Source organism: Petromyzon marinus, chromosome 3 (genome assembly GCF_048934315.1).
Source record: "Petromyzon marinus isolate PM22_M1 ecotype Great Lakes invasive population chromosome 3, UKy_Petmar_22M1.pri1.0, whole genome shotgun sequence".
Lineage (NCBI taxonomy): Eukaryota > Metazoa > Chordata > Hyperoartia > Petromyzontiformes > Petromyzontidae > Petromyzon > Petromyzon marinus.
The window spans coordinates 904,323-1,048,501 of record NC_133669.1 but is presented as its reverse complement, the minus strand read 5'-3'; the positions used below and the strand labels follow the sequence as shown (position 1 = coordinate 1,048,501).

The 144,179-nt window shown below is 46.5% G+C and overlaps 4 protein-coding genes and 2 long non-coding RNA genes across 9 annotated transcripts in view; 4 read left to right on the top strand and 2 right to left on the bottom strand.

The window, feature by feature from the left end:
• Positions 1–11,555, bottom strand: part of LOC116951101 (uncharacterized) — a 22,811-nt gene extending 11,256 nt beyond the window's left edge. Inside the window, exons 1-2 of the long non-coding RNA XR_004404119.2 lie at positions 8,155–11,555; positions 1,577–1,787 (exon numbers count right to left, since the gene is read on the bottom strand). This is a non-coding gene — a long non-coding RNA (uncharacterized LOC116951101). The remainder of the gene's footprint in view (positions 1–1,576; positions 1,788–8,154) is intronic.
• Positions 11,556–24,720: 13,165 nt separating this feature from the next.
• On the top strand, positions 24,721–47,472 carry CGGBP1 (CGG triplet repeat binding protein 1). Of its 2 annotated transcripts, none has more exons than XM_032969497.2 (2): positions 24,721–24,999; positions 42,219–47,472. In XM_032969497.2, the coding sequence occupies exon 2, from the start codon at positions 42,242–42,244 to the stop codon at positions 43,946–43,948; it is 1,707 nt and encodes a 568-aa protein (XP_032825388.1). In that variant the 5' UTR covers positions 24,721–24,999; positions 42,219–42,241; the 3' UTR covers positions 43,949–47,472. The 2 variants fall into 2 exon arrangements, with proteins under 2 accessions (XP_032825388.1, XP_032825382.1); XM_032969491.2 differs by having other exon boundaries at positions 42,216–47,472.
• A 2,871-nt stretch (positions 47,473–50,343) lies between these two features.
• PXMP4 (peroxisomal membrane protein 4) lies at positions 50,344–57,177 on the top strand. Its single transcript, XM_032969476.2, has 4 exons — positions 50,344–50,938; positions 52,288–52,350; positions 53,164–53,365; positions 54,170–57,177. The coding sequence occupies exons 1-4, from the start codon at positions 50,826–50,828 to the stop codon at positions 54,422–54,424; spliced, it is 633 nt and encodes a 210-aa protein (XP_032825367.2). The 5' UTR covers positions 50,344–50,825; the 3' UTR covers positions 54,425–57,177.
• Positions 57,178–68,822: 11,645 nt separating this feature from the next.
• LOC142930089 (uncharacterized) lies at positions 68,823–70,336 on the bottom strand. Its single transcript, XR_012946053.1, has 2 exons — positions 70,235–70,336; positions 68,823–70,132 (listed from the first exon to the last, which is right to left on the bottom strand). It is a non-coding gene; the product is annotated as an uncharacterized LOC142930089 (long non-coding RNA).
• Positions 70,337–70,507: 171 nt separating this feature from the next.
• On the top strand, positions 70,508–96,593 carry LOC116951080 (RNA-binding protein 24-like). The gene is made up of 4 exons (XM_076072107.1): positions 70,508–70,799; positions 75,064–75,187; positions 81,810–81,864; positions 93,931–96,593. The coding sequence occupies exons 1-4, from the start codon at positions 70,632–70,634 to the stop codon at positions 94,304–94,306; spliced, it is 723 nt and encodes a 240-aa protein (XP_075928222.1). The 5' UTR covers positions 70,508–70,631; the 3' UTR covers positions 94,307–96,593.
• Positions 96,594–100,838: 4,245 nt separating this feature from the next.
• LOC116938435 (adenylyl cyclase-associated protein 2-like) lies at positions 100,839–141,768 on the top strand. Of its 3 annotated transcripts, none has more exons than XM_076072097.1 (13): positions 100,839–100,920; positions 106,808–106,926; positions 107,528–107,628; positions 119,311–119,388; positions 126,908–127,051; positions 127,450–127,535; positions 129,001–129,106; positions 131,805–131,976; positions 134,826–134,992; positions 135,453–135,576; positions 135,989–136,071; positions 136,815–136,955; positions 137,455–141,768. In XM_076072097.1, the coding sequence occupies exons 1-13, from the start codon at positions 100,844–100,846 to the stop codon at positions 137,536–137,538; spliced, it is 1,482 nt and encodes a 493-aa protein (XP_075928212.1). In that variant the 5' UTR covers positions 100,839–100,843; the 3' UTR covers positions 137,539–141,768. The 3 variants fall into 3 exon arrangements, with proteins under 3 accessions (XP_075928212.1, XP_032801438.2, XP_032801437.2); XM_032945547.2 differs by having other exon boundaries at positions 128,998–129,106; XM_032945546.2 differs by having other exon boundaries at positions 100,839–100,935; positions 128,998–129,106.
• Positions 141,769–144,179: the final 2,411 nt, after the last annotated feature.

The following is a 144,179-nucleotide window of genomic DNA, read 5'->3' as shown; positions in this document are numbered from 1 at the left end:
CCAAATGGTTGATGGAAGGGGGTTGAGGGGATGAGCGGTGGGGAGTGAACACCAAACCAGAATTTGAATCTTGCGACCGCTCGCTCGACCGCTGGGCCCACAGGGCCGGCCGATGCAGGCGAAGCGAGGACGGAGAAGTCCGTGGCGGGGAAGGCCGCGGCGTGGCGGAGGAGGAGGAGGGGAAGGAGGGGGAGGAGAGGGGGGGGGCGCCGTGGCTTGCGCGCGCCTCTTTGGACGCCAGGCGCCGCGGCTCCGGGGGTCACGGAGTAATTTGACGAAGCAGATGGGCAGTGGAGACGCAGCAGATTGCGCCACGCTATTAATATGGCACGGAGCGAGCGCGGCGCTTGTCTCAAAGTGACCTTGAAACGAGGATCTCCGTCCGATTACAACGAAGCGCGGCGAGCCGGGCTCGCGCGCTCCGTATTCTCTCGGCGTGCCGGGGAGCTCATGAGGAATGTGTTGCTCATTCACGTCGGGCATTGTGAGCGAGTGAGCCAGGGGATGCCTTCGCGTCGGACTCCAACCGCCCGTCAGCTCTTCATCACGGTGGCAACGATCGTCATAGATTTAGTTATGACGTTCAAAACGGTTAAATCAATCGTATGTATGCATGTTGAACTTCTATCGCACCGTACGTAGCCAACCGTGCTCATCGGAGGCGTGGCCCTGCTCACGCCACTGCTGTGGGAAGGAGATCCCGCTCGAGGGAGCTGTCGAGAGCCCTGCTGGAGAGGGCACTTTAGACGACTCCTCGAGTCTGGCCAGGACGTCTTAGAAGAGGTGGAAGTAACCACGATTAACCCCACCGTACGCGACCTGCCGATATACTAACTGTAGTGCACTCACGTCAACTAAACTATACAGCACTGCGGGGCAGAGAGGAGGTTTTTAGAAACTTGCTGCGCCGGGGGAAGGATTCGAACCGTCGTCCGTCCGGGTCGCAAGTCCGATGCGCTGCTCACCGTTGTATCATTGCGGCGGCAGCACCCCCGCTGGGTTCTATGAACAAAACGAGACGTATAGATGCTCATGCGGCTACAAATACTGCTCATGCCTCTGGCTGACAGGCCCTGGGGACACGTCGTGTTGCCGATCGTGCCGTGGGAGAGGCGGCCACTCAGTCCCCAACTCTCGAGTGGCGATGAGGCGGCCAGCAGACGGCGACGCAGCCAAATCCAACGTCGTGCCGGATTTAGATGCGCCCAGGACTTTGCTGCCTGCCTTTCATGAGCCCGCATTGACCAGAGTGGTGAGGTATGGTCAAATAACCCCCACATACAGCGTGGGGAGGCCTTCGTCCAGCAGTGGATTGGCAAGGAACCGTACAAGTACCTGGACAGTACATTCGAGGAGGGTGCTTCTCTCGTAAATGATTGCTCCGATTGGCACGGTTGGCTACGTACAGTGCGAAAGAAGTTCAACAAACACACTGCTGCACGATTGGCATTTGTTTCCATCGATATCGAAAGTCGAATCTAATTGTCGTCATCATCTCTCTTCCTGCAATCGCGCTGGTGTCCGTAGCGCCTCGCAATGAGCGTCACTCCCGCCGGTTCAATGTTTAACTTCTCACCAGTAATGTTTGTCGACATTCCTTGTGAACGGGGTCTCGCGGTAAAATATTTTAGGGTGGGCGGCTCCACGGCTCGGAGGTGAAGGTGAAGTCCCTGTCCCGGTCTCACCCTCTCCCACGTCCCTCTCCAGCGTCCCTCTCCCCTCCGTGCTCTCCCCGTCTCCCCTCCTCTCACTTGAAAAAACGCAGCATCGTTAGCCTTGTCAATGGCCTGTCCCACACATGCACACACGCACACGCACACAACAACAACAACCGCCATTCGCCACTAAGTGGCGGTGACGTCACCACGACGCTTGTGCCAGGCTATGTGCACCCTGAGGCCACGTGAAGTGTCGAACGCCCGCTGGCAGGAGGTCACGGGGCAGACCCAGGTGCCACGGGTCGACTGACTGAGATGACTGGCTGATGCACCACCTGTGCCCCCTACTGTGCCAACCTGCTGTGCTTTAGCCACCCGGCGCTCCGCTCGTTGTTCTGAGCGTCGCTCCTCCGCTCTCCGTTGTTGTTGGAGGGCGACTACCTCCAACTGCCCAGTAGCATCCTTCACGAGCCTCCTCCACAGAGGCCGATCTTGACACCGCTGGTACCAGTCATCGGCAAGTCCACTCAGCTCCACGTCCTCCTGTACCACATCACTCCATCTCATCTCTAGCCCGTGCCGCGCCCGCTTAGCCCCCTCAATCCGGCCGAACAAAAGCTGTTTCGGCATGCGGTGGCTGGGCATGCGGGCTACATGACCCAGCCATCGCAGCCTTGCCTGCCGGAGGAGCTCACCGATGGGACCCTGCCCAGATATTTCAAGGATTTGTGAGCTCCTCACACAATCCAGTCTGGTTAAACCCAGGATGGATCGTAGGCAGGCCAGCCTAAATGTTTCTAACCGACGAAGATGTTCCATTAGGGGGGTCCACGTTTCGCAAGCGTAGAGAAGGGAGGGAATGACCGTGGCCGAGAAGACCTGAAGCTTAGTGCGGAGCGACAGACCAGGTAGCTTCCACACAGCGTTACGCAACCGATGAAAAGATATTGCCGCTCGACTGATTCGGAGTGAGACACGCACACACACACGCACGCACACACACGCTGACACTGAGCTCTACATTGAAACTTGACCAAACATTCCAGGTGTTCATCGTCGACCATGATCAATCCACTGCTGGATGAGGCGTCCCCACACCCCCCCCCCCCTCCCCATGGGAGTCGTGTGACCGCACTGCTCAATGTGGCCTCTTCACTGATGCGAGCCGTGACGTGCAAGCACAGATAGCAACAACGCCGGCGCGTGGCGCACGGCGCGAAACGTCGGACGCTAAGCTGTGGGGGCCCGTTTAAGCCCGCATGACAATAGACGCGCGCGCGTGATGGAGAGTTCCACTGAAGCCGCACAGAGAAGTGCGGATGACCGTCGAGGCTCTCAATCGTGGCACACGCAAGGACAGTCTCACGTTTTATTCCGTCAGACAATGATGTGCTCTGCATGAGAGCCCCCTGTGATCGAGTGCCCTATTAATCTGGAGCTATTATGGTGATGCGTGCTGCAGGCGCGTTGTGTGTAGATTGCTTCTCTGATAGAGGGTGCCGAGTGTAGGGGCATTCAATAAAGCGCGGTGTGAAGAGGCATTCCAAATTGCGAGGCAATAAACATAAATCTGATGAGCTCCAAAGCTCTTGTTCACAGATGTCCAGTAGGGACGGGTCTACAACAACAAACAACAATACAAAATAAACGATAGGAGTTCAAAGTATTGGAAATTAAAGTAAACCACTAGAAATGAATTAACTAAAACTAAACTATTTTTTTTTACCAGATAAAGCCCACCGAGGTATCAGTTCGTTTCCAGAAGCGACCTTGCCACAAATCATAGCTCAACGAAGTGGCTTATCGCGTGGATGAAGACGTGGAAGAGTCAGTGTCTGGTACCGACCGAGTCCTCAAGATGGGAGGATGAGTGAAGTTCACGTGCACAGTAACCACGGTAACAGTAGCGATAAGAAGAGCGATCAGGAGGCGTCGGACTGCCGGTGAGCGGGTGACTTGAGTGAACTAGTGAGTGGTGCATCATCATTCTTCCTGACTATTGCTTTACTCTTGAACCCTATCAGGCGCAGTGAGGTAGAAACTGAGTGCCGCACTGGAGAAATGCCAACAGCTTTCCAACTTCGGCCGATTTCGTTTCTTTGCAAATCTGCGCGTGTTCCAGCGACCTTGTCTCGAACGTGCAGAGTCACAGGCGTTCACCGCCACCACCACCAGACCCTCGCGTCGTGTCGCAGCTGTGCCTCTCCACGCCTGAGCGATCGGTTTTGGTCACACGCGACTGAAACCCTCATGAGTGGACGTCTCTGCAATCAGTTGCGACCAGTTGCCCACCCGTTTGCTTCAGGTTGAGGCAAGCTCAAGTTTCCAGCGACGATCTGCTCAGAGGCCACGTGGCGGTGATGACCTTCATGGCGTTCGCCACTGGCGCCCTGCGATCCCTCATTGCAGTCGCAAGCCTCGTCTGCGCAACCACTCGCTCGGATGCGGACAAAGAAGTCGCAGGCGATGATCGAGTGGCGCCTGAATTTCAACAGCGACTCGGTTTCGCAACCGATCTCGCTGGTGCATAGGCGGCTTTCGGTGCTGGACGGGTCGCCGTTGTTATTGTTGCAAAACATTTGCGAAGGCACAGACGGTTACAACGACGACGACAACGATGATGATGATGGGAGACCAGCGCAGGTCTCGTTTGGAAAATAGGGCGTCAAGGGAGCATTACCACCCACACACAGAGCCATCTGCTAGCCCTTGACCACGTCATTTACACTGCGCGCACAAACTGTCCACTTGCACAGTGGCAGCCGTCTGCGCACGGACCGCATTAAGACGATAACAAGGCCGATGCATTTGGATAAGAAAAGCGCATCTGTGCGAAAGCGCGCGTGTGTTTTAGATCAAAGCGGGCCAAGACAAAGGGATGATTGATTCTCAATCAAAGCATAACACTGCACCCGCTAATTAGCACTCTCCAGATCGGCACATGAAACATTCGGACCGGTGGAAGCGATGCGCTGTTTTGCCGTGGCTGGTATTTCCCTCGTCGGGCGGTTAAAATGCAATTAAGTAGCGCTTAGAGAGGTGCGATGTGTGGAGGTGTAGCCGCCGTTTCATCGCGAGCACCGATGAGGACAAGGCGATGATCGAAGTTAGATTCAGGTTCTTTACAAATAGAGAGGCAGCTACAGCAGCCGCGGGGCATTTAAAAAAAACAAGTATGAATCTCGGGGCAGTGTTGTTAACGAATGTGTTGGGCTTTTGCTATGTGTGTTTTGTACACCGCTACCAACTCAGAATCACAAACGACGTTTCCTTTAAATCTGAGATGAGTCGGCTCGTTCAGTCCCTGTCACCGCTCAGACTCGTGCACCTCCCCCTCAGCCGTGATCGATCCACTGCTCGATTTTAAAAAAAAAACTCTTCAATGCGTCTGCGGGTCGTTGCCGGGCTGTCCGCACGACCCCCGTCTGACGAGTCCGGCTCCACCACGCGCCGCGCGATTCTTAAATTGGCGGTGGCGCGCGTGCACAAATAACAACGGTAGCCGACATGTGGAGCGAAACGTCGGACGTCGTGCCGAACAGCAACAACGCACGGGTACGAGGCGTTACCCGCGGCTTCAGAGCCGTACCTAGGTGCGTATTAGCGCCAGGAGCGAGTTGCCTCCTCATCCCGCTGCTTGGCCGAGACAGACTCCTCTCTCCGCTTACGCTCCCATTCCGCCACTGCGTGTCATTTCAGCACCCCCTAAGCATCACCCGCTGTGAGAAATGGGAAAATTTGAGTGAATTGGAGCATCGTGGTAACGCGAGGCCGACTATTACGGCCCAGCAGGAACGCGCTGCTGTTGTAGCGAGACACGGACGGGGACACATTAGGGAAATAAATAAAGAAACAAAGGCGGAGAAAATCGCTTAAACACGACGCTCGGTTTTGCACGGCTGGGGCGCCGGATAAAACATTGGGCTCGTGACTCGGTAACGGAGCGGCGCCTTTGGGTCGGCATCGGTGCCCGGGGCCCTCCCGTTCTGTGCGGTCCACGCGGAGGAGGATTGGGGCGCTGCTCGCGCCCTTCCCACGCTCCGTGGGCGAGGTTCGTCCCACACAGCGCTGGCAATGGCCCAGGGCCCGCCGTGTCCCGGCCTCACCTCCCGCCGAGGCTCGCCCGTGTCACTGCATCGCAGCAGTTGTGCAAGTTGCCTAGATGTAGGGGTTTTTTTTAATGAATATTCTTTTTCACCCAGATTTATCCCGATTGGGATGCTGCTGCTGCTGCTGCTGCCGTCGCCGCCTCGATGGAATGGACTTGCAGTCCTAGAGGCCACCGGTTCCATTTCCCGGCGTAGCAGTTGAGACAATGGTGTAGGTTTGTTGACTCAGCAGGGTGAATGTGGTTCGCAGTCGGTCGGCAGGTCACGTGCCGTGGGATAAAGAGTGGCTACTCTCACCTCTTCGACACCGCCTGGTCAGGGTGGAAGAGTAGGCCAAATAGTCCACAGAGGGCCTCTCTGGACCTCACTCTAGCGGAGATCCTTTCGCCAGCAGGGACGTGAACAAGAAATGTTGGAACCGCACCTTCACCCTTTGACCTTTAATGCACTTTGCATATCAACTGATAAATATATAACCAAACAGAGTTACAATCGTCACAGGTATGTAATTTGACCAGGTAGCTTTCATCTGGCTATGACGAAAGCAGATCTGTGTCCTGGAGCTATAACACACGCCTACGGCGTCTGTTTATTCGGCACTGAATACACGTTCCAGTTATTTATTTTTAATTAGAGTAAAATGATTGTGTTAAATTTCTAGACCTGTTATATCATGACTTCAGCTGCTGTGACTTAGTGGCTCTGGGCTGAATGCCAACCCATCTGCTGGGAATCGCGGCCCTGCACTAATCCTGAGTGACAATTCTGTTTACTGGGAACATAAACACAGAGACATAATTACACAAACTCACAATCTCCTCGAGACAATGCGAAGTGGAGCAGTTCGGTTGATTAACGCTCCTCTCCGTGACTCGCTCGAGTCTCTCTCGCGGTATCACTGACTCACTTCTTTGTCACTTTCTTATCGCTACTACCACGGTCATTGCGCCCACAAACATTAAGCTGCGATATGTCCAACAATGGCAAGGACTCAATCATATCGACGGTTTCCTGCCCTCCGTAGGAGGTTTAACCACCACGTTGCAGGACCACACACGTCACCTCTCCTCGCAGCGCGTATCTTGAGAACTCCCTCCCATTGTAAATGTTCTCAAAGTTCCGACCTGAGATTCCGCTCATGAAGAACACCGCACCAACAATGTGCTGTGTGACCAAGCAATCGCAAGGACAGACAAAAAGAGGAACACGTGGATTGGAGAACATTGTCTAATTAGAGACAACATATTGGCTGCTTCGATAAGTAAGTGGGATGCACCGGGGGGACACGTTGATGAAACGCATTGTAGCCACAAAAATAAGATTGGTGACAGAATAGCAGCCAAAGGAGAGAACGCACCAAGAGGAAGAGAGATAGAGAGGCGGCAAGCGCGTGCATGAAGAGAGAGAGAGAGACAGATATTGGCATCGCAGGCCCCATCGAGTTTGGTGGCGGTGCGGGGAGGCCTTCACCCAGCAGTGAATAGATCTTGGCTGTAAGTCCAGTGTGCTCCTGACCGTTATATCGCTGTGGCAGCATCCCGTGTATTGTATTTGTTTATTTGCTGGAACAATCTGTCCAGTGTGTGTTGTATATAGAGTAGTAGGTGGGTGGCCGTGACGAGTGTGGAGCTTGCGCCAGTGAGACAGACTTCAAGGGTTTGACAGAGGCGTAGCTCTGCTGGGTAACCGGTCGAGGAATCATAAAAAGTACCGAGTAAAAAATGAATATTTAATATCCTGAGGCCTTTTTTGCAGCCGTGGGTAATTGCATATTCTGGCTCTGAATAAGTCACATTTGAATACGTAACACCATTTTTGTTCCTTGGTAGTAAGTGTAATTTGCCAATTGCTTATTCCTCAATAGTACATAAAATGGTTATTTTCCCCCATAAACTTTGCTTTTGTGACCAGGACTTTACGTTAGGAATGACACAAATGCACACCAAGTTTTCTCATTGAAAATATCTAAATTTCAAAATATCACTGTCCTGGTCACAAAAACAAAGTTTGTGGGGAATACTAGCCATTGTCTGCATTTTTGAGGCATAAGCAATTAGAAAATAACACTTACTATCCAGGAACAAAAAACAATTGTTACACAGTGATATCAGCAATTACCGCACGACCAAAATAAAAACCGCGATGTCCCTCCTGGTGTCGCCTCAGGGCCGGGAAGCCCTCTGTGTGCCAAGTTCTGTAGATCATTGATCGGCAGGAGGAGGAGGCGGCTGAGGCGGTAGAGAGAGAGAGAGAGAGGGGTGGGTGAGTGAGTGAGTGGACACTGCATCGGAATGCCATTGTAACCCGGGTGTGAACCGGTCTCTTGTGAGTTCGGACACAGGCCTCTCCGACTCGGCCTGTCCCCCCCTCGTTCACAGCCCACTTACCTCCAGGCACCGCCCCAGTCGGTGAAGCTGCCCATCGCCTCGCGTCCCTTTAATTACTTCTTTTAATTATCATCATCAATACCACGTCCACATTTATCAAATCTCTTTTCGGCAACGCCCCGCGCGCATTCGACATTCACACGAGGCGCGCGACAGAATTGCCCCTCTGTATATTTTAATTATCGCCGGAATGCATTAAGAGTAAATTGGGTGCTCGTTTTTACAAGCACCCAGAGCCCGTGTGTGCCAACACTTTACACCGGTGGAATATTAAACAGCCTCTCTCCGCCACATAATTGCTTCTGCATGCAAATTCTAAATGGGTGCTCACGCGTCCCCTCGTATTCTATGCTAATGTGGTACAGTGAATCGCCCGCGTGGTATGTAACGCACCTCGCATGCGTAATGCGCCGTGTGCGCGCCGCTTCAGACGGCGCTGCCCAGATATCTGCAGTGGAGTGCGCAAATTCAGACAACTTCATTTTACACTTAGCTTGGGTGGCGTTTTAATCCTGAACACAAACAATACTACTCGATTTGAAGAAAAATGCTGAAAAACAGAAGCGCGCCTTGTCAGATGCATTTGACATGTTTGTGATTTTCCCTGCCTGTCCATTTCAATGAAAGTCAATCACAAAAATGTGCGGGTTGGAGCGGAGCGATGGTGCAGTGTTTTTGTGGTGCGCCGGTGGCGGGGTTGACCATCCTTCACCGCGCTGTGATCAGTTGTGGGTTGGTGAAACGAGATTTCAGTGTCCGGCTGAGTGCCTGACTGGCACGGGTGTCCCTACTCGGTACGACTCTCGCCCAGCCAGGCAGGGCTCCGCTCGCGAGCTGCGAGCCAGGTAATCGCAGAAGTACCGTGCTCATGTTGGGGTGGAGCGGTGGCCCAGTGGTTAGCACACTGGGCGACGACGAACCTGGCGACCTGGGCTCGATTGCCAGTCACGGCTAGCATCAGTGAACAGTCATGAGAACCTCCAGCACTCCTTCCTCTCTATCCTATTTATTATCGATTACAAATTCATACTGTCTCGCGTGGTGAGGTATTCGTCAAGCAGCCGGCATTCCGGCACAGCGTGGGGAGGCCTTCATCGAGAAGCAATTAAACAACTGGCTTGTGCATCGTTCCCAAACAGTCAGTGTGCGGTGGTTACGGGTGTACGTTTGCGTGGGATGGTACGGGTGTATGTGTACGTGCGGCGGTACGGGTGTAGGTTGACGTGCGGTGACACGGGTGTGCATTTACGGGCGCCGTGCGGCGGAATGATCCGCCGCATTCCGACAGCAGCGCCGCGTCGCGTGAAGCGCCGCGTGCTGCGTGCCGGGATCAACGTGGAGCGAAGCTGCAGGTGGAGGCTGGGACGAGCTCTCCTCCAGCCCTGGGGGTGGCGAGCGCAGCCGTGAGCGGCCGTGCACTTTCGCTTGCCAGCTTGGTGGAGACAGCGAGCCAGCGGCAGGGTCGCACAATGCCCCCGCGCTCTTGCGAGATGCAGCCGCTCAAGCAGAGCGGTTGTGCGTAGCCAGGACTGGCTCAGGGGTATTTGGCTGCTATAAATGTCCACGTGATGAGCCACTTCGTTGAGCTATTATTTGTGGCCACGTCGCTTCTGAAAAAAGAGCTATATAGCTCAGTGGGCATTACCTGGTAAAATAAAAACATGTTTTTTTAATGTATTTTTTTGTATAAATGCGCACCCAGAGAAATCTCCCACGTACGAAGGGACAACTTACACAAATTATGCATAGATCAACAACTTACTTGCTGTGCTGACCCCGTGTGTGAATATAACATTTCAAGCCCCTTTCCACGGACGCCAAGAGTGGCCTGGATTGTGTGAAATTACTTTCTTGCAAGTATTCCCATGATTGGTTGCTATCTTTGCACCTGGGGCATTCAAGATAATTCATGCACTCCCTTTCATCCGGCTCGCAAAATGAACGCGGAGCAGCGCTAATGGAGACCGCTAGAGTGGACTGAATAAACAAGACAGGGCAAGAGGAAACCTCTCTCTGCTCTCGTGCGTCTGAGCAGGGTTTGTCTCCACTGGTGGCTGCGAGTCAGGGGAGAGACAGAGAGCGGGAGGCCGTGTGCTGTAAGTAGCGATGGTCGCATCCAGAAGGCGTCCGTCCGGTTCGTACCCAGTGATAGAGCGATGAAATCAATTCATGCGCAGGTGCCGGGTAGATTGTTGCATCGCACCACCAGGACAAAATAGACATTGCCTATTGAGAAGAGGTGCCATTGACAAGCTCTGTAAAGCATCTCAGCGAGTTACAAGCTGGGTGCATTATCGCACAACTGACAAAAAAAACTGCTTTCTATTTTTACGTCGTCGGAAGGACTTGTGTATTTCCCAGGACGGCCATGTCAAAAAGAGGACGTCCTGGGAAAATCAGGACAGGTGGCGACCCTTTGAGTGGTGAACGGGGAGGGGATAGCGGCTGGCATAAAGTTGCACCGTCCTTGGCACGAGCGTGCCGTGGCATCTGCGCGAGCCGGCACTCTGTTGCTGAAATTGGCGGACTTCCCGCGCCTCCTGCTGTGCCAAGGGGCAGTCTCCGGCCTCCCGGCACCGATGCCTCCGCAGGCATTTCCAGGTGGTTACGCGAGATCCCGAACATTCAGCACGTCCGTAGTTATTGTCTTACAAGCAGCACCGAGGACGTCTGACAAGGAGATGGAGCAATAAAATCACCTCGTTTTGTGCTCGGTGGATCGCAGAATCGTGAGAGGCAGCTTGGTGAGGCCTTCATCCAGAAGTGGGGTGATTCTGGCTGATGAGTGACTGCATCGTCTTGAAGCTATCACGTAAAGTAATAAGTCGCATGATAAAAAAATACATTTTTATTTTAAATTATATTATTTAAATAATAATATTAACGATTATAAATCATGTTATAGTGATGCATTGGTATCACAATAATGTCATGGTGATCATAAACAAATACCGTTCATAACAACATCGTATCATATTCGTGGTTCTTTGGGTAAAGTCACATAGAAGGGAAACAATAAAATAATACAAATATTAAACAATAACATTCTCACGACGTTTCGACTGCAACACAAGCAATCATCATCAGGTGTGAAAACCACAGAAAGAAAATTTGAAAAAAGTGGCGGTTTTTTTAACGTTAGCACCACGGAGAGCGATTTGGCAGTTATTCAGATGGACGAGTCCATCTATGTTCGGAAAAGAGGAGGGGGGAGACGAAAATAATGGATGCGGTCTGAAAGCCACCATAAGCGTGAACAATCAATTAAGACCCGAGATGGTTTATCAAATCCTTCCAATGATTGCTCATCCAGAATCCATCTTCTCGGTTGAAATTGTCTCTGTGTTTGTATATTTGGATAGCCTCATGAACGAATCTCTCATGGTAGCCAGATGGCTTGCAGACAACCTCTGTCTTGGAGAAGTCAATGTCATGTGAGCCTACTGAATTATAACAGTGATCTGCCACGGCCGAGGTGTTGGTCCTACCGTGTTTAAGGTCTGCTTTGTGTTCACGGATGCGGTCTGAGACATGTCGTTTGGTTTCTCCAATGTAACTACTACCACAGAGGCAACTTAGTTTGTCGACGCCAGGATACTGTATGTCCGGAATCACATATTTTAAAGACAGAACCAGATCACGGATTTTATGAAATGTGTTGAATCGGACCTGGATCTTGTGTTTATTCAAGATTTTGGAGATCTTTTTTGTGATCCCCGCAATGTAGGGTAAAGTGATGGTTTTGAATGGCTCCTCAAGAGGGTTCTTCTTCATGGTTAGAGTGATAGATTTGCGGATTGTGTAGTCGGAGTAACCATTAGCCTTAAGAGGTTGGTGTACGTGCTTGAGTTCACTGGCTATGTGTTCCTGGTCGGATATGCATTGGGCTCTATGGTGCAGAGTCTTGATGAGAGAATTCTTCTGTGATGGATGGTGGTGGGAATCCGGTTTCAGGTTAGCAAACGTATCGGTAGCTTTCCTGTAGAGAGGTTGGCTAATTGAACCATCAGGTCTCTTTTTTATTAGGACATCCAAAAAACGCCACTTTTTTCAAATTTTCTTGCTGTGGTTTTCACACCTGATGATGATTGCTTGTGTTGCAGTCGAAACGTCGTGAGAATGTTATTGTTTTATATTTTTATTATTTTATTGTTTCCTTTCTACGTGACTTTACCGAAAGAACCAAGAATATGAATCCCTGCAGCCACGAAAGCTTTAAATCAAAATTTAACATCGTATCAGTACCATCATGATGAAGATAATGGCTGCAGATTTCACTTGATATTTTCCAGAGCACTGCTAGGCCAGCTTGGTGTCGGGATTATCGGCGTAAGGAACTACCACTAGAGTACAAGATACGTCTTTCCAAAATAATCCTAGTCCTGTCCCCTAAAGACATCTGGTCACGCTAAACGCTCTTCACTCACGGTTACTTAAATCTTGACTTAAAGCTTTCATGACTGCAGGAATTCATATTCTTGGGTCTTTCCGTTAAGTCACGTAGATAGGTTCAAGGAAAATAATTTTAAAAACTACTGTTGTTTTAGGAAAATAACAAAAAATAACACAAAAACTACCGTAGTTTTTTCGTGTTGTTTTGTTATTTTCCTTGAACCGATCTACGTGACTTTACCGAAAGACCCAAGAATCCCGGTTACTACCCACACCACCACTGCACTCACCACCGTAGTATCACGAGAACAGAAACTGGCGAGATGGATGTGGCGTGCCAGAATAATTCCCGGAACAGCGTTCTGTGCTCCATGAAATCACGCCCTGATTATAGCGATACCAGCGCGGCTGCGAGTGTAGGTAGACACTTGATCGTCCACGAGACTGCATTTCTGTGCAGTCAATTTAGTTTTTTGAACGGTGACGATTGCTTTTTTGTTGTTGTAAAAATGAATTCAGAAAAAAAACATTTCATGAAACGTTTTATTGTTAGGACCCACATCTCTTCGCTTTTGCGTCCGTACTGGCAAGTTGATATTTCACCTAGTTTACGACTGTACAAATTGACAAAGGTAGTATTAAATGTATCTTGATAGAAATTTCTCCATCAGCGCGTGTAAAGTTGGAGGTGGAAGGCTTAGACGCAATTATTACTCACTAACACACTGGGAGGGGGGGGGGACAGACCTGGTGCTGGTGGTCCAACATCAACCAACCAGTTACTTTCCCCTACCTCCAAAATATTAAAATCTCACTCCCACGCTGCCAACTGCGATGAGGAGTGCTCTTACCATCGCCTTGGAACGCTCACAAAGTATTATAACAACAATAACAATTAAAAAAAAATGTGTAGCCGTGTGATTGAATGTGCGGCCGTGTCAACTGGCCGACCGCCTCGTCCGACACTCGGCGTCAGCCCTCGCCTCCACGAGTCTTCGAAAAGCAAAGGGGCGGAGCAGGCCGACGGCAAAGGGCCTCCTCCAGCTGTCCGGCTGTGTTGCCCAGGAGTGGCGCCCTTAACAGCGGCACTCGACCCGTGGTGTCAAAGCCACGGATCAGCGCGGGTCGCCTTGCTTTCCCCACGACTTCCGAGAGGGAACACCTTTTAACACGAGAGCAGAGCGCGGTTTATTCCTCGCAGATCTGGGGGAGTTCACTGCAGCCGTGCTTAGCTAGACAGGATTTGTAAGAGGCAGGAATCGGAGTCAGGTTCCCGTGACAGGTGGCTCCGATTCGGTGTGGTTCCATTACCGTATGTGTTTGCAGCATCGATGTGATATGATGTGATTCGTGTTACTGCCATAGTAGTGCACATCGTGCCGACTTGCTAAGATGTGGTCGCATGTATACAAGCAATAAGCCACAACTGCATTGCTTCTTATTGAACATCAGACACGGGTGGAGACCGCACGACCTGCGAAACATGTTTTAATCCGTGCAACCCTGGCCTAAATGTCACTCATCTTTGCAGGCACACTTTAACATGTTGTCTGTTCTGTCCCGGCCAACGGACACTAATCGCGAGTCGAGAGGCATTGCCCGACTTTGAGACAACACAGACCGCTCGAGAAACTCGTTGGGAACATCTTCCTGCCTGTCTCGCCATTGAAAGAACACGACTTGGGGGGACTGGCCAGGCCGGCCGACCCCATCAGCGCGTCTAGTCCGGCAGGCCGCGGTGTGCCCCCCCCCTCCCCGTCTCCACTCCGTGACCGGCTCCGAGCAGTGCCGCTCCGAGCCCCCCCCCGCCCGCAGCCTCCGCCGACCCAGGCCGCCGTCGTCAGCAGCCGCAGCTCGGACTCGCAGTCGCCACGGCAACGTCGGGCAATTAGCCGCACCGCAAGCGGTCGACGGATCGCAGGTGTAGGGCACGTGGGGGGTAGAGAGGGCACGCCGCTGATGGGCTGTGATCCACAAATCAGCGCCGTTAATGTCAGCGAAAGCGTCTGTTTATTCAGTCGGAATTGGGAATATAAATTCGGGCCAGGCACGGTTTACATTATCAATTTATCATCATCATCGCCAGAAACATCATCGTCGTCATCATCATCATCACCATCATCGTCGCTGCAATGGTCAATCCACTGCTGGATGAAGGCCTCCCCATGCCCGCATCTCACGAACATTTACTACGGTGACCACAATCCGTCTCGCTCTCTCACATTGCTCCATCTCCACGGGTCCTGTTATCGTCCCACCGTGGCTGTCGTTCCGTCACCAATCTCATCCACAGGCCATCCTCCCTCCTAGCGATCCAGTGAAGGCGCTCTGTGAAAGGCGACACAACAATGTTGCTCCCTTCACTAACGAGCACTGACCAGCGTGGTGAAGCATGGTCAAGTCCCTCGCCACGACCGACGTTCCTAATTTGTCGTACAACAAGCCTTCACTGGGCCTGTGCGTCTATATGGAGAGCACGGTCCAGACACAATCTCCGGATTAAATCTCTAATCCTTTCACGCACAATTCCCACAACGCAGGGATTAGGATGAAATTATGGATAGGCGGCATGACACCAGGGAGGCACACCCCTGTGCAGCGCCGCTAAAAGTCGAGTTAATAAAAAAGTTGCCACCACAATGTTAGAATGCACTGTAGCTTCAGAGGGAATTGGCAACACATCAGACACAGATGTGAACCAAGCACTGTGTATGGATGATTAAAACGGGGAATAAAAAGTTCTATACATTGCCTTGTTTATCCATATATATAACAATTTAAAGGATGACAGACATGCATATTTGCTAGCCTATACAAAAACGTACCATCGACTAAGATATATTTACAGAAATGTGGTCATTAACAAAATAAAAACGGAATAAAAACTGAAAAGTGTGGGTGAGAGATCAGGTGCAGGTTAATCGCACCATTCTAACGGTTGAGAGATGTAAGTCGGATGGGTAGGACACGTTGGGGTGATGTTCGATGGCCAAGAATAATAACGCAGTGAAACCCAGGGAATGGAACGTGTGCGAGATCACGTTCACCGGGGAGATGGAGCGATGGAATTAGTCCACACCGGCTGAGGACTGTAACAAGGAGACGTGCAGCACAACAATGTTCATTTGCGCGGATCATCACTTTGATCCAACAGGCCATGAAAAATTACATATAGTACAGTAATTAATGTATTATCATTGTGTCCTCATTACAAAGATATTTACTTTGAAAAAAATGGTATTTTAAATCTCAACAACACTGCTGCTTTTTGCCATCAAAGAGAACAATCGTCACGCAGAATCGTTGGGAAATTAATGTATAAGCATTAACATTTGGAAGATGAGGCATTAACATTATTTCATTTCCATCATTCTGCAGGAAGCTTGTGGGGCTGGGCGACAGCCTGGAATATCAATGAAGGCTCAAGCGAAAGATCGGAGACTGTGGAGCGGCTCACGGCTGCGGGAGGAGGCCACGTCTGGCCTCACCTCAGCTGCCCTCCTCTTGGGCTGCGATGCTCGGCAGTATAATTCATTTTAAAAAATACAAAATGTGTGGCCCTGCAATATCTCCCTCACGCCACTGCTGGCGGAAGGGCCTCTAGAAGAGAGATCGATAGACAACCCCATGGCAGCGTGGTCTACATTTCCACACTGGCATTGGGAGAGGTAGAAGTACTCACACTTTACCCCACCACATGCAACTTGCCATTGGACGAACTTCTACTGCTAGATGGACAAAGGCGGTGGCTGGGGGAGGGGAGACTTTGGACGCTTGCCCCATTAGTTCAACTGCCGTGCCAGGAGATCGACTCTGGCTGGCCACCTCTGATTTTCAATTTAAATGTGTCAACCACTCCAGCGCAGGCAGCGTCCCTTTAACTCCTTCAACATAAGAAATGGCATGCGCACTTCACGTCGCAATCACATAACCCCAAAAGTAAACAAGACACATAATTCACGTAATTCTATTTTATTTAAGTTGCCACATTATTGTTGGTAGATTGGGCAAAGCAAAGTAAACATGACGGTACGTCTTCCAAAGACAGCGTAACGTGTTTGTTGCGAATGAAAGGGCATGGGACCGCGGTATTTACAAAGCATGGAATGGTTGACTCGCCCCGCAATTCTGTAACCACAATTCAGCCTCGCAATTCAATTAAACAATGTATCATGTGTATATCTTGCTTTTACACTCTCATTCCTATTGTCAATGTTTTGTTTGCAGTTGTTTCGCTCTTTAACTGTTGCCATAAATGTAATATTACCATCGTATGTGTATACGATTAGCGTGGTTGGCTACGTATGATACCAAATAAATTCAACGTACAATACATTTACATAATTCCAAATACATGTATCATGGGCAGAATGATTGACTGATGAAACGTTACACCCTTAGTATCGACCAATGATACATTTACTATTTCAAATGTCGACAGATTCGCTGAATAAATCATAATTAACATTTTCGTCTATATAGAACAAAAGAGAACAGCAGGATCGTGAGCAATAATACTTTTGCCAGCTCCACCCGGATCTCCGTGCACACGTGGACGTTTCTCGCTTCAATTCTTGCTGGATCCCGTCTTTGGTCCAAAATTGACAGGTGACATTTCATCGACATTCCACCCTACGCCCACAGTGTTGACAGCTGCTATTGATGTGCGCGGGCCGTGGCATGCACAGTGACACTGCACGCGTTCTCACTGAGCCGGCACAGTCAGATGCTTGTTATCCCCGCAATCCCTAATGCAATATACGATAAGATCTGGATTTATATAGCATCTCAATACAACTGCATCCCAAGACGCCGTACAAAAACCGCGTGACGTGTGCGACATGCGGATGCGATGCACGGACCCTGTGGTCTGTAGCGCAACACGACCCTAGACAAGAACTACTCTTTGGCAAAAACGAATCTCAATTCAAACGTTAACATTAACAGGGTAAACTGAAACGATCCCAATAAGAGATGCATTTAGCCATGGCTTACATTTTTTGCTCGATATTTTCTGGAATTATGCTCGGGCCAGCTTGGAGTCTGAATGATTAGCACAAGGCACTACCACTACCGCATATCCATAAAACACCTTGGCCACCTTGCAAACGGGATGTTTCATCTCAAGGGATTTTTCGAGCCAAATTATATTATTAATGAAAAAAATTAATAAGAAAATATCTCATATTATTGTACCCTATATTCCTATGACCAGGTCTATAATTAAAAAAATGAGGACAAAATAAGGTCAGATGGATGTGGCGTGCCAAAATAATTCTTGAAAAAACGTTCTGGACTGTTGCGGCTGAAATGAAGCCCTGCAATTAGAGCAAAAAGAGGAGAAAATCCAGCTCGGATGTGCGCTGTTCAGGCTCCAGTTTAGTTTCAGTAGTTTAGTTTCGGTAAATAGTTTCTGTTTGCATCATTTGCCACCGTCCTCCACTGCACTCTGACCTCTCGAGGCAGGGATTCACATCCGGGAGGAACCGGCCGAACCAGTGTCCAAGATGTGAGACAAACCCCGAAGGGGACCCTAGACAGAACGTCACAGTTTGTGTTTTAGTTAGTCTCATGACTCCTTCCTCAAGAGGGTCCTGTCGCACATTGGCTGACGTTTGATGCCCCGGGATCTTGAATGCCCACCGAGAAGCGGACGGCGCGCGTTTTGTTGTGGTTATCACACCCGTGGTAACGAACCGCCCGGCGCCGTGAAGCAACAGAATGAGTTCGTGAATTATGGAGGGGGTCGCGTCGCACAACTCCCTGGCTTCGAACCGCGGACCTCTGTGACAAATGGCAAACAACAGGCCAGCGCTCGGCCGCTGCACCGCCCAGTGGCTAATGTACGGGGCGCAAGAGAGAGGCATGGGTTTGCGCAATTGCCTCGCCTCATAAGGCGAGTACAGTAAACACACTCACACAGAGCACATTCAAATTCCAAGCGTGAAGCCATCAAAAGAAACAATTCTTGAGATGTGACAAGCAGCGCTCTAATAAAAACCACCATGTTTACAGGGCGTGGTGTGACGAGCTGATGTCGTCATGGTTTCTACAACACACAAACACGTGCACTGCATGTACGAAACACCTCTCAGCCTTAAGCGTTATGCAAAAACACCAGTTCCTGAAGAACTGCATTGTGGACACCTTGTCTTAAGTTGCCATCAATAAACCGAACAAATATGGAAATTCTTCAGAAACTGATGATATTGCATTATGCTTAAGGCTGACAGATTTTTGTACACAGTGCGCGTTTTTACTGTGTTGTTGAAAATATTCGTTTTCAAGCCTGCACTAATTTCTATGCTGCGATGGATTTTCTCGTCGTTTACAGATTTGAATCGTCGTCATGGCTTCAGACAAGTGTTTGGAGAGTACCATCCGTATGCATATATGTGTCGGGTTCTCCTGTCTGTGGCCGGGGGTGATTAATCACCACCTGAAAATGTAACTCAGAAGCATAATACCTTGGCAAGGGTTTTCGAGCATAATCTCAATCGCATGATGGTAATTCTAAATTGTGCATGTATAGCCGTTTTATCCATCCACTACTGGATGAGGGTCTCCCCATGCCATGCGGGTCATGGGGCTTTATTTGACCATACGTCACCATGCCGGTCAGTGGGGATTGTTAAATAAATGGATGTCTCTCTGCTGTCCATAACATAACCTCTAAGGAAAGTTATTCAAAATTACACTTAAGCTGTATAGTAGGTAAAGAATCATGCGTCGACCCATCTATTATATTCAATCGCGTACAATGCACGTGTAAAAAAATAAATCAATCACTCCATTTTAGAATAGTACAGGGTGATTGCTCGTAATTGCTGAAATTGGGACCATTTTACTTTTCGACACAAGCTCACACGTCTGCACATGTTCTGAGACGCCCGATTAAATTCCTCTGGCAGTATATGTCACTGATCACATGGGCTATTGGCGTCTCCCATTTCATCCAGGGCGTGAGGATTGCTTGCGTGGACTTGAAGATTCAAAGCACAGCCCCTTGTCAATAACCCTTCCGTCTTGTATGTGTTAAAGGTACTGGAATTGGTTCACGTAAACACCACAGCTACTGGAGGTGCTACGTTCACCACAAATTACAAATATAATCTATTCTCAAATCCACTTGCAGCAACCTTGAATTGCAACAATTTCTCCTTAAAATGTTCCAGTTTGGCCCCCATGCATTCGAATCCCTTAACTGCCTCCTTTATCTTCTTCCCTTGCTCCCTGCCTATAATAATAAAATTCGTCCCTACTATTCTTGGGGTAGATATAAAAATAAAAAATATATATCACGACGTTTCGATCGCAACACAAGCAATCGTCATCAGGTGAAAAAATATAGCGGGAGAGCTACTGAGGCAGGAACAAATATAGCGGGAGAGCTGCTGAGGCAGGATGTTATAAAGGTTTGAGATGGATGTAGCCCAAGGGTCATAAGCGAAGTGGGCGGGGCTAGAGATTAAATTTGCATATGAATGTGAGATTGGAGAACTGAGATACCTCCACGACGAGGAAGCTGTGGAGGTGGCCATTGCATTGTGAGAGATTAGCATGTCAATGTAGGAAAAACTAAAACCACCGCCACATCGAGGAAAACGACCAACGGTGGCTGTGTCAGTGAAACATTTAGCCTGTTAATGTAAAGATATTTAACCTGGTAATGTAACTCAGAGAGTCGAAAATAACTGTTAACATCGGCAGGTAAAATGGAAACATCACAGTCAGATATGACTTAAACTGGTTAATAACGTCCTTCCAACGATTGCTCAGTTTGTACCCATCTTCTCGTTTGAAATTGTGTCCGTGTTTATATACAGTGAGGGAAAAAAGTATTTGATCCCCTGCTGATTTTGTACGTTTACCCACTGACAAAGAAATGATCAGTCAATAATTTAATGGTAGGTTTATTTGAACAGTGAGAGACAGAATAACAAGAAAATCCAGAAAAACGCATGTCAAAAATATTATAAATTGATTTGCATTTTAATGAGGGAAATACGTATTTGACCCCTCTGCAAAACATGACTTAGTACTTGGTGGCAAAACCCTTGTTGGCAATCACAGAGGTCAGACGTTTCTTGTAGTTGGCCACCAGGTTTGCCCACATCTCAGGAGGAATTGTGTCCCACTCCTCTTTGCAGATCTTCTCCAAGTCATTAAGGTTTCGAGGCTGAGGTTTGGAAACTCGAACCTTCAGCTCCCTCCACAGATTTCCTATGGGATTAAGGTCTGGAGACTGGCTAGGCCACTCCAGGACCTTAATGTGCTTCTTCTTGAGCCACTCCCTTGTTGCCTTGGCTGTGTGTTTTGGGTCATTGTCATGCTGGAATACCCATCCACGACCCATTTTCAAGATTTGACGGTACATGGCCCCGACCATCGTCCCTTTTATGTGGTGAAGTTGTCTTATCCCCTTAGCAGAAAAACACCCCCAAAGCATAATGTTTCCACCTCCATGTTTGACGGTGGGGATGGTGTTCTTGGGGTCATAGGCAGCATTCCTCCTCCTCCAAACACGGCAAGTTGAGTTGATGCCAAAGAGCTCCATTTTGGTCTCATCTGACCACAACACTTTCACCCAGTTGTCCTCTGAATCATTCAGATGTTCATTGGCAAACTTCAGACGGGCATGTATATGTGCTATCTTGAGCAGGGGGACCTTGCGGGCACTGCAGGATTTCAGTCCTTCACGGCGTAGTGTGTTACCAATTGTTTTCTTGGTGACTATGGTCCCAGCTGCTGATTGATTGATTGCTTCTGTGGACAGGTGTCTTTTATACAGGTAACAAGCTGAGATTAGGAGCACTCCCTTTAAGAGTGTGCTCCTAATCTCAGCTCGTTACCTGTATAAAAGACACCTGGGAGCCAGAAATCTTTCCGATTGAGAGGGGGTGAAATACTTATTTCCCTCATTAAAATGCAAATCAATTTATAACATTTCTGACATGCGTTTTTCTGGATTTTGTTGTTGTTATTCTGTCTCTCACTGTTCAAATAAACCTACCATTAGAATTATAGACTGATCATTTCTTTGTCAGTGGGCAAACGTATAAAATCAGCAGGGGATCAAATACTTTTTTCCCTCACTGTATGTGGATGGCTTCATGAAACGAATCTTTGCTGATAACCAGTGGGTTTGCAGAGTACCTTTGTCGTGGAAAAATAAATTTCGTGTGTGCCCACAGCGTTTAAGCAATGATCAGCCACGGCTGAGCTATTGGTCCTACCGTGCTTCAGATCTGCCTTATGTTCACTAACACGGTCCGAGACATGTCGCTTAGTTTCCCCAATGTAACTACTGCCGCAGGCACAGCTTAGTTTGTAGACACCGGGGTATTGCATGTCAGGGATCACATCCTTCACAGATGGGATCAGTTCACAAATGTTATGGACTGTGTTGAATCGAACCTGGATCTTGTGTCAAATGATGAAAAGAGACGAGACAAAATCTCCACAAGTGACACAGCTACCATTCTTGCCGCTCCACCGTTGCAATGTGGGACGCAACTCTCACAGGTGTTCAAAGGTGTCTTTCTTTATTGGTTTGTTTCTCACTTAAAAGTGGCGAGGTCAAGCAAGTCGCTGCAATGTCATGGAATAAATACCGTTTCACCTCAGCGTGTCCAAACTTTGTGAAAACAAGCAGAGTGGCGATTGAGATGCAGCCTCTTGCGAAAATATCATGCATTGCGAAACTGAATAGGAAAATAAAAACATTTAAACCGCGGCCTTTGGCACCCACCCAGATAATTAAAGTTGGTGATTTCACTGTTTAGGATTGTAGTACATGATAAGTTCTTAGGTTGACACTATAAAAGCCATTTCGTAAACAGCTACAGTACGTCAGTGCAGAATGAAAAGGAAATCATCTGTTACGTTACAGTATAAGGTGTTCTGTAAATAATCTGATAAATGATTGTGATTGAACAACATTGATACATTTAAATTAGGCTTTGTATTGTAACATTTAAATATATACGCTAAAATTGTATTCTCTACATAAAATACATCTTTAAAATATGGCATGCGCAGTCACACTGCAACTACCCTTCAATAACAGGTCCCTGCAGGGTGGGCTGGTAGGAACATTGGAATTTTGCGCAATTTTATTTTTACACCCCAACAGCACGAGATTTCACTTCGTTAAAGTATTGAAAGGGGACGGACGGACGGACACATTAATCTATTGCAGGCTGGTACACTCAGTTTACAACTTCGTTCCTACCAGTATAAATGTACCAGTATAGAAGTAGCAACGTAATACCAATGACTGAACTCTGTCCCCTATATCACATATCACTGTGGTTAAAGTGCAAATATGTCCCTATAGCTCGTAAATATCTGGTATTATAGTGCACTTTTGTTTAGAAAGACCAAGGGAGCGTGATTTGGATTCGTGCTGAACTTACGTGAAAATATTGCACGTAAACGTCACAGGAACCCACAGTAGCACAACGTTTAATCTGTCAGATGTTTCCTTTGTTTTTGTGAAGTCTGGTGAAAACTATAAATCAATAGTCCGTCTCTATGCATGAAAATCAGCAACTCACAACACACAAAACATGTGGAGCTGTGGAACATTCAACTGTGTGTTAACAAAGTACGGAGAACACCTTGCCATTCACCATGATAATCACAGCAGTGAGGCATTGATAAAGCTACGATTTTTTTGGTACAATGTTCACGGAAATAGTGAATTTGAATGTTTCTGAAATATTGGAATAGCACCAGCCCCACCTTATTGGATGGCAGTTTCCAATAATTCGTGTTTCTTTCCCTGCCTCAGCCATGGCTTTCACCACAATTGCCACGCCTAGGCATTGCACTACAAATTACCACGCCTAGGCATTGCACATCGAAGAGGGCATTAAAAACATAGGAGCCATTTGCCTAATTTGTGCAACCTCAAGCTTCCTGTCTCAAGGCGTCCCCAAGGTACACATTACCATTTTTTTCCATGACATTTCCCCAGTGTCTGTGTCTCTTTACCCCTAACCAATGTCCTAATTATGCTCCGTTGCTTCCATGTCCCATTGTCAACCTGGCCATGAGCACATGTGTTCCAGTGCTCTCTTATCCTTGTGCCAACATTCACAATATATCCCTCATAGCTTAACGTCATTTTTTTCCCAAGTCTCTTGCTCAATTGCCTTCAGGATAATTTTCTTATATTGCCTCAATGGCCTCATTCCTCTCAATGTCAGATGTATTTCATGTCTTCATACGGCGTGTCTCGATGATTGTATTCATAACTCCATAGCTACAAATGGCCTCAAGTTTATAATTTCCCCACACCTCAAAATGCCACTGGATCATTGCATCTAATGTCCTCTTGCTCCCCTGTTGAATGCCCTCACATTCCTATACCTCAGTGAACTGCCCTCATACCCTAATGCCTGATGATGTGCTTCTTACAAAATGTTCAATCATCATTGTGACCCATTGGTTCCATTCCTCAGTCCTAAAACCCTCAGATACCACTGTCTCCAATGTCCTCATATCCCATTTTCCTATCAAGGTCTCTAATGTAATCCCCTCATGTTCCAATGCCCCCTCATGTAATCCCCTCATGTTTCAATGCCCATCATGTTTCAATGCCCCCTCATGTAATTTCCTCATGTTCCAATGCCCATCATGTTTCAATGCCCCCTCATGTAATTTCCTCATGTTCCAATGCCCATCATGTTTCAATGCCCCCTCATGTAATTCCCTCATGTCCCAATGCACATCATGTTTCAATGCCCCCTCATGTAATTCCCTCATGTTCCAATGCTCCTCATGTTTCAATGCCTCCTCATGTAATTCCCTCATGTCCCAATGCCCATCATGTTGCAATGCCCCCTCATGTAATTCCCTCATGTCCCAATGCCCATCATGTTGCAATGCCCCCTCATGTAATTCCCTCATGTCCCAATGCCCATCATGTTGCAATGCCCCCTCATGTAATTCCCTCATGTCCCAATGTCTCCCTCATGCCCCCGTCACCTAGCACCCTCACGCGCCGTGTTTTTTTTTTATTCCCGCGCTTTTCGGGCGTCGCGCGCTAACGAGACCACGCGCCCGGCCCACGCTCACAAGCGGGGGGGGGCTCGCGATCGAAACGACCACGTGATCGTCCTTCCAGCAAATGAGCGCGCGGTATTGTCCCCCACACCCCTCCCCCCACCGCCTCTAGCCCCCCCCCCCTCCCCCGGGGTGGCGGGCACCGATGGCCGTGCCTGGCGGGGAGGCCGCGCCGTTATTCCGCGACTCGCGCGCGTCGCACGGCGGTGTTGGGTTGAGGGGGCCCCCGCATTTGCAAGCGCTGCCCTCGCCGTAACGCCGATTAACATCCCCGCCCGCGCGTGCGATGACGAAGACGACAACGACGGTGGGAGGTGGACACGAAGCGGCGCCGTGAAAGCCGTGACAAAACGACGGAGGAGGAGGAGGCGGCGGCCCCCGGTGAGTGAGTGCGAGGGCGGCGCTGTCGAGGCGGCAGGCCTCCGGGGCCGCTCGAGAATGCGCGCGCCCAGGAGAGAGCCGAGCGAATGAGCTGGGGTCCATTGCCTGAAACGTCTCCAATTATATTTGTGTTTTTTTTAAAGAAACTTATTGACTGCATCGCGTTATTTTTCGCGCCCGTGTATCGCTGCTAACGCACACCGAATCGATGCTTTATATTTAGCAGTGCGGATGCGCGGCCACTGCGGCACTGCGCCCTCTCAGTGGTCCGTGGCGCGGCCCGCGGCCAATGGGAGCGCAGCGTGCGCGTCACGTGCGCACGCGCTCCCCCGTGCGCGCTGGGGAATGTAACAGCGCGGTGTCGTGGGCTCCCCCTTCCTCGTCCGCCTTTGTTTCCCCCCCTCCCCCTCCGTTCTCTCGCGCTGGGGAAACGGGTTGCCGCGTCGGCCTCGTTTCCCACTCGTACCGCCGAGCGGTGGAGGGAGACCGAGACGGCTTGCGAGGAGAAACGATCCAATCGGCGCGATCCCGCGTGGCACGTGACGCGTTGCGGGGGACGCGAGACACGTGGAGAGGGAGGAGGAGCGGGGAGTGGGAGATGAGCGGGGAGCAGGGAGAGGGAGCAGCAGGGTGGTTAGGTGGGAGATGAGAGGGAGCAGCAGGGTGGTTAGGTGGGAGATGAGAGGGAGCAGCAAGGTGATTAGGTGGGAGATGAGAGGGAGCAGCAGGGTGGTTAGTTGGGAGATGAGAGGGAGCAGCAGGGTGGTTAGGTGGGAGATGAGAGGGAGCAGCAGGGTGGTTAGGTGGGAGATGAGAGGGAGCAGCAGGGTGGTTAGGCGGGAGATGAGAGGGAGCAGCAGGGTGGTTAGGTGGGAGATAAGAGGGAGCAGCAGGGTGGTTAGGTGGGAGATGAGAGGGAGCAGCAGGGTGGTTAGGTGGGAGATGAGAGGGAGCAGCAGGGTGGTTAGGTGGGAGATGAGAGGGAGCAGCAGGGTGGTTAGGTGGGAGATAAGAGGGAGCAGGAATATTGGGTGAGGAGGGGGGATAGGAAGACCAGGGAACTGGGACACGTGGTACAGCAGCAAGGGCCAGGATGGAAGCAGGAGGCCGATATCTTCTAAAGGATGTTACGAAAATGCATGGCTTTAAATATGACCCTACATAAATAAAAGTAACATAAAATTTGCTTATTTGGTAATTAACAATAAAATACCAATCGTAGGGGTCGCGCCCTTGATGAACGGGAATGCAGACCAAAGCGCGTGGATCGAGCTCGAATGTTAAATTTAAGCAATCTATGATAGCTACCGATTGTCGGTTTGATAATTATTCGACATCGGATACCAGTGAAATATTCAACTCTCCTCCCAGGTTGAGCCACTATTTGGTGACTTCATTAGCACCGTTCGCGTCACGTTCAGCGTGCCCCCCCCACCTTTCAGAGGCAGGAAGTTGGAGTGTGTTTGACATAAAACGGGTTTAAAATGCTTGGGCCACTAATGGGTATCATCGAAGAATCGTTGCAGCCAAACATTGAAACTGAGCTCAGAACGGAAGGTACCAAATACAACAATGTGGGATCAGCGGCCAGGATACGTGGGGCCAGGAATTAGGACATCGGAACTTGGGGCCAAAGTGGAACAGAGCAACGGGATGGCAGGGACAGGAGGCAAGCACACAGAGGATCCATCCCATATTTTTTTTTGTTTTACGGAACAAATGCTCGCGTTGGCTGGGTAAGATTTTGGATCAGTTATTTGAAAAAGGTTGCTTAGTACCAAGTTGTAAGCAAATCAGTGTTAAAAACTATACTGTACTAATGATGGGCTGATATTCGATTTAAAGCTTTCGTGACTGCAGGGATTCATCTTCTTGGTTCTTTCGGTAAATAAAAATAAAACAAAATAAAATTCTCACGACGTTTCGGCCACAACACAAGTAGCCTTACTCAGGTGAAGGAGCAGAACTGTCGGGACGACAGCGCTCCAATGAACACTGCTAAGCTAGGCAGCGTCTTTTAAGCTGGGTGGGAGGAGCAGAGCGCCTTGACAAAGGAGTTTACATATCAACAGAATAATTTAGCATTGCAGTAGCTGTGTTAATGTGATAGATTAGCAGGATATTAAAGTCAGAAATAAGCGTAACTGGGAGATTAGCAATTGTCTCTGTGTTTGTATATGCCTCTGTTGATATGTAAACTCTGACTTTAACATAGCTACATCCGTGACCAGTTACATGCTAATCCCTCACACTAACATCACGCTGCCTAGCTTAGCAGTGTTCATTGGAGCGCTGTGTTTCCGACAGTTCTGTTTCTTCACCTGAGGAAGGCTACTTGTGTTGTGGCCGAAACGTCGTGAGAATTTTATTTTATTATGTTTTATTTTTATAATTTTATTATTTCCCTTCTACGTGACTTTACCGAAAGAACCAAGAAGATGGGCTGATATTTACGTCATTCTATTCCTGAAAAGTAGAATATTTGACTGTGTGGGTTTATTACATCAGTGGCAATCATCTCACCCGAACTTCTCCACTTAAGCTCATATTCATACAGAGCACGCATTATTTTCGACGCCCTAACCGCATTGGTCACGAGCATTTGAGTTGTGCTCTCGGCGTGGAGGTGCGGGATGTAAGATGCAGCGCGTGACCTGCCCCCCCCCCCCCCACGTGCTTCAGACTTCGAGTCACACGACAGTCTTTTGCACTCTAAAACCATTATAAGTGGCTAAAAACGCTCCCCGAATGTCAAACAGACGATGCTTGTTTTGTAATTGTTTTGCTCTGTTGTAATTGTAATGCCATACTTTGGGTCCATTTGTTCAGTCGAGCAAGATGTGTATGTTCCAGCCAAATCAAATGTTCGCCAAACTCATGAGCAGAGTGAACGGAAGGAAACTGAATAATGACCATGAGCGTCGTTGTGGAGAATAAAAGTAAAATATCTGCCTCACCGTTAAAAGAAAATTAGAAGTAAAGAGCAACCCCCAAGTCCTTTGGGCGAGACGTCACTACAAATGAACCCGTCTCAACGCTGTGTGCTGCGGGATGACGTCATCCGGCAGATGTACTGCGACGTCACCACAGGCAGGCAGGAATCGAGACAAGCAGCCAGTGAAACTGTTTTGTGCGTAGTATAACTAGTGTGAAAACATCCACTTGCCCACAGGTACAAATGTACACAGATATGCATCAGCACATACGAATTTCGCGCGCGTTATGCTATAGATAGATGCCTTTCAAAAAGGGTTCACAAAGCGAAATCGTGTAGAATATGCCGCACAGTCACCCAACCTACAATGCACCCAACCCACAATTTTGGTAGAAATAGGTCAGCCGCATAGACGTGGAATCACGCACACCGAACCCGCATCAAGCGAGGGAAACCTGTAGAACATTTCCCTCCTGACCCACCACGTTCCAGTGGACGCTATGGTGCCACTCCCTGTCTGGCCTACCCCTGCCTTCATCCAGCAGTGGAATAATTATCACTGATGATAAACTGCCTAAAACAATATTTAAGTCGTGCAGGAGAATATGGTTTAGCTTGGCATGCCTATGGCATTAATTATGGATACAGTACACTAATTTGGATTCCGGCTGTAAAATGTATTTTAAAGAAAATGTTTTGGCAGTTTTAGGGGCAAAATATTGCAATAATTTTATTGTCTATATATTTAGGGCCTTTACATAACATTTGTCAGCATATTTATGCATGCTTACTAACTTAATGCTCGCAACTTCCACCTTATTTACAAACGTTCTAGATATATATTTAAGTATATTTGCCATTAATTATTTGACCACGAATGGTCCATGCTTGCATTGTCTGTTGATAAAAGATAAGTCGTTTATTGTCGCATCTGTTCCCATTGTGGTTACTGTACTTTATGAGAATAAAAAATGGGTCCAACTTTATCTAAACATTGCAAGCCCGTCAATATGCTCTGTGCATGCCGATTTGCAGCACATTGAAAAAACGATGAACATTGTCACATCGAGTTGGTAACAGGTGCCATAACAGCTACGATAATGGTGCACCTACAGTGCAAGATTCGCTTCTGGATTTAACGAGCTCCCTGTATAATACAAAGTGCGTCAGAGTCTCATTACTGCAAACAGGTCTCTCGTTAACTCAGTCTCAAACCAACTGTTGTCGCGCCGCGTGTGGCAGGCGAGATTTTCTGACCACTTTTTGTTAATTGCCCGTTGCCTCGGAAACACGGCAATCACGGGAAATGGATTGTGCTTCCCCGCAGCCTTTAGTTTGTACAGCGTTTTTTTGTTGTTGTTGAGATCTGCTTCTGTAAATGTACAGCAAATTTCACACTGAGCCACGAATACCAAAACCATTTTTTTATTTTATCCACACACTTAAGACTATTTGGCTGCAAAATGTCAGTATCGATCTTCCGAAGACTACCTCTTCAGCAGAAAATTCCATTCCTCACCATCGCTACCCTTGTCTGAGAAAGCTACATAGCTCTCACCCCTCAAACATCCCACCTCCCTAACCGCAAATACATGGTCATAGATCGTCCTTGATCTTTTGCCTCATCTGTCCTACATGGGCTGGCCCAAAGAACGCACTCGAGCCAGGCGAAGACAAAGACAGCTTGAGTCCTCATACGCGTGTTCTTTTGAAATGTAAACTAGTAGATAGTGACTTGTACATGTAATAGTAATTATGTATCAATTTACTCTACCCCCATGTGCCGCACAAAATAATTGTCATGGTTGTGATTTGAGTCATAAATCCTTAGAACTACCCCCAAACTATGGTGAATGGTTCTGCAGAATATTTTACTTGATGCATTATCATGAGTGTAACAATCGATTTTAATAGATGAATCATGAAATGCCTCGTGAATAGTCTGTCCTGAGCATGAGAATACGAATTTTTGGCCTAAGGGTCCAACCCAGAAAAGCCTTATCACTGCCCTAAGCCCTTTCAGCACAATAACACGTGTTCAGGATCAGTGGTTTTAAACTGAGCGACGTCATCAAGAGACCAGTGTGTTTCATAACACAACATCTCTGAATTTACTCACATGCCCAACCTATTTAGCTTGGTGCAATAAATGCTTCTTCCAGTGTGATGTGAGAAACATAGGTGCACACACGTATAACATATAATGATATATTATTGAGTGGACAAGATATTTCCCTCTTTTGCTGTTTTCTTAAGTCGCGCTGTAACCGAATTGTGTTGTGTGATGCATACGAAATCAACCTTGTTAATGTTTGTGAATTTTGAGGCTGTTCTGGCTGATTGCTAAGTTATGTTAAGCACAGGCCTGCAATTAGTCGTGTGCAATAATGTTCAGTGCGGACAGTGTGAAATACTACTTTTTGAGCACGTTGACACTGTCAGTGCAAGGTCACAGTGGGAGGCGCACAAACAAATTGTCTCGGCCTCCCAATAAAGGCGCACAATCCTCATTGCCATCTCTCTTATATTCCCTTGGGCCCAGATGTAATTTTGCCAAATAACCTCCCCAAAACCTCCAGCACCCAGCAGCTGTACTGACTGCACCTTGCCTCCCTCGACCACCACCGCCAACCACACACTCGCTCGGCTCACACCTCCCCCTCGGCATTTCCAAACGAATGTCAATTTGGCCTCGGTGCACAGCTGTGCTCGGCATTAAAAAGGCTACACTGGGAGAGGGGAGAATGTTCCTGGGCTTCATAATAAAGCCATGCAAAGGCAATGGAGCCGTGCAAGTGGTAACTTGTATCCATTTTTTACATGCACGAGTTTGATTTTGTACAATCAAAATGCAAATTGAGTGCCGCAAAAGCGATGCTTCAGTCATTACACACTTGTTTATACATGATAAGCTCAATATTGTGTAGACATAATAAGAGCATAATCATGTCCTGTGAGAAATGTACATTTAAAATAATAGGAATGTAATGAGTCATACCTTCCTCTCAGTTATTCGAGAAATACAGTTGTGGTTCGATTCAAGAATATTGCAGTTTGTGCCTTATCTAATTTTACGTCTCCTATTGTTTGATCTGTCTCATCCATACAGTTTCATTCACTCCATTAACCTAAATGTAAAACTATATCTTTGCACAAGACAGTATTATCTTAATTAATAAGTTATCGATTCTCAAATGCAGGATTAGATACAGTTTTTAGATGCTCGTGATGAAAACACGAGGAATTTATTTTAACCAATAATAATTAAATTCCTAAGTAAAAACATGTTTACAAAATTTGTAATGCATACATGTTTGCACGACGCCAAGAGTTATTGAATTTTGATATATACAGGAAGGTGGCAGTTCATGTAAATTCACTAAAATGCTTGTACATGCATAACATCTAATAATGTTCTGCAGAAAATACTGGCCCGCATTTAAATGATTCTTAGGTGTTGAGCCATATGCTGGTGCAGATCATCCACCCTGGGTTAATGAGGGTAAGGCTCTTGATAATGAGGATCATGTGACTGGTTCGGCAAGGCCTCCTGGGCAAGGTTCCAATCAGGCCATCACTGGCAAGAATGGAGCAGGGGAATGGTGGGGGGTGCTGTTTTCACACTGCCTTTCTGAGCACAGCAATTAACTGTATGGCAATTAGCAAAGCGGCAATTAATACATCGTGAGTAAAATCAGCCTCCCAAACGGCTGGGCGTGCGAGTGATCAGTCGTTTTGTGGCTCTCGCACAAGCATGTCCCAATTAACCCCCCCCCTCCCACTCGTAATTAGTAAACAAATAGCATTATGGAGCAATTAACAAAGCTGGTGAGCTAATTAAAAACAGCCGCTAATTAGTGCACTTGTATCAGTTACCGTAATAAATAAATGAAGGGATAGATTCTGGTCATTAGCATATGCAGGGGCCAATTAATGCCTTTGTTTTAATAATTTAAGGATTCCAGGAACATTCATAAATAGTAAATGGCTGAGAAATTAATTCTTTCATTATTTAATGCATGTGGAGAAACGCCACAAGTGAAGGTACCAAAGCATTGATGAAAATATGCTTTTTGTATGCACATATATCGCATATGCCCTACTGTATGCAATTAAAACCCCCTTTGTAAAACAGATGATTCTTAGGAAAGTCCATATATTTAATTTCTTCAACATATTCAGCAAAGTCAAATCTCCATTTCGTTATTTGTGACAAATATTAGGTATATTATAATGACATGTAGTCTGTAAATTGTATTTACACTGCATAATGCAGCCATGCTTTAACTGGTTACAGAGCGAGTACACTTCTAGCATGCTAGAATATTTTGTGTAAAATAGTATGTCCAATATATTACTCCAATATATCACTACTAAGTTTACAGGAAATGTAAAATGCATTTATTTTTAGTGGAGGAACAGATATTTCTAGATATATAGTCTGCTTATTTATTTAGCTACTTATCTAGAATGACGATAATTATTATTGTGTGTTATGCCTACTGTCTTCCCTTGGGTTGACTGAATGAATGTGGTCTTGTTACGTCGCAAACTGTGTGGATAGCATGCATTTTTATCCTGAAAAGACACCTTAAATTAGTTGCAAAAAAATGTAATGCACCTTAAAAACTGAGTGCATCACTTGAACCAGGGAGTTATGCTGTAGACAAACTGCGGTAAAATAAATTCTGGTGTAAACGATTTTTGACATTGGCAGGCCTTCTGCTGTTTTCCTCCTTTGTTGCAAACGCTGAGGCCTAGATGCGCATGCACTGCAAGAAGATTTAATATTTCATCTGGAATTCGCATAATCAGCACTCCTTCAGATGTCACGTTTGTGGCATGCTTTAATGGTCCTTGAATTCTCCGAGATATCAATAGTTAATGCGATAAATTAATGACCAGCATTCTAGATTCTGTGGGTGTGGGTGAGAATAATTTAATTATTGATGCCAGACACTAAATTGTTGCTCGTACTGTATTCAGGTGTCGTACATTTGAGAAATAGTCCTTTTTTACGAACAAAAATAAATGACATCCGATAGTAAGATAGATTACATTTGGTATTTTGTTAAAATAACAAGCAAAACGTAAATAACCTCATTTGCATAAACCAACTAAAAGCATCTGGTGCATTATTGCAGAATTAATATCTACACCATGTAGCATACAGCTCTAACGTACTGAATCATATATGTGATTTACTTTGGTATTCTACAATAAAATGCTTCATATTTCTCCTAAATAGAATATGCACTCATTTAAAAAAATGGATCACTTTATTTGTTCATAATTTCCTTTCACATCGTGGTGGTGTTTTTCACTCTACAGTCGCCTTGCGTTTTACACGTGTTTACGTAACGTGATTTTGAAATGGTGCGCTATATTAACTTACGCTTATTTTTGTTATGCGCGCACTGTTATTGAAATAATGCGCTCTAACGCGTTGGCATAATGTACGGAACGCGATGCGAGCTAATCGTTAGTTCAGTAGCGATGCCTGAGGTGCAGTACAACAACCACAAGCGCAGGCAGCATCAGCATCTCCTTCTCACGCGGCATTTTGAAGATCTTGTCAGCATGAACTCTCGCTTGTGCACACATTTGCCTACCTACAGTGAGGGAAAAAATATTTGATCCCCTGCTGATTTTGTACGTTTTCCCACTGACAAAGAAATGATCAGTCTATAATTTTAATGGTAGGTTTATTTGAACAGTGAGAGACAGAATAACAACAACAAAAATCCAGAAAAACGCATGTCAATAATGTTATAAATTGATTTGCATTTTAATGAGGGAAATAAGAACTTGACCACTCTGCAAAACTTGACTTAGTACTTGGTGGCAAAACCCTTGTTGACAATCACAGAGGTCAGACGTTTCTTATAGTTGGCCACCAGGTTTGCACACATCTCAGGAGGGATTTTGTCCCACTCCTCTTTGCAGCTCTTCTCCAAGTCATTAAGGTTTCGAGGCTGACGTTTGGCAACTCGAACCTTCAACTCCCTCCACAGATTTTCTATGGGATTAAAGTCTGGAGACTGGCTAGGCCACTCCAGGACCTTAATGTGCTTCTTCTTGAGCCACTCCTTTGTTGCCTTGGCCGTGTGTTTTGGGTCATTGTCATGCTGGAATACCCATCCACGACCCATTTTCAATGCCCTGGCTGAGGGAAGGAAGTTCTCACCCAAGATTTGACGGTACATGGCCCTGTCCATCATCCCTTTGATGCGGTGAAGTTGTCGTGTCCCCTTAGCAGAAAATCACCCCCAAAGCATAATGTTTCCACCTCCATGTTTGACGGTGGGGATGGTGTTCTTTGGGTCATAGGCAGCATTCCTCCTCCTCCAAACACGGCGAGTTGAGTTGATGCCAACGAGCTCCATTTTGGTCTCATCTGACCACAACACTTTAACCCAGTTGTCCTCTGAATCATTCAGATGTTCATTGGCAAACTTCAGACGGGCATGTATATGTGCTTTCTTGAGCAGGGGGACCTTGTGGGCGCTGCAGGATTTCAGTCCTTCACGGCATAGTGTGTTACCAATTGTTTTATTGGTGACTGGTCCCAGCTACCTTGAGATCTTTGACAAGATCCTCCCGTGTAGTTCTGGGCTGATTCCTCACCGTTCTCATAATCATTGCAACTCCACGAGGTGAGATCTTGCATGGAGCCCCAGGCCGAGGGAGATTTACAGTTCTTTTGTGTTTCTTCCATTTGCGAATAATCGCACCAACTGTTGTTACCTTCTCCCCAAGCTGCTTGGCAATGGTCTTGTAGCCCATTCCAGCCTTGTGTAGGTCTACAATCTTGTCCCTGACATCCTTGGAGAGCTCTTTGGTCTTGGCCATGGTGGAGAGTTTGGAATCTGATTGATTGCTTCTGTGGACAGGTGTCTTTTATACAGGTAACAAGCTGAGATTATGAGCACACCCTTTAAGAGTGTGCTCCTAATCTCAGCTCGTTACCTGTATAAAAGACACCTGGGAGCCAGAAATCTTTCCGATTGAGAGGGGGTGAAATACTTATTTCCCTCATTAAAATGCAAATCAATTTATAACATTTTTGACATGCGTTTTTCTGGATTTTTGTTGTTGTTATTCTGTCTCTCACTGTTCAAATAAACCAACCATTAAAATTATAGACTGATCATTTCTTTGTCAGTGGGCAAACGTGCAGAATCAGCAGGGGATCAAATACTCTTTTCCCTCACTGTATATGTCCGTTAAATGTCCAGCTACATCCAAGGTTGCCTACAAATCCAAGAAGCAGCGGAAAGCTATCACAATTGACATCAAATTAGACGTTATTGGACGCCTAAATAGAGGTGAGCATGTACTGAAGTTGGCCTCTTGCTTGGGTTAAGCGAGAGCACCATCCCGACCATTAGAGACAATGCTCAGTAAATCGAAGAAAGTGCCAAATTTGGGACCTCCATGAGTGCCAAGAAGACGTCTTATGCAAGGAGTACGGCAATGGAGCAGATGGAACGCACGCTGAGAACCTGGTTTGAAAACCAGAACCAACTAATTATTCCCGTCAGCATGCTTCTTATCCAGACCAAGTCTCGTTCGATGTACGATGACTTGGTGAAAAATTTGTGTGCTAAAGGCATTTCATGCTAGTTCTGGTTGGTTTTACAACTTCCGGAACTGCTACAGCTACCAAAACATCAAAATGACAGCCGAAGCTGCTTCTGCTGACCACGATGGTGCTGCGGAGTTTATCGCCACGCTGAAGGTCACCGACGAGGTGGGTTATTCCGCTAAGCAGGTACTCAACGTCGACGAGACCGCCCTCTTTTGGAAAAGGATGATGGCAAGGACCTACATATCCCGAAAGGAGAAGTCAGCACCTCGGTTTAAGGCCGCAAAGGATCGCTAGACCCTTCTGTTGGGAGGCAACACTGAGGGTGATTATAAATTGAAGACAATGATGATCTATCACTCCGCCAATCCCCGTGCTCTTAAAGGATATGTGAAGGACAGGTTCCCTGTCAATTATGAACATAATTCCAAAGGATGGATGACTGCCAGTATTTTCTGTGAATATTTTTTTCCGGCAAGTTGCATGAAGAGCTGCGTGAATACTGCCGGAAAAGCAAATGTTGACTTCAAGATTATCATCATGGGACCTCCTTTGCCAGTACTAAAATATGAAAATAGGTTTTCCCCTTTTTTTCTGGCAACACTATTTGATACTAGCTGTCTCTGGTGTGGACCAATCAGTTTCAAAGACAATGCATCTATATTATCAGAGTATGTTTTTTGTTTGCTTTCTGACCTCAAGTATTGCAGTTAATGCAGACATGATTCCTTGTAAAAGGTTTCAGTTTGGTGTTTGAACATCTTAACACCTGTTTGGTTGCCAAAAAAGGGGAAAAGCTATTTTAAAGATGATCCTGATCGTCTGCAATGCCTCCGGCCATCCACCATCTACATGTGATCTGATCGAGAATAATAAGGTGGTGTTTTTCCCTCCCAACACCACTTCTGTCATTCAACCAATGGATCAGGGGGTGATAGTGACTTTCAAGACCTTAGGAAAACATTCACTGACCTCGTCAAAGCCTCCGAAGACAACAAGATGACGGTGAAGGAGTTTTATAAGAAGTTCACCATCCGGGACTCCATAATGATGGTTTGGCACAGCATGGAATAAGGTTAGCCCCTCTTATATTAATGGGGTATGGAAGAAGCTGTGCCCATACTTCGCTCACGGCTTCTGAGGCTTGAGCGTTGATGAAGTTGCACGGAACCATCGCCGAATCGTTGATATGGCCAAGGCAGTCGGCTTTGACGAGGTGAAAGTGGATGATGTGGTGGAGTTGCACGATTCACACGACGAGGATTTGACGACGGAGGATCTGCAGAGAAGAAACGGCGGAAGGAAGATGGAGGGGAAGACGAATAAGAGGTTGAGGAGGTGCGTTCCCTCACAAGGAAGCGATTGGCAAAGGTTTTGAGCCTCATCTACGAAGCCATGGCCATTTTAGACGAGGATGAGTTGAACACGGAACGTAGCTCTGAATTAGCCAGAATTTTTTCTTCTGTCATGTAGTGTTATTGGGAGATGCAAAAAGAAAAAAGGATGAAAGCAACGATGAAGATTGAACGCAATCTCCATCGCTTCCATTCTTACGAAAGTTGGAAACGAAGCAGGAGCCTCAGCCAACGCGCCATCATCTGCACCATCGTCATCATCTGATGAAGACGGACCCACCACTCTCCACTCCTCCCCTTCACCAGCCCCAGTACGTGACGCCACACTCAAGCATCTCACTACGTGTTAAACATTTTGTTTTACTTGATTTTCTTTATTTTAAATAGTCTGTTACTATATTTAATACATGCATGGTAGTAATTAAAATATGTACTGTAACCAGTGAAAAATGTAGATGTAAGAATGAGGTTCAATAGCATGCACTCCCTAACCCAACCATTGCCTTGATTTTTTTATGGGAAAATTAAGTTAAATTTACACGATCTTGAGTTGCGCGCCATTTTTCAAGAACACAACCGCCGTGTAAAACGAGAGGTAGCTGTATACCTATTCCATGCGATCCCTGCTGGTGCATGTGTTTCATTCTGCGTTAGAAATACTAAAATATTCAGCGTTAACCCATCTGGAGTAGTTTATGCCATTGAGCCACTGCATTTCTCGGTGTATGATGTGTCTGGTCCCATTTATATTGATATTAAAACAACCATATTAAATTTTAAATGTAAAGGGGCAGTGTTGCTTACATACGCTAAACTATGTCTCCATTAACGCTCCCATACTACGTAAACATACAGAGTAGGATGAATGTTTCAAGCAGTGGCCCTGAGCTTTATTCAAAGAAGGCCATTGTTGAACATTTCTGGCTACTGTATTTTATATAAGCAACATTATTCGTGACGATAGAGGATTAAAATATATATTTCTCAAGTTAGCCTGCGATGCATTTTAGTTTTCAGTCAGAGAATTTGAGGCGTTAATATCTTCCGAGCACTGTCTCTCAAGCTATGTATTTATAAATCCTTAGAAATTGCACATTGGCAACTGTCATTTGCACTATATACCGTATCGATCGGCGAGAGAGAGAGAGAGCACTAATAGAGGTTTCACGTCGTGCACAGAGGGGGCTGCTTACGCATGCACGGTGCGTCGCGCTTTGCGTTCGTGCCACCGCCGCACGCCCCGCTGCATTGCAGCACTCAGCCGTGCACTGCCAATGCTGGGGGGGCTGGGTGTGGTGTAGGGGGGGGGGGTTCTGCCGCTGGGGTTGTAGGGAGAGGCAGATAATGTAATCCAATTTGGCCTAGATGTGCTCACTCAGACACATGGACAGACAGACCGTGACCTCTGCACATTATGCTCAACCCCTCGTGATATAAGTGACATTGTGCTAGGGAAAATAGATTCACAAATGACAGATTTATATGTGTACACACTGTATATATGAAGGGATGTGGTGTTCGTATACAGTACATTATGGGTGTACAATGGAATAATAGAGTTGGGTGCATTGATGTTATTTTTTTTCTTCGGAAATACTGTAATGTGACGTGTGTGATTAAAAATATAATTTCCTCAAAATGTTCGAAGCGCCCATGTTTGTACATCTGCTTGTGATATGTGGTATATGTTTAAAACAACAGTATGAGCTGTGTATATGCATGCAATGAAAGTATAGTTTTGTAGTCACACACATAAAATACATTTGTGTAATCTCATATGCTTTGTTCAAATAAATCATGTTAAATAGCATGCAGCATTACAAACTTACATTTCACTAATTTAGGTTTAATTCAGCATATATACAGTGAAATTACATCTGTGTGTATGATACCATGTCTTGGACATAGGCTATATTATCATGACCTCTTTTGTTTGTGTGGCATGAATGCTCTGCGTTTGAAAATGAACATAAGTGTTACCGGATATAATAATGTCAAAAATACAACACATTATACGGAATGCATTTATAAAGTGTTTTTTTGTTGAATATGTAATTGGCGGTCAGTATTCATTTATGCTGCTCATAGCGTATGGATCGAATCATTTTTAAATGGGTTGTACATTTTTGCAGCATAAACTAGCTGGTTAGTCGAAGCAAAATAGTGGAATTCTTTATCTAACATCTGTCATTCTATAAGTGCAGGAATATGCATATTTTACAGCAAAGTATCCTTGAAAAAAACTTAAATATAATCTGAAATCACAAACTGTGCGCATACAGCTCTTAACTCCCCACTCTTATGTTTGATATCCACTTGTGAAGTTGGTATAAGATTGATAGTTTGGGCATTACACTTTGTCACCCTTACTGCTAGCTACTATCTCCCAGCAACCATATCCTGGCAACCTGATCCAGGCAATCTGATCTTGCCACTATACCCTAGTAACCATATCTTAGCAACTACATCTTGGAGACTGTTTCCTAGCAATGGTTTCTTGGCAACCAAATTATTTTAAACTGCATTCAAGCTACTGGTTCATGGCAACGGTTTCATTGAGACCATATGTTGACAATGACATCGAAGTGAATGGGTCATCCCCAGTGACTTATTCTAATTTTCGAATAAGTTCTCTGTATCACAGAATTAGTTTTTTACATAAAAAAGTAACTTAAAAAAACACATTGATAATCAGTAAATATATATCTTGACTTAAAGCTTTCGTGACTGCAGGAATTTATATTATTTGGGTCTTTCGGTAAAGTCACGTACAAATTAATAAAAATAAGAAATATTAAATAAACAAAAAACAGCGCCGTTTCGATCACAACACAAAATATCGTCATCAGGAGGAAAGAGGGGGAAAGCTGCTGAATGCAGACTGTTTTATAGGTTTAAATTGGGTGTAGTCCTCGGGTCATAAACGAAGTGGGCAGGGCTAGTAATGTTAATGTGAGAGATTAGTATGTTAATGTTAGATCGCAGAGCGGCCTCCGCGACGAGTGCGCGGATGGCTATGTTAATGCAAGAGATTTGCATGTTAATGCAAGAGATTAGCATGTTAATGCGAGAGATGAGCATGTTAATGTAAGAGATCAGCGTGTTAATGTGAGAGATTAGCATGTTAATGTAAGAGATTAGCGTGTTAATGTGAGAGATTAGCGTGTTAATGTAAGAGATTAGCGTGTTAATGTAAGAGATTAGCGTGTTAATGTGAGAGATTAGCGTGCTAATGTGAGAGATTAGCGTGTTCATGTGAGAGATTAGCGTGTTAATGTGAGAGATTAGCGTGTTAATGTGAGAGATTAGCGTGTTAATGTGAGAGATTAGCGTGTTAATGTGAGAGATTAGCGAGTTAATGTGAGAGATTAGCGTGTTAATGTACGAGATTAGCGTGTTAATGTAAGAGATTAGCGTGTTAATGTGAGAGATTAGCGTGTTAATGTGAGAGATTAGCGAGTTAATGTGAGAGATTAGCGTGTTAATGTGAGAGATTAGCGTGTTAATGTGAGAGATTGGCGTGTTAATGTGAGAGATTAGCGTGTTAATGTGAGAGATTAGCGTGTTAATGTGAGAGATTAGCGTGTTAATGTGAGAGATTAGCGTGTTAATGTGAGAGATTAGCGTGTTAATGTGAGAGATTAGCGTGTTAATGTGAGAGATTAGCGTGTTAGTGTGAGATCGCAGAGCCACCGCGACGTCGAGGTCGGCGTCCGGAGGTGGCCACGTTGGCGCAAGAAATTCAACCTGTTAATGTGAAATCGGAGAGCGGAAGCCACGGGGAAAAAATTATAAAAGTTAACATCGGAAGGTGGCAGGATGGGAACATCACAGCCAGTTATGTCTTAAACTGGTTGATGACGTCTTTCCAATGATTGCTCAGTTTGTACCCATCCTCTTGGTTGAAATTGTGTCCGTGTCTGTATATATGGATGGCTTCATGAACGAATCTTTGTTGATAGCCATTGGGCTTACAAAGTACCTTCGTCTTAGAGAAATCAATTTCGTGGGAGCCAACCGCATTTAAACAATGATCAGCCACGGCCGACGTGTTGTTCCGACCGTGTTTCAAATCTGCCTTAAGCTCTCAAGATGAATGGATATTCGGACTACACAATCCGTAAAGCTACCACCCCAACCGTTGGGAAAGAACCATCTGAGGACCCAATCAAAACCATCACCTTGCCATACATAGCAGGGGTCACCAAAAATATTTCCAAAATCTCGAGCAAACACAATATCGAGGCTCGATTTAACAGTACATAAAATTTGTGATCTGATCCCATCTGTGATGGATAGGATCCCTGATATGCAATACCCTGGCGTCTACAAAGTAAGTTGTGTCTGCGGCAGTAGTTAAATTGGGGAAACTAAGCGACATGTCTCGGACCGTGTTCGTGAGCATAAGGCAGATTTAAAACACGGTAGGACTAACACGTCGGCCGTGGCTGATCATTGTTTAAATGCGGTTGGCTCACACGAAATTTATTTCTCTAAGACGAAGGTACTTTGTAAGCCCAATGGCTATCAACAAAGATTCGTTCATGAAGCCATCCATATATACAGGCACAGACACAATTTCCACCGAGAGGATGGGTACAAACTAAGCAATCATTGGAAAGATCTCATCAACCAGTTTAAGTCATAGCTGGCTGTGATGTTCCCATCCTGTCACCTTCTGATGTAAAAAATTTTTTATATTTACCCGTGGCTTCAGCTCTCCGATTTCACATTAACAGGTTGAATTTCTCGCACCAACGTGGCCACCTCCGAACGCCGACCTCGACGTCGCGGTGGCTCTGCGATCTAACATTAACATGCAAATCTCTCACATTAACATTACTAGCCCCACCCACTTCGTTTATGACCCAAGGACTACACCCATTTTAAACCTATAAAACAGTCTTTATTCAGCAGCTTTCCCCCTCTTTCCTCCTGATGACGATCGCTTGTGTTGTGATCGAAACGTTGTAGTTTTTTGTTGATTTTATATGTATTATTTTTATTAATTCGTACCTATGTACATTACTTTACCGAAAGACCCAAAGAATACAGTAAATATATATTTGTATTAGTGTAATGGCTTTGAGTTATTGTTTGATGTTTTTCTAAACTATATCATTTATTGCTTATATAATTTGTTAATTATCAGACACTTTATATTTTGTTTCCGAATATAAAAAAAAAAACATTTGTATGGTAGTTAAATCTCATTTTAAAATTGTTTCGTGTTAAATTTATCTTCATAGTTTAATAACAACATAGAGTACAAGAAGCACAAATGAATAACGTGCTTATATCAGCCACATTTAACACGATGTGTTTGTGTTTTGTTTAGCAGCTTTCCAGTGAGCCCATGCAGAAATGATGCCAAAACCGGCTTCCAAAACGTCTGTGAGAATCACTCCGGAAGATCGAGCCCGTGAATTTAGCGGAGTCTTTCACGCCAGCGGGAAGCAGCTCATCTGCAGCTCCTGTAACATCCCCGTGGATCACACCAGAAAAGCCAGCCTGGAGAAGCATCTCATAACGGCCAAACATCGACGCCGCCTCGGCCTGTACACCATTAGCGAGGAGAAGCCGTCTAAGAAGCCTCGAGTGGTCAAAACCGAAGTCGCTCCCCAGCCGCAACGTAGTAGCAATCGCCTGGAGCCCGTTCTCAAGCTCGTGCAAGCGTTTGCCGAAGCGAACATTCCCATCGGTAAAATAGACCATCCGGCTCTGCATGCCTTTTTAGAGCAAAACGTGAAAAAGGTTGGTGTGCTTCCGGAGGCATCCGTCCTGCGGAACATGTACTCTCAGAAAGTGTACGAGTTGCATGTGAAGGAGCTCACGGAGAAGTTCGGCCGCTGCCACAATGTGGCTATCGTAGTGGACGAGACAACCGATGAGGAGGATCGATACATGCTCAATATTCTGGCAGTGCCAAGCCTGTCGGTGGAAGGGCCGAGGAACAGTGCCAATAAAAGCATTGAACCGCTGCTGGAGGCCTATCTGATTGAGTGCTGTCTGCTTGAGATAACCAACTTCAAAACGGTGAGCGAAGCTGTGCTGCGGGCAACACAGATGGTGAACATTGAGCCCACCAAAGTTTCTGCGTTTGTGACCGACCATGCGGCATACATGTACAAGGCGTGGGAGAGAAGCCTGAAGCCTATTTTCCTAAATGCCGTCCACGTGACCAGTGCGGCACACATATTGAGCATCGTGGGCGAGATTTGGCAGAATGCGTTCGACGAAGTTAGCCAGCTTATCGTGGCCATCGAGAAATCATTTTCAGCGTGCCCCGCGCGGAAAGCCCGCTTTCGCAACTTCCTGCAGGAGAAGGGGATGAAGCCAACTCTCCCACCTGCCGTACAGCCAAATCGCTGGAGTTCCTGGTTCGAGTCGGCCTCCTACCACCGCCTGCATCTGCAGGACTACGCGGAGTTTTTCCAGGGCGAGCAGCAGACGAGCGGGAGCAGCGCGGTGGAGGAAGTTGTGGAGCTGGCGCAGAGCGGCAACACTGAGGAGCAGCTCGATGTCTTGGACAGGTACGGCGGGCATGTGAGGCAAATGCTCGCCAAGTATGAGCTGGCACGGAGCACGTCGGCCTGCGTGGTGGACGACCTGCGCGAGCTCGCGTTCTGGGCGCAGGGCGAGGCGGAGGTGGCTTGCACGGTGGCTGCCGATGCCCTGATTGCCATGGCGACACGCCTGTGCCAGTATGTGGAATTCGAGAGTCCGTGCAGGTTTACCCAGCCGGCGGCACGCTTCCTGGCCGCCTGCCGAATGTTCGATCCGGCCAAGGCCGTTGAGCTGCTCATGGATTCGGGGGAAATATGCAATGCGGTTCCTTTGTTGGAAGACAACATCGCTGGCATCGCACAGCTCATCGCATACTTGGATAATCTTGGTGAGTTTGTGCCATCGGAACCAGTGATGTTTTGGAGGAAGCTTGCTGACAGATTTCCCGAGCTCTCGCGGGTAGTGTTGGCATGCTTGTCTGTGCCCTTGAGCAGCGTCGATGCAAAGAAGAGCATTTCCATGTACTCTAATGTTCTTATGTCTGAGTTCCACGGCCACAAATAACAGATTCTGTGTATAATTTGAGCAAGACTACTTGCAACAACTTATATTGGTGAATGTTAAGACCTGTGAGACACTGGAGTGATGTAGACTTCCTAATAATTCCTCAATGGGATTTGAATCTCCAAAGAAGTTCTGCCACACACACAATGATGGTCTTCAGAGTCGTAGTTTTGTATAAGTTAGCTAAAATGTGTTGTCATGTGGGTGAGTACGGTCTTATGCACAAAATAATGTAACTACTGTATGTCTCACAAATAGAAGTGAATTTGCTCTAAGACTACCTTTCAGAGTGTCTGTGGTGCTTGGCCTCAACTTATTATGATGGCCCTTTGGTGTAGCAGTGGCAGGGGGTGAGGTTGAGGGTGTGGATCTGGGAGCTTAGCAGTTAGCGCGCTGCGCTACGAACCCCCGCGATCCTAGTTCGAGTCCCGCTCACTGCCAATACTAGTGACGATTATTGGAAACGGTCCCGGGCCTACCCTAGGTCGACTCAGCCTCAAATGAGTACCTGGTGTGATGTGTAAACCTCATCACTAGGGAGACAAAGGCGGTCGGGCGTGGTGCTGGCCACTCACCCTCTCGTGTGCCGGGCCAGCCTTCATCGATGCCCGATAACAGCACTTGCCCCAACAGTTTGTTACATGCTAGACGGGGGATCTTTGTGTTGACTACTGCTCGATGGAACCTACACACTTGCTTGGCTGTGTGATATAGTCATTGACACGAGCAGGTGAATGAGCTACCAACGAGACCGGTAGTATTCTCAGCTCTTGTATTTACACTTATGATTTAGTAAAGACTCTCTTTGGGTTCATAATGTGAAGATAAAGATGTATTATGAACGAAGAAAGCTAAATGAATAAGCACTTATATGCCCGAGACTGGTATTTTTCAATTGAATACATTTGAGGATTAAATTACCCTCTTACTGATTACAGTCAAGGTTTGTAGAGACAGGTGCTGCTAAGTCCACTTAACCCCCAGCACTAATTTGGAACATTGTCATTGTCTCTGCTTTAATGAGTTTGGTGTGGTACTCTTCTCCATTGTGCAAGTGTTCAGTTCAGTTTCAGTTCAGTTTATTTTGGTATAGCCCTGCGAGCCATCCGGCTCTTGAATCGGGTACAACCACAACAAACAAAAAAACAAAAACACGAACAAGAAAAACATCTTAAAGTGACTGTGACTGTTCAAACAGAAAATCCATGGAAAAAACACAGCAAAAATATTCCTGAAAAAAGCACCGTACACCAACGCTGTGTGCAAAAAATCCCAGTGGGATGCAAGTCAAACAACAACCACAAAAACTTAGATTAAGGCCATCAGTCTAACTCCGTACTACAACAAAACAAACATGTCCAAACCAAAAAACTTTTCCAAATCACCAAAAAATAAAGCCATAATTGCAACGTAACACTGATCACAAGGACTATGACCGAATTTTTACAATAAACTACATAAATAACATGTAACACCAAACCCTAGAGCCATAGCTGGCTGCATGAGTTACTCCACAACAACAGAAGCATCGGTCGGAGTATCAAATTTTTCAATGCACCTTTAAGATCAGCACGCTAAATCAAAATACAGATAATACTTTGCAGCGTCATCCAGACCGAAACATTTTATTTTATTTTACGCCAATGAATAGCAGCGGCAGCTAGGGGTGTACAACTCCTCTAGAGCATAATAAAGTAAGTGATTCCTCTAGAGCAGTTTTGAGAGAAGAAGTGGTGGTAATTCTACATTCTATTGCCAGATACCAATATCCATTGAAAAAAGCACTCACTGTTCACATTGATGTAACATTAACTAAATGTATTCATGAACATATTGGTATTTTTTATGCTAATTTATTTGCCAAAAGTGTATATTCTGTCAAAATGTTTACATTGCAAGAGTCACTTAACATGATTGAAGGTCACTGAACACTGCTAAGTGTGACAGCTATTGGCTACAGAAGGCTATAGATGCAGAGTAAAACTAGATGATGTGAAATCAGCAGATGTGGCATGGACTTGTGTGATAATGTGATGCGTTGTTTAAATACATTGAACCTTGTGTTTTATATTCTTTACATTTCATCTTAGGCTATGAAGTGTCAGTACAAATGGTATAGCAAGCCACTGTATTTGTAAATTTCAATACATAACTAACACTGGAGGGATTGCAGTTAATATTATACTGGTAGTTGTATTTTAAGTGTTTAATCACAAGACGTTTTCTAATTATAAAGCAGATTGAACATATAATGCATTTTAAAAATTATCTTTATCCAGGAAACGCTCACCAAGTCTCGAAATTCATTCAGGAGGGTCCTGCATTGGAAAAATTGGCCAATTTATTTGTATTGAGTGCATGTGTAGTGGTTTAACTGAGACACACACTTGGGTAACTCCCTAAACGTACAACGTAGCTAGCTAGACCCCAACAGGGTCACTACATAACGTACAACACAGTTAACTCTGTACTCTGGTCCACTACCTAACCATACAACGGGATACTACATAGCGGTAACCACCACAGGTAACTATATAACCAGACCAGGTCCGTTAACACCCTGCTTGGTCCACGACTAACAAGCCCCAAAGCCCGGAGACCGAAGAGACGTAGACAGCGAGTTGATTCCCAGAAGACAGCAGCCCCTATCGCTCTCTGGACTCGTCTCTTATGCCCCTCAGTGTGGCCTGGCTCCGCCCTCGACCACGCCCCCTTCTGGATCTTACCAGGAGAACGAGGACCCTACACCACGTGTCGCATTACCTCTTCTGTTCGGTCACATGCCCTCTCGGGTTCATCCAGACTGTTTCGTCCTCCCATGCCCCCTCTCTGCATTCACCAGAGTCATGCCCCTCATGGACTCTCCTTGGTACCCCAGCACACGCCGCTGACAGAGAGGACCATTTACACCCTGGTTCTTCTTGGAACTGCCGTAGTGACCCCATATATGTCACTACACATGCATATAGGAAGAAATTTGAGTACCTGGACACAACTCACACATAGGGGAGAATAACACTTAAAAGTCTCTATAGACGGGTTACCAAATCTACATTCTGTTCTGCCATATCTTGACCGTCATGGAGTCCGACGGGTTTATATTCTTAGCACAGGCTCGCCTGCACAGTTTCATACACTATTGCTCAAGTGTAGTGATTGGCTCGAAGGATGATGGGGATGAGCAAGAGACGACGGAAGGGAGTGGACCCAAAGACGCTTCTGTCGGTGGCCACAAGATTCGACAAGCCTGAGCACAAAGCAGGGTAACCCAACGTACAATACACATGTTTAATTCAATACCACGATATACGAAATGTGTGTACTGTATATATGTCACTCAAGCTATAAACAGATTGTACTTGTAAATAAACCTTGTTGTGCATATTCTGTCACTAATCACTGGAAAGCTATACATTTGATAAGTCAGTCCATGTTCTGTAATTGCGTCCTCACACTGTGTTTCAAAATCATTTATGAACAAAAAAAACCTATGGTGCTTGAAATAAATGGAAGGAAACTACGAAGTAGAATGTGTCTGTACCACATACTTGGCTTGCATTGCCTCCTTAATGTAGCCATGCTGAGCTGCGAAGTTGATGTGAAAGGTGAGCTGATTGTGAGGTCGCACCTCACCACGTGGTGCTGAGCATGCCTGTGGGGAGAGTGGATGCTGTTTATTGTTCTTTTCTGCTTTATCGGTAACAAAAAAAATTCCGATCAAACACTGTTTTCTGGCAGTACATTGGTTTGTAGTCCAACCAGGAGGGATTTTCTACAAAGCCAAGTCAATTGTCTCATTAAACTACCAATTACCATCGATGTTTGAGGCAGTTTTACATTTCAAATTCCAATCTTTTTCATAGGACAACCACTATATTTACAAAATGTGGGGTATGTTTTACCCGCCCCATGGAAATGATAAGCTGAGTCTACCTCCCGAGATTTGACTTTGCAAATTTGTGATTGACTAGATGGCTCTTACACCACCTGGCCTGATGACGATATTGGCTTCCTTAAAAGGGCAGTAAAACATTTGTCAAACATGAAAATCGATACCCTGTAAATTACAAACAGGTGTATAATGTGCTCATCTTCAACACGTGTGGACTTAGTGACATTTTTGACATTCAAGAGACGCAAACTATTTGCATTTCCAAGAGGTTTTCAAAACAACGTGCACAGCTTGAAAAACAATACTCCGCTATAAACATGCGTCGCTTTTAACTTTCCAAAACACACATCACAAAACACTGAAATGGTTCCAAGACTGCAAGTGACTTAAGTGTCTCCAAGCTCAAGACGGTGCCCGTGGCGTGAGGTTTACGAGCTGTGTGTGCGCACGCTTCCGTCTGCTGATCCAGTGCGAGTCTCCACCCAAAATCAATACCTTCCCCAGCACAAAATCCCACGCAGGTGCGTGTGAATGTAAGCAAAACCCCTGATGGCAGGCCAGCTGCGTGGCGTGAACGGGTACACGATGTAACGAAAGGGAAAAATGTACAATTCTCAACATACATAACGTGGAAATCGCCAATAACAAGTGTCGCGTGGCTCAAATGAAAGATGAGCAGTCTGGTAATCTTTCGGGGCCTTGGAATTACATATTTGCGTGGCGGGATCATGTGTTAAAGGGCAACCACTGGCGACTTCACGCAAAGTGGTGCACATCTTTACTGTTGAGGTGATGGGCGATGATAAAAAAAAAATCTGTACTGTAGTTCTGTACCTCAAGGCTTGTGTGCAGGCATAGCACAAGGCAAATGCAAAGCCCAATACATCCATTATGAACCCTAACACATTACAGTGCATGATCAAGTGTATTTGTCAACACTGAAGTGTGGTATTTTACACAGACGCGTTATTCAATACCCATCCGTCCATCTCATTGTGTTACTGTAATATTCAACAAATCCAGAAGTGATGAAATTTCACAAATAGCAAAAAAATGTCATCAGATAAAAAGTATCTGCTGCCCTGGGACAGAGTGACAGATTAGGCATTTTAAGCCTTTGGAGTCTCAGCCCAGGTGTACATCACAGGTGTGCAATGTCCAGGAACTATGCATGGGACGTGCATTGGACAAACCTTGTATTTTTGCTATTAGAGAAGCCGTTGATTTGCAACAATATAAGAAACCACTAATGTCCATACTATTACAATATCATTAATCGGCTTTTTACGTAACAAAATACCAAGGTAATATGTATTGTGAGGTTCTTTTCTGTTTTATCTAGGATTTTAAGAATATTCTGGCTAATAATTGCATTAATTTAAAATAAACCGTGTCAGGTTACTGCTGTAATCGTTGCTGGCACCTCGTGTCAGTCTTGAGTAGTGTTGTTATTCTCACCCAGTGTATGCCATGATATATTGCTGTTTGATTTTTATATACTTTGATTTCAACTTATTTAATGTATCTTGAATTATCTATACATTTCCAGATTATTGTTTGCGTTTGTTGCACATATTTTGACAATATTAAATAAATTATAAGTATTGGCAATATTAATAAAATATAAGTTTGACAACCGAGGAGTCATCAAATCAAGAGGCACGGTATTAAACATGTTCGGTTCTCAAGCGTAAATATGTTGCACGTACATGTTGCTATCTGACATCATTCGGCCACGTGTACCAACTCTAAAGGTAAATCCTCTCCCAACCAAATTACAGGTGCCTGACCAAAGACGATGCAGGCTGTGATGAGGACACTGACACTATTTGGACACGTGTTGGATGGACAACAACAGGGGTATTTAAAGTGCGTTCGGAAAATTGGAAGGAACCAAAAAGAGAGGAAGTTCTAGCAGAGAATGACTTGATCGCATCAGCGATTGATGCGAAAGAGATGTGGCACCACCGCTTTGAGCATATCGGCACTCCCAAGACAGGAAAATGAAGACGGATGACGAAATGTGCAGTGGGCACCTACGGGCTATCTGCCCATGGATCGCGATGATAAGCCACTTTGTTGAGCTATCATTTGTGATAAGTATATGCCTCAGTTATATTTTTAAGTGTTTTGTTTACCTTATACTTTGGACACCTGTCGTGTTGTTTGTATTGTTTGTTGTTGTAATGACCTGACCCACCAGTTCTGACATCTGTGAGAAAAAAATATATATCTTGATAGCTCGCCGGATTCCCCCTGGAGTATAAAACAAAAGAGCTCTATATATAAAGGGAAATTTGTGAATGTGTGTCTGTTCGAAATGTTTAGCATATGTGACTGCAGGGATTCATATTCTTGGTTCTTTCGGTAAAGTCACGTAGAAGGGAAACAATAAAATAATAAAAATATGAAAGAATAAAATTCTCACGACGTTTCGACGTGATAATTTTTTTAAAATTATTGTATTGTTTCCCTTCTACGTGACTTTACCGAAAGAACCAAGAATATGTTTAGCATACTTCCTGAAATGCAACAAACTTGAAATTTGGCATGTGGGTAGCTTCTAGACTACACAATGCAAAAAGTATAAAAATAGACTTTGTATTTTTTTTTGGGGGGGGGGCGCAATAATGGATATATGTTGCACGGAAAGTGAGTGGTGACGTCACATCTGTGATGTCACCTGCATGCGGCAGCGTCACGCAGTGTGCCTGCTGACGTCACGCATCCCCCCCCCCAACCCTCCGCGTAGGCCGTGTATTAATCCAAGAACCCAAGTCCCGGGCGACGCCGGGTAGTAAAGCGAGTGTATAATATAGCTCAGTGGGCTTTACCTGGTGATGAATGTCCGTGCAGCCTCTTTAAAGGTAAATCCTCTCTGACCTGACATGGGCTGTCCCTCGCCGGAAGTGTCGGGCTGCTGCCCCCCCCCCCCCGCTATCGGTGCAGAAGGAAGTGACGTCACGCGCGCACACTCACGCCGCCATGGTGGTGCCGGCGGCCCCCCGCGAGCTCCTGCTGCTGCTGAACCGCCTCCTGGCGCAGAGGCGCCTCCAGCCTGCGCTCGCCGCTCTCAAGGGGCTACGCAATGGAGCCGTGTGAGTGCCGCACGCCGCTTGCATTCCTCCTCCTTGCTGCTGCTGGTGCTGCTCAGGAGGGTAGCCGGCTAGGGCCCACTGCAGTTCTCGAGGACGCTGTGAAGGCGAAGGTGAATGAGAGGTGGGGCGCTGCTGCTGCTGCACTTTTGCAGCCCGCGGGCCAAATGCTGCCCGCGACTACCGTCAACACGAACCAAAGGGGCCTCCAGCTAGTAACAATACACTTTTTTGTTTTACCAGGGCAAGCCCACTGAGCTATATAGAGCTCTTTTTTTCAGATGCGACTTGGCGATCTCAAATGACAGCTCAACGTAGTGGCTTATCCCCACGTGGACATTTATAGCGGCAGACAAAAACTGTACTCTAAACGCGTGATGTTGATTCTGAATGGGGAGGGGAAAAAACGGAGAACTCGGAGAAAAATCCACGCGATGACCACGGAGCGAGAGACATGCAAACTTCAAATATAGAGCAGCAGGCGTCGGGGTCTGGATCAAACCCACGACCTCCTGCACAGCAGGCGAGGGAGGTAACATCCCGTGTGAGTGCGGGAGGCTGGATAAATGCGATTATTAGGCGCGGGTCGGGGTAGGCAATTTGTCTCGGCGTCACGGTCCAAATTGACTAAATTTGTAAAAAAAAAATACCCAAAATGTAATATCTCACTCGATTGTATAAGACAGCGCGTGTTGCTGCCCCCTACTGCAGAAACCTGGCAGGACCCTTCTGAAAGAGTCCGAGACTCGAGGACGTTTTCATTGCTACACAAAGTGGTGGTTGAGCAGTAGCGCATTCATCTCTTGGTAATAGCTGCACTTACCAGGGTGGTTAAGTATGCTCCAACAGCTATCATAACCGGCATGGCATGTGAAGCTTTCAACCAGCGCATTTTAAGTGGTGTGCTGAAAAGTTAAAGTTTGGGGGTAGGATAGCCGTAAGGGTAGACTTGGGTGGGAAGGTTCTGCCAGGGTAAGGGCAACGATTAGGAGTAGGGATACATTAGTTAAGGGTAAGGGAATAATCCCTGATATTGGCAGGGCAATGGTAATGGCCACTGCATTGGTAGGGCAAGCACATGGTCAGGGAATTGTATTCTTTATTCAACCAAGAGCGTTAAATACGCCCATTAAGAGACAAACAACTATTAGTAGTTTTCTATAACATTTTGTGTGCAAGCAGATGTGATGGAACTCCCATTGTTTATATTACCAATTTCAGCAGGCTTGTGGTTCGTTGGCTCTGCTGCGAGATGCACAGTGCCGTGTTTACGACGTGCGGCGACGGTCACACGATTGTCATAATGCGTCGGACGTTGTGAACTTCCTTGTGGCTTCTGCGAACGGGCGCAGGTACGGAGCGAAGATCCGGGCGCCGCACGCGCTGGTCATGACCTTTCTCTTTCGGACCGGCAGGTGACGGCAAAGATCGATCGCACCGTCACAGCGGCCACGTCGGTCTCACGCACGCCGCCATCGGCACCGTCACCGCGCTCCCACGCTTGTCCGCGTCAAAGATTCGTTGCTGCACACCGCCATGACCGATTCAGCCGGAACGCACCGCACCTAATCAGATTCGCAGAAGCTAAGCAGGTTTGAGCCTGGAAAACGCTTGGATGGGTTACCACCATGCATACAAAAAAAAACTAGCTGCTTTAGGCCACGTTTTCTTCAGAGGGCAGTGCGATAAAAGCCATTGTTGTACTGTACTATGCTGAAACGTCTCTGCTTCCCACCATCACGAATGCACACTGTCCAGTGTGGTGAGGTATAGCGAAATATGCCATGATATCTTGCTATGTTTTAAATCTGTATTAATGCAGATCCTGCCGCTGAGTAGAGAATTAACCACTTACAACCCAGCAGGACAAATCTATCCCATAATTATGACCCTCGGGCATGTACCGCGCGCACCGTGGTGCGTGCATGCGTGCGTGGAGCATCGCGGAGCAGTGGCGACCTGATTTCAACTCCCGCTCACAGCCAACATTTGGTGACGGCAATCTGAACCGCTCCTTTGGCTCCCTTAAGGTGTACACAGCCTCAAAAAAGTACCTGGTGCAGCGTGTAAACATCACCACCGGGTAGATAAAGGCAGCCGGGCATGGTTCTTGGCCGCCCACCGCCTAATGTGCCATGCCGGCGTGAATAGGTGCTCTCAAACTGCACTCGTCCCAACGGTCCGTTAAAGGCTATAACGGGGGAATGTCCTTTTTTTTTTGGAACCAGCCTGGAGGAGAAAGTGCGTGCAATCCTGCGAGCGACGTACCAGCACTCGCGGAACCTCGCTTGCTTCGTGCTGCTCTACAAGGGGGCGATGGCTCTGCTGCGCGGGGCGACGGGCGGGCAGAGGAAGAGCGTCCACGCCTTCCTGGCTGCCTCGCTCGGGGGTTGGCTCGTGTTCGGAGAGAACAACCAGGTCAACAGCCAGGTAAGACTGTAGGTCCTGACCAAGCCAGGTGAGACTGTGGCTCCTGCCCCAGCCAGGTGAGACTGGCTCCTGACCCAGCCAGGTGAGACTCTGGCTCCCGCCCCAGCCAGGTGAGACCCAGCCAGGTGAGCCTGGCTCCTGACTCAGCCAGGTGAGCCTGGCTCCTGACTCAGCCAGGTGAGTCTGTGGCTCCCGCCCCAGCCAGGTGAGACTGTGGCTCCTGACACAGCCAGGTGAGACTGTGGCTCCCGCCCCAACCAGGTGAGACTGTGGCTCCTGACACATCCAGGTGAGACTGTGGCTCCTGACTCAGCCAGGTGAGACTGTGGCTCCCGCCCCAACCAGGTGAGACTGTGGCTCCTGACACAGCCAGGTGAGACTGTGGCTCCTGACTCAGCCAGGTGAGACTGTGGCTCCCGACCCAGCCAGGCGAGACTGGCTCCAGCTCCTTCGGCTCCCACATTCGCCTCTCACTATTCTGCACCCTCGTTGCTCTCGTCCAACGCTTGTGGGTGTCTCGCACAACGCTGCCACTCCCGTGCCTCGCGATGCCACCCCCACCTCTGCCCTTCTGACGCCCGCGTCTCTCCCTCTCACACCCTCACACCCGTGTCTCCATCTCATGCTCGTATCTCCTGTCACTTCTCACCATCCCACACCACTGGCTCCCCATCACCCCCACGTCCTTCATGTCTCCACTGCCCGCATGCACGTACGTACGTACGTATCCACCACTCCACTAACCCCATGCACACATACAAACGCGCATCTTTCTCTCCCCCGTGCCCACATGCGCGTACCCAGATCAACATGTACCTGCTGTCGCGGGTGCTGTTTGCGGCGGCGCGCGTGGGCTCGGAGAAGGGCTGGCTCCCCACACCAGCACGTGACCCCTTCCCGCTGTTCGCGGCCCTTGTGTGGGGCAGCGTGCTGTGGCTGTTCGAACACCAGCGCCACACACTGCAGCCCTCGCTTCAGTCCTCCATGACCTACCTGTACCGCGACAGCGATCACTGGACCGACCTCACCGACTTCCTCATCTACAACAAGCGTCCATGATTGTTGACGAGCGGCTCGCCAGGCTCCGCTCCCTCCCCCCTCCTCCACTGGCATCTCCGGCGCTGAGCCGTGCAATACCAAGCCAGTGGTACCCAATAATGGTCCGCCAGGAACTACTGTGGTCCGCACGTGTTGCTGATGTGATCTTTTTAGTCAGAAAACACTGATAGCTCTTTTTTAGAAGCGACCCGGCCACAAATAATAGATCAACGAAGTGACTTATCATAATGTGGAAATTTATCACAGCCAAATATTCTAAAAGCACATTGATTCTAAATGTGGAGGGAAAAACTAGAGGACCTGGAGAGAAACCCAAGTGACCACAAGGAGAACATTAAAACTCCAAATATACAGCAGCAGGTGTCAGGCTCGGGATCGAATCCACGACCTCCTGCATGGCAGGCGAGGTAGTTAACATCTCACCAGCAGGGTTTCCCAGACTCCAGTCCTCATGCCTGTCCGTGGTCTTTTAATATCTACCAATCTTCGTTCGAATGCACTTAAGGTTGTTACTACTCGCTGCATCCGACTTATGATTGTAACCCGTCCCACGTGGTGCGAGAGTGTGCCGATTCAAATCGAGATCCTGCATGTGGAGATGGCGTGCGCTGTTTACCAACGCCGCGTCTGCTGTGGCAGTGCAGAACACAGGTGGTATATCTGTCATCTCACTCGGCTAACCCCTAACGCTTATGCCTGTTGCAAGACTTGCAAGCGAGAGGCTTCGATGCTCCACTTGGCCTCAAAGTGTACCTAGCCTGGCACAAGTGCCGTGGTGATGTCACCACCATTTAGTGGCGAATGTCGGTTGTCGTTACTTACTGATTATTAGGCACGTGCAGCTGGAAACAACTTGATTTGAATTGCTGCAGAGATTGATCACCATTAAAAGACAGGCTGTGGACTTGGTTTAGGAAACCCTGTGACACAGCGCTTGTATTTTGTTCCATGTGATGTTCCATGCCCTTGCACCACGTGGTCACACCACCAGTGTAGCACTTCTCGTGATGCCAATCACGGCACGACCATGCGCCATTGTCTCGGCCAGGATCGTGCTCATGTCGTGTCATGTTCGTGTCGTCCCCGACCTGCGCCAGAACGGTGATCCGTAAAAAACCTGCTTTGTTCCGATCAGCTTTGCGGGTCACCCGCGGATACCGGTGGGTACCCGACCCGATGCAGTACTCGTCTGTGCCATGCCATACAACTAAAGCCATCTGGCTAAAGCCTTCCCTACCACAGTAATGCCATCACTGCCTCGCGTGGCATTCACACCACCCCGGCACTGTCACCCAGACGCTGTCACGCGCAGCCACATGCGCGTTAGTTGTGACTCTTAACTACATATTTTACATTACAGTAGCAGCAGCGACATTGCCAGTTTTTTTCTTCTGACGTGAAGTTAAAGGAGCAGCCTTGCAATTGCTTGCTCAGGCCGCTGCGGGCGGAAGGATTTCTATTCGAGGGAGCTCGAGAGAGCCTCCTTTAGAGTATTTGGCCTACTCTTCCATGCTGGCCAAATGCAAATTCCTTATTGGAAGCAAAAAGGTAATGACCTGATATGTAATTACATTATCAGGTGGTAATCTTAACTGTTCTCAAAAACTAATTCTGCTTTTCACTAAGGAATTTTGTTATAAAATTGTCTGCTGAAGGTTGTTTTCCTACATGGGTTAATGCAAGTTAGGTCTTGACCTTTGGGATAGAGATTATTTTGTGCAACCTCTCCTGATCGTTTGATGTAATAATTCACCATAGCACCTGCACATGAATTTATTTAATAGCGCCGTATAAATACTGCACTCTGTTAGAATCCAGTTGTACGATTGACAACATTGATGCCACCGGTTGCACGGCGGGCGGGAATGCACGAAGCAGCATGTGTCGCAAGTACGCAAATATCCTGAGCTGTGACACCATCGAGAAGACACACTGCATGTTTAGATACATTTTCACTTTACAAAGATTTACAGTTGGGGGCCAATCTAATTGGTGGCCAAAGGGGAGCTTCCGTGGGGAGAGTTTAAACACACTGCATGTTTAGATACATTTTCACTTTACAAAGATTTACAGTTGGGGGCCAATCTAATTGGTGGCCAAAGGGGAGCTTCCGTGGGGAGAGTTTAATTATTGCGTTAGGCTGTGTTTAACGGGGCTGGATTATGGATGCGCTGGGCCGTCTCGTTTTGTTTATTTTCGCGTTAGTAATTTTAATGTTGAAAAAGCACTTAAAACATGTGATTCACTGAAATGTGAAATTTTCCTTTCGTGACGTCTTCACAGGAACTAAATCAATACGAACACGCGGGCGTCGTAGTGCTAACACTGGGAAGCAGAGTCCCAAAGCACTCCACCACCATGCTGCGCCACACAACAACATCGGTTGCCTTACAACGTTTTAGCGACGGGTTGAGAACTTCGTTAATTTTGGTTGATATGTTCATAGCGGTGAACATTGTAATTGTTCTAAAAATAATATATTTAATTTATGCAGTCATTTTATAATTATTCTCATGTTAGATAGTAATGTACAATAACACGTTTTTGTTCACACTATTCAGCCATTTCAGAGAATGTAATTGTTCCGTGTTGGGCTAACCTGGTGTGATCGCAATCACCTAACCTGGTGTGCCCGCATTCACACGTTATTGCGGATCTTTGACACCAGGGGGCGACGTTGCCACATCAGGCATCTGATGAACTTGCAGCTTCTGTAATGAAGTCATTAAATAAATTATGATCTTGCTAAACTCGTCACTAGCCCAGTGTTCGCTGCTGACCTCTGAACCTGCTGTTCTCCACGACCCTTCCACATCTACTACTCATCGTAGAGCTTATTTGCCGGGTCACTCTTAACGATTATCGATCAATCGGATAACATGAAAATAGCTGGGCAATGAAGTCTCCTTTAATTTACCACGTGTGGCACTGGATGAGGTGATGGGTGAGGGTTGGTGACTCCATCTGCATAACCAGGCACGCCATGCTGGGCGTGGCTTGTGGGGGTTTCCTGCCTTCGAGAGCCAGGATGTGGCGGCGGTCGCCCAATTAAAGGCGGCTCGACTAATTGACTACAAAAAAGTGGCTTATTCAGTTGTTGCTTCCATTCTCGTGACTCACAGCTTCTACGCTTGCTACGAAAATGCCTCCCTGGATCAGGAGTGAAAATACCACATTTTAAAGATCGCATATTCCCACATCTGCTGTTTGTAAAGGGCAACCTTGTTGCTTCAAGCGCCCTTCGCCCCCTTGCAGCCGTGACTGCACGAGGGCTGTACAAACTCGCCCTCTAGACTTTACCGTCCAAGGCTGTCTTCCTTCATTGCTCCATCTCGGCGAACGTCTCGCACACGGAGCCTGCCCTCCTGTGCACGCTTTGCTGGAAGTGCGTGCGGCCCTGCCGGTGGTACTCCCCGAGTGCTGGCAAAGTGGAGCGTGGCGAATTCCCGCCTCTCGGATCGCTGCGCGCGTATTCATGAAGAATGCCCTTGATACCCAAAAGTAATGATCCCCTTTAGTTGCCCCGGGAAAGTTTCGCTGAGGTTCAATACCTTTTTTATCAGGAGGGGTCCTGCTACATTGAGATGTTTGGGCGATTCCGTTGTTGAGTGTCTGGCTTCAAGTGCAGAGCAGGACTTCTCACGCGAAATTCTCGCTCAGAGTAGGGATTATCAACATAAGACACTACCACGAGAGAGTAAGGTATTCCTTGTCCATCATAACCCTGTATCATTGCACCCTATATTCCCGTAACCCTATCAACAGGTTTATAAAATGCATGGATGGACTCGGCGCTGTTGTCGGTGGTTTTCGTAGCGTGAGGGCATCAATTAGGCGAAATGGATGCAGCGGTGCCACGATAATTCCCGGAACGGAGTTCTGAACCATTCCAGCCGAGAGTGAGCACCGTGTTGGGGAGAAACCAAAAGCACTCCGGGAAAACTCCACACATCGAATCATCACTCAAAGCTCCGCACAGATGGATGTATTTATCCATTGTTGTACTGCCACCTCGCGGCCCAGAGCCTGCAACACCTGCAGGTCCATCCAGGCAGTGTCCCATGCAAGTCCTCTACTGACGAGGCTCAAATTAGGTGCTGCTGCGCGGGGGTGTTGCTCTGTCTTAGCCGCGACTGCTGCTGCTGCACAAGCCAACCTGGTCTTCAGCAAGCGGTCTGTACACCAGAGTCTCGGTCTGCACACCAGAGTCTCGGTCTGTGAGCATCGCAACTTTACTCACGGGTGACGCTCACCGCCATTCCTGTCACATCCCCACGCACAATGCGGTGGTTGCCTTTGCGGAATGGCGTGGGACGAGGCACCCCCCCCCCCGTGGCGTCGCCCCCATCCCCCCCCCGTGCGCAGGACGCGTTAATACAACAGGGATGTGTGCCGTTAATTGGAACAATCGCTCTCTTATGTGGTGGAAAAATAACACGGGCGCTAGCTGTTTCCAGCACATCAAGTGGGAAGGAGCGCGTGTAAGACTCGCGACCCTCTTCGCACACACGGCTGTCGTACGCACGAGTTATTATCTAGAGAATTACTACTTTTTAAGAAGGTTCCGTGCCTCGCTTTTCTTCGTGGGAGTGCAAAAAATTAAAGCACATAGCTTGAAACTTCGGAATGCATTGAAATTATGACGTCTGTTACAAGGCGTATAGTTTTACGATTTGCTGATGACCCCATCTCGTCGGATCACGGAACATCCCAACCTGGAGATCGCTGGGATGAGCGACCACAGCGCAAGCCACCCGTTTTGATATTGTGGGTCTCATCAGCTGTTTTGTGACCAGATTTTATGGGCAGTTGCCATCCATTCCCGCTAAGGGACCCCATTGTCACTCACCACGTTGCATTGCTTTTCTCTCGCCATCAATATTTGTTCCCTGTACTGTGTATGAATGCAATCTTTTATTTATTGACGCTTTATGATTTGATATATTTTACCCTCGCTGATGGTTAGAGGCAATTTGGACGCACGTTAAATATGTGTGTACCGAGCAGAAAACGCGCCGAGTAGCTTTACGACGCCGTTGGAGTAAGGCCCTCTCCTCGAGTAACGCCCCGCAGTGCCAAACCTCGTCAGCGTGAAATTGCACTTAATGCGTAACGCGCGCTCCTTTTAAATCATTCGCCTTTCGTCATTTCCGTCCAACGTGATAGTCGAGAGGCCGCGTAGACATAATCGTAGAGCAGGAAGTGGATATCACAGCACTACCTCTGAGATCCCTTCAAGTGACACCTCGTGCACACAGTATAGGGCAGCACTTTCCCACCTGCTCTGCACATGAGAGTAATAATGTTTGTCGCATGACAGCCAAACCGATACTTTAATTTTCAGAGCTGAAATATTGCCAAATTAGGTGAAGAACCCAGGTTTTTTTTATGTGACGCTATATTTGTACACTCATTGGTGATCGGGCTGAGACCATCAACCCACACTACACTTGGGGGACCAGGTTCAATCCACGACCATTGAGCAGTAAACCCCAGATTGGAACCCAGCGGCGACTGCTCACCCCGCCACCACGACGCTCTCGCAAGCCAGCGTCGTGAATCTTTGGGATATGTGGCCTCTGTGCCTCTGTGTCTCCGTTCTACACACGTACAGGTGATAACACCCCACGTGCTGTGAAGGTGATACTATCGCTCGGGTAATCGTGGTGTCGTTTTACAGTCGATGCCACACACGTGCCCCAGGCCCGCGCGGCCGCGCTGTGCCGTGCATATCAACTGGGGCACGTATCGATTTGCCTCGTTCACGAGTCAATGAATTGCCACACTTCACGGTCACGATTTAATTCAATAATTAATTACGTGACTACCGTATAGGAGCTAATATTGAATATGTGTTTTGCATTGTGGTGAATGTAAGCAGCCTCTATTGGCTGCTGGATTGAACTGCACCTCCAATGAGCACAGTGGGCTACGTACGGTGCGAAAGAAGTTCAAAATGCAGTACATACATTCGAATGGATTATAAATCAATGCTTAGATGCGTGATTTTAAGTGTGCATCATAAGAATAATTTTAATTGATCCGTGTTTGCGTTGTAAGGTGTCGATTATGGCGTTCTGAGATCCATCATTCTTTATTGAGACTGCAGGAAATCCGATGAAGCTCTTTTCACAGATGTCCGGTATGGGGCGAGTAAGCAAGTTACAACAGCAAACAATACAAACACGATAGGATTGCAAGTCACACAATTCCGATATATCAAGCTTGAGAAAGGCAACTGCCAGCAGTAGCCCTTCAATAGAATGGCACATTAACATTGTTACTATTCACTCGTGCTAAAAGTGCTAGACAAACATGCATTCATATCGAGCCCATGTAGAGGGTATTTGGCCTACTCTTCCACAACGAGCAGACATGCTGGGTGGACACAGTCCGGGGTTAATAAACCCGCCCCCATTGTTTAATCTGCCGCGCCGGGAGATGGAATAGAAACCGGCGCCCTTAGGGTCGAGAGTCCAAAACCCTTGGGGTGAAACCCTCTGGAGACTTCTCCTCTCGGTAATTGATGGACGTTATCACCCTCACGCCAGCATTGTAAACTGGCAGCTCTGGACCATAACAATGGACCGTTGTGTTGCGAGGCCCAAGTTTAACACGAGGCATGGCAGCAGCCTCGGCCTCAAATGCGTACCTGGAGCGGTGCGTAAACACCGCACCAGGTACGCATCGCCACTCGGGAGACAAAGGCGGCCGGGCGTGGTGCTGGCCACCGACCCTTGTGCCTTAATAGGTGCTCGCTAACAGCACTTGCCCCAACAAGTCTGTTAAGGCTATCACCACGCGTACACACACACACCACATGTACACACACAAAAACAAAGATCCCCCGTGTAGCCTTAACAGACTAGGGGCAAGTGCTGTTCGCGAGCACCTATGAAGGCCGAGGGGGTGGGTGGCCAACACCACGCCCGCCTGCCTTTGTCTCCCTAGTGGCGATGTTTACACACCGCACCAGGTACTCGTTTGAGGCTGAGTCGACCTAGAGGAGGCCCAGGACCAGCTCAGATAATCGTCACTGGTGTTGCTCCGTGAGCGGGAATCGAGCCCGGGTCGCCAGGTTCATAGCGCAGCGAAGCGCTAACCGCTACACTACCGCTTCCCACACACCCCATGTACACACATGTACACACACCACATGTACACACACACCCCATGTACACACACACCACATGCACACCCACACCACATGTACACACACACACCACATGGACACACACACCACATGTACACACACACCCCATGTACACACACCACATGTACACACACACCCCATGTACACACACACCCCATGTACACACACCACATGTACACACACCCCATGTACACACACCACATGTACACACACCACATGTACACACACACCCCACATGCCGCCCTTGCTAAACACAGCCCCGCACGGGTGAGGGAGGCTGCCTCTGGTAGGTCCGTTGGCCGTATCGCGTTGTTTTTAGCCGCCGTGGGCCATAAATGGCTTGGTGATGTGGTGGCGGTGTGAGCTGGGAGCGAGGGGAGCGGCGGTGGGGAGGTCGGGTGCCTGAGGGCGAGTGGGGTGAGTGGGCGGTGGGTGGGGTGTGGATGAGTGGGTCTTGTGTGGGTGAGTGCGGTGTGGGTGAGTGGGGTGTGGGTGAGTGGGTGGGGTGTGGGTGGGTGAGTGCGGCGTGGGTGGGGTGTGGGTGAGTGTGGTGTGTGGTGTGGGTGAGTGTGGTGTGGGTGAGTGTGGGTGGGTGTTGTGTGGGTGAGTGGGGTGTGGGTGGGGTTTGGGTGGGTGGGTTTTGGGTGGGTGGGTGTTGTGTGGGTGGGTGTAAGATTGGCGCCTCTCTTCCCGCCTCTTGAAAATGTCACCTCCGTGGGTTTTTTTTATTTTCACGAAACATTGACAAACAGGAAACCGCCCCTCGTCAAAGCAAACAGCGCCATTCATGCCGATGAATCTTTCGCGGCGGAGAGGGATCGTTTTACCTCGCGACCAGCTCCTGCTGTGTGCCCACGAGTTTCCTCGCCCTGCCGTTCGACAGCTTCTATGGAGATGAATTCGACGGCGACGAACCGCGAACTCGGAGAACACAACGGGAGAGGAGATATCGTGCATATCTCTCGCCGGCACATGGAGAGCCTTCATCCAGCAGTGTACAGATCAGGGCTGACAATGATGACGGTTGTGTGTGTACACGTATTTATAGGCACACAAGTACTCAAAACCTTTGTTTTTAAAGAACGATGTTTCCATTGTAATGGCAAACTGATGTTGGAGCCTCGTCAGAATGTGTTCGGAAAGTCGCAGGCGACTTCATTGCAGGGGACGCACGACACTCCCTTAGGTGGCGAGTTCACATCCAGCCTGGGGGTTGACTCAGCCCATCATCCCTCCTGGGCTGATAGAGTGGGCACCAATTTGAGACGAAGTCAACAGCGGTTGCCCTATGGAGATAATGACCCCTGCCATGGGAATGTGCAGTTTCCTTCACTGGCTCAGCGCTGTTAACAGGCAGTGAGCGCCGTCTAAACAATGCTCACTTGAGCAGGAACTCACTTTTGACTTTGCATTGACAAATAAACGTGCACGTGTGTGTGTGTGTGCGCACTTGACAGCCCACTACGATGCAAAGTAATTTTTCCAGCATTGTTGATGAATGAGCCATACACAAGCCCAATGTCCCCCCCTCCTCCTCATCTCTTCCTCCTCCCACACAAACGCACGCACCTGCACGCACCTACGCGCACACCGGCAGAGTGTTTGTTCTGCGCCGTTTGAAGCGGCCGTCCCCACACGCACTGGGCCGGGCTGCCAGCACAAAGAGTGGCGGGCGAGCAAAAGAAGGCGGGTGGGGAGGGGGGTTGGACCCGGCCGGGTAACGGAATGTAACGGCGTCTGGCTCCTGGGCAAACACTGGCAGGGTGAACCACGCGGCGGCCAGACTGGTCTTTGCACTGCAGCTCTCGGTCCCATGTATTATTACGCTCATGCTAAATGCATTGAATTGTGAGAATGTTTTAAGTGCAGTTTACGCAAATTATGCTACTTTTGGGCTATTGGGGTGAACAAGAAGGCATACATCGGATAAATAAAGATAAACAATACAAACGAGATGCAATATAATCGATTTTTTAAATTTCAATGTGGGATTAGTAGGTGGTAAATAACAGTTACAAAATTAATCTGAGACTAAAACTAATTATATCATACGCGGTACGCTATTTACATTCTGTGCCTGAGCAGCACTGCCAAAGTAGTTCCGTAAATATATATTTTGATTTTGAGCTGTGTTAAGTAATACGATACCTAGGTGATGTCGGTTTGTGTGTGATTATGCACAAGATTTCCCCGAAACACAAAGTGGAGACCTGGTTTGTTTTAATCTCACCACACGACTTCCCGAGCCGATAAGATACCAGCCATGCAAGCAGAAATTCTGGGAAAACAGAGAGGCATTGCAACTTTACTTAAATATAGACAACACTGCAATTATGCACCACCTCTGGCAAACAGAAATTATAATACAGCAACAGAAACCATCACCATTGCAGTTCTCTATTGCCGTCCCTAAAATAAGCCTCGCCGTGGTCTAAAGACGTGGCCTCGCCGTGGTCCAGAGACGTGGCCCTGCCGTGGTCCAGAGACGTGGCCTCGATGTGGTCTAGAGACGTGGCCTCGCCGTGGTCCAGAGACGTGGCCTCGCCGTGGTCTAGAGACGTGGCCCCGCCCTGGTCTAGAGACGTGGCCTCGATGTGGTCTAGAGACGTGGCCTCGCCGTGGTCTAGAGACGTGGCCTCGCCGTGGTCTAGAGACGTAGCCTCGCTGTGGTCTAGAGACGTGGCCTCGCCGTGGTCCAGAGACGTGGCCTCGCCGTGGTCTAGAGACGTGGCCTCGCCGTGGTCCAGAGACGTAGCCTCGCTGTGGTCTAGAGACGTGGCCTCGCCGTGGTCCAGAGACGTGGCCCCGCCGTGGTCTAGAGACGTGACCTCGCCGTGGTCCAGAGACGTAGCCTCGCCGTGGTCTAGAGACGTGGCCTCGCCGTGGTCCAGAGACGTGGCCTCGCCGTGGTCCAGAGACGTAGCCTCGCCGTGGTCCAGAGACGTAGCCTCGCTGTGGTCTAGAGACGTGGCCTCGCCGTGGTCTAGAGACGTGGCCTCGCCGTGGTCTAGAGACGTGGCCTCGCTGTGGTCTAGAGACGTGGCCTCGCCGTGGTCTAGAGACGTGGCCTCGCCGTGGTCCAGAGACGTGGCCTCGCCGTGGTCCAGAGACGTGGCCCTGCCGTGGTCCAGAGACGTGGCCTCGCCGTGGTCCAGAGACGTAGCCTCGCCGTGGTCTAGAGACGTGGCCCCGCCGTGGTCTAGAGACGTGACCTCGCCGTGGTCCAGAGACGTGGCCTCACCGTGGTCCAGAGACGTGGCCCTGCCGTGGTCCAGAGACATGGCCTCGCCGTGGTCTAGAGATGTGGGCTCGCCGTGGTCTAGAGACGTGGCCTCGCCGTGATCCAGAGATGTGGCCCCGCCCTGGTCTAGAGACGTGGCCCCGCTGTGGTCTAGAGACGTGGCCTCGCCGTGGTCCAGAGACGTGGTCCCACCATGGTCTAGAGACGTGGCCTCGCCGTGGTCCGGAGACGTGGCCCCGCCGTGGTCTAGAGATGTGGCCCCGCCGTGGTCTAGAGATGTGGCCTCGCCGTGGTCTAGAGATGTGGCCCGCCGTGGTCTAGAAACATAACCCCGCTGTGGCGAGGGCTCTGCTGCACGACACGCACCGTGCCACATAGTTTTTGCTGTCTCCTGTGTGGCAGAGGTCGAACTTTCTACGGCAACAGCAGCGTTTTCTTTCTGCATGGCCTTCCAGCCAAAGTGCTGAGTAAAATGTGAAATTATAAAAACCGGTGCGGCGCTTACTGTACGCTATTAAACTAACTTTGCTGAGAAAATGCTCTGCTAGAAGGCCGTGCAGCTGATAGGGTGCGTTTAAAAAAAGCTTGTTTTCATTATGGTGAGAAACAAATATGGGAAGGAGGCGTAATTCTTTCTGAATGTATATTTTGTATAAATGTACGATTTTTGCGGGGACTATACAAGTGACAAAATATGCTTGTTGCCTGAATTCCATTGACGTCCAAACGTTCTCCTTGTCACGTGAGAGTCCAGTTTGTGTTCACGGGGTTGATCCGTGTCGACGCGCCGTGCTGTACCTGACCAATTAGCCCAGCTTTGAAGAACTCTACACGACGACCCCCGCTCCCTGGGCCAGCCCCTCAAGGGCTCCCTGCAAGGGCTCTCAGCGATGGAGGGCCAGCTGGGCGCTGCACTCCCAGCCAGGGGGGTGCCGCGTTTTGGCCATGATCGCCGCTTTACAATGCGACAGACGCCAAGCGAGGAGGTGACAGGGTCCCAGATGCCACGGGGGCTACAGGTTTATCTCGAGCGGTCACTGCAGCGGTGCGTGTGTGTGTGACTACACTGGACCCAGTGTGTGTGACCACACTACAATGAGGAGGAGGCTCGTGAAGGAAGTTACTGGGCAGTTGGAGACAGTCGCACACGGAGGGCAGAGGAGCAATGCCCACAACTACGAGCGGAGCGCTGGGCGGCTAAAGCACAGCACAATGGAACAGTAAGGGTTACAGGTGGTGCATCGGCCAGTCATCTCATTTAGTCAACCCATGGAGCCTGCTTGGTCTGTCCCGTGACCTTCTGCCAGTGGGCGTTCGACACTTCACGTGGCCTTAAAGTACACATCGCCTGGCACAAGGGCCGTGGTGACATCACCGCCACTTAGTGGGGAATGGCGGCGGTTGTTGTTGACTTCACTGGACCCGTGTGTGTGTGTGGAGCGGTGGTGCAATGGTTCCCACACCGCAATGCGAACCCAGCAGGCCCAGCTCGATTGCTAAACACGACTAACGTCCATGGAAAGCGCTATTAAAATTATTCCTGAGCCTCCCCTAGGTCAAGTCAGCTTCAAATGGGTACCTCGTGTGATGTGTAGACATCAGCACTGGGGAGACAGAGGTGGCTGGCTGTGGCTCCAGTTACACCACTCTGTTGTGTGCTGTGTCGGCCTTGGCAGGATCTTGCTAACAACACTTTCTACAACGGTCTGAGAGGCTATACAGGGGATTATGGTCTTCGTGCGAGTGAAGGATACTTCTTCTTGGTTCTTTTGGTAAAGTCACGTAGAATGAGAATAAAACAATAAAACAAAATAAGACAATAAAATTCTCACGACGTTTTGGTCACAACCCAAGTGGCCTTCTTCAGGTGAAGAAACAGGTCTATCCAGGAGACAGAGCTTGAATGGACGCTGTCACGCAAGGACCGAGTCTTTTTAAAGCTGTATGGGCGGAGTTGGATGCGTGACAGCGTCCATTCAAGCTCTGTCTCCTGGATAGACCTGTTTCTTCACCTGAAGAAGGCCACTTGGGTTGTGACCGAAACGTCGTGAGAATTGTATTGTCTTATTTTGTTTTATTGTTTTATTCTCATTCTACGTGACTTTACCGAAAGAACCAAGAAGATGGATCCTTGCAGTCACGAAAGCTGTAAATTGAAGGACACTTATTGTCAGAGGAATTTGAAAGTGCAGAGTGATTGAAAACAACTTTTACACCCTCAAGAAAGAGAAGGTGATCCTCAACAGAAATTCACCCAGGTTTTGAATAAAGGATATCGATTACTAATTCCCAAATATTCCAACGAGGGTGTGTTGAGGCAAAAAATTGATCTCGCAATGATTGTGGCACCACACGAGCCACCATTGCGCGCCAGGGCCCTGCCTTTTTATTGGTGGCAAGGTCCCGAAATTCACTGCGCCAGCACCACCGCTCCCACCGCTCATTACGAGTCACGCGTTTCGCGGTGCTAATTAGTTATTCATTACCCCAGTGAAGATACTCGGAGCAACTCGAAACGTCCCGCGAAACATTTGCTCATTCAGCACATCACGGCTCGCCATGAGTGTCTCTCCCTATGCATGTTGAGTATCCATTGCTTCCGTTAAATTGCCTCCACTCCTTCTCTCGGCTGAAACATTCTACCCCCCCCCCCCCTTTCCTTGCTTAAAATAATATATGCAACTAACACCTCCCTTCTTCAAACCATTATAGATGTGTGCGTGCCCATATGCGCCAAGTGACTTGATACATGGTCTATTAAAATGCTTTATAATTGCACATTTTATTGTCGCGAGGTGCCACGAGTTTTAAGACTTTGCCGCGAGATGGTGAAGTAGACCAAGCAGTCGTGCACGCCATTAATACATCCTGGCTGGTGTCTCATTATTATTAAGCGGCTGAAAAGAAAACCAGCAACCTTAATGTCCCCGGGAAGAGTTACAGATTTCCTAAGAAAAGCTTCCTGAACAAGAGCACGGTCCTAGGAAAACAAGCGCAGGTAGCGACCCTCGGTGAAGGCCGAGAGGTGGCATGCAGGCCGGGCGGATTGGTGAGAGGGAAGGCTCTGTCATAGGGGAGGCCCTACTACTGTGCTCGGGGCCCCGCTTAAAGTCAGCCTCACAATCAGAATATTGATTTATACCGGAGGAATCCAATGAGACGTGAAGCTTTTTTTTACAGGGACCCTGTTAATGTGGTTGGGGTCAGAGGTTGCAGGAATCCATGTGAACCTCAGTTCACACCAGCTGCTTCACTGCACCTACCCCATGGGGCCTGCAACGACCGCTCAGATTAAGGCCCCATTACACTGCATATGACTGCGCCCTTGTTACTATGGACAAAAAAAGATATCTGTATATCTGGAAGGTTGTGTCCTGTTACTTATGTCATGTAACCATTGAGATGGGGCCTCTGTAGCCACGTAAATAAAGGCCCTAACACCTTGGAGAAGAGGGTCATGTATCTATGGATGAGGTTGGGGGCCTGTTACTATGGGCAATTAAAGATGAGGCCTTGTTGCTATGGAGAGGGGGGAGGAGCTTGTAACCATGGAAATATTGAACTTGTAACCATGGATACCCTGTAACTATAAGGTTGGGGCCCTGTACTGTAAAAGCGCGATCAGAATACATTTGTCTTTTACTATTTATGCAAAGAGCAGGGCAACACGAGCGTGCGCGGTGACGTCAACGCGCACGCGGCGTGGGGTCGGTGCGAGGGCGCGGTGACGTCAGCGCGTGGCGGGGCGCCGTGCGCGGTGACGTCACCACGCAGGAGACGTGGGCGGGGCCTGGCTGCTATTTCAAGCCTCGCGCGAAACCGGGGCCGAGGCGACGCGGAGAGAGGAGCCGGGCAGGGGAATCAGCGACGGGGGCGGTGGTAGCGACGGAGAGGGCAGCCAGGGCAGGGCAGGGGCAGGGCAGGACGGCGAAGAGCAGCAGCAGCAAGGGACAGAGAGAGGCGAGAGGGCAGGTGGGAGATAGAGAGGGAGACTGAGCCGCACGCACTGAACGTGGCTCCCATCGGCGCAGGCGGCGAGTCGGCCACGTGCTCGGGGTAACACTGACTCGGAGACGTACAGAGAGAGAGAGCGAGAGACGTACAGAGAGAGCGAGAGACGTACAGAGAGAGAGCGAGAGACGTACAGAGAGAGACTCGGGATGATACGTTGAGGTACACAAGGCGACGTACGTTGAGACACTGAGATATACACGAATAGAGATTCTGTGGCGTGCATACAAAGAGGTTAAGATATTATCGACATTAATACACTGAGATATACACTCGGATTCACTAGGATACGTAGACACACGCACAAATATCTCAGAGATAGACGCATACACGGACACTAAGCCTTTGACGGTGAGATGCATCTAGTGGCGGAGTAACACAGACGTCTAAGACGGGCAGACAGCAATATCAGTCGCTGGGAGAGCGACGGAGACCCTGGGACACAACGGAAGAGAGAGTCCCTGAGAGAGAGACGCTTGGGGCACATTCGGACACCAACCGAAAGATTTAAACAGCGACACCACCACCATCACTACTACTACACTCTGGGACATACACTACCACTATACTCTGGGACATACACTACCACTACACTCTGGGACATACACTACCACACATTGGGACAGACACTACCACACACTGGGACAGACACTACTACTACACACATTGAGACAGACACTACTACTACTACACACTGAGACAGACACTACTACACACACTGGGACAGACTCTACTACTACACACTGGGACAGACACTACTACTACACACTGAGACAGACACTACTACACACACTGGGACAGACTCTACTACTACACACTGGGACAGACACTACTACTACACACTGAGACAGACACTACTACACACACTGGGACAGACTCTACTACTACACACTGGGACAGACACTACTACTACACACTGAGACAGACACTGCTACTACACACTGGGACAGACACTACTACTACACACTGGGACAGACACTACTACTACACACTGGGACAGACACTACTACTACACACACTGAGACAGACACTACTACTACACACTGAGACAAACACTACTACTACACACTGAGACAGACACTACCACACTCTGGGACAGATACTACTACACACACTGGGACATATACTACCACACACTGGGACAGACACTACTACTACACACTGAGACAGACACTACTACACACACTGGGACAGACACTACTATTACACACACTGGGACAGACACTGCTACACACACTGAGACAGACACTACTACTACACACTGAGACAGAAACTACTACACACACTGAGACAGACACTACTACTACACACACTGGGACAGACACTACTACTACACACTGGGACAGACACTACTACACACACTGAGACAGACACTACTACTACACACTGAGACAGAAACTACTACACACACTGAGACAGACACTACTACACACACTGAGACAGACACTACTACACACACTGGGACAGACAGGACTACCATACGTAGAGCTGCAGAGACAACGCGATAGGGAGAGACGCGCTCTGAGACGTAACGATAAGTCGGACGGACAGCGCAGAGAGACTCGCACAGGTGTGGGCCTAGGCCACTCAACAGGGGGGAGGCGGCTTGAGCAGCAGCAACAAACAACGTTGGTGGTGGTGGGAGACGCGGGGAGCAGGGGGGAGGGACACGGAGAGAGAGGGGAGAGAGAGCAGCAGGAGGAGGAGGAGGAGCGGGAGAGACAAAGAGGGGGGCGAGTGGCGTGCTGGGAGCTCTCAGTGTGCAGGAAGGCAGAAGGGAAGGAGGAGGAGGGCTGCAGGCCATGCTCAGCATGCAGAAGGACACCACCTTCACCAAGATCTTCGTGGGCGGGCTGCCCTACCACACGACGGACGCGTCCCTGCGCGCCTTCTTCGAGGCGTTCGGGGAGATCGACGAGGCCGTGGTCATCACGGACCGGCAGTCGGGCAAGTCCCGGGGTTACGGATTCGTAAGTCCCTCGTGGTTATGGTGGTGATGATGGTGCCGAGGTTATTGTGCTACTGGCGGTAAACTTTCTGGTCTTACCAATTTTAGATATGTACGGTATTTGTAAGTGGTGATGCTGCTGATGATTGTGATTATGCCTGTGATTGTGGTGGTGATGGTGGTGATGGCTCGTGGTGGCTGTGGTGGTGATTGTGGTGGTGATTGTTCGTGTTACTGTTGCTGCTGTTAATGATGCATAGAATGGCGTTTACCGATACTAGTACAATATTGATGTTGTTGTTGATGATGATGGTGGTTGGTGGTGGTGATGAAAGTTCTGGGTGTTATTAATCACGGACGGACAGGCGGCAGTGCCTGCAATACGGATTTGCAAGTCGCTGCTGATGATGATAGCCCTGCCGCTGCTGATTAAGATCGTGATAATTCACTGTGTAACGAAAACATTTTATTGTCCCTGGATAGTAAGTGTTATTTTCCAATTGGTTTTGCCTCAAAAGTACAGAAAATGGCTATTATTCCACACAAACTTTGTTTTGTGACTAGGACAGTGGGTGATATTTTGAAATGTACCTATTTTCAATGAGAAAACGTGGTGTGCATTTGTGTCATTCCTTTACATGAAGTCCTGGTCACAAAAGCAAAGTTTGTGGGGAATAATAGCCTTTTTCTATACTTTTGAGGCATAAGCAATTAGAAAATAACACTTACTACCCAGGAACAAAAATCGTGTTACATAGTGCAATGTTACTTATAGAGGACAGGACATTGCAGGCAGTCCCACAGATCCAAGTTCACAAACTGTGGCTCGTGATGATGATGGCGCTGATGATGAGGAAGTTGCTTTTTGTCTTGCCGATGTACCTACTGATGATGATGCTGCTGCTGATATCCATACATTTACTACGAGAACTGCCCTTACTTACTGTTGTTGCTGCTCCTTCTGATGTCTCTGCTTATTGCTGATGGTATAGCTCGAGCTGGTGGTGCTGTTACTCGTGCGCATCGTATCGTAGCGGCTGCTGCCGATGTTAATTTAACTCGAGCTGATATTGGTGCCATTTCTACGCCAAACTTTTGCTACCGATGCTGCTGTTGCTCGTGTCACTTGCCCTTACTGCTGCTGATCTTTTACCGAGTCCATACTGCTGTCCCTCTAGCTGCTGCTGCCCTTTCTGATGTTACTGCACCTCCTGCTGCTGTTCCTGCCCTTACTCTTACTGCTCTTACTCTTACTGCTCTTACTGTGCTATGTATCTTCACTGCTTTTCCTACTTCTACAAGCCAGTTCCTGCTCAAAGGAGCCGTCAAGGCATTGGCACTCATCTCCCGTTTACAGCTCTCTGCCAGTGGCGACAATTCCACGTTACTATGGCAGGGACTGCTCTATCCTTATCACAACTGTTACTGCTTATTATATAAAGTACACGCTTGCTGATGACGCTGCTTCTACCAGCTGTTGCCCTCGCAACTAAAGCTCTTAGGTGGGCCCAACTGTTACGGCTGCGACTAAACTGATGCTGCTGCTCGTCTGCTGCTGTTGTTCTCTGTCCACGCTATTCGAGGCTGCTGCTGCTGCTGTTTGTGGCCATTGATGTGTCGGCTGCTGAGAGGAGAGCTCCTAGAACGAGGGTAGCGGGGGGCTGGGAGCCTGTGAATGAGATATAAAAACAAAACCCGAACTCTCATCTTTCCTACAAAGTTTCCGGGATTAACATGACCAGACGGCACTCTTTGTACGCACACACACAACTACTCCACTCAAACGTCATGGTTTTTAAAGTGGGACATTGCGCCATGCCATATTAACTTACACATCTCGGAAGCGAAGCAGGTTGAGCCTGGCTAGGGCTTGCGGGGATATCCAGTGGGCAGCAGAGGGCAGCGCAGCCAAAAATCCATTGTTGGACTGTACATGTCTGAGCGGTAGTGTAGTAGCGGTTATCGCTACGCTGCGCTATGAACCTGGCGACCCGGGTTCGATTCCCGCTCACGGCCAACACCAGTGACGATTCTCTGAACCGGTCCCGGGCCTCCCCTAGGTCGACTCAGCCTCAAATGAGTACCTGGTGCGATGTGTAAACATCGCCACTAGGGAGACAAAGGCGGTCGGGCGTAGTGCCACCCACCCCCTCGTGTACCGTTCCGGCTTTCATAGGTGCGCGCTAACAGCACTTGCCCCTACTGTCTGTTAAGGCTATATGGGGTGATCCCACATTAATTGACTAGCGTGAAGTAACTCGTGGTGTACATGGTGCAAGGGAGCCCCTCATTCGGCAGTGAATTGCACAGGGCATACGCGATTAATGTACTAAATGTTCACACGTAGGTCAGGAACAACCTACTTGCTGTACTGCTTTTATGCAAGATGTTTCTCGGATCTGCTGGTGGGGTGGTGTTTCGTAAACAACATAAATCTCGGTACAATCCATCAACCCTTACTCCAAAGTGCTGAACTGCAGGCGTGCGTCACCACGCAAAGCTGTAAACCTGGACTTCTAAAATGGACCACGCATGACCGATGTTGGACATTGTCACTGCTAAATGTCATCTGATCCCTGGCTCAAGTCCTTCACTTGTAACCAGGCCAGAGCCCATGATGCCATCAACTCATCCGAGATCTTGCTTCACAGTTGTTACAATTGTTGTTTCATCAGTCTACAACAATCGGCTAGTTTCTAGTGGGGCGGTTAAAGTTTTGCGAGGCTCTTATTTTTTTGCTATTGACAAATGCATTAAGCTTTCACTTATAAAAATGTGAATGAGACCCTATTATACCGCCTGTTTAGCAACACACCATATCGCTGGAAGTGATATGAGAATTTGTATTATTTTGAAGGTCAGGTTTAAAAAACACATATATGATTAGCACGCGACTCCAGCTATGGAGCGGTGGGGGGGGGGGTATTGTTTGTGGGGCGCGTCAGCTGTGTGCTCGATGCTGCGCCTGTGCCACCATCAGCAACACGGGGGATTAATGTGGGCTGCTGCGCGGTACACAACACGCATTGTGAAACGCCGCGCGCACCGCAGCTAGAAAGTGTATAAACAGGTGTGTGTGTGCTTTACAAAAACACACACACACTCTGCCTGCAGCTGTCGCGAGGAAGCAGGAACGAGGTGGAGGTTGGGGGGGAGGTGTGTAGGCAACGGTGTGTGGATTCTTGGGTCGAGCTGTAAATTGCGTATAAATAATGCAGAGCGCAATGGCCTCGTCTGGCCTATGGGGCGAGGCGGGCGAGGGTAAAGTCTAATGGCTCGAGGTGCCGCTGCCACCTGGCCTCCCAGGTGCGTCCACACGTGCCTGGCTAATTGGGATGTGGCCGCAGGTAGGGCCCCGCGGCAGGATGGCAACCCATTGGCATCTCCTGGCCACCGCCTAGGCAGTAAGGCTCTGCGTTGGGTTGTTGCGTTGCCCGCTGAATCCATATTTGTCGGAACCAAACGAATGTTTGGGGTGAGGATGGGTGATCTTTCCCTGCCGCTTGCAAGCGAACGTTTTGTATTTGATAACCAGTCCGAAAAGTTCCATGATATCCCGGTGTCGTAGCCGTGTGGCTCAAATTTACAGAGCTTTTAACTTCACGCATCGTCATGTGGGGAGCAGTGGGCACATTGGCCAATGAATGATTTGCAAAGTTGGTGGAGATCCATGGTTAATGACGTGTAAATCCTGTTCTCATGTTACCCCACGGTGATCATCGTCGCGAGTGCTGTTTTTGGCTGCAATGGTTTGATATCTAAAGAGTCCTGCGATGTATCAACTGTAGATATTGCAAATTGAATGTGTGAAGTGTCTAAATGTGACCACATCTCAACACTGCTGTCTCTGCTCGGGCAGATGCAAAACAGTACGGTACATTTTGGCTTTTATAGCGCTGCTGTTCATGTTGGGTATCCCAGAGCACTTCAATACAAACTCAAAGCCTTTCAGTAAAAAATAAACATGAACAAATATGTAGATATAATACGCACTAGTTGAGTGTCTGTGCGAGTTCTTTTTATCGCATTTGTCAATGGGTGCTTAATAAGCTTCATCGATCAAGAGCTCCATCCAGCAGAACACATTTCACTCCATTCGCAAATTTTTATAAATCAGACTCTAGACGGCAAACCCGTTTGTTGCTGGCCGTTTGGCCTTCTAGACGGTTGTGCACGGGTTACAATGAGCGGGTCGGCGCTGCGGCACGAGCGTGGCTGCGTGCGCAGTGTCATCGGCGTGTGTGTGCGCGTGCGGCGCGTGTGGTTTGTGTTGTTGCGTGCGACAGGTAACCATGGCAGACAGGGCGTCGGCAGAGCGGGCGTGTAAAGACCCCAACCCCATCATCGACGGACGCAAAGCCAACGTCAACCTGGCCTACATCGGGGCCAAGCCCAGGGTCATCCAGCCAGGTACTAATAATAAAAATAACAATTTTACTAATTTATCCAGGAAGGCCACGTTGAGTCCTAGTACGCTCTTTCAGCAGTATCTTGCATTGGGTTTTTCGTTTTAAGATGTTTCTCAGCTCATGTAATGAGCGTTTATAAATGTGGGAGGAAACCGGCGCACCCGGACAAAAGCATCCTGCATACGGGGGAGGGGGAAACACTCTATCCCCATACAGATGTGAACGGATGGCGACTAGTCCCATTTACTATACCGCCTTCTGGCGAGCCAGGGTATGTCACCTCCTCGACGCCCACGTGATGGGAGTTTTTGACAACATTCGTGTTTACGGCGACTCGCCAACGCTCGCTGCTGCTGCCTCCACAGCGCTGGACTACGGGCAGCGTAGGCACCACGAGGTGCCACCACGCAACGATCGCGATCGGCATCCCCCGCACGTAAAACAAACGGCACAGACGCGATTGTAGCTGTGGTGATGCTCTGGCTACGGACGTGCAGGACGCTACTCTGTACCGCGGCGGTCCCTCAGAATCAGAATTTGTATTTGGACTGGAGAAATCCGATGAGCTATGAAGCTCTTTACCACAGATGTTCTCGTCTGCAGCGTTGCGGACGCCCCATGCGGCGACCGCGCCGCTTGTCTGACTGTTGTCGTTTCCCTTACGATTGTCATTAAATGGATTGTGATCAATACATAGCTTGGCATTATATTGCAATGATGGAGCCACGCGTGATGGCATGCTGGAGTGAGCGCCAGCTAGGAGCGGTGGCCCAGTGGTTGGCACACTGCACTGCGACTCCAGCCACCCGAGTTCGCTTCTAGCTCACGGCTAACATCGGTGATGAGTATCCGAACCGGTCCCGGACCTCTGCTCGCTCGACTCGGTCTCAATTTGAGTACCTGGTACGGTGTGTAAAACCTCAACTCTGGGGAAACAAAGGCGGCAGGGCACGTTGCTTTCCATCCATCCCCTCGTGTGCCATGCCGACCTTAACAGGTACTTGCTAACAGCAGGAGGGGGGTGGTCTTTGTCTTTGAGCTGCGTTGTGTTGTTCTGATCCCCACTACATTGAACTGTGATTATTGGCACTTAGCTCTCGTGTATTAATGCAATCTTGAACCAGTGCCACTACTTCGTTTACATTCATAGGGCCAAGGCTGCTTCATGACACGTGCGTGTGTGTGCCGTGTGTGTGTTGTGTTCCTATTGGGCATGTAATGACTCGACACCCCCTACCCAGATGTTTGATTAATTGTCACATTCTAGAGTTGCAATGTGATTAATGAATTGTGTATTTCTGTCGAAATTTTTAACCATGCCGATCATATTGTTTTTCATATTGGTGTCTTGTCCGTACAGGTTATGTTTACTTCATTTTGCTAATCACAACACGAGCAATTGGAATGCTATTTGCGCAAATTAGAAAATAATTGTTTCTCACACGCATTAACATCTATCTATTTTAATAGATGTATGTTAGTAGATGAATTGCTATTTATGCATTTAAAACACTGGAGTTGTAGCTCTTACAAATCTTGGAAGCAGTGAGGGTTTAGTTTGGTTCAGGGATACCTTTGATTTAACATCGGTGAAGCTCACCGATGGTAGGGTAATGCTGCGGCACAAGATAATTTTAGACACCAAAAGGTGTGGTGGTTGTAACCATTGGCTTGGATCCCCCATCATGCCTTGCATGTTACGTGACCTTTTGCGTGTATTCTTCTGTTGTTTCCAGCCTGCATCCACTTTCCTGTCCGAGTTTCTCATAATTCACACAAATTGTTAGTCTCATCAATGTTTATCAAACTTTTTCATAAACAATTTGTGTGTGTGCGACCGACGGTTGAATAGGTGCGACCGACGGTTGAATAGTTACAGCCGTCCATTATTCCTACACCCTATACAACTCCTTCCAAGATGATCGTTTCACAAAACATTTAACTAAATTCCTACCGTCCATTAGCCGCAAAGGGTTACCATGTTGATGGCTTTTTAATTAGTGGGTTGGGTATTGATTATGTACAGTTTTTGCATGTCTGTGTGTGTGTGTAATATACACATAACATTATCATGTGGGGAGCGATAGTGTAGCGGTTAGCGCGCTGCGCTATGAACCTGGCGACCTGGGTTCGATTCCCACTCACGGCCAACACCAGTGACGATTATCTGAACCGGTCCCGGGCCTCCCCTCGGTCGACTCGGCCTCAAATGAGTACCTGGTGCGGTGTGTAAACATTGCCACTAGGGAGACAAAGGCGGTCGGGCGTGGTGCTGGCCACCCACCCCCTCGTGTACCGTTCCGGCCTTCATAGGTGCTCGCTAACAGCACTTGCCCCTACAGTCTGTTAAGGCTATATGGGGGATCTTTGTCTTTTTGTAATATACATGGTGGGGAGCAGTGGTGAAGCGGGGGGCACGCTGCACTACGAACCTGGTGACCGAGTTTGATTCCGTTCACGGCCAACACCAGTGACGATTATCTGAACCGGTCATGGGTCTCTCCTAGGTCGACCCCCCCCCAACTGAATACCTGGTGCGGTGTGTCAACATCGCCAGTGGAAATACAAAGGCAGCCGGGTGTGGTGTTGACCACTCACCCCCTCGTGTGTCGTGCCGGCCTTCATAGGTGCTGCTCGCTAACAGAACTTGCCCCAACATTCTGTTAAGGTTATATGGGGGGGGGGGGCGTCTTTGTCTTTTTGTGGGATCTTGGGTCGATGTGCTTGTGAGTTTTTGTTTCAACAGGGTTTGTCAGCTTGCTTTGTATATGTTGTCGGCACTCAAACGCAGTATTGACGGCCGTCGTGTCGTTGTGCGGAGTCCCCGCTGTATAAAAGGCCGTGTAGGTGAAACAAAACCATCTCACAGGGAGGATGACAGAGGAATAAAGAGGGAGACTGCAAGTGTGAGAGAGAGAGGGCAGAACGTGAGGACAGGGTGGAGCGTTTTACAAAGTAACCTCATGCTGTACTGCATGATTTGCCTTGCTTACAACAAATTATATTTTAAAACGAGTACCACACGATGAAAGTTTACAATGAGTGTGCTTTGGACAGACTGGTTTCCGTCCTAGAAATGTGGAATTTCCACCACCTGACTTTGGGCCACCCACCAATGGGCACGAGTACAGTTTTGGGTTTCGGAGCAGCATGATATTTCGACTTTAAGCAATTCAGAAGGGAAATAGTGATTGTTGAAAAAATATACAGGATATAGCGTAACTTGTGGCCAAAACGCAATAACAACACATTTATACTTTTTAAAATAGGGAGTTAACGGCATTGCCTAACTTGCTTTGAAAGGCTGTCTGAAAATGTATATCCGTTCACAATACAACGTGTTTGTTAGAAAATAACAAAAACTAGGACATATATTTTAAAACGGCATCATTATCACAAATCTCCACAGCTGCAATTACAATGTGGGTTTCTAAACGTTATAATGAATACAATTGTGCCGTGAGCTACTGTAGGCTGCATAACATTATCATACATTTTCTATAACTTTAATGGCTCTACTACAGAGAATGTTAATAAATGATTAACCCCAAGTCTCGTGCAACAGTAACAGCAGCCACACATTTTCGTGGATGAATTTCAGCAAAAGGCAAGTGCAAGAGCATATTAGGAACTTGAGCAACAAATCCCTAGTTTCAAGTTGTACGGTTTAACCAGGCGAGAACTGCGGAGACCAGGATAGTCCTATTTGCAAGGCGGACCTGGTGGCATAAGTCTGCTAGTAGGGGGGCGACGATTGTCGCCTCTAATCCCAATCGAGTCGTCTGCGGTGCAGTTTTCGTATTTGGCAAATGGTGGACACCTGACGGGCACACACACTGTGGCCTATTGTTGCGACTGACGTCACAGGGGGGTGTTTAACGTGCGCTGCAAAGTGGACGGGACCTGCATCGTCGTCACCGTTGTTACTCCCTCGGGCAGCGTCAGGACGGCCACAGTAGCGATCGGCCCTGTTGAGTCTTCTTAGTCCTTACGTGTATTACCACTTTGTGGAGGGGTAGTCAACGGTGGTATTGTCCAATGAACTCGTCCCCACCCGAGAAATGTGGAATTTTCACCACAAGCCATGGACTGACCACAAGCGTTGACCACTTTGACTTGTCATACAGCAGCTGTTTCAGAATTCCATACGCCTGCTGTTAGCACGCTGTGTTCTAACAAGCCTGCTGTGTGACTGACCAATGGAATGGCTAGCGAGCAGTGCCACGCGCTTAGCATGCAACTGCGCGCTTGTGGGTGGCGTAGTAATCTTTGCTCACTCCTTCTTCTCGGAGACTATTTGTCTTCAGAGGTGACCCCTGGTGTTGAATGGTTTCGTCTCCAAGTGCGTGTAGCTCCTCGCCGGCCGTTGCGGTGTAGCACTTATTATCCACGTGCGCGGTAAATTGTAGCCGCGTAATTATTATTTTAAGACGACATTTGCTTACTCCGGACGTGTCTCAAGACTCCAAGAGGGTGCTGCAGTCGGGGGTGAAGATTGCAGCGTGTAGTGTTTTCTTTTTTCAAACGTAGCAAATTTGAATAGCGTCACGGGGATCTTTAACGCTCACTGTGATGCATTCAGGGTGTGGTATTTGCGGTTCGTACTCTCGCAGTATTAACCGGGGAGGTTGTGGGTCCGAACCGCGAACTTCTGCAATGACGGCCACAAATACCCACCGCTAATTAATCTGCTCCCCTTCCTCTGGTTATTCCATAACCTGTCACGCACCGTTCAGGATCCCACCGTTTGATTCAGGAATTGATACGATTTTTTTTTATTTGTTTGCCCTCTCACTTGCATTTTCTCCCATTTTCAGTTCTTTATTTTGATCCCATTTAACCAAAATGTAAAACCATTGCGTCCTCTTTTACTTATTGTTCCCGTCATTCGCAAATGACTCGATTCTCGCACACGCGCAGTTCGAAGCGTCTGTTGTGGATGGGAGAAATGATTTCTGATAGCTGAACCCGGTGCGTCGTGAGCGGCGCGAGGATAGTTTGCGAACCGCTGGTTACAGTGTGGCGACGGTGCTGTGCCCACCAGAACGCATCCACTGTACGCCCCCATTGTGCAACGGCTGTTGACACGACGGTGGTGCCGCACGGTCTGATCCATCGTTGATATTCTGCTGCGTCTCCACGAGGTCGGTAATATCGGCATTATTCAATGTATTCGTGTGCTTTTATCCAGAGTATCGAGCATCTTCCTTAGAATGTTCCTGTATTCAGGTGTTTGCCAATGCCATTAATATGCATTTGGCATGTGGGAGGAGTCCAGAGTACTTTGAAAAAACCCAAGCTTGAGGGTGAAATGGTGAAAACGCTGCAAAGATAGATTCATGAATCCGTTATTGTACTGCCATCTGTAGCCACTTAACAGTATTCCCCTGCTGAAACAAACATGCGCATGTTCAATCTACTGTTGGATGCGGGGGGCTTTCGCACGCCGTGCGGGTTGTGGGGGTTGTTTGACTGTACTTCACCCTTCTGGTCAATGCGGGCTTGCGAAGGTCGCACGTGTTGTAGACGTGTGAACAAAGTCATGCAGTACAACAATCTGAAAATGAGCAATGTCCCACTTTCCTAATACCGTGGAGCCAGTATCGCTCCGGGGACAAATTCTGCCGATGTCTACATTGCCTCCGATGGATTTAGAACGCCGAGTTTGACACCGCTTTGGGGTTTCAGCTCGAAAGCTTTTCACTTGTGAGTTGAGGGCTACAACCGCAGATGTTTTCCAGCCACGTCATCCGTGTGCGTCCACTTTTCTAGCGTGCGGTGCCTGAACCGTCGAGTGCCTCGCAGGCAACAGCTGGCAGCCCGCCCGTCCCAGCCCAATTTGCTTTTGTTTGGCTTACGCCGCCGCTCTGAATTGGAAGGCTCAACTCTTGTGATCCCCGAGTGAGCGCTCGCGCACCCACGCCACCACCACCACACAGGCAGTCTTTGTGGGAGAGGTCCTGGCCTCGTTATTACACTTGGGAGTGTTTATTATTAATGATGGTGGTGGTGGCAGTACTGGAAACCTGTAATTGGAGTGGTCTGTGGATTTTGTGGAGGAGAATTTACTAGAGATGGGCAACAATTATGTATGCGTGTGTGTTTTTGGGGCTCGCGAGCTGTACTTTTCCCAACAGTCTGAATCTATAATGTACGCGTATGCATATATGTGTGCATCCGTGTACGCGTGCATGGTGCTGTGGTGGATTGGTTAGCAAAGTGGGCTTGAAATCCAGAGGTGGCTGGCTTCATCTCCTGGCAGATGCAGAAGTTGAGATAATGGGGCAGGTTTCTTCAATAGCCCCCACTCTCCTTGTCCACCTAGAAACATCGCTGGGTTCACCACAGTCTATCGGAAGGGTTGTGTTTGGTGGGGGTAAAATGTGGGCACTCCCGCAGACCCTTGGTCTACAAGGGGAGGCGCTTTTGCCAGCAGTGGGGTGATCAGGCACTTCCAGGGCTGCACCTTTGCCATCACCTGCACGCTGTAGTGCTGTAGAATGTTAAGGTGAGAGGTTGAATTAATATCGATGTGGAGAAAATGAGTGGCAGGATACCGTGCGTGTTTTGTGTTGTGCGACAGCCGTGCTTCATGCGTTTTTGTGTCATATTTGTCGTTGCAGGCTTTGCGTTTGGTGTTCAGCAAATTCAGCCGACGTTTATTCAAAGACCGTACGGGTAAGCGCGCACATGTACTACGCCCGACGCCGGCTTCGTTGTACAGCTGTAAAGAGAATGCAGAGTGCGGCCCAGCTGTCTGTGAACCCTGTGCTTTCCTCGTATTAATTTTGTAGCCCCCACCGGATGTTAAATGTCCCTTCGCGAATGAGCCCGTGTTCTCCCAACAGCTTGCGTACACACGGAGTTGTTTAGCGTTTGTGTAAGATCAAATTTCTACCGGTGCTGTCGGCCCTCCGCAGCATTTCCTTACATTGTTGCCAATAAATATATTTGCACGCCGAGTGTCATTACAATTGTCTGCAGGTGCAACATTTAGTTTTGTGTTTTTAGAATTGCCTAAAATATGTGTATTTTATGTATGTATAAAACGATGAGTTTTATTTTATGTTAATTTCCACGGCCTACGATTTTTATATTTTTTTGTAAGGAGGTTTCGGATGCTAAACGTCACGACATGATTTGACATACTGGCCCTCAAGGCCCGAGTGCACGCCTCATAGGCCCCGTGCTGATTGTTTACGTCAGGTTTTGCTGAGTACAAGCACAGGCCCAAAAACGTCAAGTGTGGCCAGCAGCAAACAGCACAAGTTGACGTGTCTACAAAAAAAATTGCCGAGGGTTATAAAACTTGGGAGAAGAGACGATGGGAGGCAATCCCGAAGTCGAGCACTTGGAGGGAATCCGCAGAGAGAGGAGTGAAGATGGCGAAATTGGAGTGGCCGGAATGGCGTGCCACCATCATCACGATGACGATTGTTGCCCCGGGGGGCTCGAGCCCCCCGGGGCCTGAGGCGTTCCCTCGCCAGCGAGACATCCACGGCAAGCTGCGGCCTCTCCCAGCCGCATGGCCCTCGTCAAGTGCTCCTCGCTTGTCGCGTTGGTTCTATTTTTGACAAAAACGTCTCCAACAATGGGGAAAATCGCCGAGTGAATAGGTTTTTGAAATTGCTCCTGAACCCGTCAAGTTGAAAGAAAATTGACGTCCACGCCCCACCACGTTGTTGACGAGTGGACACAAGTGTATTTATTTTTGTCTCTCGTGCCATGCACGCTGCAAGAATCAAAAGTGGACCTCCTGGCTGCACGCTCAATTTGCGGTCGCTAGGCAGCGGTGGAAATTCCACATTTCCATGGCAAGAAGCCAGTCTCTGTGTAAGACAACAATCAACTTTCCACGCCCCGTACCCGATTTTGTCCCCCCCGCCTCCGGAAGGATGATGGGGCTCTCGACTGCCGATCCTGGATTTAATTTAAACTCGTGACCTACTTGCGGCTCGAGCGCTCTTCTACGCCGCCACTGCCGCCCTGTTGCACGCGCATCGTACAGTACCCTCGCTAAGCCAGATTACAGACTCGTGTAAAGACCGGCTTCTGAAAGGGGGGTGCGGGTGGGGGGGCAAATGCCCGCATGCCTCGGTGCTTGGAGCCGTAATTGGTAAACGTGACGTGCATTCTCTGTGGTGGACGTTTAGCATCCTGAGCTTCTTTCCCACACGTGCTGCTGCTCAACAAAGCGTTTTGACCACTTTGGGTCACGTCTCCAAAGTGACGCAATGTTCTGTGGTCTGGCGCACGCGTGTGTCCTGTGCGTGTCTGTGTGCGTGTGTCCGTGTCTCTGTGTGCATCTATCCGACCTAACAGGCAGCACTTAGAGATAAGATAAGAGCCTCTGCATTGAGATGCGCTACAGTCAGCTGCACAGTAGGGCGCCTAGACAGAGGTCCTCAGGCAATGCCAAAAGTATGTTGCATGTTGGTCTGTATTTTTTGCTGTGCTGTACAAATAGCTTGAAGTGGTGTTTTTTTTTTAATTACATAGCTTCTTATATCTATCTTTTAATATTTTGTTTTGTTTTCGTTTTGTGTGCACTAACTGAAAAAAAGCCTTTCATAGCAGTGTGGTAGCTTTTGGTGAGTTGGGTGTCTCATTCTCTCCGCCAATTTGTTTTGCCTCTCTTAGTTATTTACTGCCACTGTGCGTGTGTGCGCGCGCGTGCACTCTGCCACTGCTGTGTGTGCGCGGTGGTTACGTCTGTACTGCATGTGACATGGTGTTTTAAAATCAATAACTTTTGTCTTTTTATTATCCATCCCTCTTCTCCTCCACGCCTCCCACAATCCTCTCTGACCGGTCAAGGTTTTTTTTTGTCCTTTTGCCGGACGGAGCGGGCGTTAGCGACGTGCGGCATAACATAGACATTTTTTGAGCGTAGCAATCGGTTTGGCGATTTTTTTTTTTAGCCTCCCCCAGATGTTCGATTCAAATCTCCCCCCCCCGCTCCAGCAAATTGCCGATCGTCGCTCGCCCATTGTGCAGGCTGGTTGTCCCCCGTAAGAAGAAAAACCTCGTGGTGATCCTAGCGACACAAGACGCTCGCCATCGTGGAGCCATTGCTCGTGGTCTCTATGTGAATGTTCGCTTGGTGTTTTTCAGAGTGGTATCGTTTGCACGTGTAACAAGCCTGTATTATGGGGGTGGTGCCACGATGTTAACTACTTCGCCTGGTGTACAGGGGGTCGTGGGTTCGATCCCAACCCTGACGCCTGTGTTTTTGGAGTTTGCGTGTCTATCCCCGTGGTCACGTGGATATTTCTCTGGGTTTCTCCGGTGTTTTCCCTCCCTTTTTAGAATCGGCGTGCATTTCGAGTATTTGGCTGCTATACATTTCCACGTGCTAAGCCTCTGTGTTGAGCTATCATTTGTGGCCAGGTCCCTTCTAAAAAAGAGCTCTATAGCTCGATGGGCCTTATTTGGTCAAATAAAAAGTTGAATAGTCTAGTTTCAGGGAATTGCTGAAAAACCACTGACGATTGTTAGTATTTTGTGCAAAGCCACGTTGAGCATTAGTACAGGGCTCCATTATGGTTACGAGTCTTCCTCTCGCTGCATAAGAGACTCGAGCTGAAACGACACTTACGTTCACATCACAACCAGGCTCAACGAAGCGTAATTTTGCTTAAAAAATAACCCAGTAAATTAGAAGGTTTTAGTTAATCGTGAACTAACTAGTAGACTTACACTATTAGAGTGCTTTTATTGAAGGCAGTTGCCTGATGGGCCACTTGTCATATTAATTGTGCCTCATGTAGTTATCAAATTAAGTTGCCTTCAACTCTAAATTATTAACATCTCGTCATGAAATAAACACCAGAATGACTTGGAGGATGATTGCTGCTATTATGCAACAATATAAAAACGCGAGTGTGCAGTGTCATATTGGCAGGAAATGAAAGTATTTCGGCCCACTGGTCATCCTCAGAAGATGTAGAGTGTTAGTCTCCATCAATTAAGACTCTAAACCATCTCCTTCCTGAAGAATGTCATCCTGCACACACTGAGGTCTGCCTTTCCTCTCGATGACTGACAGATCCGACCCTGTTTACATTTCTTGTCGAACCAAATTATTTATCTTCTAAAGCTCCCCGGTGTGTGTTTCTGGTCATACCACGTGTGTTCTGCACGGTGTGAGGTTTTTTGGGAGCTTCTTAAAAAGCTCCCGGCGCTTGGAGCAAAACGTCGGACATCGTACCGAACACCAACCCGGCAGCACGACCAGAGGCACCGGGGGAGCTTTACAGCGCAACCGCAGAAACTAATGCGGTCGTATTCATTTTGTAAGCTCACCAAAGTGTAAACCTCGCATCGTTTTCTAGACCTGGCAAATTGCGTTTGTAGCGTATAGCGGCGGTGCACGCACTCGCATACACGCACTCGCGAGAGGACACTTGTCATCCAGTGCGACTTTATAAATACTGTCCTGCATAATGCCAAAGGCAGCTGCTGATTTCCCAGCAGGGCTGGAGACGTAGGGACCCAGAGTGAATTATTTATACCATGGGCCGCCACCGCGTCGGTGCGTGACCGCGTGCGCCGAGGTTGGGCAGGGAGAGGGTGGGGGGGCTGTCACGTGACGGAGCTCAACAGCTGTCGCCCCCCCCACCTCCACACCGAAGGGCCCCATTCATTGCTCGTCCGGACGCCATTTGTCAAATTGTTCCCGTTAAAACCACTCTGGATGGTTTGCATTTCAAAAGACCGAATCGCTGGTGACCGAACAGACGTGGAAACGCAGAAATTACTACACAAGAAAGGGGGGGACCCTATTTTGAGCGTGGCCTTCCAAAGATCAAATAACGAGGGGGTGGGGGGGGGCGGTTATCACCTCTTTCTGATTTGCCGGTGCCTCCCACTGCCCTCGATGGTGGTGGTGACTGAATGCGTATTTGCAGCTTTGTTTTTTTTTATCTTGCTGCGTTATCCTTGAAACACTGCCAAAGTTTAATCCACAGTGGTGACGAGCAGCCTGGCTGGTAAATCTCGCTGTGGTGGTGTTACAATGTACCGATGCCCACATTTTGCGAACCGACTCTTCCTTTCTCTAGCGCTCGCGGTCGCTGACCGCAGGATACAAAAGTGAGCAGTAGTTAAATCGGGGCAAGGAAGAAGACCGGCCGATTATTACGCTCGGCTCCTTTACAATCGGCAAGTACGATGCTTATCGTGCAACTTCGCCGACAGGCTAAATACAAAGGAATGTATTACTTTGTAGTTGAAAATGTGCGATCATTATTCCTATCAAGTCCTAGTTCGTCGTGCCAACAAACGTTCTAAAGGTGGGTAGATCACGGCCCAAACGTGGTACACAGCAGATCCAGATAAACGTGTTCGTTAACAGTGAGGGCTTATATAAAGACTTGACTTGCTGGACAGTGGGTGGTGTCTACGTGTATAAAGGATAGTGTTGGGATTATTATCAGATTTTAAAACGCACAATGGTGTGAATTGCGTGTAGAAGAGCTGTAGGCCTTATCTCGACCACGATCTCAAAAGAACTGAGTGTGGCCATTTTGTCATTTAGATTACCAACTCAAAGAGTTGAGGAAATGTGGCCATCCCAACAAAATTGCATCTTTGACAAAACCCCCTTTGTGGACCCACCAACCGCACGCAGTCCGTGCACAACTTGTTCAGTTTTAAAAGCTATTTCGGATAGGTCGTGGGCCTTGCCTACTCTCTGGATTATGTGGCACACCAAATGGGAAGTAAATTGTCTGCTTCACCAATGATGGGGAACTGTTTGTTTAATGGTTTGTCTAGAGTGTTGAAATCATTCTAGGCCGATTCTGAACAATGAATGAACCCATTTGACTTCCAGGCTGTAATCTTCTTTGTGGTTCAAACAAGAACATTTGTTATTTTGGCATTTGTCTATTTGTAGGGAATAGACTCCGTTATGTGATATTGAATCTCTGTAACCCTTCTAGGATATCATGTGCTATGGAGTAACTTGCTCCCTACCAGAGGAATGTGGAATTATTCCACCACGTTGAGGGCTGTAAACGGGATATAAGCAATGCATCAATCCTCATTTTAATAGAGAAATCACTTTAACCTTAAACGGTACAGGGTCACGATTTAATTCAAGCACCAAATATTTTCATCTAATTTTTTTGCCTAATCATTTGTGTTTTTCTCATATCGTTTGTAGAATTTGGTACATTCCATTCGCACATCATTTGCTTGAATCGTTAACTATTATCCCAATGCATTATTCGATGTCCATATCACGATTTTGATGGTCTCCATTTGAACGGATAAATCGTTGGTCGTCGCGAACACCCCCCCCCTCTCCTGTGCTCTCCTGGTGTTGTTTTTGGGGTCGTTCTGGGGCCGTTATTTCCAGCCGGCCCACAGCCATGGCGCTTACCTTGAGCCGGTTGAGCTGCGAGGCCATAGACGTGGCTTAAGGGACAGATGACGGAATGCGTAACCATGGGGTTCAATGGTTCAATGTAGGTCAAATGGGCCTCCGCAAAATTCTCGCTCCCATTGGTTTGTATTGGAAATAATTTTTTGGGGGGAAATTTCGGTGCCAAAATGTTAATTCTGACGGGTGACAATTTTTTGGTAAAGTCCTCTCCGAAGCCAAATGTTTTTTTTGTTGTTGCATACGATGTACCGTTGGGGAGGTGCAGAGTGTGACAGGACTGCCACTTGCGAATAATATCGTTAACCCCGTGGGGTTTGTACAACCCTGGAGAGAGTGTTAATTGTCGTAGTTTTATGCCGATGAAACACAAAACGCACGCCTCGACCTGCGCTCGTAAGAATCGATTATTTATCGTGTGCGCAAATTTACGTGGCGCAAAGCGAGACTCGACGTTAAACGGCACGAATGAGACTGTTAAAATTAGATTACAAATAATTTGTTTTATCTAATTGAGATGCCGAATCGTGACAATCGCACTGCTGGCAGTGCCGACTTGTTGGGACGTCTTCTGGAGGGGGGGGGGCAGAACTCGTTTCGCTGGCTCAACGACGCTCCCAGTGGGAGCCGCTCCTGCCCGTTGCCAGTGAGATGGGACGGATTTCACAAGGAAGTTTTGCCGGGTGTGCGGGGGTATTTTAGTCTTTTTTTGTCTACAACGAATAACATTTTTAATCCGTGCGCATTGCCTGCAATGGCGTGGTTCAGAAACGCGGTCCATTGGTCAAAACAACGGAACAAAAACGGAATAGTGTGTATGCAATAGACAGATGCACGCTTGGGAATTACATTGCGAGACGAAAGGGGGGAACCTGTAGGATTAGAGAACAAAAACCATTTCGGCCGTGGCACACTTCGGAAAGAGGAGTTGAGTGAAGGCTATACTGTGTGGAAAGAGAAAGGAATGAATGGAACAGGGGCGAGGGAGTTACCAGGTCTGCGATGTTGGGAATAGGAGACGGAAGAGTGGAAGAAGGGCGAAGGAGCAGGGAGCATAAGTGAGCCGCACGGAGCAGCGTCTGCTTTCTCAGGGGGCGGGGAGAGCCGAGTGGGGGGGTCTCCACTCGTAAGGTCACGTGTTTTACGGAAGCCTTGAGCTGGTTGAGCTGTATAGATATGCGGGTTCGTGACATCTGAAGTGTTAGGAGACGTGAGCACCTTTGGGCGCAGGACATGTTGCTTAAGGGAATAAAGAAAAATAGTTGCGTGGTTGTCAAATGGGACGCGTCCGATAGGATGCTTGCCACGGCCACAGATTAGCTGGTCTGCAGGAGCTCCGTACATTACTCCATCGGAAATTCTTTAGTTTGTTGTCCTTCCCCTGCCCCTCCTATTAGCGCAGTTGGCTACCTACGGTGCGAACAAATTTCAGCAAATACATTGAGATGGTGGGGGGAATTTGTTGGAACTGTTACTCCCTGTTATTACCCTGCCTTTCTAGGCTGTTGGTCCTGCACGCAAGAGTTGCGGAGGCCGGTGAATGGGAATTGATCAGAGCAGCACCCAAGCCTGTGTGATGTAATCGGGCCGATGCCGCAGACACGCACGTGCATGCTGAAGAGTACTCCAAAAGCCAAAACATTCTTAGATTATACAATCAACAAAGCGTACTCAAAAACATTTTCTGGGGGAGTTTTACAAATGGTTTCTGGATACGTGCGAGTTCACTACGTATAGATCCATAGCCGGTGGGCGCAAATGATACGCATCTAACGTTGGAACGATTATTTAAGTACCGCTGCGCATGAACGCAGTCATTTGCTTTGGGACGGAGTGTTCCAGTGGAATATTGGCACATATCGTATCTGACTGTGGAGTCCAACTCCTTTAAAGCCTCTTGAGGTGCGTGCCACGTGCCTCGTGGTGCAAGTGGCACTCCCCACGGTGAGAAACCCTCGCTCCCAAAATGGTGCTGAGAGTCTGAATGGAGTCTGGGCACTCGCAGCTATCGGTGACGGGCAACCGATAAATGGACCACGTGCGCGGCGCTAGATTACGCCTCCGTCTCGGCTTCTGAATGGAAATCGCGCGGGAGGGGACATGGCGAGAGGCGATTGACTGCATAGCAGTTAATCTGCTATTGGTTGTGAGATGTTAACTCACTCGCCTGGTATGCAGGAGGTCATGGGTTTGATCCCGACCCTGATTCCTCTATATTTGGAGTTTGCGTGTTCTCCCTCCCCATGATCGCGTGGATTTTTTTCCGGTTCCTCCGGATCCCCCCCCCCCACATTTACAAACACGCGTTTAACGTATTTGTCTGCTTTCAATTTCCACATGATGACAAGCCACTTCGTTGAGCTATTATTTGTGGCCAGGGCACTTCTGAAAATTATCTATATAGCTCGTGGGCCATACCTGTTGAAAAAAAAGTTTAATGTAATAACAAAGAGAGGGTCTTATACAGTGAATATCAGTAATGAGTATGCAAAACTATTGCTCGTTTAATCAATGAGAGGGCACGGTGGTACTGCCCCCACCGGGGGTGGGAAATAATAGATTGGGCAACGGAATAATAAGTGTCACTTGAAAGTTCTACAAAAAAGCCGCACCAACCCACATTCATCAGAGGCCTGTGGCAGCATGTTTGGCGCTGTCGCATTTAAATGCAAAATACCGTGGGCAGAATTAATTGGCGTTTGCGCGTCTCTACGTTGTGACAAAGGAGGCCGAGAATTTGTCCGTTTGTCGTAAATAAATTAAAGCCGCTCAAAATAAATGAGCCAGGACCACATTTCTGTGGCTACCAACGCGAAAAACTGCGTGCGGGTTTTTTTTTGCGCCCACAAAAAAATAAGATGGCAGTAATCTGGCTGCCGCATTTTCTGTCTGTCTGTCAAGAGTGTCTGCCTTCCTGTGAGCTATGTTTAACCGTGTAACAGCTGATCACACACACTCAACCGAGTGGGTGATGGAGCTCTGCACATTACAACTGTCACCAACACGTAGAGCCAACAGGCCTTCTGAAAAAACAATAGCCGCCTTTTTACGCCACGGTTTAGTGTTGACAGGATAGAAAATGTACTTGTATGAAATGGATTTTTGACAGTTGGTGGCTAAGTTTATATTCTGGATGCAGACTAGTTGATTATATAGTCACCATTTGAGTTGCCTTTTTATTTAGACCCAGCAAAATAAATGGTTGACCGCAGTCGGTCCATTGGCAGATCGTGTGTGGAGAGGTAAAGTGTGGGTTTTCCCACTTCTTCCAAGATACCTGGCCAGTGTGTATATAATACCATCTATAGGGGCTCTCTCGAGCTTCCTCTTAGTGGAGGCCCTTCTGCCAGCAGTGGTGTGAGTGAGCAATTGCAGAGCTCTACCTTTACCTGTTTTTATGCAGATAACTTGTTAGTGGGTCCTGTCCAAAGTGGCTTTTGCGGCACGAGTTCTGTATGTGTCATCTTGGTTTCGTGTTCACGGTGGCAAGATGTTAACTCTCGCATGGTTTTACAGGAGGTTGGGGGTTCCATCCCATGTGTGTTCAGTTCGCTTCTGAAAAAATAACTATATAGCACTGTGGGCCTTACGTAAAATAAAAAAAAGATATATTTTTTACAAAACTCAATCATAAATTGCCCTCGAATCTCTATTGAGATTGAATTGGTGCATAGTTCCATCTTCCCGCTCCGTCGTGGAGATGATGCCTTCGTTGTGATTTACGATGATCCAATATCTTGATGGCACAGCAGCTTTCTTGCACCAATCCAGTCCTAGGATTAGCATGGTTGGCTAATTACGGTCTGCAAGAAGTTAATAATACATACGTGCATACGTAAAGGCAATTACTTGCTCATGCCATTGCTGGCAGAAAGGCCTCCACGAGAGAAACCCTCGAGGCTATTTTGGCCTACTCTTCCATGTTGGCCAAATGGCTTGGAACAGGTGGGATTACCCACACTTTACCCCATCACACGCAGCCAGCCTACTGACTAACTGGGCTATCTTGCTGGGTGGACGGACGCGGTGGGATTGAAGAAACGTGCCCCTCGGTGCCGGCAACTGCCGCACGGGGAATCGAACCTGCGACCTCTGCATTGCGGTGTCCTGCGGCGCGCCGTTCGCCGTTCCACCCACCTGCCGGCAGCGTCGGGGTGTTCGGGTCAATCGCGAGTGGCGACGCTGTGCCACGTACGGACTTGCTAGCGACGTCTCGGACGTGGGAGCGTTTCTCGGTGCGGATGGAAATGTGCGCGGTCAACGCTGGAAGGGGTGGGGGGGGCGGGCGGCTAAGGAGGGGGGTTGTCGAGGGGGGGGTGCCTGAATATAAATGGGAGTCACGTGCGGCGTTGATGGGAGTTAAGAATAGACTTGAGCCCCGAACACGGGTGGCATGCCGTCCCTGGCCGTATATGTGCATGCCGTCTATCTGCCAAGGAAGTGGAATTTTTTAAAGGGGCAGTCTCGCAGTTTTGGCGGGGACACCTTCACAGAAACAACCCTTTGATTTACGTCAATAGGCGGCAGCCCAATGTTTTTGAGGTGCCCTTGCGCTTAGCTCTGGCTGATATCGGCACCGGGCGATATGTGATTTATCTGACTTTGCCCGACACGTACTGAAGCTTGTGTTGAGCCGCATAATTGTAGACGCGCACAAAAAACACAATACAGCGGTAGCTTAAATGTCACAGTCGTGTTTTTTATGTCGTTATTTTATCGTGCTTTATCGACCACCACAGGAAAAGCCAAGATTCTTTTGGATTATTACTTTGAGATGAAACGGACCGTCATCTGTCTGGACAACGCACAATATTGCAGATGTTTATTTGAGTGCTGCGTTGCTAATGCAAATCTATAACGAGTTGTTGCTGTGCGTGCCATTTTTATGAGGTGACACACACGTCGCCAGGACTGCTCTGATCTGCATGTGGCATGTCAAGTATCCTCGCTCACGACTGTTGCAGATTTTATTTACTCGTGATGTGTCTGGCATTGATGTACACATCTGCAGGCAGTCGGGCAGAGTAATGCACCAAATAAGGTTGTTTATTGGTACCCGGAAGGCTATTTGGCAGGAGGATTTTTCTGTTGGGCAGATCAAAGTGATGCTAGATAAAAAAAAATTAAATGTGTACCATTTTTCATTCCTGTTATTTCGAGCAGTTAATTTCCGAGTGTTGCATGCTTTTAGCGCCAGATCTTTTGTACTTAGTCCTTTGCGCTCTTTCTTTTTATATTCACTGCTGTTTTTATTCTTATATTTCCATAAATGTGTGCATTGCTGTTTGGCTTGTTTTGTTTTTGTATAAATCATTTTATAATGGATGTCCACTTTGATTTTGATGTTGGACTTGCGGTGTGGCATGGTGTTTGATATGGATTATGAGGATTGCCGTATTGCTATGCAAATTATAGGTGTGGTGTATTTATTTAATGGAACACTGCACAGTCCAGTGCCATGATGACACGAGACTTTGAATTCGGATTGGTATCAAACGAGTCATGCCAGGTACACTGTTAATTGGATGAGATAACAAATGTGTGCCACGATTATTTGTTTCAATATTTGCACCAACCTATAACCCGCACCGTGACGCTCTGTGCACTCCACTCGGGTCACTGGCGGGCTCTCTCGCTCTCTCCGTGCCTCCTCTCCCCCCCCACCGTGTCTTTGAACACTTCGGTTATACTGTGAACACCGCGTTGCGGCCGTTGGGGAATAATTTGAAAATAATTAGTGAAATAACCTAGATTCGATGTTGCAGCAGCAACGGCGCCTAAATTGATAAACAATTTGGTGTTAACTTAATTGCATGTTTTGTATATATAAAAAAGTGTGCTTTTCTTAGCACATTTTACTACGTAATCTGGCCTTAATTTAAAATATTTAAGCTTTTGAAACGATTACACCTCGCTTGAACGATGAGAACAAAAAGATCCTTTTTACGTGAAAATTGTTTCCACCGACTTAAGCACGGCGTCAACGCCATCGTCCTTTCCGCAAATTACTTGGCAGCTCAAACGCGCACGGGTTGGGCGGCCCTGCTCGTTTCTGGGTCGCTCTGAGCAATTGGTAGAAGTTCCACATTCCCATGGCGGGATCCATGATGAATTCCCACCTAAGCTGTGCTAATTATTTTGACTCCCAATATGGATGATAGGCAGAGTGGCGACCCCGACAGATTCCGAGTCGCATTCACGGGACTCTAATCACGTTCTGGTGATGACGACTCTGCCCGAATTTGACATTGAGGCCCGGCCGTAAGCGGCGATGCACGGTATGACCGAACACGTTCACCACGCGATTAGTCCGTGCGCCGGTCGAACTGTGCGTGTGTGCTTGCGCGTGCGTGCAGGATCCCGGCGCAGTACGTCTACCCGCAGGCGCTCATGCAGCCGGGCAGCCTGCTGCTGCAGGGCCCCAGCCACGCGACCGCCGTCTCGCCGTACCTCGCCGACTACGCGGCGGCGCACGCGGGCGGCGGCGGCGGCGTCGCCGCCGCGTACGTGCAGTACGCCAACGCCTACGAGCAGTACGCTTACCCGGCGGCGGCGGCGGCCGCGGCGGCGGCGGCCGCGGCGTCCGGCTACGTGACGCCGCCCGGCTACGGCTACGCGCACCACTCCGGCATGGCTGGCACCGCCAGCCCCCCGGCCGCGTCGCACACGCCCGCCATCGCGCCCTTCGCGCACTTCCAGCCGCCGCCCCTGCAGGCCGACCGGCTGCAGTGACGGAAATCTTTCTCGTCGTTGCCCATCTTCGCTCGCCTGCCCCGCTTCGCGCCGCTCGCCCGCCCGTTCGCTCTCCCCCCATCCCCGCCCCATCCAAAGTCGTTACGGCGGCACCCTTAACACCGCAGCCAGGGCTGTCTGTGACTGCAGCCTCTCAGACGGCCGTGGTGGCAATCTGAGCTGTAGGAGGGGTCGAGCTGTGGGAGCCGCCCCAGGGTCACGCTAAGCTTTGTCCTGTGCAACTATGGCGTCTTCGGCTCGTACGAAGACGCTGTAGTTGGTGTGAGGTGGCGTACCCCGTGCTCTCCGTTGTGGCAACACATGTTGTTGCTGTTCATCAATCGGTGTGTTTTTTGCACAAGTTGATGGATTTCTGTGTCGGGTGGGGGGAGGGCCTAAAGTGAGCTTGACCTACTTTTTTTGAGTAGTTATTTGATTAATTTCCACCAATTTATCTGCCAGCAAAGTAATACGGTATAGACACATATATATTTGCCATTTACACTGTAGTATATTGAATACGGGTAGCATGAACTAGCTTAGCCCTTCTGTAAAATTAATTAATTTAGAATCATGTGGCCCTCTAAGGGTTCTTAGCCTCGACTGCTTAAATGGAAGAAAAGGGAAAAATACAAAAAAAAGGATAGTCGGTGTCTAAATATTTAAAACAAAAAAAAAATCGCAAATGATGAACATATACGTTAATTCCTGCTGCTTAGAATATTTACCAAAGCTTGGCTTTATTTGTTGGCTTTCTTTTTACTATATTTGTCTAAAAAAAACCAATACAATAGGGATGGCAATGTCGATTTTACAATACACTGGAAGAGAACGTTAAGTGTTACCCATCGTCGTCATCATCGTCGTCGTCGTCGCTCGCACTACATTCGTGAACCGGCACGCTCAACGTTCCCTGCTCCCGCCCCGCCCCATGTGTTTTCTAATGGTTCTCTGAAGAGGGCAGAGTTTTCTGTCCACTGTGCCTTACCGCGTGCATCGTCGGGGTTATTTATTTGTCAGCAGTTACATTCACGGAACAAACAATGCGTCTGCCGGCTATGCAGAGCGCTGTGGGAGAGAGAGCCTCGATTGTCGCCATGCGCGAAATTGAAGCTCTCGGAGCACAATATTTGAAGCAAAAAGGTTCTTTATTAATACTATGCTTATCATTAATGTTATTGTTTTTAAATACCATTATTTCACACAAAGCTACATTTATAAATCCCATTCATTGCTAGATTATTTTAGCGCTGAATACACTGATTATCCTTTCTATCTTATTCTCTAGTTTTTAGAAAGAAAGCATTTACAAAGTAAGAACGTTGTCTTGTTATTTTTTTTTCCTGTAGTCTATTTACCGGTGTACACATGCAATTTAAAAATAATAATAACTGGAATCGTCTTTTCATAATTTAAAATGTGACGGGACATATTTCTAATTTCAAATAATTGTCACCAAAGCCTATAGTTAAACTTCTGAAGCTGTTTACAGTTTTGCTCTGTATATACATGTGTCGTGACTACTGCGTTTAAAAAAAATGTAACTCAAATGAATTGGTGATGTGATTGATTGCTCGAGTCTCTTGGTGCAGTAACGATCTGGCCTGTCACAAGTCCACAGGAGCACTAACCGCAGTTTTAAACTAAAAGAGAAAAAAACGAGAAATGTTGGTTTATTTTTTAAAGAGTAATTGCAGACAATTTTTCTTTCTTCAAAATATTTAATTCGCAACCTGAAATGACCATGTTCTGCTTTGTACCCTTGCGATGACGACAAGAGTGCGCCCAGAGAGAGGGGGGTGGTGGTGGTTTAGATTTCCGTCGTACCATACAGCACCGGCCTCGGTGGAGTTTGCTGGCAGCACTGGGGGGCGAAGCGAGTATCTGCCCGGATGATTCTATTTTTCCCGGTACTGGCTGGCGGTGTTTGTGACACGCAAGCCGTCGCCGCGTGTCTGCCCGTGGCACCCCTCGCGCCGCCACTCCAGGATGTCCTTGCCGACTTGTGACTCGCTGGTTGGAGGCGGTTCAAGCGCTTTATTGTTAATTCCTGTTGTGTATGTTGATAAGCACAACGGGGGGAACAATGGTGGGCTGCCTGGAGCGTACGAAGATGTGTTCATCAAATTGTGATGGAATGTGTAACAAATAATCAGGTATGACAGTATTATACTGTTTTATTATTGTTTATGATGGCATTTTTTTTCAAACCACTGCAATACACTTCAGGAGGGTCATTGTATACTTAAAACATGATATATATTAAATTATAATGAACATGCTATAAGTGTGGTGTTTATTTTTTGCTGGAGTTCAGTTGTGTGGTCCATTGAAACATTTTGAGCCGTTTTCAATATTTTAAGAAGTCCCACCCTACTGATTGCTTCATGAGCAGCAGCAGCTGTAACCCATAGGTCACAACAGGTCATGTGCACCGACTGAAAACGTCATTCTTCAACCACATTGGTGCGTTTCTCATTGTTACGTGCCGTTTACCGAACGCACTTCCAGGCTGTCCGGCTCTTCACACCATCGTTTTTGCTCTCGACAACTGCCCGAGGTGTACGCAATCCGATGTGTTTCTGTTTTCTTCCAGATGGCAGTCTTCGATCTCAAAACAATTAAAAATACCCTCATTCCTCCCTGTCGTGTTCAAACTGGTGTCCATTGCCCGTTGTCCTTTGTACACGTATCCTGGGCTTTTGCTGGGTTTCTTTAGACATTTAACCAATGTTGAAAAACATGAACTGTGTGCACACACTCGTGTGTAGCCAGCCCCCTTGTCTTCATGGGCCCACGTGGTTGTTTTCTACCAACCATTACAATAATTCCCAGGTCCTCGACTTCAAGGAATCTAAATCACACGAGCCAACGCATCTGTGATACGGTATTCGCACTGGTGCTGCGTCGTGATGGATAAGTTGTTCAATGCGCACTCCTTAATTTGTTTTCACGACCGCTCGCTCCAGTGGGCAAAACCAAGGGCTAAAATAAAATCTGGCTTTATACTATTGAGCAGTGGTTCTTAACCTTTACTGCAGCCCTTTGGTTCCCAATCGTAAAAAAACATGTATAATGATAATAAATATTGACTTAAAGCTTTCGTGACTGCAGAAATTCATATTCTTTGGGTCTTTCGGTAAAGCCACGTAGATATAAAAATAAAAAATAAATCACGACGTTTCGATCGCAACACAAGCAATCGTCATCAGGTGAAAATATATATCGGGAGAGTTGCCGAGGCAGGATGTTTTCCTGCCTCAGCAGCTCTCCCGCTATGTTCTTTAACGTGATGACGATTGCTTGTGTTGCGATCGAAACGTGATATTTTTCCATCTCCGTGGTTTTACCGAAAGACCCAAAGAATATGTTAATAAATACTTGGGTTTGATGAAACAAAGTAGTTGTACTTACGTGCCCGTGCTTAATGAAAAAGAAATATGGCATGTGTCGCAGCCCCCAGGGGGTGCGTGCCCGCCAGATTAAGAACCATGACTGTCGTGTCAAGATGCATCCACATCTCTAGACGCTGTTGACGAGGTGCTTCTATAGAAAGCCTTGTTTGCTGGTAGCGGAGAGTCCGTGGAGGGCAGTAGAGTGAGATGAGAGGTAGGCAAGATAGTCCACGGATGATCTAAAAGACGGTGAGTGGAATTATTAAATTGATCCAGGATTGGATTGGGGGTCAGTGGGGGGGATCTGAGTGTGTTGGTGATGCCACATTTGCGTGTGCGGATGAAGAGCAGACTATCTTAGATCGTCTGGTTCATAAGGACAATACTGGTAGGAATCGTGGTGGTTGGTTACCAATCGTAGTTCGAGTATGAATGAGCTTCCACGTGAATAAGGGATGAAACATCACTGGGCTTGGGATGATGACCGATGGATAAGACTGATGATGGAATAAAACAACTTGAGAATTCAGGTCCGCAGTGGTGCACACGCACAGATCAATATGCTCGTCACTCACACTGCCTCCTTTAGGCGCCGTGCAACAGAAACTAAACGCGACATGATGTGCCGATGTTTTTGGCAGTGGCCTTCTGCGAGGTACGTCACGTGGAGAATGGCCGTTGCCTGAAGCGTCGGTCCATTGCAGATGCCTTTTCTGTTCTCACAAAGGCAGTGCTCGGGATTGAAATTCGACGGTTTTTGTTTCAATTGGTGAAAGCGCACGGTCAAGACCAATCGTCGGGTGGCAGCCAAGGAATGAAACGCGTTTGCCGCGGGACCGGACAGTGAAATGGCAACGCCATCGGTAAGAAAGAGGCCTTCACTCCATGCAGCCAGGCTCAGGCAGTGGGTAGTGGTGATGGTGATTGGCGGTGATCATGACTGCGCCCCTGCACTTGAATGTCCTCAAGGAAACACAATTATACTGGTAGGAACGAAGTTGTAAACCGAGTGTACCAGCCTGCAATAGATTAATGTGTCCGTCCGTCCGTCCCCTTTCAATACTTTAACGAAGTGAAATATCGTGCTGTTGTGTGTAAAATCAGCAATAGACAGCGCAGAGACTTGTCCTACCAGCCCACCCTGCAGGGACCTGTTATCTTCCGTGCCGATATTCGTTGTACGAACAACAACTGCGCGCTCACGTTCGCGTTGCGCAACGTTGCCTATAAATAAATAAAAAGTCCGGGCGAATAAACTTTTTCGGCAAAAGGGCACGGAGCCAGCCACACACGTGTCCACGTCCATCCGAATTCGGCAGGACCCACGGCAGCTCTCGCCCTGTGGCTTGGTGAACCTCGCGCCACGCTTGCTGGAGGCACGCGGCATGTTGCCGAAAGGAGCCTGGCGATGCCCACTTCGCGTCGTCCTTTAGAATTATCCAGGGGTCCAGCGACCCAGGGAGACGCTGTCACGTCTCAAGTCGTGCTTTTTGTGGTTTTCATTGAATGGTTTGTTTTTAATCTCCATCACAAAAGCACAGTGGCGGGATGTTGACGCCGTCGCCCTGTACACAGGAGGCGCCTGCTGCATATTTGGAGTTTGCGTGACTCTCTCCCCGTGGTCGCCTCAGTTTCTCTCCCTCCACACAAACCTGTCAACCCATTATCAGTGTCTACCCGATTAGAGACCAATTCACACCTTATTGGTTCACCCCGTGCCCTTATAAATCTCAAAGTCCATCCTACAAAGTCCCATCACAAGAGAGAAACACAAACAGACACATACTCTTTGGTTTTTTTCGGTAAAGTTACGTAGGTAAAACAAATTTAAGTAAATTGAAATAAAATAAATAAACAATTAAAACACGACGTTTCGGAGGCAAAGCAAGCTTCCGTCTTCAGGTGGGACCAGTCACAGCAAAATCACTGCACCAAGTGGTGAGGTTCTGGGAACCTCGAGCTTAAATACAGGTTGGGGGGGGGGCATGTAGGGGACTTTAGTGGAGTGCGGAGCTGAGTTAATCCGTCTTTTGTTGTGTCGATGGGTCATTGTGTGTGTGTGCAATATAAACGGGAAAAAACAGAAGAAAATTCAAGAAGATCGTCGAGGATGTGCTGTACGGGGGCAGTAGAAAAAAAAGGGAAATAGAAAAGTTCGGAAAAAATATGTTTGGTATACCACTGCTTGAAATTGCTGTTAGAAATTAGTTAACGTTTGGTATGATTTAAAACGTCTTTCTGAGGCTCTGGGAACCTCGAGCTTAAATACAGGTTAAGGGGGGGGGGATTTAGGAAGGGGCCATGTAGGGGACTTTAGTGGAGTGCGGAGCTGAGTTAATCCGTCTTGTAGATGGGTCACATGTTTTGCCCGTATTGAAACGGCTGTACGCAGTATGGACCTGAAAACTCAATTTCCCTGTACAAGAATACGGGCTAAACCGTCTGTCTTGACAGCGATGTCCACATCACGTTGCTACCATTTGTAGATTGCGGTGATTCGTGTTAAAGAGTAAAATAGTGTCTATTAGAGAATGCTTTAAAATCTTAAATTAATATCCATTCATATAAAATGGATATGCATCATATATAACGCTCTCTGTAATTGACGGGAAATTGCGTGAGAATATAATTCATGCACAATAATTATCTGGCAATTAACTGATATTGCTGGACACGGATCCCGAGCCACGTGTTCAGCAAATATTTATTTTCGTATGAGAGTGACGTTACAAACAACACATCCGAGATGTCTTCCCATGTGAAGAAGGTCCATTAGCCGAAACGTTTCCACTTTTATATATGGTATACAATATTTCATTTAAGGCCACAGTGTTATTGGCAAATGTACAGGTATTGATATTTGCTATTTAAATTAATTTAGGGACCTTGCTTATAGAAACGAGTGTTTTCAATGACGCCCAAACTGAAGGTTGCCCCGGACTGACCCTGTACGTGATTATGAGCCATAATTTCAATGATCAATTACAGATTACGTAACACCCTGCAAATAATGACGGGATTTACTGATTATTGATTACCCCGAGTGGGGGGAGGGGGTCACGGGGGGAGGGTGGGAGCCAAGTGACGGGGCCGCTGATTCGTCCGAGCGCTCACAAAAGCGGGAGGGGGGGGGCGGAGTCACATGCCCCGCCCCCCATTCACGCCCCGCCCCTCGCTAGCCGTGCGTCACGTGACCGGGAGTAACGGGCGCGCTTGGAGGTGAGGTTGAACCGGGTGAGCGTTACCATCGTTACCATCAATTAGAAATTCTCATCGACGGCGTTACCATCGTTACCATCAGTTAACATCGACGGCGTTACCATCGTTACCATCAGTTCGAATCGACGGCGTCACCGTCGTCGCTTGCCCTCTCATGCGCGCATAGCGGCTGAGGTCGTCAAGCAGAGAACGGGGAGTGACGTTGTGTGGATGACGGCCGTGCCCATCGGTGGTGGTGGTGCAGCGTGCCGTGGGTCTTGTCGAGGCCGTACGGGGTCGTGCCTGCTGCACCGCATAGGGTGCAGTGTGACTGATGTGTTGGTTGTACCATGTAGACCCCAGACTTACCGGCTGCGCGTATCGTACTGTTCTAGACTGCATTGTGGACTCTATCGATGTGTTCACTCGATAAACTGGAGTGACTGTTGTATAGACGGCGGTGTTATGCTGCATAGACTTCGTGTGTGTTGTGTGGACTAATTTTTAGCTTTGTGTGGACTATACACTATCGGGGTATTCTGTAGGACTAGCATGATTTGTATAGACTATAAATCATAGTTTATACTGAATATGTCTATGCAGTATTTTATATACTGTATTTGTGTACTGTAGTGTGCACCATACAAATGTACTGTACTTTGTTCATAGTATACAATTTACACGTATTGCTTAGACTGTGTGCGTATTTTTCGACTTCTATATGTACTGACAATACTTTCTGGACACTCAACCATGCCCTCTCTTTATGCGAAATGTGATTCCATACAAGAACAATACAGGTTGGCCTACCTACAAATCATCCTGGCCTTATCAGATCGGCGTGTGTGAGGCACTCATAGATCCTCGAAAGATCGAGACGTCCCATATCAGTGAGCCTGTCCAGTAGACGGGAATGCATTGGCTTGGGACGTGTAGCCCGCATGCCCAGCCAACGCATGCCCAAGCAGCTTCTGTGTGCCCGGATAGAGGGGGCGAGAGAAGCGATGGGACGGGCTAATGCCGCAGGAGGACCTGGCGAAGCGTGGGGGCTTTCTGACCACCGGGTACCCTGCGGTGTCAAGATCGGCCTCTGGGGGGAGATTGCTGAGCAGTTGGAGGCGGGTGTCGGAGCGACGCAACAAAGAACAGTGCTTGTTGGAAAAAAACACAGCAAGGTGTGGGCACGGCGGTGATCACAGCTGGTGCCTCTGCCAGGTATCCAAGTTCACCCATAAATGCCTTGGCCAGTCGTGTATCCTCCAGCGAGCCTTAGTTCCATAGTTCATTTATTTGGTATAGCCCTGTGAGCCATTCGGCCCTTGAATCGGGTGCAACCGCAACAAACAAAAACATGAATAAGAAAACATTAAAGTGATTATGTGACTGTGCAAACAGAAAATCCAGGAAAAAAACATCAAAATATTCCTGAAATAGCACCGTACACCAACGCTGTGTGCAAAAATCCCAGTGGGATGCAAGTCAAATAACAACAACAACCACAAGATAACTAAGATTAAGGCCATCAGTCTAACTCCGTACTGCAACAAACAAAAACATGGCCAAAACAAAAAAAACGTTTTCGAAATCACCAAAATAAAAGCCATAAATGCAATGTAACAGTGATCATAGGGACTGTGACCGAATTTTTAACAATAAACTACATAAATTATAACACCAAAATCTAGAGCCATATTTAGGCCACTGAATAGCAGTGGCAGCTAGGGGTGTACAACTCCAGAACAGTTTTGAGTGAAGATCTCATTGGTAGCGATTCAAGTTGCAGTTTATTGGCAATAGCATTCCAGACCCTGGGGGCATCAATAGCAAAGGCCCTTCCTCCAGTTTTTGTACGGCAATAGGGAATGTGAAGCTGGTAAATGAGCGAAGACCTGAGGTCAAATTTGTTCTTTGAAACAGAGGGGAGATCCAGTAGGTAGTCTGCGGATTTTTTTGGAAGTACATCGTGAATAAATAAGATCTGGTGCACATGCCGTCGAACATTAAGAGATGTTAAGTTTGACCCAATGTAGAGATCACAGTGGTGAGTCCTATATGGGCAGTTCAATGCAAATCTTAAGGCCGAGTGATAGATGGAATCAAGCTTCTTCAGTACAGTACTTGGGGCTGATTTATACACGATGTCACAGTAGTCAAGTAGAGGCAGTATGGTAGCTTTTATAAATTCCAAACGGAACATTCAGAACATTACTTTCGTGGATTGTTTGGAAACTAAATTCGTTTAATGTTTGGACAGGGGTGTAGGAATTTGCAGGAGCAGGGATGACTCCCAATACATTATCAAAAAGATTACCAGCTTCAGAAAAATGAAGGTTAAAATTGTCAACTATTTTTTTGGGATCTGAAAAATATTCCCCATTTTAGTTAAGCTCAACGGGCAGATTGTCTGTTTTGGATGCCTTTTCGATAGATTTGATTGTTTTCCAAAAAATCCTGGCATTTCCATGTGATTCCAGGAGAGTGGAGGAAAAGTAGGCATTTTTTGCATGCCGTATTTTTTTTACGCATCTATTCCTTAAAATCCTGTATTCTAGCCAGTCATTTACCAAATTACTTTTCTGAGCACATGCCCAAGCCTTGTCCCTAGTTTTCATGAGCTTTGTAATCAAAGGATCATACCATGGTGGGCGGTTGCCTTTAGTTTTAAATCTAACCAACGGAGCATGTTTGTTAAGAATTTGGAGAAACGTGTACCTGAAAGTCTTCCAAGCCGTAGTCAGGTTGGGGATATCACAGACCTTATCAATATCCGAGTGAAGCACATCATTTGTAAATGCCTGAGTGCTGAAGTGCCTCAAAGAGTGCTTCTCAACAATTTTAGGGGGGCTTTGGGTCTGGCTGATGATCTCACCCCAAAAATGAAGGAGTGATCACTAAGGTTATTACCCAGAACACCAGTCAGTGCGAAATTGTGAGGGGCATTTGTCAATAGGATGTCAAGCAGAGTTGACTGTCCCGGATTTTTTAGGTTGGGTCTGGTGGGGACATTTATTAATTGAAACAGGTTAAATTCATCTGTAAAATTTGTGGCCACGGCCGGCGGGTTTAGCCAATTCCAATTTAGATCACCCACTGAAACTATTTCACCTTTAGGGAGGCCCCCAAAAAGCTCTCTCAGTGCCGATGCAGCTTCAACATCCTTCCCACAAGGCGGTCTATAGCAGCACACGACCAATATCTGTTGATTATTTGGGAGAGTTATTCTGAGAGCCAAACCTTCAAAGCAACATTTTTTAAACAAGGAGTGAGCTGGTGAACATGCAATAGTGTTTCGAACATAGATGGCAATTCCACCTCCTTTAGATCCTCGGTCAAGCCGAAAAAGGTTGTAGTTTTCAATCGTAATCTGCAAGTCATTGACGGCAGGAGTGAGAAATGTTTCTGTTAGGCAAAAAATGTCCGTGTCAAGATTTGCCACTTCTAGTTTTAGTTGACTTAATTTAATCACTAGCCCTCTGATGTTGACATGTAGAACACCAACACCTTTCCTGCCAGAAAAATCTACAGAATTATACAAGTTCTTTTCATTTGGGCCAGGATGAAGCTTAATACCACCCAGAAATAAGAAAAGTAGAATTAACAGTTTGCATAAGTATTTTCTGTGAAAGGATGAAGAGCGGCGAACCTTGGACGAATAGCAGCAGCTCGCAGATGGTGTTATTTTTAAGAGCAGAATGAAGTTTGGAAGGAGTGCTGGTGAAGTAATTGGACAAAGATAGCGTTTAAAAGGATACAATGATGGAGTGTAGAAGTGTCTATGAGCTGTTTCATTTGCAGGTGTAGTGGCAAATCGAGCAACAAGTATTGACGCAAAATAACGAGTGTAGCCTTTTGTAGAGTTGAGTGTGGCACTAGATATGGCCGGGAGGGACAGCAGTATGATACACAGCAGGAGAATTGCCATCTTTAAAATGTCCGGGGTATACACAGATTTACACACAAGTGGAATAGAAATATATATACTTGTAGGCCGAGCGTGAGAAAAACGTCTTGCCGTACTCATCACACATGCACGGCTTCTCGCCCTTGATGTGGCCTCAAAGTGCACCAAGCCTTTTGTTGTTGTTGATCATCGAAATGTATTTTCCACAACTTAAAAACTAAAATAAATTGCCTAAATAGTCTCATCTTTGTTGATGCCATTGAGCCTAAGGTATAAATATTACATTCCTCTTGTACGACCCAGTGTATTTAAGAGACAGCCAGAATCAGAATATGTATACTGGAGGAATCCGATGAGCTATGAAGCTCTAAATCTTGACTTAAAGCTTTCGTGACTGCAGAAATTCATATTATTGGGTCTTTCGGTAAAGTCACATAGATAGGGTCAAATAAAATAACAAAAACTACGACGTTTCGATCGTAACACAAGCGGTCGTCATCGGGAAAAGAAAGACGACCGCTTGTGTTGCGATCGAAACGTCGTAGTTTTTTGTTATTTTATTTTAACCTATCTACGTGACTTTACCAAAAGACCCAATAACGATAAAGCTCTGTTTCACAAATGACAGTAACTAACTTTTCCACAAACAGGTACTCTAATCACTTTTTTAACTCCAGAAGGATGATAGGCCTAGTTTTTTGTTATTGTTAGTCAACGCTCCACTGGGAATTTGAACTAATGTACTCATAACCTTCATAGTGGTACAGTGATCCAACCACAGCAAACCTGACCAGATCTACACACAATTTACATGTACTGATTATACTATCTACATGTATACCTTATATAATGGCTACATATTAGGGTATCATTCCCATTAAGACGATTGCTTATTTTTGCTCAGATTTCTTGTAAACATGTGGGGGCGTCCTCATTGTCACCAATGGATCAACTGCCGTCAAATTGTCGTGAAAAAAATCTGATGAGGTTGGGAAATCATCAAGATGGGAATGATACGCTAAGTGTTTATGCACATGCTGTTTACTGTTGGACTTGTATGAGGAGTTACGTGGTGGTTGGTGATGGTTCATGAACTGTGCTATCAATGCATGACGACCCACAATAGGTTCCTGTTCATGATGCACAACAACGGTGACATTTGGTGTCAGGATTTGACCTTAACCTGCCCTAGGTCAACATATCCTTAATACATGAGCTGCACCTGGTGTCGCGGTGTCAGTATCGTCGATGTCATCCTCGTAACCGCTGTGTGTGAGACAAAGCCTGCTTTGGTGGTGGTGGTGGTGGTCCCACCAACATCTTGCATGTGCCAGCCAGTGCAGTAATGCCTCCCACGTGCCTGCACAGTATATCATCTCGTTTTTTTAATTTGTTTTCAAGCTGGAAATTACTGCCTGTGCAAATATTGTGATTTTGTATTTCTGGAGTTGAAACACAATCAGAATATGTATTTATACCGTGACTCAGCAAGAATATGCCTCAGCATTTGTTTCATTCAAAGTCAAATACACCTTTGTGGAAATATAAAATGCACATTTTGTTTCCTAAAAATAGGTCTGGGTCTTAATATAATGGCAGCCAATATCTGCTATGACGGCATAACCATCACATAAACATTGGTTAACCAGTTACAATGTAGCACAGTGTCTTAGTTTGCAGCGTTCTGTGTATTTGTGTGATGGGGTGCGTTGTTGCAGTGGGCCACAGTGCTATGATCCTGGAAACCTGGGTTATATTCCCAGCCATGGATAAAATCAGTAGCACATGGTATCTGAAATTGTCTTGGACCTTCCCATGTTCTGCTCAGCTTTACAACAATAACCGAGTGCGACGTGTCAATATCAGCACTCAAATGAAACACACCATCCACTCACGTTGCCCTTAGTAGGTGCTTGCTAACAGCATTAGCATCTGCAAGGTGAACCTGGGAAGCGTTTGCCTTTATTATATGCATTACAATCTTGTGATGTGTGACACTGGGGCCAGGATGGCAGACTTAAATCAGCTGGTGGAGCGACTGGAGATTGTGGCACAGAGGCTGGAGGCTGCCTTCCCTGGAGGAACTGGTGGCCCCAGTGGAGATGCAATCAATGGCATTGAAGAAGGTAAGGCCAGAGATGCGTTTGTGTTGGGAGCAATGTTTGCGATATACGGTTAAATTGGGATTTTTATTGCACCTAAATGCGACCACATTGATTTCATCTGATGGGGCAATTTTATGAGCATCTGCAATTGAATATGTAATTGTAAAACACTTTTTTTTAAATACATTATCACTTAACATATGATAGCTACTGTAAGTAACTTATAAATTGCATAGACTACAGGTGAAAATAATGTGTTATTCAAGTGGATTGTAAATAAAAAAAACTATTTGGAGAATAAAATGTAAATATAATTTAATTTATTAATCTATGCTATATAGACCAACACGTCTTATTTAGCTGGAAAATAAAATCCACATCAGTGAGGACTAACTGTTCAGTACATCATTTAAAAATTAGCAATTGTATTGAATTATAAAGTTAATGTGTGCTCTGGTGTTTTAAAATGCCACTGTGTATCTATGTGCTCTCTTGTGTGCCACTGTTTGTGCTGCCCTCTGTGCAACTGTGTTCGTGCTGTCCTGTGTGCCATTGTGTGCTTCCCTGTGTGCCACCATGTGTGTGCGCTGCCGTATGTGCCAACGTGTGTACCACTGTGTAGAGGTGCCGCCATGCGTGGAGGCATTTGACAGTCTCCTGGCCGGGCCTGTAGCCCAGTACCTTCGCTACAGCCGTGACATAGGCGGAGAAGTGGAGAGCCACGTGAGTAGCGGTTATAGACATGGGTGCATTCCAATGAGGAGTGTACAAACACCAAACATTTTCGGGTATCGTGGTTATGTGATCACTTTCCCACTTTCGCATAAAATTATTCAAGTATGATATCATCAAGGAAGCCTCTGAAGGGCCATTTTTTACTCTATATCTTCATCTCAATTCCATTATTTGGGGTCAGATTTTATTTTCAGCATTTTTCAACTCTTTATGGTTATTTTGCCTGCCTCCACATACCCCGGTTCTTTCAAGAACTCTCTGCAGTATGGCCAGTTTTATTTGGTTTTCCTCAGTTATTTTCCCTTCTTTTAAAGGCTTTCTTCACAAGTTGTTCTGAGTCGTTAAATACAAGCAGAGCCCTGCGGGTGTAGTATACATTGTTCATGATTGACCGTTGGGAGGTTGTGTGTGTTTATTTAAAGCACACCGTCCAACTCGACATCGCGTGCCTCCACTCCAACTGTAAAACGTAGCAGTTGCATTCGAGCATTGTCACACATTCCATAGTCCATGTCTGTCTTACGCTAGGGCTCTCGGGCACTGCTGGTATTGCGCATGAATGGTGTGGAGGCCCTTTCCTAAGTGACGTTCGGGATACATTTTTATTTTATTTGTGGGCCAATGTGTCGAGGTCGTATTGGATAATGCCGTGTGCATATTTCAAATGCTTCACCTAAAAATATATTTTTTTGTTCAAGTATAAAATATTACAATGTTTTTTCGAGGATTGATGCCTAGTAATGAAATGCTCGTGAATGATTGTGAGAAACTCTTCCTGTTATTTAATTTTCAACATTACCAAGACCGTGTGTGAGTGATTAACACGCACATTGTGGGTCAAACTCAACTTTCCACTTAAACCACGCCTCGGTGATCACTCGAGTACCCTGCCATGGTGCGTTTCGAACAAACAACACTTGACATTTTAAAGGAAAATCTAAGGTAAATCAGAATTTCCCTGATAGTCATCATTACATCCATGTTCAGATATTCAGTAGCTTTAGTAAAGTCTGATAGGCAAATATATTATGTACTCTCTGATCATCTCCACTTATTGGTTTCTTTGAAAATAAGTAGTGTCTTATCCCTCTTCATTGCAGAGACATAGTTAAATCTTTAACTTAATTGTCAGCTTTTGCAGCTGCAGTCAAGAGTCTCAATGAAGATCAAAACAAGAACTGAAAAGTGTACCTCGCGCAACGGCAATTATAAATCGTTGCGTGACTTGCACACTTTGCTCGCGGTTGTAACGACGATACCGAAATTTTGGACATCAGAGAGAACGCTTTTAATGTCCAGAGATGTTCTGGGGTTTTGCCGTATAATGGCACCCTTTATGATGGCTGAGCGCCGTAATCCCTGGAGCGGCAGGCCGGCTGGGGTGAGTGCCGCGTGACAGCTGCACCTCGCCACCAGTGTCGGCGCTTGAGATTAAAACCTGGGCCCTGTCAGCTGGTGTCCGCTGACAGACTGACCGCCTGCATAAAGGAGTTTATCATTGCACAGTTGTTAAGACGTGTCTACAATGACTGCTTTTCCGTGTGTGCAAATTGGCTAGTGTTACTTGTGGTGTGTTTTTTTACTTTCGTCCTCCCCCCATATTAGAACAAGCACCATGTGTTCGAGTTAGTACTCATGAACATTTTTGTTGAACTCACAATAGTCGAATAATAATTTGTGTTGTAAGTCACAAAGTTTAAGTTTAAAACACACCAATTCACATGTTTTTACATAGACGGATAATATGTAAAAAGTAAACTTGAGTTGGGCATGACCAGTGTTTAGTCAAGCAATATAATTTTGTGATTAAAGGAGGATAGATTTGTACTATTAAAAAAAATGTAAAGTCAGATTAATCTCGTCCATAGAGCATTTGGTGTCAAGGTCATACTGCAGTACGTGTTCTTCCTAGCTATACAGTGAGGGAAAAAAGTATTTGATCCCCTGCTGATTTTGTACGTTTGCCCACTGACAAAGAAATGATCAGTCTATAATTTTAATGGTAGGTTTATTTGAACAGTGAGAGACAGAATAACAACAACAAAATCCAGAAAATTGCATGTCAAAAATGTTATAAATTGATTTGCATTTTAATGAAGGAAATAAGTATTTGACCCCTCTGCAAAACATGACTTAGTACTTGGTGGCAAAACCCTTGTTGGCAATCACAGAGGTCAGACGTTTCTTGTAGTTGGCCACCAGGTTTGCACACATCTCAGATATTCTCCAAGTCATTAAGGTTTCGAGGCTGACATTTGGCAACACGAACCTTCAGCTCCCTCCACAGATTTTCTATGGGATTAAGGTCTGGAGACTGGCTAGGCTACTCCAGGACCTTAATGTGCTTCTTCTTGAGCCACTCCTTTGTTGCCTTGGCTGTGTGGTTTGGGTCATTGTCATGCTGGAATACCCATCCACGACCCATTTTCAATGCCCTGGCTGAGGGAAGGAGGTTCTCACCCAAGATTTGACGGTACATGGCCCCGTCCATCGTCCCTTTGATGCGGTGAAGTTGTCCTGTCCCTTTAGCAGAAAAACACCCCCAAAGCATAATGTTTCCACCTCCATGTTTGACGGTGGGGATGGTGTTCTTGGGGTCATAGGCAGCATTCCTCTTCCTCCAAACACGGCGAGTTGAGTTGATGCCAAAGAGCTCCATTTTGGTCTCTGAATCATTCAGATGTTCATTGGAAAACTTCAGACGGGCATGTATATGTGCTTTCTTGAGCAGGGGGACCTTGCGAGCGCTGCAGACTTTCAGTCCTTCACGGCGTAGTGTGTTACCAATTATTTTCTTGGTGACTATGGTCCCAGCTGCCTTGAGATCATTGACAAGATCTTCCCGTGTAGTTCTGCGCTGATTCCTCACCGTTCTCATGATCATTGCAACTCCACGAGGTAAGATCTTGCATGGAGCCCCAGACCGAGGGAGATTGACAGTTCTTTTGTGTTTCTTCCATTTGAGAATAATCGCACCAACTGTTGTCACCTTCTCACCAAGCTGCTTGGCAATGGTCTTGTAGCCCATTCCAGCCTTGTTTAGGTCTACAATCTTGTCCCTGACATCCTTGGAGAGCTCTTTGGTCTTGGCCATGGTGGAGAGTTTGGAATCTGATTGATTGCTTCTGTGGACAGGTGCCTTTTATACAGGTAACAAGCTGAGATTAGGAGCACTCCCTTTAAGAGTGTGCTCCTAATCTCAGCTCGTTACCTATATAAAAGACATCTGGGAGCCAGAAATCTTTCTGATTGAGAGGGGGTCAAATACTTATTTCCCTCATTAAAATGCAAATAAATTTATAACATTTTTGACATGCGTTTTTCTGGAATTTGTTGTTATTCTGTCTCTCACTGTTCAAATAAACCTACTATTAAAATTATAGACTGATAATTTCTTTGTCAGTGGGCAAACGTACAAAATCAGCAGGGGATGAAATACTTTTTTCCCTCACTGTATGCTGTGTGGGGCACTGTGTAGGGCACTTGTAGCAGTTTTAATTCTCAAACTCAACTCTGTGAACAAACATGTACGCAAGTGGCATGTTGGGCTCAGAAGAGGCAGGGCTGGCTCAGACTCCAGGGATTGTTGCTTTAACTTGTTTATAACCATGGTGCATGTAGAACTGCGTATAATACTACACGTGCACTCATTTTGGAAAACATTGGCTTCATATAAGTGTCTATATTCAACCATATCTCAAGATGTTACACAGAAACAGTGGACATACATTTTTACAGAGAGCGGCAGTCAATCATAGGCAGAGGAAAAAAAGGAAGTGATTAAGCCTGGACTTGAACGGGGGCAGGGAGTGAGCAGCGTGGACAGCAGGGGGATGGCAATTCAGGTCATTGGGGGCAGCAGAGGAGAATGAGCGATCTCGCACTGTGTAAAGATAACAGCATTTTTGATGGGCTCATTGTCAAATTCCGCAATCCCTTGTGGTCGAAGATGATTTTCTCTGGTCAGTGTCCTGTCTGTGGGTCCAAAGGTGGATGATGAGGCCGATGTGAGATCGACAGAACTCTGTCTCAGCTCAGGCGCCGCGTGTGTCCCGGCAGGATGGGTGACCCTGGCTCGTTGATTCGGTCTGCATTGCTGACAACTCAACAGCGCGCCAGTCAACCAACGTGTTAATATGGGAGGCAAATAAGCACTCAAAGTTATTATATCAGTTTAGAAATTGTCATTTTTTTTCTATAATAATCAGTGTTGTATAAATAATATGAGAAACATAATTGTTTTGGTTTTATGGAACTAATCTGAGGAACACCCTGGAACCCACTATTGTGTTGCAACATTTAGCGTGAAGAGTACATTCCACTCCAATATTCCGTATGCCACAAACAATGTGCCGCATGTCACAAACACATTTACCAGACTGTAAAATAGGCATAGAAGTGAGCATTCATTCGCTTCCACACACGCACAAATGCACAATGCACAGTGATGGAATTGGTTACAAAATGCTACATTTATAACTGCTGCCAGGAGTTCTCACTGGTTGTCTGACTGTCCAGGATTTAGCAAAAAATGCGCGTGTGGCACGGGCATGGCCAAAATAACATCTAGAGGGAGAAAAAGAATGTGGTGTATAGCGCCTTCCGCACCTGTTCACAACTACTTCAACAGCAGTGCTTTAAATGTACAAGTGACTCCTTTCTTGAGGTTATTGGAAAGCTTGAGGGTTGGTGAAAGTTTATATGGCAAGAGATTGGTTAAAAGTGAAATGCAGCCCTGGCAAGAGAGGCTTAAGCTTCAGCAGGTGCCCCGTGAATGCCCGAGTGTTTAAAACGGCGCTTTTCAAAGGCATCTCTTGTTTTTCTTTCGCACGTTTGATGTGTCATTTTGAAAGAACGATGTTCACTATGTGTATTGTTGTAATTCTGTGTGTTTAATTGTTAGCTTTCGTATATGTTAATGCATGGAATACAGCAATCGTGTCATGCTGTAAATGGTGTTTGTATGTTGTTTTAGCTAAAACAATGTGGCAATTATCAATTGGAATGAACGTGTTACGGTTAAACTTTTGGTTTTTAATCAAAGACGGTTCTTTAATAGATGGCAACAGTTTTTAATCATCTATTTTCTAGGTGTTTGTTTAGAGGGTTAAGCTGTTTGGATCATGGAGGAGAGATCGATGTTCATTGTGCATTTCTGAAATTGGATGCCTGAAATGTATAGTGCTGATACATGTAAGATCTACACATACTGCAGTCGTTGAAGCTTCAGCTTAGTACGCATGTATACCGAGTGTGTGATCACAGGCGCTCAACATTTTACTTATGGCAAGCCACATATGTGTGAAGAAAACATTTTGATCCATTTTTATTGTTTACACCGGAAAGTGGAAAGTGTCAAAGCTTTGGGATGTTTGGCAATTTTATTTTATTTGTGTAATTTTACATTGAATGGATTTTGAAGTCTCCAAAGAAAACCCACATGTGTGGGATTAACACCTGAACTGTGTAGTTAGATCAGAAACCTACTTTTATTGGCTTGTACAGGCACTTCATAAGCACTCGATTTAGCAGTCTCGCATGCACTGAAGCTCCATCTTTAATCCACCAACCCTGCCTTCCAGGTTCGTGAATTGCATATTTACAGATATATCAATCACAATATTAGATATACAGGGTGTTTCAAAAAGATTGACACGATTTGAAATCGCTATTTCTCTGCAACCACGAACCGCCCATGAATGAAACTCTTACCACTTGAAAGGGCTGGGCATAGAAAGGGCAAGGCATAGAGAGGGCGGGGCATAGAAGGCGGGGCATAGAGAGGGCAGGGCATACAGTTTCAAATGATAACCGCGAGATATCTCTCCCAGCGCACAAACAGCCCCAAGCCTCAGGCATTCGCAAGACGGTGACCCGCCAACACAAGGCGTTTTGCGTTCTGCAGTTCAGCAAAACTGAATCCGTAATTGCGGTGCAGTGTGCGTTTAAACGGCGTTTTGGCATTGATCCGCCAATGTCAAAGAGCATTCGTCGTTGGTACCGACAATTTGAGGAAACGGGCTGTTGATGTAAGAGGAAGAGCACAGTGCGACCACGCAGCTCAAGAAGAAAACGTGAGAAAAGAGGCGTTTGGGACGAATTCGATTATCGTTTCGATGTTGTCTGTACAGCAGGTGGAGGGCACATAGAGCATTTATAAAATGGTTAGTAAAACTTGATAACTCATTAAACCGTTTGTAACTTTTTGTGTAATTGTAACATGTTGCCATTGAAGAAATGTACTTCTTTGAAAATGGGTCCATTTGTTTTTAAACACCCTGTATATTTTTATTCAGACCTGGCCCAGGTGGCTCAGTGGTAGAGCGAGCGACTCGCAATCAGAAGGTTCATGAGTTCAAATCCTGGTTTGGAGTTGACTCAGCCCATCATCCCTTTGGGGTCAATATACAAGTACCACCCTCTGGGGAAGTCAACACTGGTTGTCATTTTTATACTCGCCCCTGCCATAGGAATGTGGAATTTTTCCACCTGGTTCCGGGCTATAAGGAGATGAGCACCAATGCCTCGATGCTTGTTTGAGCAGGAAATAACGTTAATTTTAGTAGAACCCAAGCCGTTATGCATGCAAATTTTATGAGCCTTGGTAGACCTTGGCACAATTTTTCGTAAAAAAATCGTTTGGTATATTTAGACGTTTCTTATATCATGGGCACGTTGATTATATCTTTTTTGTGACACTGCAGGGATATTTAAAGTTACTTGGTTAAAATGTCCCAAGCTCCAAATCAATTTGTTGCATTTTAATTAATAATGAGACATAATACTGGTGGAGACCCTCGGCACGAATGTTCCACTGGATTTGTCACAAGGCCAACAGCGGTTACTTTGTGAACAGCTGGTGTCTGGAAGGGCTTTCGGTAAATATTCCTGGAGTATTCCGACACGTTGCCTTCAGTCTCCCTCTTTCCTTAAGCCCATTCCTCCTTAGTGCAGCGCACCCCTCTCTTTCCTTGGCGCCTGTAAAGTATTTGGGCCCCGATCGGAGAGAGATATTGCCAGCCGTCAGTGGTGGTGACTGCCTTAGCCATGTATGGGTGCTCCTACCAAGTGCTGCTCCAAAGCCATATTTAGCCGTGACGTGAACAGTTGCCAAGGGGACACGGGGTACCTTATCTCGATGTTGTGTTTTTGTCATGTTTTTCATTATCGTAAATGTACAAGCATTTTGGAAAAAATACTTGTGAAGTGCTTAATGACATTAAAACCCACACACAGCCAACCAGCGGACGGTTCATTGACTTTCCACAACCGCATGTATTATTTGTTGAGACTTTGGTCACAGTAAAAGTATTTATGTTCGGAGGACACAACTGTGTTTTTTTTGGGAATTTTAGACGAGCCTCCTACGACGCGTTGAAAGTTAAATTTTATGCAATATTCACAATTGTAATGCAATTGTGAAAAATGCAGTGCGATATTGATGGTTAACGTTCATGCGAAAACTTTCCATTTCCCACGTAACTAGTCCACACATCCATAGTTACCAGTGAGGTCAGTGCAAATAGTTAATGTGCATTTGTTTGATTTATTTTTAGGTTTATTTAGGTCATTACAAGATTACGGCTTGAATAACAAATGTTACATCTATCGTTTACGCCCCATTGAATCATCGTTGTGACTCGACCCCGCTCCGCGATGTATCCCTGCTGCTGACTAACAACTTGCTTTGTAAATTAATCCGGGCACTGTTGGGTCAGCAAGTGTTTTGTGCGCGATCATATGCATGGAAAATGTGGGTTCTGATACCTGGATACAATCAGCTGATCCTCCACGGTAACTGACTGAACGTGTAGCAGCGGTTGGGCGTGGGTTCCACTGATGTGGTGGTGCCAAACATTACATCATATAAACATAATTTTTCCACTTCACCAATTTACTTTATCAGTTTTTTTTGGGTAATGACTATGTAACGTTACATTGATTTCTCGATTTAAAACAATGCATATTTTTTCACTCGCGATACATGCATCAAATGTGTGTTTATGAATTTATTTATTTACTATTCATGTAAGTTATAGGTACATTAAATGGAACTGGCACCTTTCATTGCTGAATGAAGTGAACGAGACAAAAAAGAATCGATGCATCAATTGTAAGTGACCCTGAATCATGATTATTCATCAAGTGGCGGTGGTGGGGTGGAGAACCGTGACATCTCTGATAATTATGCTTCCAGGCGGGTTGCTTAATTCTATACACATGACTTGGATCGACATTCCTGGACGATGCCCATAGATTGCTTTCAGGAACACTGAAAGATGGAGATACTGAATAAAGTTGTTTACGAGTGATGAAATGCCTTAAACTAGCAGAACAATCAAACTGGATATTAAAATGTGATCACTACATTGCCTGTTACAGTATCACAAAGATATAAATATTCCCAATTGGTTCTCTGCATTGTGATACTAAATATAATCTGATCAAGGTAAGAGGCATTAAAAGGTAGTCACAGTACCTTCATTGCCTTAATTATAAATGGAGAGTTTAGCCGTAGGTATGGTGAATGAGTTGGTTAATGTGACCCATGTGAAAATTGCTTTACATAGAACATTCGTGTTCAGCTCATTAGGAGTAAAAACAAGATCGGTGGGAGATGTGGAGTGTTGGTGCAATAACACCTCTTAGGCAACGATTCAGCCACGAGCCCTCACTGCAGCTTCGTTGTTACTGCTAAGCGTGAGCGGTTAGATTTCTGTTAGATGTAACACAGGGAACGTCTTTTACTAGCAGCAGCATCACTGTAATCACCTTTAATTGAAAACGAAGACAAAACGCCTCGTCCTAGCCGCTCTCGTGGGAGAGAGTGAAGGGAAAACGTCGTTGGAAGACTGGCTGATCTTGCCCAGGGATGGCGTGCGCCGCGCATGGCTATGTACTGTAAGGCGACGCCCACGCAGCACGGAGAGGAGCTGGCCTCGTGACGCACTTGTCGGGAGCAGCAGCAGCAGCAACGAAAAGAGCAACCACCGCTCAGATTCACGGGGGGTCAGGACCAACCCTCGAATCGATGCTCGCCCGACCCTATGAACCTAAGGCCCACTGAGCTCTTGGATCTTTGTCAGAGGCGACCTGGCCACAAGTGATAGCTCAACGAAGTGGCTTATCACGTGTAAATTTTATAGCAGCCAAATAATCGAAGCGCACGATGATTATAAATGTGGAGGAGAAAAAACCAGATGACTCGGAGAGAAATCCACGCGACCACGGGGAAAGAGACGTGCAAACTGCAAATATGCAAGCGTCAGGGTCAGGATTAAACTATTGACCACCTCTTGACTTAAAGCTTTCGTGACTGCAGAAATGCATATTCTTTGGGTCTTTCACAATAAAAATAAAGTGAATACAAATATTTTGTATTAACTTTATTTTTTTATTCACTTTATATTCATTTTTTTAATTGTTCTATCTACGTGACTTTACCGAAAGACCCAAATAATATGCATTATGACCACCTGATAAGTGGCATAGACGATTAGCACGGTTGGCTACGTACGGTGCAAAATAAGTTTTTCATATAGTATACGGAACGAGAGCTCATGAATTCAGACTGCAGTTCCGTTCTCATGCAACAAACAGCAGTGGATCAAGTAATGATGCTAATGCAGACGCGTCCTGCGATGCTGATTGATGTGTTACGACAGCAAGAGCATTGTTTTCTTCATCCATACACAGGCTCCCCCCCCCCGTCTCCCTCATGAGCAGAATAATAACCATGAAGCAACTACAGCGCAAGCAGAGAAGTGCTCAGCATCCACACTTTCACTTTGAATCGTGACCTTAGCCTAAGCAGTTGACATTCTTGATACAAACACCGATTGCTACATGTTCGCTTCGACTCTTTACGGGTTATGTTCTTTTGTAGTGGATCTTTAGACTCGCTGAGTGAACGAGATAGGTGATGCAAAGAAGGTGGGCAGTACATGTGAGATTGACAGTACAGACAAGACACACAATGCAAATGGGATAGACAAAACATAAGAGACGGATGCTACAAACGAGAAAGAATGAGGCAGACGGTACAAATGACAGACGTTACTGACAAGACGTACATGAGAAGGAAACGGTATACATGAGATTGACTTTATTCCCACGGATAAATGCCGGGTCGTCAGAGATGTCTCTGTACTCAGCAATTTCAACACAGGAAGTGATCACAGGCTGATGCGATGCAAGTTACGCTTCAGCGGTGCCAAAGGGATAACAAAGTACGTTAGAGACACCACGGCGGTTAATATCGAAAGGCTACTTCATGAGTTTAGCAGATTTAGACTGATTCGAAGCAGAAATTCTAATCCTTAGAGCAGCAAAGTGATCAAATGGATGTTACCACTTCAGATAACTAACTTTGTAATGAACAGTGCAGTTAAAGTGGTAATGAAATTAAAAAGCAAATGGTGAAAAAGTTACTTGACACGAGAAAAAGGCGTGTTTAAGAGAAAGATCCATAACGAAAGTGCCAAACAAACAATAGAACACACAGAACTAGGCAAGAACAAAACATTCCAGTGAGCTTGAGAAATGAACCGCATGAACAAGAATGAGAAGGACTTATTTCACGTCAAAATGTGGCGGAATAGCCCAAGTGTCGCGGACTTTAAATTACTCATAGTAGGGAACTTAAAGTTAGTCATAGTGGGTCGCTGAGCTAAGTGATCACCAGGGAGACCTAAGCAATGCCAAGGGTCGCTTTTAAAACTATACAGGTGCGTTTGTTTTGTATGAAAGCACACAAGTTCATTTTTTTAAGTTTAGTCCAGTGTAAAGTGAAACACGCTGTAACCCAGTTCAGAAACACCCAGAATGTGTATCCTTCAATTGGCTGAGATTACCTTCACGGCTTCACTAAATGTGTGACTGGCGTTTAGTTGTTGAGTTGTTACTTTGTAACGCTCAAGTCTAGGCAAGCCTATTTATAGTTCATAGTTCACTTTTGGAGGAGGCGGAATTTGGTTAAAAGTAACCTCTGACCTATTGCATAATTCTAAAGACTTTCTTGACGTTGATAGTTCTTTGCTTTGCAAGTCAATACCCTGCAACAGGCTTATTGTACACCAAAAAACCAACAGAAACCTGTGCCTGGTGCAAAGCTCATGCACCTGATTGCACTTCAACACAGCCGTGCCCACAGCCGGCAGTGTTTGGAGTGGTGTTTAATGGTTGAAACTGCAAATGTGTGAAAGTTAAATGACTGTGTGGTACCTGGTTCATTTAATGTCCTCACGAGAGCAAAGTTGAAGTTTTTGTTTTAAATGAATGAATGCGATGTTTGCCTTCAATGCCACTCGCGGATGAAGCCGCTCCGTGTGGTACACGCACAGATAATCTTATACAGCGCGGCGTCCGAACACTTCCTCATGGCCGTCCGCTATCACTTTTACTGCCTCTGTACACAAACGAGAAGGTTGAGCGTTCAAATGCCGGTTCAAAGGTTGCCTGATCTCATCATCCCTATAGGGTTGATAAAAGTTAGTATCGCCGTGGGAAGTCTGCACTGGTTTTCCTGTGAACTGACTGGGTCTGTCATGGGTATTTCCACTGCTGGCTTAAGGCTCTCAAATGCTCATTGCAGCACGTAGACACTTATTCTTGACTTTTGAAGTGTAATATATAAATAATCTCTTTTTTCTTCATGTTTGTTGTCTTCAGGCCGAGATGGTAAAAACAGCTCTTCATGCGCAAAGATCGTTTTTGGTGACCGCTTCCAGGTCGCAGCAGCCTTCCGAGGTGAGAGTCATTCCGAGTCATTCCGAGGTGAGACTCGTTCCCGAAGGCAGTCAGCTGCATCTTCCTCTACCCTAGGTCATTGGACTCTTTACGCATGTGCTCCGTGTCGATGTTTTATCGCAATTACCGGGCACAATCATTTAGATGTTAATATTGGTTGATTCCATGAAACACTGAGTGATGTAGCACAAATGCATGTCGGTTAGGTTGCTTGTCATCTGCGTGTGTGTAAAGCCAATTTAAGTCCAGTTAATTATAAGTGTTTGTCTTATTTTACTCGCAATACTTAGCCTTGTAGTGAACTATCGAGACCTTGGTCTGCAAGGCTTCTGAAACGTAAGTGCAGTTTGTCTTGTATAGCCCAAAGCTGTAAACAGCTTGCAGATGCAGGGGGCATATAGCTGATTGGGAAAGATTCGAATTCCCAATAACACGATCTGCACTGAGAGTCTCCTTTGTTAGCACAGGTAAGTGAATCCTTTTGAAATATGACTTGTAGTGTTACATGGTAAGATGAGCACAAGTGAAGAAGCCTGCACACCTGCTACATGCAATGGCCTCATGTTATTTAATACAGCTCGGTAGGATTCACTGCTACGGGTAAATATTGTGCAAGTGCATGCATAATATAACAATGGGTGATTCATGTTATATTTCTAGAAATAAATATATAACTTCATTTAAAAATGAAGTTATTAACTGCATTGTGTGAGTATTGTACAAGTGTATGCACCATGTAAGAAGGGGGGAGTCACTTGGGATGGAGTGTGTGTTTCTGTGGGTGTTTTTTAGATTAACAAGTCATTGTGAAAAAAGTATACTTATCCAGTTTCAGAATTTCATCTATTATAAAGTATAATTTACAAAATACCGTCTAAAAATTATCCACGTATAGAACAAAAGCTTTCGAAGGAGGTTCGTGTATGAAAATGGTTTGCAACCTGACCGTCCAATTTATATAGAAATTTTTATATATTTTTTAAATGCATGAATTCGGAAATGAGAAGTTACATTCCCTTGGCTCACAGGTACTATCATTATTTTTAACCAATGGGCAGCTGATGCTTATGACAATGGACTCGATTAAATGTTACTCTTTTTTAACATGGGAAAGGAATGTATTAAATTTGCTTTGTCAGCTTACCATTACAGCCACTCTGGCATTAAGCCACTTGTGCCCTTCAAAGGGTTAATTGGTCTTTTCAAGCTGTCCCTCTATAGCACGCCACCTTTCCATGACTGTGCCACGGAATGCATGGCAATGTCGGCGGCGCTGCTGAATCCGGCCTGCACAATGCCAGCAAACGACAAAAGCAATTGAGCCGAGCGTTGTTTACCTGTCCATCCACCGTGTCCCACTTTCCCTTTCAATTGAACCTCCTTGCAACCACCAAGAAAGCGTTCCCCTTTGTGTTTTGTTGGAGTCAAGGCCAACTTGCTTTCTGATGGATTGAGCAGGTAATTAATGCTGCCATACTCTTTGGATGCCACAGCTTGGCAAACACGGCGCATTTTTTGAGCACATCCATCATTTTTTAAAGATATATTTGCTGTTAAGTCTTGGACATGTGTAGTCCCCTTCTCACCAACAAGATTGTGGAGGTTTAATTGATGAACGGTCCCTTGAAGATGGATTCACGCAACACACCATGGAACTGAATGCACAGTTACAAATGCGTGTGCTCTTTTATAACAAAAAATGGGTGTGCCTGATGTTGTTTGCTCAAGGCTATTTCGACTAACTCATGTTGGTCACTTGACCCTGCGCTGACAGGGGTACTATATACCACACAGTATGTGAACATTAAGAATACTGTTCAGGTCAGTATCGGTACCGGATTGTGTATAATTTCCTCATCAAACTACACTGATTTTAGCCACATGTACAATGCACCATGGCCTTGAACCTGAAAGCGATACATATAAAGCGATACATCTAAAGCGATGACGCACGGCAGCAATGTATAGGTTATCGAGCTCTATACCCCAAATAGAAATACGGTAAAATCCAGCGTGAGGGTTGTTACCTTTTTCTAAACATTTTTTTCTTAATCACTTGAGCCCATCGGTCTATTGTGTCAACTGTTGATGCAACGGCAGGAAGGACGTGTTTGCTCAAGAGGAGAAAAGGCCACGGCTGAGCGCAGCTGGACGAACCATCCGGGCCTGCACAAATAAGCCACGGGTCGCTTCATTGTACCACAAGATTTCATTCATTAATTTAAACCTATCGCTCGCCTGCAGTAAAAAAAAAATATGCAACAGTCAGGTATTCTCTCGTTGCGTATTGAAAAGCAAAACTGGGGCCCCTGCGTCGCCTGTGCACACTCCTGGTCGGGGCTAAACGAGTTCACCTGCGCGTGCCCGCACGCTCGGGCGCAAGCGAAATTCGGCATGCCCGCGAGCGGCGACGACTTTGTCTCGCGCACCCAACGCCGACTCCTATGGCCCCACCGTCCTCCCCCCCCCCCCCCCACGTTTTTTTTTAGTCCGGAAAGGTTTAATCTTTTTTTTTTTTGCAATAAAAAGTACTTGTTGGGCCAGAGGATATTTAAATGCCAACCGGCGAGTGTAACAGGGAGACAATGGGCTGTGCCAACACGCTGAGATCATTGCTGGCCCGTAGAGAAAACTGTTTCTCTGGGACGAGAGTCGTGGAACGGCCCGGACTGCGGAGCAGTGGTCCGCATGAGAGTTAGCACCGCTTTGTGAGCACCAATAGCTGCCGACGATGTTTTTACTGGAGCTTAGACCGGAGAGAAGCCAGAATTGTTAGGATGCCATGTCAAAGTCGAGCTGGCAATATTATTCTAGGCAATTGACAGTAGCGCTCTCAAAATAGTCGCTCCATTTTTCTAAATGGATGATGTGTTGATGCTTATGAAGTATTTCTTTAAGTCAATTCAAATGATGGATTGCACTTTTTGCCTTTACACTTCATCAGTTACGAAGTGCAAGGTTTTGGTTTTTCACCTCAAGAGGCGTTTTCCATTTTTTTGGCCAATATTTTATTTATAAATTATCTATGGACTCTCGCCTCTTTTTCCAGCTTCCACATAGATGCTCGTCAGGACGTATCCTGACCAATCAGTAGATTCAAATTGGAAATACCAAAATAATAAATGTCTAAAATATATTACTAATCAATGTTATAAAATAATTAATATACAACATTCCACGTGAAGTATAGAGATCCATGAGTGAGTGCACTGCTGGGTTAGGCCACATATGAAGAATTTCTTCTCTCAAGCTTTGGCCATCCAGGTCTGTGGGCATCTTCAGATATGCACAGGTTAGGCCACGTGTCTGAAAATGCCCACAGTAGTGCGTGGCAAAGGCTTGAGAGGATAAATGCTCAACATGCAGTCTAACCCAGGAGACCACACTCGGATTACGATAGGCTGCGAATAGCCTCCGTGCTAAATTATAAGATTTACAAAAAATGTTAATAGCTTTGAATACATGTTAATTTAAAATGCAGCAGCCCCTGTGCTGTAAGAGCTTCTCATTTGAGCAAGAGCCAAGCCAATTGTTGGATGCATCCCATCGACTATTCTCCCATGCTCAGCACCAGTTGGGGTGATGATGTTCTGAACAGCAGTCAATGTATTTCCTATAAGAACACACGCAGTCATATTCCTGCGTGGAAAATTATTCAAACTACAATCCACGTAACAAGTCATTGATGAAAATAGATGCTTATGGTCATGATACTTGGGCAGAATTGTGTACACAAGAATTGATCGTGTGCAGTGTGTTCACATTGCATGGAAATGTTAAATGAGGGCAAATATAATTATTGAGACAGCATGATGGAATGTACAAAGCAAATAATACATATGAGATATTACATATGGTATTTTAAAAACATCAATTATAACATTAAATTGTCATATGTTGGGAGGGGACGGTGAATTGTTAGATGTCCAGAAAACGACCCACATAGTGTATGAATGTACACTCACTGAGTACACTTTATCTCTCGGAGTACGTTGTACATTGCGACTTGATGGGCGGCATTCAATCGTTGGCACCATTGACACCCGCATAGCTGATGCTTTTGCCAGGTCACGTCGTGGTTACTCATTCTGCACCGATCTTTCAATGTCTGCTCTTGGAGTAGCCCACTGTGTGGCTTTAGCTCTTTTCCTCGGTGACTGGTGGCACTCCAGTACCCATCTGTGTAACCTGCCCTCCTCCATGCTGCCCACTTGGGGAGGGGGTGTGATGTGACAGTCCTAATGGCACCGAAGTGATTCCATTATCTCTGTGGTGGGAGCCTGAAAAATATCTGTGCCACCTCTTATGCTGCAGGGACTCATTATCTGTATAATATCTGATGCAGTTATGGCTCAAGCATCGGTGGAAATAGACTAATCCAACACTTGGCTGCCTTTTCTTTGCTTTGAGACTGGCCTTGCCACCATTGTTTATTTTTGCTCAGCTGGTTTTGCAGAGGCAAAGTATTTAGTTCAAGTGATTTTAACATTGGGGATAGATTTCAGAACTTCAAAAGCAAGGGAGGGTTGCTGTAAAGGATAAGACTGCTGAGGTGAATAGAAGCTTTTTAAGCACTGCTGTGTGTTTTAGTCCTGGTTTCATGCGTGTTGTCTGCATATCCACCTACGGTGGCTTGTAAGGTGCATGGGTGAGCTACATGCGTGTTCGATTTAATTTAAGGATAATAGCTGTAGTTAAAAATGACACCTGGAGTGCAAAAGCACGATGAAATGTAATGTGTTTGGTTTTGTTCAGTGAACTATTTAGTGACGTGAGTTTTATGCTTTCTGTAGGCATTGTTCCCATTTTAATTCACCAGCACTTGTAAAGATAGCTCATTGAGTCTTGCAAGCATTTTTTGGCTTAAAATCAAACAAAACAAACTTTCATTACCCGTGCATTGCTACAATAATAATAACGACCTGTAACGTGATGCACAGTATTCGCTCCTCGCTCTCGTAGAGAGAGAATGACTCAGAGGCGCCAGGAGGAACCACAGTCGAGTGGTAAGGCAGCCAGGAGGTGGTGAGCCGACGCCAATAATTGCCAAAGCTTAACGATCCTCTATATATCACGATGTTTTCGGACAATTCGTGAGTGTTTATACATGTGGGGAGGACACAGGAGCACGTGGATAAAGCCCACGCGTGCGAGGGGGCAACACTCTATCCCATACAGACGGAAACAGATGGAGATTAGTCCACATTGGCTGTACCGCTCTCTCATCGCAGGTCAGAGTATGGCACCTCGACGCCCACGGGAAGGGAGTGTCAGAACATCTGTGTGTGATCCACAAACCCTCGCTGCTGCCTCCACAGGGCTGGAATACAGACGTGCGCCTGCACTGCTCGGGAACAGGTGGTGCTTTTTTGACTTCCAGGCAGTCTGAGGGCCCCTGTTATGTATTGTATACTCTTAGAGTATTGAATAGAAAGAGCAGGTTTACATTCACGCGTTTACATTCGGTGTTAAAACAAAGGGCACGGGCGTGTGGAGGCGTTGCGTGACAACTGCCGTGGACGGGGAGCGTGTAAAGGTGACCCTTTGTGTCAAGGTTACGATAATGATGTCGATGCAGACATGTCCCTAGAAATTACCCCCCTCAACAAAGTTGCCCCAGGAGGGTGCAAATGTGGCCTGGTCGGATAGCTACGTCAGTGACCGCTACGGTGGCTGTGTATTGGTCAAAGCGAGTGCTTTTGTGTGAATGTATCTCACGACTCCGATTAGCACGGTTGGCTCGTATGGTATTAAAGAAGTTCAGCATACATACAACTTTAAATATGCGTAATACCTAAACATTCCGAGATAGAGCATATGATGATGCTATTTATAATTTGGCAACCGCCATCCTTTTGTGGACATTTATCATGCGGAGTTGTGTCCTTATTCGTAAAAGGGAGATAGGATTTGCCTTATAAGGGGATATAATTGTAGATAATCAGCCGTTTGCCTCTGGGGAGTGTGATGTGACAGTACTAATGGCGCCAAAGTGATCCCGTTATCTGTCCTGATAGTGCAACAGCCAGAAGTGCCGTTCATATCGGCACGGCACGTTCCATTGCTTTTCTATCAACCTGTGACAAAAATACAGGAGATTAACCCCGAGTGCTTTAAACCTTACCAACAGTTGTCCGTGACAATCTTTAAATACGCTTAGGTTACGAAAATATCAAAATGAAATGCACCCGAAGATCTGTGTGTGTGTGTGTGTGCGTCTCTTGAAACACGGGCATGTGCACTGTTGTAAGATACAGCGCTGTCTTATCAGCGTCGTGTCAAGAGAGAAAAAAATGCCCATTTCAAGCTCTCGCTGTGAGCAAAGCAACATCACTTGCTATCAGGAAACCGCCTCGGGAAGATGACCTCAGAACCACTAAAAGTGATTTTCTGTAGCCTCTTATCCACACGAGATGGTGCCCATTTTCATGCACGCCCTGCAAAGTGTTCATCACGTGGCAATCAGACTTAAATGTATTGCACTCAGAGCTGGAGTTTGCCAACTTGAGCCACCATTGTGCAGTCCATGATGACCGAGCTGAGACGGTCAACTTGCTACACCTTAGAAACTAAAACCTAGTTTAATCACACGGGGCTGAACCCATATTGAAATCCAAGATGTCAGGATTGGCAGCTGTTATAACCTTCCTGAGCCACCCGTGGTACAGAGAATCAACTCTCTTTGTCTGCCAGGCCCTCCCCAAGTCTGAAAGCTAATTGTGGTGACCTGTCCCTCTTGCATTTGCCTTCATGGCCATGTGTGGCCTCCATGGGCAAGTCTAGGCATGTCCATAAAGATATGTAATTACAACGAATTTCTGCACTCACATATGTTGTTACATTTTTTTTCTAGACTATTTTTGTTCTGGAATATACTATAATGTTAACGTTTGCCTGCAGAATGCAAGAACACTCTCTTCTTTTCTTAAGATGGATTTGCATTTCAGATTTGTAAAGATGCCTACATATGTTGTTACATTTTTTTTCTCGACTATTTTTGTTCTGGAATATACTATAATGTTAACGTTTGCCTGCAGAATGCAAGAACACTCTCTTCTTTTCTTAAGATGGATTTGCATTTCAGATTTGTAAAGATGCCTACATATATAAAAAAAGACAAATCAGCGCCTCTTAACCGACAGCGCCAAAGGCTTTCAGGGTTGCCCCGGGCTGTGGGATGGTTCACGTGTAGGATACATTTTCTGCGTAAAGAACTGCACCACAATGCGGGTCAAAAAACACACAAATCCCTGTTTTTCTACTGCAAAACCGGGTTGTTTTTCCTCTGCAGAAGCTGAGCTATGCCGTTGATATTGCAAGCAATGAACACGTGATGTTGTGTGTATATGACACACGCGCACAAACCCGCACACGACTGAGGAGCGGGGGAAGAGGTGGTGTGCATTAAACTCGGGGGATGGCGTCATTATTTTCCTAAAAGAATTGCACTGACCGCTTTCGTTGCATGCGGTTGTGCCGGCATTAACGAATACATTTGTGTCACCCTCGCTGGCTCAAGATGGCCCTGATGCAGCTCTTGAAGCCCATCTCGGAGAAGGTGCAGGAGGTGCAGGGACTGCGAGAGAGGAACCGCGGCAGCGTGCTCTTCAACCACCTGTCGGCGGTCAGCGAGAGCATTCCTGCACTCGGCTGGGTCACCATGGTGAGCGAGACGGCCTGGCAGCACCTAAAATGAATGTCGTTTGTTATACAATCGGTGTCGTTTCTTCCAAAAGGTTAAGCCACATTGGGATTAAATAGGATAACAATGAATGGGGTTTTAATTGTACTTTTTTTATTGTGGGTTATTTTAAAATGTTCTATTTGGGCTTGGTTACTATACGAGCGTTCAGCTCTTGCGAATAACGTCCCAAGTGTTTGACGTCCGCTTTCATCAGCAGATGGGGCGCGTGGTCGAGTTCCTTGCTTACGTTTCATAAACACCGTGTGCCTCATATGTGCAGCGTAGACAACACCATGTTTACGTTATGTTCACTTTCGACCACAGACTGCGTTATTTATCTTTTGTTTTGTCCACTTTTCTCGATGCCCTGACCGCAGGTCCCCACGCCATCGTCTTATGTGAAGGAGATGAATGACGCGGCGATGTTTTACACAAACCGCGTCCTGAAGGAGTATCGCGACTCGTGAGTAGCGGTGTCACACTCGCGTCGCCTCGAACGGCGGCACAGCTGCTGCTGTCACTGTAAATGAGGGTTGAGAGCCCACGTGAGCACCTTTTGTTGCCTGCGTACGTGCACCAACTTTATCTATGACCTCATGGTGGGCTCAGAGCTGGGCAGGGCCTTGTGGAAGTCGATATCCTACAGTAGATGAATCATGGTTGATGGTGATGATGGGAACTCATTGAGACAACAGTGTCTTGCAAGGCAGGCCTGCCATGTAAACGAATGCAAATGCGGTTTGTAATATCGACGCAGAAGTTAATCGACAATACAAGCATCACATCAAGATGAGAAATGTACTGTTTGGCAAAGTAAAAAAAAATTGGATATATTTTAGAAATGTGCATATCTAATTTCTAATCTCTTGTTAGAATCATTAAGGATAATAATTTGGAATTTCTGTCTTCACAAGCACTTCATTTCATAACATGGTATTGCCATTTGTTAATTCATTTGAAAGTTCAGTAATTGAAGTTATTTTTATTTGTACGTTTATTTACCCATGACTCTCTTCCAGGAGGGCCCTATCATATTTTTTTCTCAGGCGGTGGCAATGATTGTTCTGTAGATTCCAAATGAGGGCTTGCAGGTAATATATTTCAAATTTGGACCGTGGAGTTGAGCTCTGCTGTCTTCTTGTCTATAGCGCCCTCAAGTGGGACAACTGCTAATCGATCAATGCAATCACTGCTTAAATTTCACTCCCAAGCCCCTACTGGCTTGACCTAAAACACATTGTTCTGAGATACCAATATGCACTCTGCACTTAATCTTGTTTACCTTTGAATGGGAAACATTGTCAGCCATTGCACGCTGAGAGAGGGATAGATTGAGGCTGATACCTGCCACATGATAACTACAAAAATAATATTTGAAAACTGATGTTTCCAGATGTTGATTAAGCTACAGTTTACACGTTTAAGAATGTAGGTGTACAATAGAATGATTAAAAACACGTTCCATTAATTCATATTCCAAGCCAAACAATGACATGACACACAGCACGCTGTACAAAGTTAACACATGCAGAAACTCTGCCACTGCTCTCTTGCTCCCTGGCTCACCTCGTGTCTGCAGTGCAGAGCGTGTGCTCATGGCGAGCTTGACTCGTGCAGGTCTCCATTGAAGTAATATTCAGTTAATTCATAGTAACAACAGCATTATTTTAATTCCTTGTGGTAAAAGTTCAGTGGAAATATAATTACGGGTATAGGTATGTCAACTGTACACCCAGACATTGTGTGCAATTTACCGAATTTGTATGTATACTTAAGATAATATAGCCGATAACAATGTAGATTTGTGTTACTAAACGTAAGTGCCATAGTCATGTACACATAATGCTTTGTAAATGTATTGGCAACCTACTGTGAAATATTGTTGTATCGATGCCACCAGTTTGCTGTGTGTGTGCTGCTTGTGGTAGTGACAAGAGGCACGTGGAGTGGGTGAAAGCATTTTTGGGCATCTGGAAGGAGCTGCAGGCCTACATACGAGAGTACCACACTACCGGTGTCGAGTGGAAAGATTCGGTACGTTTTTTATCCTTCATCTTTTGCCAGCCCCTAAATTTATTTGCATGCCCCCTATAGCCTGCCATGGACAATTTGGTTCAGTTTCAGACAACCTGGGTCATGTTGGTAATAAGGACAGCTTCATTAAAGTTTGTAGGATTTGGCAAGATATGGAGATGCTTTTGGTTTATGTTCATTTTATCAGTTTATTTACAAATATGCCCAGTTTTTTTCTAATAGTCTAATTATTCACCACACACACTTCTATTTGTTTTTGGCAGGCAAGGTGTAAATTGTGAAATAGTAATTGTGCTTTTAATAATTTGGTGAATTAATACTAAACCATAAAACACTTTAGGCAGCGGACTTGCCATTTAGAATTTGGAAGAAGTAAAAACTCATCGTGGAAAATGACCGAAAATTCACCACGTAAAATATCTGCATTTATTCAGGTTTTCTGTTTTTAAACGTTAAATAAAGACAGCTGTCAGCTTGGCTCTTGCAAAGATCGTTTTGAGATCAAAGGAAAATAAAATCAGGTTCTTTTTTTACTGACACAAACGACGACAATTCTCAGCACATTTTTTGTTTTCATCCTTCTAGAGTGAATGTCGTTTTTTTTTCCTGACATCCAACATGAGGCCCTGAAGTGGCCACCTGCTGGGTGGGTGGCCTACCACTGTGGTCTTGTTGTACAGGGCCACCAAGGAATTCAGTGTAAGGGCTCAGCCCTTTTGTGGATGAACTGGCAGTTTGGACAGGACAGCTGTTGATCAGTTGCGGATTATTTTTTTTACGGCTCTCAGCTGTTCAGCACTTGCTCTTAGGGGCCCTCGTGCGCAACAGCTGAGTTGCGACTTCAGCCTCCAGCATCGCAGTCATTAAACCATCGCGAAGGTGGTTTGGCTTTTCATATAAATAGCTTGCGTGACAAAGAAGCAGGTTCGCTTGCCGAAACTATTTATCATTGGCATTTGTCGTAAATTATTTTGAGTTCTTTTCATAGCGGTATACCGAACGTCTGTGATTTTTCTATCGCTTGCAATGTCGTGCGGGCATTGGTAATAATAGCTCTTGCAATAGCAGTGGCAACCTGGAATTTTGAAATTGCTGAAATGTGATGCTTGCACTAAATACTAAACCTCTGCGCTGTACCTCCGTGCTGTTATCTGAGCAGGTTATGTCCAGCGTTGTGACCGCATGTTCAAGGTGTAGTTTAATGCAGAGAGACTTCGTGCGAAACAAGAACATGTCTGCGATATTTGTTTTGTAACAAACGGAAGTCAAGGCAACATAACGTACATGCTGCTAATCGTGATGTTACATATTTTAGTCAAAACTAATCTCGGAAGGTAGGTGATTGGTATAATGCACCCTTCGGTCATTTATCTGAAAATATTGAATTATGACGTTTCGCAAAATTAGTTTATTTTTTAGACTTTTCACTTCAGAAACAGTCACAACCTTTCTCCATTAAAAGATTTGCTCCCCTTACAACGCTGATGCGGCGTGCCGTCAAGTCGTGTATTATTCCTTCCACTCTTTCTGTCGCCGTGATTGATTGCTGACGTGTGGTTTTTGCCAAGGCCGTGCGTGAAGCTACTGAAAGTTCTTTGACCCAGAATTGGCCGTTAAACTGTTTGCCAGTGCGTGTATTTTTTTTGTGTGTGTACGCCTTCTATAGCGCTTTAAAAGGGCTAAACTCTGCACGTGTGCGCATTATGAAACTTCATAAGTTCCATTTATCTTCTTTGGTTCTTTCGGTAAAGTCACGTAGAATGAGAATAAAATAATAAAATAATAAAATAAAATTACAATAATATTCTCACGACGTTTCGTCCACAACACAAGCGCCCTTCATCAGGTGAAGGGACAAGACTGTCTGGAGGATATTGATGAAGGCCGCTTGTGTTGTGGCCGAAACGTCGTGAGAATGTTATTGTGTTATTTTATTTTATCAATTTATTATTTTATTCTCATTCTACGTGACTTTACCGAAAGAACCAAAGAAGATGAATCCTTGCAGTCACGAAAGCTTTAAATCGAAAAGTTCCATTTAGTGCAGTGCCTAATGCTCGTGTCTTCTTACCACAGGCTAGCTTTGTATTCATACAACTTTAGCAGTTATGTAGTGTCTCCCAAACATATATAACAAACATAATTTAACAAAGTAGAATTGTAGACGGTGAAGGACTGTGGAGTCACTGCTATTTTGACTTGGGGGTTTTAAAGGTATATTGTTACTTTATTTAGACTCCCCTCTGGGGGAGTCCTGTATTATTTGTGAAAAACCTAGCGACACGTGTCAATTTCAAGTAATTTGGCAAAACCTGTCTTTCATGAAAGCCAATAAATTTTTTAAATATACTTTCCTGGGCTTATTATGTAAGAGTTGTACTTTGTAAGTTTGTGTTGGTTTAATACGATGCAAATCTGCAGGCATTGTCTTTGATAACAGTACTGCTATTCAGGTCAGCTGTACCGTATGTTGTACAAAGAAAATATAGAATATTTTTGGCTCCGTATAGAACAATTAAATATGCATTATGCTTAACAGATGGTTTTGTACTGCAGTAACAGCAATGCTGCACATTTTGTATACAGACGGTCCACTGAAATGTAATATCAGTGATGCATTACAGTGGCATGGTAGACCACGTAGCATGTAGTGAACCCACAGCAGGCAATACGCATGTTTCTCTCTTTCCTCTTGCAGAACCCAAACGCAGAAGAGGCAACCTCAGGTGCACTCTCGACGCCACCTCCTCCTCCACCCCCTCCGGGTCCCCCGCCCCCTCTGGTGCCGTCCCTGGCGAGGCAGGACAGCGCGACGGGACACCGCTCGGCGCTCTTTGCGGAGATAAACCAGGGCGAGGGGATTGCCAGAGGTATTGTTTCCACCTTGCACAGCTGATCGCCCGTCAGCCTCCGGCGACGCGTCACCCGTGGGTCCCGGCCATTAACACGGAACCCTGAGGACGTTCATCATCATTATCATCACGTCAGTCTGACTCTGAGCCGGAGAATTACCGCTGAATCCTTAGAATCCTCGAGGGAGTTTCGTCTCTTGTCTACCTCGGGCATTGACAGGAAGGTATGCCAAGTTTGTTCGTGATATTCAGCCTTACTCTCTGAGCCTCGATGCTGGGATGTCTCAGTGTATAGCTCTTTGTCAATCCACTGTTGGATGAAGACCACCCCACGCCATTTCGGTGACGGGGGTTGAATGGCCATACTTCACCACGCTGGCCAGTGAAGGAGAGGGGGTAAGGACTGGTAGAGATGCCCGCTCACTGCTGATGTTAACCATGACTGGAAATCAAACGTAGGTTGCTGGGTTCAGAGTGCAGTTTGCCAAACACCTGCTCCAGCGCTGCTCCCTTTACAAACACTTAAACACTATAAAAGTGTCCGTGAAATTGCTCACCGCTGACATGCCTTCTTTGTTTTGTCAACGTCTGCTGTTATCCCATGAACACAGATATGATAATAAAATATTCGTAGCGATGATTTGGAGCGCAGTTGCCCTCGAGTGCATTTCTTTGTCTCCAACATAATCTGTTTCCTTTTGTCTCCATGTATAACGTTTGCAGGCTGGACAGTTCTATTGGTATATAACCATGCAGTTTCTTCTCATTTATGTACATGCCGGTTTCTGAGACTCGTATAATGTACATAGTAAAGGCATATCGCATAAGCATTGATAAATCATCAATGTTTATTAATCTTAAAGAATTATTGAGTCAATCCTAAGAGACCAAAGTCAACAATATAACTAAACATCGTTCTTTTGGGAAAGCTGGTGATGGCTGACTTCTCTTCCAACGCACCAATCACTTTCCAAGGTCAATTTGCCACAACCGCGTAACATTTGCTGAACACTAAAATTAATATATTGCCTTTGTTGATTGTGTACCGTAGTGATAGCAGAGATAGTGGAGGCATGCGATGCTTGTGCAATTAGGGTTTATTGTGTTTGTGAAATGGGTTCATGCCTGCACAGGTGCAGTCATAATGCACGGCAAGGTAAGGTAATTTCTGAATGTCCGTGTTTGTTATATAATTGCACCTGCGATGTGTATAAGTGAGAATGTGTGTGCTTAAAAATACATTTCCATGGTCCTGTTAGTTGTTTATCATGATGCTATTCTGCTTAAACACCTAATTACACATGTTAAGGTTCATGTAACAATAAGTTATACATTTCTGTCATGATAACATATGAACTAATCATGAGGGCTATTGATAATGATAACTTAATATCATCACACTCACATTAACTTCCTTTTAACACGCTTGACTGGGACCGATGGCGTAATGTTCTGTTCACGTGACAACTTTTGGCCATGTTGGGTGGTGGAGGGCATATGACACCATTTGGCGTTCTACTCAAGTGATCTTACCCAGACACACAATTACGAATCCTGGTCACGAGAACCAACGTGTTCAATTAGGAAATCACTTTTGGCTCGTGTAATTTTCACAGTCAATTAAAGATTATTTTTTAAAAAAATCTTCTGTTTTTCTTTTATGAATAAACGTAGTTTAAAAAAAAAATTGCGATGAAATTAAAGCATCACTGTTTTATTCTGTGTAATGTTTGACTTGTGTTTGATGAAAGTATGCGCAGCGTGAACAGGGCTGCTCTTGCGTGTCACCACGCACAATGGAGTCGCGTTTTCTTTTACTTCTGGCGGGAATGTTGACTGCGAGCGCGGGTCTTTAAAATATTTCGTCATCTTAGTAAAAAAAAAATGCACACACTCGCGCATGTGTGTGGGTCTTGCCACTAAGCCCAGTCAGACTTGACACATCCCCGTTCGTCATCGCGCCCTTTATGGCTTGTTTGAAAAGTCAACCGTAGTTTTGATCGCGTCTTGATAGAGGCTTTAAACCGTTGCTAGGGAGGGGATAAAGGCACCCCCTTAGTGCTCGCCACGTGTAACAAAATACTTTGTGCGTCACTGTTTAAATATTTTAAATAACGGCTCCTGCTTTGATAATTTATCCTATTAAGTACGAGGACTTAATAGGAGCAAGGTGTCATTTTTGCACGTCTGCAGTGAGAAGGACATCATTGTGTGATTCCGGGCTTAGCCGCGGCTCGCTACCCCACGTGTGGCAAGCCGTGGTGGTATCCCGCCAGTAATCCAGCACTTTGGAATCAAAGGTTTGTGGATCACGTACATTTGAGAAACTCACAAAGCTGCTGGCCTGCAAGCTGGCCTTGATATAGCAGTAAAGCAAATGGGTTTCTGCAGCCACCTGCGCAGATAGGAATATCTAAATAAACACCACAGGTCGTTAAATATGAATGTTCTATGGTGTTTTGTCCGCACTAAGCTACGGATGCAATACAGTTTTCTCAAGTACTGCTGTGTTGTTCACTCGCGTGTTTAATAACTGTGTTCACATTTATACTCTTTGGTTCTATTCGGTAAAGGCACGTAAAAAACAACCAAAGAGTTTGGATCCTTGCAGTCACGAAAGCTTTAAATCTAGAATTGTGTTCACATTTACCTGTTACCTGTGATTATTGGCACACAGGCATGAATTGAGTTTGTATCACTTAAATATTGGACCATTTTGACTTTTCAAACGTTGCTGCCAGTTGTAGCTAGTGTGGAACGAGGACAGACTGTGTTAACAGGCATAATCACAACAATCGTTATTATAATCACAGCAACGACGATGACGACGAAGCCTGACTTGGTTGAAACTTTCGCCCGTCTCTCAGCGTTGAAGCACGTGTCGGACAAAGAGAAGACCCACAAGAACCCAGGCCTCCGTGCGCAGGGCAGCGTGAGCCGGGGGGACAGCCCACAGTCGTCGCCCCACAAGGCGCTCGCCGCTCGGAAACAGCAGCAGCCCGTGCTCGAGTTAGAAGGCAAGAAGTGGAGAGTGGTGAGTCGCCACGACCGCCGCACCCCCGTGCCACTGGCTTCCTACAGCGACGGTTTGTCCGCGCAACGGAGAGGAGTCGATGTGAAACGTCTCCCCCCGGCTCCAGTGAGCATTGGTTAGCGCTCGCCTGTCGACCTACCCAGCAGCAGTCAGTGGTGGAAATTCCACATTCTTGTGGGAGGGACCAGATACGCACCTCCACTGTTGACCTCCCAGAAAGTGGATTTTTTTTACCGAGTGGTTGAGTTAACCCCCGACCGGGATTTGAACTCCTAATCTCGTGACCGATTTCGAGTCGAACGCTCTGCCAGTAGCCGCATCCGGCCACGATGTAACACAGCGGTGATTCTAGCTTGTTATGTTGCAAGCTCTTGATATGCTGCTATCAGCTTTTATCTATAATTTTTACGTGCCCGTATGTAATGGCAATTTACCGAGAGCATCGGTTGCGGTTTGCCAGGAGTACCAGGAGAATGCCGAGGGTCTCCTGATCGAGGACACGGAGCTCAAGCAGGTGGTGTACGTCTTCCAGTGTGTGAACAGCATGCTGCAGATCAAAGGCAAAATCAACTCCATCATCATCGGTGAGCTCCTGAACAGCCCAAATGCAACACGTGAAAACGAACTAGGGGGATATCGCTCTTAACCAACGCTGGGACGTGCACTTGACTAAACTGTAGGGGTATTGTCACATCTTTTTACACGTACTTGGATTGACATTGTTTCACTCCACTGCTGGATGAGGGCCTTCCCACCCCGTGCGGGTCATGGGGGTTCTTTGACCATACTTCGCCGCGCTGGTCAATACGGGTTGGTGAAGGTTGTGAGCGTAGATGTTGAGCTTAGAAGTACACTACAACAATGGATTTTGTTTCATTCCCTTTATCCTAAGCGATAGCTTCGTCGTGATACCGCGTTCTTGTCATCGAAGGCTATGTTTTGGTGTGCATTGGTCATGTGATGAAGTCATTTGTTACCATTGCCTCGTTATTACAGATAACTGCAAGAGGTTGGGGTTGGTCTTTGAGAACGTGGTTGGCATCGTAGAGGTCATCAACAGCAAGAGTGTGCAGCTGCAGGTACTCGCATGTGTCCTGGGAATCACACGTGGATTTCTACACATTTGGAATCACTTTCTTGCATTCAAATGTAATGTTTGTTCCCAGCTAAGTGAATCACTTTAGACCATTTCAAGAACAATATGCAATATGCATGAAGCACTTTTTAGCTGTTTTACACACGTTATATATTGAGCTTTCATCATATTGGGTGCAGCAATAAAGTATTATTGGCTTGTGCTGTTAGGTTATCACTCAAATTGAAAGCCAGAAGATATCTTTTGGTAAGAATTTGAAACACAGGGTTATGTGACTGTCACTCTTTTGAGTTGTAGTCTATAAAAATGACTGGGCAATAAATAGTCTATTGTTTAAAATATGTGCAGTCTTATGAAACTTGAGATTACATTTGCCCTCGAGTCATGTGTAGGGAAAATAATAGGTATGTATTCGCAATCTAAGAAAAATATTTCAATGAATTCATCCTCCACTGTGTTTGCCTATGAAATACTATATCTCTTTATCAAATGTTAAACTGAAATTTGTTGACTTTTTCAAAGTCTCTTTGCAAATAGTTTCTATTGACCTCCACACTATCTGCCACTGACAAGTAGTTGTGGCGAGAACGTGATGCAGAATGTTTAAATTTCTGCTTTTAAAGTCTAAAAGTGGACACGAGCGTCCCGCGCGTCGCGTCGCACGCTCGCACCCTCACGAGCGCTCCGCTTCAGCCTTGACGATGACCCCCACGCGCCGTACGACAGGTGGAGGGGAAGGTCCCGACCATTTCCATCAACAAGACGGACGGCTGCCAGGTGTTCCTGAGCCCCCAGTCCCTGGACTGCGAGATCGTGAGCGCCAAGTCCTCCGAGATGAACATCCTCGTTCCTGACCACGACGATTACGTGAGTCTGCCCGTCGTGAGGAACAGCGTGCAGGTTGCAGTGGCTCCTTTCTCTCGCGCTGCACTCGTCGGTGCGTTTGTAGAAGGTGTGGAGACATTGTTTGTCTGTGTCGTTAGTTTTTTTGCAATGAGCAAGTCTAAAGCCAACCGTTGTGTGTTTTTTTTTAAATATATATTGATGAGATGGAGCGATGAAATATGTTTGCGTGCTGGTGCTCTACTGGATTTGATAAATGCCAGAATTGTAAGAGGTGTCGGAGGCTTGCGGAGGCCTTCATCCAGCAGTTGATTCATCTTGGATAACGATGATGACCATTTATTTAATTAACTTTAATTATTTCAAATTACAAATGTGCTTTTTTTCTGACATTCCCAAGGCTCGAGCCAGCCAATGTGTTTTCACTCCATATCGTTCACGACATTGAATGTTTATTAGAATTGGAGTGCAAGTTCCCTTTTTGAGTGTAACCTTGTCTAAAGCATTCTCTCTTTCCCCACAGCGAGAATTCCCAGTGCCCGAGCAGTTCAAGACCGTGTGGAACGGTCACAAGCTTGTCACCGAAGCCTCAGAGATTGCCGGATAGCCGTGGGGGGGTCTGTAGCAGCCACGGGAACGTCTCCTGGCTTACATTTCTTCAGGCTCTGCCTGCACTGTCGTGGAGATGTGATGTTCTTTCACCACATGCCATTCAATATTACCCCCTACCACAAACGTATTAAACATGAATTACTTAAACTCTGAACAGGTTAAACGAAGTAAAGCAAATATAATAACAGGTAAAACGCTCAGGCTGATGCCAGATAGGATTCAATTGTTTAATTATATCATATACTCTAATAGTTGCATCGACGCTAAACCTGCACACTTTCATTGCTTTGTAATCAGGTGCAATTTAATATAATTGGAGGTTCTCCACAGCTGTTGTAGAAATCAGTAGGCAGCTGAAACGTACGATTATCCATCGGTGTAAAACTCTTACCTGCAGTGTCATACTTATGGTCGCGAGGTCATTCTTTACGTTAAAGACTACGTGTATGGTGCCATAATTATTTAGGGAAATTATCTGCAATGGTAATGGTTGATATTCTTGTGTACATATCGAGACATCTACAGCGAGCAAAGGCTGGCCAGGCGGCTTAGCGTCGGAGCCAGCAGCTCACAGTTGGAGTTGGCTCAGCCCATCATCCAACCAGAGTCGATAGCATAAGTCCTGTGCAGAGACTCACCCCTGCCATGGGAATGTGTAATTTCCACAACTGGGTTAGGATTGTAAACGAGAGATGAGCACCGCTTGAAATCACTTTTTTTTCTGACAGCTGGCAAAAAAAACGAGCAACTAAAATGATTAGGACACAGAAAGTCTCTTATCACAAATGCGAGCTTTTAAGAATGTAAACGTTTCATATTCTTATTCACAGATGCGCGTGTGAAAATTCAATGGAATTGAACCTGACTCGGGAAAAAAAACCACGTACATTGGTTAGCCTTTCCACCGATAGATTTTTGTGAATACTGAATGTGAATCGGGAGGATTTAAAATCGTATTGCTTAGACGAGGGTGAGTTTTTGGGATGTTCTCAGTTTGCATCGAGCACAGAGGCAGCGCTATCGGATGGATGCGTTTGGCGAGTGCAGCTACCGCTGGGATGTGCACGGAGAGCGCTCGTGAATTTGGGCAATGTCCTATCAGTAGCTCGGGAAGGGAATGGGAGGGATTTGATTTTGGTCGTAAAGTGATCCCTCCGGACTGTAGCGCTGACCTTAATTAGCCCCCTTTGAATGCGACACTTCCCGCTTAATTTCTCGCCGTCGGCCACAGTTGGCGAAAGTCGGTCACAATGTCGCCATTCGTGTTCATTGCAGCCTGGGTACGAGGTGCTTTTACACCGAGCACGGTTGGCTACGTACAGTGCGAAAGAAGTTATGCATACATACAAGCAACTCCTTAGTGAGTGAGCTGGCATAAATGATGTACACGTCCTGGGGAGAGAGTGCTGTCAAACCCATTTTAAGCATACAAACCAAATTGGTGCACATGATGGAGAAATTATTAGGTCATGGTAATGTAAATCGTTCATACATATCAAAGGCGAGATGGTGTGTTCAAGATTCACGATTAATGTATGAATCAAAGTAGTTATATTCGTATAAAATATGTAACCATCGTGGTAGAATAATCAAAAGCCTAAACTGGCAGTCCTGTTTTTTGTTTCCTTCTAGGCCACTATCGACATCACTGCCATCGTACAATTTGTGCCAGCAGCCATGCGGTTTGTTAGCTGAAGCATATACATACTTTAAAATGGTATGCTAATCATTGCCTTTGTGTACTGTTAAACACAATAGTCAGCTCTTACTCTACAGAATCGCAGAGAACAGCTGATGAGTCGTTTTGGCAAAACATTGAAACAAAGTGGAGTTTTTATTGTTTGACAAACTACAAATAACCTTGCACATTCACGCATCATGCAAAGCGCGATTTGGAAAATCGCCAGTTGTCCATTTGCTTGTTGCGTGGTTTACGCACAACTACTGTATGATTTTAACGCGTTGTTGTCGGCTTTGTTTAGTCCCGTGCGCATAGCAGAGCATGTTCCGCTACATTTTAGACGTGCGACTATTGCTGCGTTTTCCTTTTGAGAGTTTTGTACCGAGCATCAGTTTGTGTGTTTTGGTGGTGGCGCAATCGCCCGCGCCGCCTGCTGGCTGGGTCGCGGTGTCGCACTGGGCTCTCCACGCTCTCGGTGCGATCCCCGGCTTTGCCATCGATGGGCTGCGATTTGCCTCGCGAGATGAAGTTGACATGCTGGAGGAATGCTGAGTCACCCCCGTGATTGTCAGCGGGCTGCGCTGGCCGAAATTTGATATCCGCCTGCCACTCTGTGCTCCGGCTGCGGGCATTCCTCCAGCATTATGTGCATTGTGTGTGTGTGTTGGCTGTGGCTGGCATGAGTTGCGGCAACTCTGCTGGGGTAGTGAGGATGGGAGGACCTCGGGAGCGGGGCTAGGGGCGGTAGGCACAGGAGAGATCTCTGTTCTGCAGTATTTAGCTCGATGCAGTTATGCCTGCCCATATATCGCTTGCAAACGATTAAGGATTTGTAGAATTCAGCATGATCACCGAAGACTCAAGGCTCATTATCAGGCATGGATACACTTGAGTAAACTTGCAAAATGCTAGACATTATGGTCTTATAAAGTGAACGATTAGTGCTTTGCACATGCAGTACAGTATAACAGTACTCGTATTAACTTTAGCATTGCGATTGGGTAGTATTTTAAAGTTTTCATAGAGGGCTTACGCATTTGGGTTATTTGGAAAAAAGCTCACACCGCACTACGTGCTTCGAAACGTGGGCACTCCTGAAAGCTTTCAATTCGGGAGCCAATTGTACCCGACAAAAGGCAGGCATCTTGGGACGAGGCCGTGCCTCGGCCTCCACTGACGTCGCAGTTGTTCCTCGCGCTGCTCGCAAGCCGCTCGGCTCCGTCGGGAAGAGGAACCCACAGGGTGGCGATCTTCCCGGTCGAGTGTTGTGCACCGCGTCTGCCAAGCGGCATGACCACCACGTGACATCGAGCGGACACCAGAACAAGTAACGTAGAGTCCTCGATTCCCGGGTTTCAGTGCAGCGTGCAGGAAAGAACATGTCTTGTTTGTCTTGCCACTTTACAACATGAACATAGGTCGGCTGTATCGGGGCAATGCCTCTTCTACAGAGCACGTGAAATATTCGCATGCCTGTAAATGGGGATGCCTCGTCAATAAAAACTTGGAACATGAAAGGAATATCAAGTAGCCAACGAGGGGAGAGCTACCTGTAAATGCATTTTATTAAGTGGTATTCAGTGTTACTCTTATTGCTGTATTACTACCCAACTGCCAAATACCGGCACGTCTAATGCCCGCAGAAAACTTACAGATGACAGATTTGCCAGGATGATTACCTTGGGAAAGTCAGTACAGGTGATAACCCATACACTACTACATGTTTGTTTAAAGTCACTGCTGATGAAGATGCTTGAAAGGGTTTGTTTTCCTGATTTCTGTACATCACTGCCAACCGAGACACGTGCGTTTATGTTCGTTGTAACAAAAATTATATTTTAATATCAGCCAAATTTGCGGCAAGGCAGTCGTGACCTCAGTACAATAGTGGAGCGGATTTCATGCGGCGGTCTCAGTTTTGATATTCGAAGTTCAAAGTGGATCGCCTTGCTTACTCCCTACATGTGTGTGCGTAGGATGCAGTTGAGTTATATCATTTATTTTTCAAAGGCACGTTTACAAATAAATATATTTTGCAACAAGCACCCACGAGTACGAACAAATAAAACTGTCTATGCCTGTGCACAGATGCTTAAGACCCGAACGCGGGAATAGTCGGCGACCAACACAACGACACCCTAGCCACCTCTAGCGGTGGATTTGGGTGTTGCATCAGACGCCACTGGCAAGAAACCCAACCACACCTTGCCATTGTCAATAATGGGAGCGATGTCAGTGGCACTGCTGTAATTCACACTGCGCCACATAGCCTCAAGTATTCAGAAGGTACATTACATGTCCTTGTGGTATACTAAATCACGTAAGAGCACAAATGCCAAGCTGTTAAGAGATGCGATTCTGCACTTAGCATGCATAGTACTCCTGTCGTGCGTTTGGTAGCGATAGATGCATTGCAACTGTTTTAGATTGTAGATGATGTGCTTCTGCACCTGTAATGTGATCGTAGTCTTACTAGCTGAATAAACGAAGCCGTGAACGGACGTCTGTGTTGTACGCAGTTGAGAATAAAACATGTTGAAATAATATTGACTTAAAGCTTTCGTGACTGCAGGAATTAATATTATTTGGGTCTTTTGGTAAAGTAACGAAAGACACAGATCGCAACACAAGCGGTCGTCATCAGGATGACGTCGTAGATTTTTTGTTATTTTCTTTTAACCTATCTACGTCACTTTACCGAAAGACCCAAATAATATGTTGAAACAATGGTATTGAACAAGTGTTGCGGTTCTTTGTTTCTTAATTGTATGCCCCTTAAGCATGTCCATGAACGGTTTTGTGTGGGGGTTGTTTGATCATACTTGGCGCTGGTCAGTGCGGGTTTGCAGGGAGCATAGACGGAGAATGTGAGTAGAGGACTCTATAGCAGTGTCGTGTGTTACACTGCCTTCTGCTGTACAACACGTTACTAAGCAAGCATTACTGATTTAGATTGTCTGGAGATGGTACCCTCTGGAGCTGCCCCTACTGGAGGACCTTCCAACAGCAGTGGCGTGAGCGAGATATTGCAGGGCTGCGCCTCCACCTATCTACCATATATGGCTGTTAATATGCACAACGCACAACAGTTCATCCGTTTTGCATCAGACTCGACACACTCGCAGTGAATTGGCGTTACATTTGAATTTCATTTCTTTAGAACTGCATTTTGTGTTTAGTTTGTTGTCCTACCCCCGCACCTCCGATTAGCACGGTTGGCTACGTATAGTGCGAAAGACGTTCAACACACATGAGTAAGTGCGGTTGGACAGCTCCAATTTTTATAATAAGCCTACGTGATAAACTGAGCTCCAATTTTAATAGCTCAATATTTCTCCGTACGCTGCCAGGCTAGCTTAGAGTACGGATTGTTGGCGTAAGGCACTACCACTAGAGTACTGCACAAGGAATGCCCATCTATAATACAGTAATCCTATATTATTTGTTCTCTACGTTCCCATAATGTTATGAATCGGGATATCGGGTACGACCTGGTGCCAAAATAAATCCAGAAACATCGGTCGGGACAGTTCCAACTGAAGGTTTGCACTGGTTATAGTCCTTCAGGGTTCCTAAGAAGAGCCCTGAGCGTTTGGTAATCTATAATCTATTGTCAATGATAGACCATTCCTTCAGGACTGAATAAAAAAGACACTACTTGATAACTAAAGCAATAACTTATCCTAATTTTATTTAATTCCTTGTTTGGATATTTTCGCGCATGTTGTGATGGCCATATTTTACGGATTGGGGGAAGAAGTCGCGAATGGTGAGAGGTAACATTTTTTAAAAATTTAAATACGCAAGCTTACAGCGAGAGGGCAGCAGAGCTTCAAGTTGTAACATTTTTGTTATGATTAAGATCACACTTGTTTACCCAATACATCCTCACTGAGTCTCAACTCTTTTCAGAAGGGTCGTGCCAAGGTTTGGCAGCAGAGGGAAATGTGTTCCCCTGCTACTGCGTGATCCCAATTGAGTGATGTGCGGGTAAATATATTCCGCATTGGGATGTTTGGCCAATGCCAATTACCTTTTTTGTTATTAGCTAACAACATTTACAGCACCACACGACGGCATTAAGAAAGCCAAAAGGCTTTGTCATGTTTGTATCTGCTGTTTTCTGATCACAACTTTAACGTATTATTATAATAACGGCCGATCGTCAAGTCGCATGTGGTGTAAAGTGGAGGTGCTCCCACCTCTTTCAAGATGTCTGGCCAAGGTGGAAGAGTAGGCCAAACACCCTCCAGATTGGCGCTCAGAAGTCATCTGGAGTGGAAGCGCTTCTACCATCAGTGGAGCGAGAAAGCAATTGTAGTGCTCCGCCTCTACCTTTGTAAACATCAATGTCCGAAACTCAAAATGCTCGCCAATTGGTTGAACGGTTATTCGAAAATAAATTTTAAAATAAATACATATACGAAACATTCCAACGAATCTGAGTTATAACGCAACATTCTCATAGCAACATTGGAAGGACAGTTTAATCGCTAAAGTTATTGCTGAGCACTTTCCTATGCTACCGATATTGATAAACAGGTTCCTGCGTGAAATGCTTACATTGTACTTTCTACATTATCAAATTAGCCACGCGCTGCTGTCAAGGAATGCATCTTCAAGAAGGATTGACCGGCCGCCATGCAGGGCATCATTGTGTTTGGCCGTGTGGCTCTGTGTTTTCAGGGCGCTTATGTAATATTCTCATCCTCATGTGGAAGGAAGGGACATGATGCGTAAGTGATGGAGTGTGACAGGCCCTGGCAAGTGTGCAGGCTACAGTTGGAACGTTGTCAATGCCAACATGCATCTCTCTGTTGAAGTGATTTTAAAAGGATTTGACGTGTGTATGTGTAGCATCAACAACAGCATATACGATTCTCTTTTTAAAAATATTTATTAATTTCATTTCTTAATACATGTCACCTGGAAAATCTCTTGAGCTGAAACATATG

Excerpts from the sequence above, each read along its gene's own strand:
- CGGBP1 (XM_032969497.2), top strand. The coding sequence starts at position 42,242 with ATGATGCCAAAACCGGCTTCCAAAACGTCTGTGAGAATCACTCCGGAA.
- PXMP4 (XM_032969476.2), top strand. The coding sequence starts at position 50,826 with ATGGTGGTGCCGGCGGCCCCCCGCGAGCTCCTGCTGCTGCTGAACCGC. Across the intron at positions 50,939-52,287 it reads GGGCTACGCAATGGAGCCGT|GTACGGAGCGAAGATCCGGG; the intron begins GTGAGTGCCGCA and ends GAACGGGCGCAG. Across the intron at positions 53,366-54,169 it reads ACAACCAGGTCAACAGCCAG|ATCAACATGTACCTGCTGTC; the intron begins GTAAGACTGTAG and ends GCGCGTACCCAG.
- LOC116951080 (XM_076072107.1), top strand. The coding sequence starts at position 70,632 with ATGCTCAGCATGCAGAAGGACACCACCTTCACCAAGATCTTCGTGGGC. Across the intron at positions 70,800-75,063 it reads AGTCCCGGGGTTACGGATTC|GTAACCATGGCAGACAGGGC; the intron begins GTAAGTCCCTCG and ends TGCGTGCGACAG. Across the intron at positions 75,188-81,809 it reads GCCCAGGGTCATCCAGCCAG|GCTTTGCGTTTGGTGTTCAG; the intron begins GTACTAATAATA and ends TTGTCGTTGCAG.
- LOC116938435 (XM_032945547.2), top strand. The coding sequence starts at position 100,844 with ATGCCCCGCCCCCCATTCACGCCCCGCCCCTCGCTAGCCGTGCGTCAC. Across the intron at positions 119,389-126,907 it reads GGTCGCAGCAGCCTTCCGAG|ATGGCCCTGATGCAGCTCTT; the intron begins GTGAGAGTCATT and ends CGCTGGCTCAAG. Across the intron at positions 136,072-136,814 it reads GCAAGAGTGTGCAGCTGCAG|GTGGAGGGGAAGGTCCCGAC; the intron begins GTACTCGCATGT and ends GCCGTACGACAG.